General features: G+C 44.1%; 3 protein-coding genes, 1 long non-coding RNA gene, 2 other non-coding genes and 1 pseudogene across 11 annotated transcripts; 5 read left to right on the top strand and 2 right to left on the bottom strand.

Moving 5' to 3' along the window:
- Positions 1–23,877: 23,877 nt before the first annotated feature.
- On the bottom strand, positions 23,878–34,479 carry CREG1 (cellular repressor of E1A stimulated genes 1). Of its 2 annotated transcripts, XM_066622349.1 has the most exons (4): positions 34,096–34,478; positions 30,565–30,684; positions 28,205–28,392; positions 23,878–26,439 (listed from the first exon to the last, which is right to left on the bottom strand). In XM_066622349.1, coding segments are annotated over exons 1-4 (579 nt in total). In that variant the 5' UTR covers positions 34,366–34,478; the 3' UTR covers positions 23,878–26,438. The 2 variants fall into 2 exon arrangements, with proteins under 2 accessions (XP_066478446.1, XP_066478447.1); XM_066622350.1 differs by lacking the exon at positions 23,878–26,439 and having other exon boundaries at positions 28,204–28,392; positions 34,096–34,479.
- Positions 34,480–48,342: 13,863 nt separating this feature from the next.
- Positions 48,343–84,732, top strand: RCSD1 (RCSD domain containing 1). Of its 5 annotated transcripts, none has more exons than XM_066622597.1 (7): positions 48,343–48,624; positions 52,067–52,237; positions 71,728–71,832; positions 75,169–75,258; positions 79,461–79,532; positions 81,902–82,105; positions 83,736–84,732. In XM_066622597.1, the coding sequence occupies exons 3-7, from the start codon at positions 71,749–71,751 to the stop codon at positions 84,354–84,356; spliced, it is 1,071 nt and encodes a 356-aa protein (XP_066478694.1). In that variant the 5' UTR covers positions 48,343–48,624; positions 52,067–52,237; positions 71,728–71,748; the 3' UTR covers positions 84,357–84,732. The 5 variants fall into 5 exon arrangements, with proteins under 5 accessions (XP_066478694.1, XP_066478692.1, XP_066478693.1 ...); XM_066622594.1 differs by lacking the exons at positions 48,343–48,624; positions 52,067–52,237 and adding exons at positions 57,965–58,007; positions 59,012–59,073; XM_066622595.1 differs by lacking the exon at positions 52,067–52,237 and having other exon boundaries at positions 48,345–48,624.
- A 586-nt stretch (positions 84,733–85,318) lies between these two features.
- On the top strand, positions 85,319–93,501 carry LOC136646048 (thymosin beta-15A homolog). The gene has a single exon (XM_066622599.1). The coding sequence runs from the start codon at positions 85,402–85,404 to the stop codon at positions 85,531–85,533; it is 132 nt and encodes a 43-aa protein (XP_066478696.1). The 5' UTR covers positions 85,319–85,401; the 3' UTR covers positions 85,534–93,501.
- Positions 93,502–99,829: 6,328 nt separating this feature from the next.
- On the top strand, positions 99,830–114,495 carry LOC136645850 (uncharacterized). Its single transcript, XR_010794166.1, has 5 exons — positions 99,830–99,875; positions 100,224–100,651; positions 101,634–101,863; positions 111,176–111,339; positions 114,141–114,495. It is a non-coding gene; the product is annotated as an uncharacterized lncRNA (long non-coding RNA).
- Positions 99,859–99,930, top strand: TRNAP-CGG (transfer RNA proline (anticodon CGG)). Its single transcript has one exon. It is a non-coding gene; the product is annotated as a tRNA-Pro (tRNA).
- TRNAP-AGG (transfer RNA proline (anticodon AGG)) lies at positions 100,872–100,943 on the bottom strand. Its single transcript has one exon. It is a non-coding gene; the product is annotated as a tRNA-Pro (tRNA).
- LOC136646200 (5S ribosomal RNA) lies at positions 109,861–109,980 on the top strand (annotated as a pseudogene).
- Positions 114,496–119,396: the final 4,901 nt, after the last annotated feature.

Genomic DNA, 119,396 nt, shown 5'->3' with positions numbered 1-119,396 from the left:
TTTTTTTTTACATTCCAGTTTTGATGGGGGAAATGGATAGACGTGTCTTCCCCTTTTAATTTCAATCCAGTGGTTTCAAAACTCAGTGGGAAGCAGCTGATCTGGTAGGTGTCTAGTTAAAAATATTCACTCACTCCCTTTACATGAATATGTACATGTGTGCCCCCTATTTCACTAAGTAAAGGTGGTAAACTTTTCCTGGTATAAATTTTCAGCTCTTTCCCCAAAAAGAATGTGGCTGATCCTAGTTATAGAGCCTTTTAATCTTTAGACTAGTCTTCAAGTCCAGATACAATTCATTGTGTGAAGAGCACTTTTTCAGGTTTAAGTAAGTAGGTTCAGGACGGATACAATGCAGTCATTTCCTTACCCACTATCCCTCATTCAGATTCCAGTCCAGGATCAGCTGTACCAATTGTTGCTTCCCACCACATGTCTTTGGGTTTGTTCCCCCTGCCAGATCTTAGTATATCACCACTGCCGTGCTATTGTAGTTTTGTAAAAGTGTGATGAAGTAGAAGTAGCAGTGTACTTTGTGTGGCTCTTAACTGTGAAATACTGATGCATTACTGCACATGCTCTTAAACATGTGCACATTGGGGAAAACTAATTCATGTGCTGGGTTCCTGTATAGTGGCCAAAGGTAGAGCTCTGTGGTGTGGCAGGGAAGGACAAGGGAAACAAGGGGTGCAATCTAGACAAATTTATTATGGGGATAACTGCTAATAGGGAAAGGGCAATCAAAATAAAATGGCTCCTAAGTAAGTTTGTCCACTAATTCACAGCTATCAAAATAATACAATACAGGTCATCCCTTGTTAGCCACTGGGGTTCCGGAATGGATCCCCTAGTGCAGGGGTGCCCAAACCCCGGCCCTGGGGCCACTTGCAGCCCTTGAAGTCTCTCAATGCGGCCCTCAGGGAGCCCCCAGTCTCCAATGAGCTTCTGGCCCTCTGGAGATTTGTTGGAGCCCACACTGGCCCAACAGCGTGAGGGTGACTGTTTGACCTCTCACGTGAGCTGTGGGATGAGGGCTCCCTCCACTGCTTCTTGTTTCACGTCTGTGATGCAGTAGCGGCAGCAAAGGAAAGGTCAGCCTTGCTTTGTGCAAGGCCTTTTATAGGCCTTGAGCTATTGCAAGACCTTCATTCATTCATATAAGTCCATCTTTAATATTTTCATTTATGTAAACTTATGTAAATTTATTCCAATTTTATATGTAAATTATTTCCTTTTCCCCCCAGCCCCCGACACAGTGTCAGAGAGATGATGTGGCCCTCCTGCCAAAAACTTTGGACACCCCTGCCCTAGTGGATAAAAAAAATCCATGGATTAAAAAAGTGGAAAAATAGATTTAAAGACCCACTTCCAGGTTTCTTGCCCCTCCATTGCTCCTAATGGAATAAGGTCGTACCCCAATATCTGCAGGGGTTTAATTCTGGGACTCCCTGCTGATACCATAAAATGTGTTAAATAAAAGCAGTTTAAAAAAATTAAAAAGTGTGTCCCTTTACAATTGTGGTTTAAAAACAGCTTTTCTTAATATTGTAGAGAGGCAGGGCCCAATCCTATCCAACTTTCCAGCACCGGTGCAGCTGCAATGCAGCCCCTAGGTAAGGGAACAAATTTCCCATACCTTGAGGAGGCCTTTGTGACTGCCTCCCCATCAGAGGATGCAGCGTACACCCCACTGGCACAGTTGCACAGGCACTGGAAAATTGGATAGGATTGGGCCCGCAGTCAGTAATTAGAAAATGCAAAGGATCCCCTGCCTTTGCCTGGCTCAGCTGAAGAACGGAATGATCACTTGCGTGACTGTCTCTCTACAAAAGTAAGAAAAGCAGTTTTTTAAACTGTGATTTTAAAAGATGGATTTTCCCCCCTTCTCCAGGAATCAGCACGTGCCAAAAACTATGTTCGACACTGGCCACAATCCAACCTAAAGACATTTAAGCCCACTGAATTCAAAGGGCTTGGTATGCTGAATTCTGGGTTAAATAGTAGTCAAAGTCTTTCCCTTGAACTGTGCATCCCAAACAATTTTGAAAACAAAACAGGCAGAACATCCAGATCTTGCTTTAAAACCTGAAAAGAGAAGATCTGACAAGAAACAGGCCTGTACAACTTTTTCCCAACCCCAGCCATTGTATTGGTTTGTAGTTCAGCATTTATTCTATTTTTATTTTTACTGTGCATGCATTTACATTAATTAACATGTACAAATAAGGTTGTCACCTATTGTGGTAAGGAAAAAAAGCTGTCATTGCTAATTTGCATGGCAATTCATTTAAATATATGTACATTTTGAACTGTCCCTTACAAAACATTAGTGTTGGGCGGGCGGAGGGGGGAGAATAAGCCTGCAAGAACTGCAAGGGTAACATAAAAGTGTCCAGTCTGAGAGCTTCTGTGCAAAGGCGATATGCTGTTTTCTCTTCTCTGTAGGATGGCCAAATTCCAAACTGTACCTTGACTGCAACATTACACTGTTGCGGTGAAAGAACTGTGCCTGCTAGATGCTGCTTTCCTTGATGGAACAGAAGTTCTATCAGTTTTGGAAAATAGCCAGCTTCACACCCTGGAACAAATTTTGTATTAGCATACTGAAGGTTGTTATTTCTCCCAGAGCAAAGAAGGTGACGGAGAAGGCCGCTGCTAACATGCTGGTGTTAATTTGTGTGCCAGTTTAAAATTGGCCATTGGCCATTTAACAGCACCAAGGGTGAATTTAAACAAAGATACAAGGCAAAACAAGTTAGATCCAATTACCCAAACAGTAATTCTGTTCAGAGTACTTGATCAAAGTTCTCAAGACCCTGGAGACTGAGAATCATTTTAATTCTTAGAGCTAGGTAGATCACATAAAGTAGAGAGGTAACTTTGTTGTTCTTTTTTAAATAGTAGGGGGGGAGTGCAACAATGGGGTGGGGGGAACTTAAGCCTTTGGTCCTGCCATGGTTCTGATCCCAGATTCTTCACACCCTAGTGTTAGCTGCAGAACAGATTCAGACCTAAGCAAGCCAGGTGTCATTCCAATATTTATTAGGCAAGGGTTATACCACCGCCTTCTCTTCTCCCTCTCGGATTCGGCCATCAGGTTTGACTTTTAGCTATAGAATGCTTTGAGCCTAGTCTTAGAGGCAATTTTTCTTTGCTTTCCTTAGACTGAGTTCCCAGAGGACTTTTTGTGGGTTAGACTTCAGTCCAAGGTTTCCTGTAAAAAAGTCTCAGAGGTTGCTTGCAATCAAAGACGTTGCAGTCCCTTTTGCCTTCCGCTTCTGAGGCGACGCGAGCATTTTCCAACTATCAGAATTGATAGTTTCCCCTTTTCTTCTTTTCTCTTTCCTCTTTGGTTAAATAAAATTGACCTGCATTTTGTCTCTAGGCCTAGGCAGAGTAGGAGTGTTCATTTTGTTTAGTTCTCTGTACATGTCCCATTTTACATTTAAAAAGCTTCTTGTGAATTTCAGCGTTGTAGATAGGATAGCACATTAGGGAGTTGTGATCAAGACTGGAACCCTGACAAGGGCAATCCTAAAGCCCCCTTACCACTCCTGCACTGCAAGATCACATTGCTTTGCTACCCAAAAAACAAAATTCCAACTTCACATATAACTGTACACTGATAGAGTATCTAAGCTACAAACCAGGAAAGAGTTTTTGGGGTTGCAGTGGATAACTCAATGAGAATATCAACCCAACATGCTGCAGCTGTGAAAAAGGCAAATTCCATGCTGGGGTCATTAGGAAAATGGCATCTTGTGATGGTAGTGATGGCATCTTGCCTGGATGCCTTTAAGAGAGGATTGGACAAATTTCTGGAGGAAAAGTTCATTACTGGTTACAAGTCATAGTAGGTATGTGTAAGCTCTTGGTTTTAGAGGCAAGCTGCCTCCGATTGCCAGAAGCAGGGGAGGGTACCAGGATGCAGGTTGTGTCTGCCCTCTTGTGTGCTCCCTTGGGCATTTGGTGGGCCACTGTGAGATACAGGAAGCTGGACTAGATGGGCACTTGGCCTGATCCAGCGGGGCTCTTCTTAAGTTCTTATAAAAAGAAAGGGAATAAAATTGCTAATGTTATATTACCCCTATGTAAATCTATGCAGCAACTTCATTTGAAAAACTGTACAGTATACAGTTACGGCTGTCACACCTTACAAAGGAAATTGCAGAGCTGGGAAAGAAGGCAACCAAAATGATCAGAGGGCTGGAGCATCTTTCCAATAAGGAAAGTTTACATTTGGGATTTTTTTTTTAATCTTGGAAAGAAGGTGATTAAGAGGGAGACCTGATTGAGACCTACAGCCTTATGGGGAGAGTACACAACAAGATTTTTTCCCTTATTACACCACTAAAACCTGGGTTCATCCTGTCACCTGACACATTCTCTGACTTTCCACAAGATGCAGGGTGTATCCAGAAATGCATGATCCAGGCAAGTCTCATGGTACTTTGATCTGGGCAGATAACAAGTACCTTCAGGTCCTAAAGGTTTTACACTTTGGCCACACTTTGGCTTTAAAGAAACCCCCCTTCCACTCCAATTCTAGCTGACTAGACCAAGCCACATTTTTGCAGCTTCTTGACTTGAAGCAAACAAAGTCAGTGACAGAAAAGATCCCTCTGTGAAAATCAAGATGACCCTCCCTTATGGGCAGTGTAATCTGTTTATTGCCCTTAGGGTAATCAAGTGGCCATAAACCCATATAACCACCTGACACCCCTCAGGTCTTTCCAGCTCCAGTAACCAATTGCTCTTTAACCGTAGAGCTTCCAATCCTGGTAGCCAGGCCAAATTTGGGGAACCCTCCCCTGAGCCACGCTCCAGCCTGAGCCCCCTTGGGTTCGGCTTGAACCTTGGAGCAGGCTCCCAATACTGGGTCTCCAGGTTCCACCCCGTCAAACTGGATTGACTCCCACAACCAGCCCTCTGTGCTTCACCAGTCCCAATAATCCAGTCAGTTGTAATAGATAGGATTTATTGAAGATAAGTTCCAGCCAAACATTCTGGGGGTGCCACAAGCCTTCTTACTCATGGTGGAATCCCCTCTCCCAACCTGAGAAGTTCACAGCCGTATCCTGTTGTTAATCAAGTTGGTCTTGAAGCCCACTTGGTAGTTTGGTATGGTATCTGAGAGTCCTGTGAAGCGGCCTCCTCCACAGTTCTCTCAAACCTGGTATGCACTAAGTAGAAGTTGGTTACAGCTGAGGCGTTGTACTTGGGCCCAATGACACGGCTACAAGCAGAAAGCTTCCTTGTTCAGATGTTACCTGGTCATTGATATTCACTTTTCTGTCACATGCCTCCCTCCAAAGAGGGGGTTTGATGGTTATACACCTTCAACCACTCTCAGAACACAATACATTGACTTTTGAATGAGGGCACACTTTAAAAACAAACAAACTTGCACTCTATACAGCCTGTGAAATAAGTACATACAGAGGTAGAGTGTGTCTAGCAGCATTAGTGAGGATACAAATAATACATATCAAGCAAGCATAACCTGAAACAGAATACTCAAAATCACTCCATACAGTTAGGCAGTTGGCCTTCTTCACTTAATCACCAGTGACGCTCTGTGCCTCATGACTCCACAGACGGGAAAGCACATCTGCAAGCACGTTTTGTGCCCCCTTCAGGTAAGAAATATCAAACTGGTATTCCTGAAGGCTTAAAAGCCAGCGGATTATTCTCTGGTTGTACTTTGCCTTAGACAAGAATGCAGGAGGAGAATTATCTGTCTGAACTAGAAACTTAGCACCCAACAGATATGGGCGAAGTTTTGCAAGTCCCCAAACTAAGGCAAGGCATTCTAGTTCCGAGATTGCATAACGTTTCTCCCTATCCAGTTTACAACTTAAATATACCACAGGGTGCAATTCGCCATCCTCAGCTTGTTGTAATAATGCTACCCCCAACCCAGTAGCACTAGTATCACACTGGACAATAAATTGCTTAGAAAAATCTGGTGCACGTAGCACTGGGGCTTCAACTAAACTCCTCTTCAGTGCTTCTAAAGACCGCTGGCACTCTTCAGTCCACTTGACCTGTGAAGGAAGATGCTTACGACACAGATTAGTTAAAGGCACAGCAAGCATGGCACAGCGAGGTATTAACTTTCTATACCAATTTACCAAAACCAAAAAGCTTTGCACATCTTTCTTAGTAACAGGCATAGGCCAAGACAGGACACAGTCAACTTTGGCCTGCTGAGGCTAGATCAACCCACTCCCTATGGAATGTCGCAAATTCTCCACAGTCCCTTTTGCAAACTGGCACTTAGTTGGACGCAGAGTCAGGTCTGCCTCTTTCACGGTCTGGAGCACTGCTCTCAAGTGTCTCAGATGGTCTTCCCAAGTGTCAGAGTATATTGCCACATCATCCAGGTACGCACTGGCATAATCTGAGTGGGGCCTCAAGAGGTCATTCAGCAGGTTCTGGAAGGTCGCTGGGCCAGAGCTAAGGCCAAAGGGCATTTTCCGGAACTGGAACAGCCCCCAAGGGGTAACACAGTGAGGGGGGCACTCTCAGGCGCCACTTTAATCTGCCAATACCCATGCGCCAGATCCAATGAGGAAATCCACGTTTTTTTCACTACCTGTTGGACCACGGTGCCTCCGACGATGCCTCCACGATGCCTCCGATGCATCCTCGGCATCACCTGGCAGGACAAAGTTCCAAACAACACAGTCCTGGAACGTGCTGGAATCCCTAGCATGTATTCACTGCTGAAACAGAGACGCCTGTGTTGGCTTGGTCATGTTGTGAGAATGGATGATGGCCGGATCCCAAAGGATCTCCTCTATGGAGAACTCGTGCAAGGAAAGCGCCCTACAGGTAGACCACAGCTGCGATACAAGGACATCTGCAAGAGTGATCTGAAGGCCTTAGGGATGGACCTCAACAAGTGGGAAACCCTGGCCTCTGAGCGGCCCGCTTGGAGGCAGGCTGTGCAGCATGGCCTTTCCCAGTTTGAAGAGACACTTTGCCAACAGTCTGAGGCTAAGAGGCAAAGAAGGAAGGCCCATAGCCAGGGAGACAGACCAGGGACAGACTGCACTTGCTCCCGGTGTGGAAGGGATTGTCACTCCCGGATTGGCCTTTTCAGCCACACTAGACGCTGTGCCAGAACCACCTTTCAGAGTGCGATACCATAGTCTTTCGAGACTGAAGGTTGCCAATACATGGACCACGGTGTCCAGGTGAGCCAGGGGATAACGGTTCGGGATCGAAACTGCATTCAATTTCTGGAAATTGACACATGGTCTAAATTCGGCCTCTGTTTGGCCCTCCACCCTCTTTTTCTCAACCATAACAATAGGTGAGACCCAGTGGCTAGTAAATGGCTCAAAAATGCCCAACTGTAACATCTCTGCCACTCCCTTCTTTATAATTGGAGCCAAATGTCCCAAGGGTCTCGGTGTACAAGCCACGGGTTTGGCCCCCTCTTCCAATTTGATCTCATTCTGTATACAATCAGTTTCCCCAGGTAGATTAGTAAACATCTCCGCATAGTCCTCTAGAGTTTCCTTTAGCTCCACCTGCTGGGCATAAGTTAAACTCTCAGGTAGTGCAACATCCTGCACTATTTCAGTAGCTCCATGCACACCATCCAGCCAATCATCCCCAAGGGGATAGTAATCCTCGGTTCCTTGATTCACTTTTAGGGCCAACACTTGCGCCTCCTACCTACCCACCCACTAATCAGAACTCGGTTCCAGCCAAACATTCTAGGGTGGACGTGCCACAAGCCTTCTTACTCCCAACCTTAGAAGTTCACCACTGTACCCTTTTGTTAATCAAGTTGGCCTTGAAACCCTCTTGGTAGTTTAGTACGGTATCTGAGAGCCCTGTGAAGTGGCCTCCTCCACAGTTCTCTCAAACCTGGTATGCACTAAGTAGAAATTGGTTACAGCTGAGGCCTTGTACTTGGGCCCAATGACATGGCTACAAGCAGAAACCTTCCTTGTTCAGATGTTACCTGGTCATTGATATTCACTTTTCTGTCACACCCTCCCCCACTGCCCTTCATTCCCTTACCAACTTCAAGGCCAGAGCTGCATGCCAATGTAGGTGCTGGCCTCCTTAGTGATCAAGAAGTTTGTTGTAACATCCTGAGCAGGGTACTAAACAATGGAGGAACCCATCTTGAGCTGCAGATGAGCAATAAAGGGCCACCAGGCACAAAAGAAACACCTTCAAGTTTACTCAACAATCATCTCTATGCCTTCCTATGGGAATGATGGGTATAAAAAAGCTGGGTCACAGATCCCTCGTGTCCACTGTTGGCCTGCTTTTTGCCCCCTATCCTTATAAATGCTCAGCTGCCTGCTGGTGCTATGTCAAGCAACCCCACTCCATCCACTGCCCAAGAACTGCTGTACCAGCCAGCACCCATGACTGGTATCAGATTGCTTCCTTCCTTCCTGCCCACCCTTTCTTTCTTCTTTCCCCAAGCACTACCACAAGCCACAGCTCCAGCACCTGCTGGACTGACTTCCCTTTTGCAAGCCACTGCTCTGAGCATCTTCTCCAGCTTGGGAAAGCAATCATAGTTCCCTTTCATTGCATTGCTCCCTATAACCAGAATAAAAACATAAGAAGAGCCCCATTGGTTCAGGCCAGAGGCCCACCTAGTTCTGCTTTCTGCATCTCACAGTGGCTCAAAAGATGCCTCAGGGAGTTCTAATGTTCTTATGACCCTTCGAAATTCTGGCCAATTGTCCACAAACCAACCTCCACCTTTTGTGTACCATTTGCAGTTAAATTGACAACATGCTTAGTGCCTCTGTGGTGGATGCATGTCATATAGTCTATTTCTTATTATTTCATGAGGAGGCCTGAAGATCAGCCTGGAACTCCAATGAACAATTTCTCAATGTCATGCCATTGATTCCAAGATGTCAAAGATTCCAAGAACAGAGGGGAAACAGATTTCTTGTGCCCTCTCCCACAACCCCAAAGGTGCAGGGCATTGGTTAAGAGTAACCAAAAGGAAGCAGGAACTAGGAGTCCAAATTTGAGTGAAGTACTTTCAAGGCCTGCTGAGAGGCTCACCCAGTTAGAGGCTACAAAAAAAACACTAGTCGGTCATGGTCTTTCACTGGTGCTTATCCCTTTACCTTGCCTTGGTCCCCCTCCAGCTACTTTAAAAAAACAAACAGTTCTTGAGCCCCTATTCCCCTGGGAAACCCTCCTATTTCCTTCTGTCCTATTTCCCCCACCTCTGCATTCATCATCACCTTTTCCCTTCTAAGGACTTTCCTTTCCTACCTAGAAATCACTTATGCTTCAGGGGCAGTTGGGTGAGCGATTGCTGAATGCTTTGCATTTTGAAATTCCCCTTCCACTTTATTGTATGATTATCCCCACAGTAAAAGTTGTGGGAATAATTGTTGCACTTTTAGCATTTCCTCCGCCATTCCACTGAGTTGTGCAATTGGCTGCTGCACTTGATCCCTACACATGCATTAGATTTCTCCTCCGTGCACATGTTGTAAAAGCATTTGTCTGAAAAATGTATAACCCACCTTTCCCATACCAAAGCAAATGCCCAAGGCATCCAGTAAAAGCATGTCCAGTAACAATTCAATAAAACTGATTGGCAGGAGATTTAGGATAGAAAAAAGAAGCCATTTCTCTCCAAAGCACATGATTATTCTGTGGAATTCCTTGCCACTAGATATGGTGATGACCACTAGCTTGGATGGCTGCAAAGGCCTATTGGACAAATTCATGGAAGATGGGTTATCAGTGGCTACTAGACATGATATCTGTAGAGTGCTTCCCGGTTCTGCAGTAGTAGGACTCTGAATATCCACTGAACCAGTCCAATTATTGGTAAGATGTATGCCTTTCTCTCCTGCTTGTGTGCTTCCCAGAAGAAGCCTCTGTGGGAAACAGCTAGACTAGAGGTGCTTTTGGCCTGATCCAGTAACTTTCTTATGTTAACTTTCTTACTCATACTCCATTGCTATATAAAAATTTCTATTTCTTTTTAAAAATAGAAAAGCAGAACCCACCACCCGACATTCTGCCTTCCGCATAGTGTGTGGTTTGACTCTCAGATACGTTTGCTTCAGGCAGTGGTGAAAAGCTGAACCCAAAGAGCTGGTGATAGCAGAAAACACCAAATGAGAAGAATGTTTTAGCCTACTTATAGTTTAGTCAGACACTTGTTTAGTCAGAAGGAAGTCCAAATATAAGGAATCTAATGTATTCTGGTGCTCAAGTCTTGTGCTGGGAAGAATTCAGAAGATATGTATGGATCACAATAAGTGGAATTAGACACTTTTGCAAATATCTGTTTTCCCTTTTAGGGGAAGAGGACCACACTTGCAGCTTCCAACACAAACTCTTTTGGGCAATAAGTGTGCATCTCTCATCATCTTTGGTCTTACCCAGATTTGTTCTTTGGTCTTACCCAGATTTGGTCCCAGATTGGATGAGACCCCTGCATCCAATATCCCCTTACCTGTCACCAGATGCCAGCACATACAGCCAACTAGGACAACTGGAAAAGGCAGGATGAATTATTGTAAACTGATGAACCTCTTTCACTCTGCACTTTGAAAGAGGCATTTTACAAATCAATTCATAAAGAGTCTCACTTATTGTAACTGTTACATGCCTATATAACTCCATCAATGTACATGTCACTTTACTGAGTAACAAGGAAACAGACCTCTGCCCTAAGGAACTTACATTCTTAAGTTTTACACGGTTGCTACGTTGTACTGTACAACTTAGCACAAGAGGTCAGCATTCCTGTGCCTGTAAGAGCAGAGTAGGAGAGACTTTCCTTAGTGCAGCTTGTTCTGAAATTAGATACACTGTCAAATCAAAATGTGTTGAACATCCTGGTGCAACAGTGTTTGAAATAAGGTGCATCAACCATGTTTTATCAGGCTGGAAAAGTAACAATAACCTGAAAATAGAAGCATCCCTCAAAATAAAAGGCAGACCTGTCATAGTGCTGCAGTGTTGGAATAAGTTGCACCTACCAGATTTTCTCTTGCATGCTCTCATCAATGGTAGACAACTCTGTTTTACAATGGATCTAAACCAGCAGTCTCTAAAGCGAAGACTGCTGCATGCCAGTAAAGGTGTTCCAGACATGGACAGAGCTTATCATTCCACCCAGTGGCCTCTCTTCGGCCCCATAGATCACCCCCAACCTTTGTGCTAGCCAGCTGCTTCTGGGGTCTGTCGCCCCAGCAGGCTTTGCGCCCGGATTTCTGGGTATGCACAGCGGGCCAGTACAAAGGTCAGAAGCAATCTGTAGCACTGAAGAGGCCCTCAGGCATAACAATATGCTCTGATCACCTGGGAAAAGGATTGTAGTGGTTGCTAGATCTGGCCTGTGGGCCAGGATTTGGCACCTGCTGATCTAACCAAAGAAAATGATTTCATGCAGCTCAGAAATTGCATTTAGTCTGGCCTACAATGGTAGCTTAAATGCATCCAAAGGAATTAAGGTGCAACTGTTGTTGATAGCAACTATCTAAGACAGGTAATTTTCTACTAGAGTAGCTTCTACAAACAGCTGATACAGTTTCTCTGGATGTTCATCCATGAGAGTTCTTGGAAAGCATCTGCTGCAGTATTCCACACTGTTAGGGTAGAATTGATCCTGCCTTGAATTTGTCTCTTCCTTACAAAATATTTTTATGCATTCATTATAGCATTCATTTTTTCAACTGGAATAATACGGAACACGTTTGCTATCAAGGGATCATCCCTGGGGCTGCTGATAATTTGCAGCCTGGATAGGAGCAGGCCCTGAAGCCTTGGCCTGACTAAGCCAGCACAGCATCCTGGGAGCAAAGGATGATGAAATATCTGGTGATACATACCAGGTGACTGTTACCTGTGTGTGTGTGTGTGTGTGTGTGTGTGTGTGTGTGGCAGCACATGCAATGTCAGAGTGACTTAACAGTTTTTACTGCACTCTGATTGGCTGTCACTCGTATAAATTCCAGCAGGAGCAAGCTGGGTTGTGGGAGATGCAGAGTGGATTTTGTGCCGAAGGCTACGTCAGTGTGAACCGTGAATTGTGTACTGTTTGGACTGTTGCTGTTGTAAATATTGTAGATAGTAAAGAGGCGTTTGGTGGAGGACTTCTGCCTTGTGTCGTCTTTGTCGCCGGGAGTGTTTGTGCTCTAACCTTGAGAGATACGCAAGCCGAGGAACCAGACAGCAGCTAGCTGCGTGAACATCTCTCCAGCTCGCAACAGGTTATGGGCCCAGCAGCTATCTAACTGCCCATGCCTGCGTCTGCTGTGCTGAGCGCGTCTGTGAGCATCCCGGTGAGTCTGCAGAGCAAAGTTTATCTGCGGGCACCTGTGTACAGTCCTGAAAGATGGCTGCAGCGACAGCATATCCACTGACTAGGCTCAATGAGAGCAACTATATGGGCTGAGCTGTTAAGATGCAAATGTATCTGATTAAACAGTCACTGTGGCAGGTCGTACAAACTGCACAGCTGGATGAGAGCCCTGAAATGGACGTTGCTAATGAGCAAGCCTTATCCACTATTATCTTGGGCTTGGAAGACAGCCAATTAATCCATGTATGCGGCATAGAGTCAGCGCACAAGTGCTGGAATGCACTGCGCCAAGTTTACATTTCCGACTCTGCCGTATCGAAAATCAGCCTTACACGAAGGCTGTACCACAGAAGATTAGAACCTGGCACAACTGTTATCGAGCATCTCCATGCCATGCGGCAACTATTTACGGAGCTGGACAAGAGAGGAGTGTCGTTTCCGGAGCTGCACAAAGTTTTTGTCTTCTTATCTTCTTTGGATGAGTCCTACGACACACTTGTGACGACGCTGGAAGCTCTCCCGGAGAGCCAGCTAACCCTAGCTTATCTCACCGGCCGGCTGGTGGAGGAGGAGCAGAAACAGGCAGACAACCGACAAGAGCAAGGGCAGGCTGCCAAGGAATCCCGAGCGAGGGAGGCTCCAACAAACAAGGCAACTGTCCAAGGGAATGCTGATGTTCCCTCCTTGAAGGGTCAAGGTGCGGGGAAGAAGGATACGAGGTGTAGGAGGGGCTACAGGAGCTCCAACGTCTCAGTGGTCCAGGTGCTGGAGCAGAGCAGCGAGCACCAGTGGCTGGTCGACAGCAGGGCCAGCCAGCATGTCGCCCGAGACAAGGAACTGTTTACGTCCTTGAGGCCAGCTGTTCAAGCCACCGTGAATCTGGCAAATGGACTCAGCTCCCCGGTTGAGGGGGAGGGCACAGTTTCAGTGCCAGGGTTTGGTGAGTCCGTGTGTAATGTACTGTATGTCCCTCAACTGCAGCACAATTTGTTAAGTGTCGCTGCCTTGGACAGAGAAGGTTTCAGTGTACAATTTCAAAATGGGCAATGCAAGATCTTAAAGGGAAACAAGATCTATGCACGGGGCACAGAGATGGTCTCTATGTGTTAGAGGAAACTCCCTCTGTAAACGCCGCTGACTTATTTAGGAATGAGCCGATCCATGCCCGATGTAGCCATCTCTGGCACAGGAGGCTTGGTCATCCTTCCTATGCAGTCTTAGAGAAAACAGTGCAAAATGCCTGTGGCGTAAAATTAGACGAGTGCCCTAATTATCTTGAATGTCAGACCTGCAAGAGGGTGAAGTCAAAAGCGTGCCCTGTAAATCTAAAGAGTAATAGACGAACATCAAGGCCATTTGAACTAGTCTATGCTGACCTCATTGGCCCCTTCAAAGAATCAATCGGGGGTGCAAAATATGTTTTGGTTTTGATTGACCATTATAGCAGATTCAGTTTCTGTTATCTGCTGCAAGCAAAATCGCAAACCTGCCAGAAAATATGTGAGTGGGTGAAGTTTGTAGAGCGCAAGTACACGCAAAAGATTGGAGAACTACAAATGGACCGAGGGACGGAATTTACGTGCTCTGAATTGCAAAACTGGTTAAGAGCACAAGGCATACGCCAAAGGTTGATTGATAGGGGCGTGCCTGCCGAGAATGGAATGGTTGAGAAACGGAATGATTTATTGCAAACCAAAATGTGTGCGCTGTTAGCTGATTCAAACCTGGGAAGGAGGTATTGGGCGGAAGCAATGCTGACAGCTAATTACTTGTTAAATCGCCTATAGACGTCCGCAATAAATAAGACTCCGTATGAGGCATTGTACAATCGACCCCCATCCCTAAAGCATATGCATATATTTGGGGTGTCAGCCTCGGTCAATATACCACAAAAATTTAGGATTTACCACGAAAATTCCAGGATAAATAATTAAAACTGTCGTTTCTAGGCTATGAACCAGGAGCTAAAGCATACAGGTTCTGTGACAGGACTCATAAACTAACGTTCTCTCACTCTGCTATGTTTAATGAATCGGAAGGTTGGGACAGGCATGTAAGGGAGGAAAGCACTGTATTTTTGCCAAGTTCACCAGCTGACAATTTATCACAGCAGGCAGATAACCCCGGGCTGGACGGCCAAAGGGAGGAAAATGAAAAGTTAACCCCAGAACTGCCAAAATTGGAGCCTCGGGCTCAAGCAGAAATCCCAGAAGAAATTCCCAGGCGCTCGCAAAGGGTAAACAAGGGGATTCCTCCAGAAAGATACGGGTTTGATGGTAAAGCAGAATGTGTCACGGTCTGCAATGTAACTGTACCCAATTCCTATGAGGAAATGTTGGAATTGCCGCAAGAGGAAAAGGTGAAATGGCAAGAAGCCATGAGCAAAGAATATACAGCCCTTGAGGAAAGGGGAGTGTTCCACAAAACACAACTACCTAGTGATCAGCGAGTCATTGGTTCACGGTGGCTGTATAAGATAAAACCATCTCCAAGTGGAGACATCTACCGTGCCCGTTTGGTCGCACGGGGATTTACGCAGCGTTTCAACGCTGATTATGATGAGACGTATGATGAGACGTCTCTGCTGTTCACGATTGTGGAATCTTGTCTTCCATCACCGGAAAAGAGAACAGAGTCACAGTGCAATTCTATGACTGTCTACCCAGATGTAAGTCCCACTATGTTCAATGGGGCTTACTCTCAGGAAGTATGCATAGGATTGTAGTCTCAGTGTTCCATTTCTGTGAAAGAGGGAAAAGAAGTGTGCATAACCTAACTCAAAATGATTGTGCAAGTTTCACTGTACATGAAAAAGGAGTTGCCTTGGGTGTCAGGCTGCCAATCGCCCTGCCCACCTCCACCACTTCTCCTCCTATCACTCCTTGGATTTGAAAAGAATCTACCTCTCTCTTCTCCTCCACTGCTCCATTTCCCAATTCATTCTTAAATCCAAGGAGCAGGAGGAGAAGCAGTAGTGGCCAGTAGCCACCAGATAAAAGGGTAGCATTTGGCATGGTGTCTGAGGTGCAGAAGGGTCTTGGACCAATGCTGCACATTTACATGTCAAATATGTGTTCCTTTCATTATTTAAACGTATCAACGTCAAAATTTTTGTGTTCTATTATTTCACTCAATAAAAAGTTGCACATTCATAGAATGTTACGTCAATCAAAATAGGTACAGTGAACCTGTCCATGCTTGATATCAGCTACAAATTAAATATTATGTATGAATTAGGAGGGAAAAAATAGTTCCAAATAAGAAAGAAAGAGAATATGCAGGTGGTTCTGGTATTGCATCATATAAAAGAGAGACAGGGATCTGCTGCTGTAAATCAGGGTTGTCAAACTTGTTTCATATAGAGGGCTAGAGTATTCGTGGTGCCTGCTGAGTACTGGAAGAGACAGCATTAAGCAGAAAGACGCATTAAGCAGATGATGACCAGAAATACCATAGATACTCACCTATAAGTCGATACATTTCTGCCAATAAATCAAGTGTAGATCATCTCCTCACCTTATCTGTGGGTCACTCGGGGGTCAGGGCTGTTCAGGCAGCCAGGAGAAGTTCAGAGAGAAGTGTAAAAGGACATGGAGGAGAATACAGGGGCTGTTCCATTATGCAGAAGGGGAGAATGGCACACAGTACTGCATAAGCACCTTGTTAATCTATGCAAAAACAGAGGAGAGGCTCAGATTCTTCCCCCCCTTTCAATCAGGCTCCAGTCTCCATGTAATCAGCATGTAATCAGGCAATCAGGCTCCAGGCCAAGCTGCAGCCAAAGGTAACATTTTCACTCCTCCTGAGAAAAAAAGTAAGCAAGGTCTCAGTGCTTCCATTTAAAACAAGCATGCCTCATTGTCTTTGGCAGAATCACACCAGACCTTCTGCACCCTGCTTCCATTTTGCAAAAGTTTGGCAGAGGTCTGGTTTTTTAAACACCAGGAAGTAATCCTTATTTCCATCTAAAACAAAGTCCCAGGTTACAATTCAGTGCACCATTACTTTTTAGAATGGAAAGCAGTGGGATCTACATTTGAGTAAATCAGGTTGCAACTATGTACACCTTAAGCCTGCACACTCCCAGTTATATGTTGTATATTACATGTAGAGCCCCTGGCTTAACACACCAGGCACCTTAAGCCATTTCTGCCCAATACTGCAGATATGCAACAGGGACCAAATGTGTACACCTATGAGCTGGGCAAAAATGGGTTAAAGAAGGATTTGATTAATGGTTATACTGGTATGTGGCTTACAGTGCACTTACTGTGATCATGTTTACAAAAAGGTTGTGAAGACCAGAATTTAGAAAGTTAATGAATAAAAATGTAACTCATGATCTTTTACTATATTTTTGATAAATTAGAGACTGTACAGTTCTTAGGTAACAATTACTTGTAGTATAGTTTACAATAAATTATTTTCAGGATCTGGTCTCAGGTAAAATCAGACAAAATTATAGTCTGACACCCCCCCATCAGGAACCTAAGGGTCTCCATCAGAAACCTAAGGGATAGGCTACGGCAGAGACGGCACTGTGGTTCGAGGGCACACCTCCAGGGGTGCTGCCCCCCCTTTGCCCGCTGTCCCCCCAGAGGCATTCTGAGTGCTGGAGAGGCCACATGCAGCTTCCCCATCCTCGGGAGGCATTCAAATGCCTCCAGAGTGCCTTTAAACATCACTTCCGATTTTCAGTGGCATCCCCCCAGCTGTGCAGCCCAGGGGTACTTGTACCCAAGGACACCCCCCCCCCATGGAACACCACAGAGCTGAAGCATAAAGTGATAAGTAACTCTCCAAATAAGTGAGAAAAAAGGGGTAAAGCAGCAAGAGATTGCAAGTGAGCTAAAATTTGATCAGGGTGAGACTTGAATGGACACCAAGAGGAAGAATGGCAGATATGCTTTGAAAATAAATGAAACATGATTGCTTGCAGGGATACACACTACTTAACTCCACCTAATGCTCAAACCTGAACTTTGATAAATAAAGCAAATTTTATAAACATAAATCTCCACTGACTCCCCCCCCCCCCCGAAAGGATGCCCCAAATCCGGTAATGCTGTGCCCTTCAAACTTCTCACAACTCACAGAAGTGAGGCACAAATACATAACACTGGTGTCAGCAGTGGAACAGTATTTCCTTGGAGAAAGACTGTGAGCTGGTACATCTGAGGCAAACTAATTCAGCCCCAGAGACAGCCATTTAGCATTTAAATTCTTGCATTGTGTGCTTGTCTGGAGTAACAGCAACCACAGGGTTTGAAGTCTTAACAGGAAATAAAATGAAAACTAAAAACAAACCTACGTCAGAACCAAGCTGGGGTTATAAATAACTCCTGCATTGTTACCACAGACAGCTTATCCATAATCATCACTCACAAACTGCTACTAAAGGCAAAAGGCTTGTTCATGCACACAGCCTCTCCTGAGACCACTTAACACAAATAGGACTGGCAGGCAAAATGAATAACTTTGTCACCTGTTAGCAGGAGGAGGAGATGTGTAAAACTTGAGGGAATGTACTCTCAAAAGTCTCCTGCAGAGGCTGGCTCACCCTTAGTCAAAAATGATCATATTTTAGTCCCAGGGAGCGAAATCAAAGCTAATACTTAAAGCCGCTTTTAGAGATGCTCACACAAAGATAATGGATGCTAAATAGCAAGTTGTTCTCTATGGTGAACAAGTTAGTAACCCTCAGTGGGATATGCGGCTGATTTGTTGTGCAGAAAGAACAACCCCATCCATGGTGCGCAAACCAGCAATTTATTTTAACAGAATCATAGTCTTCAAATTGCTTTACCCTTCTAAAGTGTATGCCTCCTTCTTAGCGTGAAGTTTCACTCAGATATAATTGGGTTCCACTGTGCTAATCTCCTTGAAATGCAGCAATTGCAAGTAGATAGATATTAATTGCTGCATTCCAAGGGGATTATCTCTGCCCCAACGCTGCATAGTGACCAATCCCTGGGAAACAAAAAAGATGGTGGTAAACAGAGATCCACTGACTCTATATTTTACCACAACCATTTCTGGCAAAAACACACACACACACAAACCCTGGTTGTCCTTTTTTCTGTGAACAAACTGTCGTCATTTGACGCATCCTCACCCCTAATAGTTCAGCTTCTTGCATAGGCACAGACTATTTTGTGACAGAAACAACATGAGCAAGACATGCCTACACATCTAAAGTCTTGAAGGAAGAGCTTTGATTTGGTCTGCTATGCATTACATTGCTACACCAGTGATTTTCAGTTGATGGAAATACAGGTGGTACTTCGATTGTGAGAGAGAATGACACAGTATATACCTTATTTTGAAGAGTACATAACACTTACTGTTTCCAGGCCTTCATTTTGAAATTGTCTGTCAGGCTCCATTTTAAGAAGCAGTAGTTGGAACCGATTATACAGAGAGCTATTGAGAAAAAGCTCACAATGCAATTCACAGAGACAAAGATGTCATCTTCTTTGACACCGAGCAGAAGATGTCTACAAAGACAAGCAAAGTTCCAAGGACAACCTATTTTTTTTGTATCAGCAAATTCAGTGTTCATTAACAGATTATTTTTGTCAATGAAAATAAAATCCTACACATACCCAGTTCATAACTGCAAATATCTTTTCAGATATCTTTTCAGATCTTTAGATAGCCTCTAAGTCAGGGGTGTCAAACCCGTTTCATACCGAGGGTCAAATAGCATTCATGATGCCTGCTGAGGGCCAGAAGTGATGTCGTCAAGGCAGGAAGTGATGTCATTAAACTCATAACCAAAAATAAGCACTTTTTCTCACTTAGGGATTAATTGACTACAAATGACAGAAGAGAAAACACGCAAATCTATCATATTTCAAGATATGGGAGAGCCCAATTTTCATGGGGTCTGCCCTTTTAGCACACTTCAGCACTGCTCAGCAGCTGAGAGCCTGAGGTCTGAATAAAAAGCTTCCACAGGCTGCATCTGGCCCCCGGGCCTTATGTTTGACACCCCTGCTCTAAGTGATTTCAGCAGCCCCATTTCTGTCACCACGACATGAGGTTGTCAGCTCCCCATGAAACAGAACTGAAAACCACATTAAAGGAGTGGCTAAAGGAAGGGAGGCCTGAATTTGTCCTTTGTATTATGACACGGTCACTCAGGAGGAATAAGAGGGAAACAACTGATGGGGCAGAAAATGGGACATGTATAGAGAACTAAACAAAATGAACACTCCTGCTCTGCCTAGGCCTAGAGACAAAATGCAGGTCCATTTTATTTAACCAAAGAGGAAAGAGAAAAGAAGAATAAGGGAAAAAAGGTGGAAAATTCTGATAGTTGGAAAATGCTCGCGTCGCCTCAGAAGCGGAAGGCAAAAGGGACTGCAACGTCTTTGATTGCAAGCAACCTCTGAGACTTTTTTACAGGAAACCTTGGACTGAAGTCTAACCCGCAAAAAGTCCCCTGGGAACTCAGTCTAAGGAAAGCAAAGAAAAATTGCCTCCAAGACATTCTATAGCTCAAAGCATTCTATAGCTAAAAGTCAAACCTGATGGCTGAATCTGAGAGGGAGAAGAGAAGGTGGTGGTATAACCCTTGCCTAATAAATATTGGAACGACACCTGGCTTGCTTAGGTCTGAATCTGTGCTGCAGCTAACACTAGGTGGCACTTAAATGTACACACTCACACACACCCCCTTACAGACACGCAAAGAGTTCTTCAGGTGGAGGGCACTGCAAAGGTCAGGTGCACCAAACTAACTCTGAATTCAGCGCTCCCAGAACAGTAGATCAGCTCCATGTCTATGGTACTGTCCAAATAAGTTTCTTTAAAACCAAGTATCAATAATAGTTGGCATCTCTTTGGCTACGGTAATTTTTGTTCCCACTTCCAGTTTAGTGGCTCTGAGAGACACTCCTGCGAAAACTCCTGAGATCTAGGACCAAAGTATACTTTATTTTTCTGAACTGTGATTTGTAAATATGTACTTGTAGGAGATTCAGAAGTCTCCCAGGGCAGCAAACTTGCTAATTTCCAAGCATGAAATCCACAGAAAGTTACTAAAACCAGGAATATTCTTTTCCAGTAGCTAAAAATAAATTTTAATAATTTATAAGCATTTTGTACCCAGGTATTCATGGACCTGGAGACAGGGTTGAGCAGTGACGTGGCTAAGTTTGCAGACGACACCAAACTTTTCTGAGTGGCAAAGACCAGAAGTGATTGTGAGGAGCTCCAGAAGGATCTCTCCAGACTGGCAAAATGGGCAGCAAAATGGCAGATGTGCTTCAATGTAAGTAAGTGTAAAGTCATGCACATTGGGTCAAAAAATCAAACTTTACATATAGGCTGATGGGTTCTGAGCTGTCTTTGACAGATCAGGTGAGAGATCTTGGGGGGGGGGTGGACAGGTCAATGAAAGTGTTGACCCAATGTGCGGCGGCAGTGAAGAAGGCCAATTCTATGCTTGGGATCATTAGAAAAGGTATTGAGAACAAAACGGCTAATATTACAATGCCGTTGTACAAGTCGATGGTAAGGCCACACCAGGAGTATTGTGTCCAGTTCTGGTCGCCGCATCTCAAAAAAGACATAGTGGAAATGGAAAAGGTGCAAAAGAGAGCGACTAAGATGATTACTGGGGTGGGGCACCTTCCTTATGAGGAAAGGCTACAGCATTTGGGCCTCTTCAACCTAAAAAAGAGGCACCTGAGGGGGGACATGATTGAGACATACAAAATTATGCACGGGAAGGAAAGAGTCGATAGAGAGATGCTCTTTACACTCTCACATAACACCAGAACCAGGGGACATCCACTAAAATTGAGTGTTGGGAGAGTTAGAACAGACAAAAGAACATATTTCTTTACTCAGCGTGTGGTTGGTCTGTGGAACTCCTTGCCACAGGATGTGATGATGGTGTCTGGCCTGGACGCCTTTAAAACGGAATTGGACAAGTTTCTGGAGGAAAAATCAATGGTTACAAGCCATGATGTGTATGTGCAACCTCCTGATTTTAGAAATGGGATATGCCAGATGCAAGAGAGGGCACCAGGATGCAGGTCTCTTGTTATCTGGTGTGCTCCCTGGTGCATTTGGTGGGCTGCTGTGAGATACAGGAAGCTGGACTAGATGGGCCTATGCCCTGATCCAGTGGGGCTGTTCTTATGTTCAGATAGTACGAAGTATCTGAGACTGTCATCCTATGCAGAATTACTTGGAAGTAAGTCCCACTGCACTCCAAAAGACTGACTTATATGTATTAACAGGATTTCTCTGCCAGATTCCTTTTGTTATCCACTAAAGTTTAAGTTCATAAACTAAAATTTACTTTATGCAAATGTTAGGAAACTGCATTGATGAAACAAAATAAGTGTATGCTACCCTCCTGTGGTGAACTATGATAATGACAACTTCTCCTTCCACTTTTAAGTTGCATATTTACATGGCCACCCTGCCTTCATTTTCTTTTAATCTCCAAACAAAATACAAAACAGACAAGGGTGGAGTTTGTCTTGTTTAATGTTACTACAGAGGAGGCTTGTCAGTTGATTTCATAACTTAAGGTTGATCATTATACTAGCAGGAAACACCATCCAATGTTATATTGGTTAGCAGGAAGTGCTGTATTTTTGCTTCTAGCTGCAAAATAGGGGGGCTTCAAAATAAATGGAAAGGGAGTAATAAACCCTGCCTGCTTCTGCAGGGGTTGTTTTGAGCACCTATGACAGGGTCCTTGAACCAGTCCCATTACATTTTTCCATGGGGAGGGGGAAGCAAAACACTATATAACTTGAAACACTATTATAGTATGGGCAAGACCTGTTTCCTCCCAACAGCAGGTGATGTTCTCACCAGACCTGTTCCCTCCCACTGCAACTCAGACTCTGTGGAGAGACAGTTCTACACAGAAATCGTGCTTCCCCCAAAAGGTACCTGCAACATACATAGAGGTAAAGTCTATGTATTGCCACATGCATTGTGTTGGGAGATACTGCATTCAGGCTAGGAAATAGCAAAGGGAGGTCTCCAAAGGCTGCACTTACGGGGAGATGAGGCATTTGGACGCTACAGTTGCATGTGGCCTTTAAACAACTGTAAGGGAAATGTACTGGAGTGGAAGATAGGGTAATTAACTCACATATAGATGAGCTTACATATTCCAGTTTTTGTCTGGAATATGTATCTGCCTTATAGAACAAGAGCTCCCCCATAAGTATTTTCTGTAAGTTTAAGAGTCTTTCGGGCTCACTGACTGCCACCAGCTATTCTGTTTAATACAAATAGCATTCTTGCCTCCGTGTGTTAAATAGGGAAGCATAGGTCACACTGCTTAGGTGAAATCAGGCTTTCCTCAAGGGAAAACATGGATAGGAATGTGGTATATTATCTCAGAAGTTGGACTGTGTGCTACAGGACTTACTGCCAAGTAAGCATTTCCAGGACTTCAGCCTTAAAGCAATAGGCGAGGCAACAAGTACAAAAAGGTACAAAGCAAAAATTAATATTAGAAGCACATAATATGAATGCACGACTTCAAAACATGCACATCACCACTCTATACACATCACCAGGTTTTTTAAATATATATATTCGCAATATCTTCAGCCTCACAATAAAATAAGGAAGTTTTTTTAAAAAACTGTGAATAGCACCAGACATCTGGTTTAGCTACAAGTTTGAACTTCATAAGAACATTTTCAGTTTTGATACAGATAGAAATTCATGCTCTTCTGTCCTATATAACCTATATTGTAAGATATTAGGTCAACTTGTTTATAATATAGCTTGCTCCTATGCTTTCTAGCATGCTCCTATACTTTCTAGTGATATAACTATTGCATAAACATTTGCCACATACAAAGCAAAGTGAGTTTTGTGCAGGGAGCAGAGACCGTTTGTAAAGGTGACAAAATGATCTACGTATTTTCATCTAGGGGTAGAAGGTATCTGCAGATACTGCTTCCAAAATAAGCATGCTTATAACGAGGAATAATCTGCTTTGCCAATAACAACAACAACAACAACTCGATATTTATATACTGCCTTTCTGGTCATCAGATTACTCCTCTGACTTTATTCAAGGCAGTTTACATAGGTTTCTAAATCCCTCAAGGGGATTTTTACAATTCTATCTTTCAAGAACCAACAACATTTCAGAATGGATCTTCCTGGTTTGGTCTCACTTCTGGCCTCCAGTTCTCCCACGCAGTCTGACAAGCAGCTCCATCTCACATGGAGGGCAGCCAAGACGCTTCTTGCTCACACCAAGGGCAGGTGGAATCACTCAGCTGGGCTTGTCAGCTGCTTCAAGGTCTCGCCATTCTCAGCCGTTCAGGGAGCTGCCAGTGTCCTCGAACTGGCGACCTTCTGGTGTATCTTCAGGCTAATGGAGGCTCTACCCTCTAGACCAGACCTCCTGCCCCTCCTGCCTAATGAGATAGCAACACAGCTTTAAAAGCCACCAATAGTTCCTAGTTATCTTATTCATCAAGGCTTCATCCTTGTGAATGAAAAAGAACATAAAGACTTATAAAAAATTAAGTGACAAGACCTTGGCTGGATTCAATTTGCAATCATTTTTATTTCATGACAGTTCAGTCATCTCTGGCTGCAATCTTATGCACACTTACCTGTGAGTAACGCCCACATAACTGAATGGGGCTTCCTTCCAAGTAGACATGCATAGAATTGCAGTTTTAGTTTTCCCATCTAGTATTCACTATAATAGAGTTGATTAGCAATCACTTCTTGTACAATCACTATATGATCTGTTATGCATGCAAAACCATACTAGAGCTTCTCCCCCCAATAATAAGGGAAAGGCTTTCATAATAAAAACCAGAGTATTTATTAAGCATAATCAAATTTTTCAATTACGTATAAAATAGTTCAAGGGGATTCTTGTAACACTGGGCAGATTTGATGCAAATATGTGATTTTTCATCAAATTGTATTTCCACAGATTTGTAGTCAGTTTCAGAATTCATTTGCTTTGTTGTTCAATTTAAGTTTGTTGTTCATGTTCAGTTTAAGAGTTCATTTGCTCTGTTTCAGTTTTCTTCTTCTAGGCTCAGTGCAGTTATAACATTGGTGAACAGAAGCATGTTGTGGATACTCCATCCCCCCCACTCTTCAATTTACCTTAACCATAGTGTAGAATTAAATCTGCACCACCACAGTAAGTGCGAGCCATGTTATTCAAAGCACAGGGTTAGACAACTTTACTGCCTGGTTTCAAATGCTGGATCCGAGGTCAATCTTGGCTAGCATTAGTCAAAATCACAGTCGGCCAAGATTTTCAACCTGCTTCTTCATTTGCTATATTATACAACACCATTTTGGATTCCATCTTCAGAGCCTGTAGTAGACAGTGCAGAATTGAGCTGGTTGCTACTTAATCATGTAAAGACTACACCCAAAATAGAAATCACATTAGATAAATTCAAAATTCATTTTCAGTGTTTAAGACATGGGTGACAAAGGCACAGAGGTACACAGTTACACTGGTTGTTCTCATGACATACAGGGTTATAATAGTAAGGCCATGTTACAGCTATAGCAGCTGTTCTATGTGTTTAAAGATGTAACTGCATCAACTGGGAAGAAGAGGCTGGGACGGGGCCCATTTCTAACAGCAAAGGTAAAGTGTAGAATTTTCAGTTTGGTTCTCCTGAGACTTCTCTTCAGTCAAGTTCCAATATGAAGCAAGACCAGCTGGGCATAAAGCACTTCTGGAGAGGGGTGCTGCTGAGCTGTATACAGGAGGACAGTACATAGGCAAGGCATAGGCATAGGCAGCCCTGTTACCATTTTGTGGTGTAAAATGAGATCTCCCACTCTCTTTCTACATGACAGAGGGCCTGATCCTGAACAGTGCGCACCAGCTTACCGCCAGCATGCATTGTTGCAAATGTGCCTTAAGGCACGTTTGTGGACCCTTACCACAGGCCCATCATTGGAACTAGTCCAGTACAAGCCCACACGGGGCCACTTCTGGCACTGGGCCCGTGTTCCGCCACCCAGTGGTCGCCTGAACCACCACGTGGTGGAGAGGTGAGTGGGGGCAGTGGGAGACAGGGGAAGACATGGCGGGGGCAAGGGGAGGCATGGCAGGGAGGGAGGGGGGCAGGAGGGGACGGGACCAGTGGAGTTTAGCTCCACCGGATCCTGAGCCCTACATCGGGCCGTGTGCCCTGAGACTCTGATTCCGCACCAGCTTGAGAGCCACCGCAAAATCAAGTATCCCCATTGCAGGCCTACTTCCCTTACTTGGGGGAAGAGACAGCAGCGGCTGCCCAGGCTGTGTTGGATGCCGCTGCAGTCATTTTGGCGCTGTAACAGCCCCATGCTGTGGGCAGCTCAAGATTGGCTGCCCATCAGTTCCATGTTTAAACATACAGAACTGTCATAGCAGGTTTTGCCCTCAGTTTCTAAATACATATTGTCTAACTGGAGTTAGAATCTCCCTGTGCATACACATGAAGATTCTAGCTGGCACATCCCATAATGGACTCTCAGCATGGTCAGCCTTGACAGTGCAGATCATCCATTTGCACAGGTGAGTATGAACCGAACCCAGGTTTCCCTTGAGATCTGGCTAGTGCATGCCCAGAGAATCTTGCACACAGTAGGTTATGCATCTTGTGCTACTACACATGGGGAACATGTGAATCAAGATGATGATAAAAATACTTTTGAAAGTTTCAGGATGTTTTTTTGACACCAAAATTTAGATTTGCTGGTTCCTACTCATTCTTCTTTCTTCCCATTGCAATTTTCTTCTTCATTTTAAAGAGAGGTACTTCCAAATGTTGTCTGCTCTGCATAAGTTTGCTGCAAGAGTTAAAATACTTTGATTTTTAAGGTTGTAAAAGGAGAATCAATTATGCCCTATACAAAGATCTGCACACTCTAAATACTTTGTACATGGAATTAGGTTTCCTTGGCATGGATTCTTGATCTTAGAAGTTTGCCATTTTGTGCACAAAGTTCACCCAGCATAAGCAATCCATCAGAGGTTTTAAAAGGAATAGGCAGTTTTGGGACTCAGCAATAACATGTTTCCTGTTACAAAAGTGACCAGGAAATGGACAGATCTGAATTTCAACGAAAATCTTCTGTGCCTATAAAAAGAATAAATAAAGAAAAGTTAAAATAAGCATATAGACAGTCTAGTCTAAATAGTCCAATAAGTCTTTACCCACATGGAAGTAAACAGACTTTCTAAATAGCACTTAAAAACTTAGTACAAGCCAACCAAAATTTAGCATTTTTCATTCCTATCATTTTCACTGGTTGATAATTTGTTATGTTTTAACTCCAATTCAAATCAATGGAATTTAAAAACTTTGGGAGGCTAGTATCAATTTCTGATGATTCTTGTATGCTTTAACTAATTAGGTAGATATTTCATTGGAAAGATATATTCCACAATATGTGATCAATTATACCAAGCAAGAGGTCTTTCCTGTTCCCAGGTCTTAGAAGATTATCTGTTAATTATTGCATGTGTAGGAAAAATGATCAGTCTGTACATATCTTGATAGTTCCAACCTTTACAAGGGCAGATTCTTAAATGGTCATTCTTAATGGTCATTAACAATTTGGAATGACCAAATTGGAACAATATGGAACAATTTGGAACAAAATGGAATTCTTAATGGTCATTAACAATTCATTATTAGTTATGCTAGATGATTTATGCACTTGCAACAAATCCCAATAAGTGTAATAAAGCACATATGAGACAGGTGAACAGTTGCTTAATAATTTTTTTACTATGCTATTTCTAGGTTCTCCCTCTGATCTTCCATCATTTCAACTCTCTCCTTACAAAAGCTTCCAACTCAGCTCATGAGAGTTGTTCAAATATGCTAGTACATTTGTGTTGCTATTCCTTTCCAGTGCTCCTGGATGCTTTTTGAAATGGACTGGAATAGTATTTACTGAAATAAATGCCAGTGGGATCACTAGGGAGTACAGCCCGCACCGGGTGACATGCTAAAATCACGCTTTGTAGGAATAATACCATCATGTTATACGTCATTCAATGTGTAATTTACAGCAGAATGTAAATTAGTAAATACAGTAAATTAGTTTAGCAGAATGCAATGAAAAACTGGAGTGAAATATTGCCATTTATCAAAAATTATGGCCAAAAAACCAGAAAAAAAATGCAACTAAAAATACATTTCCTTAATTCAAAATGGACCAATGAGATCTATTGTTCGAAGAGCCAATTAAATTTTATTATGAAACAGCATGGAACCATAAATAAGGTGTTTAGTAAGATGATCCAGGTGACACCACTAGTGACCAAAATCGTGGTTTGTAGGAATAATACCATCATGTTATATATTCTTTGATGCATAGTTTACAGCAGAATGTAATGAAAGAAACTGCTTTGAAATATCTCTATAGTATCAAAAGGTATGGCCAAAAAACCAGCATGGGTGGGGTGATGGTACATCACCACACCCCACCACCTGGGTTTTTGCCCCGCCCACTGCATGGGAGAAGGTCTACCATTGGGGTGACGCACTGGCCTTCTGCACCAGGTGAAGCAAACCCTAGTGATGCCGCTGATAGATGCTATATTAATACAGACAGTATGGGGAGGTTGGAAAAGGGGTGGAAACTCTTTACAAGTATGGGGTAGAAACTCTACAAGTTTCCCAGTTAAGGGAGTTTTTACTAGAAACAATGGAAGCCGTTGTATTACAACAGTTTAATTCTCAAAATATCAGGTTAATACTTGCTTTAAAAGATTTCCAATGAGAATAATAGCTAGAGTATTCAACCCTGTTCTATGCAGAGAGTAGTAACAGAGCCTTGAAACAACAGTTAATATAATATCCCCAGACCCATGCAATCAAACTGTCTACTTACTAGGGAGTGGCATGAAAATAGTCCTCTGGTGTCACAGTTTTGATTCCACCGAAGTAGTCCAGGACCCAGACACTGGTGATGTTGAGTTTAGCAAAGTACCAGTTATGGTCTCGTGGCCATGAAGCCATTTCAGGATGTCTGCTGAATAGTGCTGTTTTGGCAAAGTCTGCTTCCGTGCCATTTGGAACCTAGCAAACAGATTTCAGAATGTGAAGCTTCACAGAGGGCAACTTAGTTCATCACAACATTCCACTTCTTCCTGCAAATCTGTTTTCATATGAATCAAAGAGACCACAACATACATCGGCTTAGATCTGAAGAGGGGTTTAGGCTCATGCAAAGGATTGTTTATCCCCCCCCCCCCAAACAAGTCCCTATACCATGTAGCAAACTGCTTTTAAGACTACCTTTCAGCAAAAAGTAGTCATACAGGGCACTGTCAAGTGGCAAAATCCTATATAGCACAAGAAAGGGGAGGTAAAGATAACCCAATTCGCCTCTAAGACAATTGAGCAACTTCAGCATGTGGCAATTCTGTCATCTACATCATTTTCTATGTAATCAACTGTATACTTGGATTAATTATGCAAGTACAAAATATCCTACATAATTAAGAACCAAGGAGTTGTGTCACCTAGCATGTTTATTATAACAAGCTTTCATGGGTCCAAACCCACTTTTGCCACAGGTCTACTAACTGGACAGACAAAAAAATTGTCAAAGGACACTTATGCTACAATCTTATACATATTTCCTGAGAGTAAATCCCACTAAATTCAATGAGACAGTCTACAATCCTATCCTCACTTTCCTGGGTGTAAGTCCCTTTGACTATTATGGGGCTTACTTCTGAGTAGATACGCATAGGATTGGGTACTTACTGTATTTCTGAGTAGACATGCATGGAATTGCACTGTTAGAGAACCAGAAATAATTATAGCAGTGTTTCTCAAACTGTGGGTCAGGACCCACTAGGTGGGTCGCAAGCCAATTTCAGGTGTGTCCCCGTTCATTTCAATATTTTATTTTTAATATATTAGACTTGATGTTACCATGGTATGTGACTGCATTTGGGGAAATGTTACATATCTGTACTTTTAACAGGCTACAATGTAGATGCTTTTAACAAAGATAGTAAATGGGACTTACACCTGGTAAGAGTGGTTAGGATTACAGCCTAGGATTGTTAAAAATTTATCTGCTTGGTGATGTCACTTCCAGTCATGACATCACTTCTGGTGGGTCCTAACAGATTCTTATTCTAAAAAGTGGGTCCCGGTGCTAAAAGTGTGAGAACCACTGAATTAGAGCATCAGAAGAGTGGTGGCACAATCCTATGTGTGTCTACTCAGTAGTAAGTCCCATTGCGTTCAAAAGGGCTTACACCCAGGAAAGTGTGGAGAGAATTGGAGCCTGAATTAGAGGAAGAAGGGTGGGATAACATATAGTAAAATATTCAGAGTAACTATAACTTCAAAAACAAATCAGTCACATTAACACTCAATGATGTAATCTCAAGCATGTTTAGTCAGAAGTCCCAGTGTGTTTAGGACTGCAATCTATACCAGTAGCCTCCAAACCACAGCCCACATTGGGCATCACAAGATTACAATCCGGGTGCAGTGGTGGCAGAGGCTTTTCATTCCGTGCTGCAGCCTCCCCTTTTCACTGCTGATCTTTGCAGAAACCTGTGCCAAGAAGCTGCTTCCACTGCCCATTGCCCCACCAGGCTATGCGCTCTGATTTCTGGATGGAAGCAGCTGCCTAGACCAAGTTTCTGACAAGATCAGCAGCAATAAGCACTGATGCAGCTGAAATGCAGCCCTGATGTAAAGGAACTAACATCTTGAGGAGACCTCTGTAACTGCCCCCCTTGCAGTATGCAGCGCATGCCCTGTTGGCTTGTCTGCATTGTTGCTCGAAAGTTGGATATGATTGGGCCCCAAGTCCCAGGTATGAAATAAAGGATGGGCTGCAGGGTTACACACTCTTTCCCTTGAATCAGTCATTCCAAATGCTGGCTTAGGAGAACCCCAGTGCTAAGGTTAGACAAATAATTCACACATGAGAGGAAAGAAGGGGGAAAGAATGAAGTGAATATGCAATGCAACCTATTCTACCCTCCTAAAGGTTAGAATCCCAATGCAATGAGTCATGCAAATACTGTAAAGTCTTCCCTTAACCATGGTTAGATTTATTTGGGAGTTTTCCCCTCTTAAATGTGTAACATTCAGAAAAATCTTAGGCTTGCATAGTGTATTTCAGAAGCCTACAATGCCACATATGACACTATAGTTCTAAGACTGCATTCTTGAACTGTATACAGTATTCTTGAGATAAGTACAAGTAGTACAGTTTACCTTCTCAACTATCCCTGAGAAGATCACATGGGCACAGAGAGGGCTCTGGGGATCATAACCTTTGTTCTTGCAGTAAGAAGTCTGTGCCAAGGATACTGTTAGGGAGGCATTTGCATTTACCTGAAATACAAGTGACAACATTTTAATTTTATTACAATGAAATGCATGTTCTAAAATACAATAATGTTAACATATTAAAAATGTGTCCAGACAGTTAGTGGTGCAATTATTTGATACAGTGAAACAATTGTGGATCTATGTATGGAAAAGTTTAGTTGTCTTTGCAAGTTTGTAATTAGATTGTTAAAGTCCTATTTGATGTATGTTGAATCCCCCCCCCCACACACACACTTACTTGCTGTAAGCCAATAGCTTTCTTTTAAGGTATGCAGAGAATAAGTATTTACATACATCTGGTGCTGGGTGTCTGTAAAGAAATTGCAACCCAGGACAGATGGCAAAAGACGTCAGATCTTCATTAGCATTATGACCTTTTCTTGGCTTGAACAATCATTCTCCCCATCCAACCAACTCAGATGCCCCCCCCCCATTCTAATTAAGTAACTGCACTCTCTTGGCATAGCAAGGTAGCACCCAGCGAGGGCCATCAACAAAGAATGGTCCTTTGAGCTCACCTCACAAAGTACACCATAGGGTTTTAAGGGGAAAGTCTCTAAAAACACAGGGCATTAGACCCTGGTGGTATTCTTTATCTTTGACAATTTCTTCACTCCTCCTGCCTTGTGGTATGTGTTGTGTCCAGTCCATTGCTGCTGTGTAAGGCCCTCTCCCCAACTTCAATCCCATAGTGCCAAACTAGCACCCAGGATTGGTAATCCCTACACCCCTTCCACCCTCTCTCTCCACCTCTTTCCCAGAGTGCAATTGAAGCTGCTGTGCCAGTGTGGGCATGTACAGCCCCAGACCCTGTGCCTGTTAAACCCATTGGTCCAGCAACAGAGCTATCTGTATGAGAATTCTCTTGGGAGGTGTGCTAACACCTCCTCCTGTACCTTAAAGGCCAACCTCACAGCAACAAACAAAATTGTAACAGTAGGGGCAATGAGCACATTGACAACAGATCTGGTCATTGCACTTTCAATTGTGGTGGGACCTGTAGGATAGGAGGGCAACAGGTACATCAGTGGCACTCTCGGACATCAATCGAGTCACAAACGTTCAGTGACCCCTTGAGCATCAAGAGTCAAATGTAAGTCAATACACAAGTCAAGTGTAAGAGGAGCACTGCATTTCATCTTGCAATATTAACACATGTTAATGAAACAAACTGGTTTGCTACTCAATTGGAGAAGTGGTTCTGTTACTGAAGTTCAAGAAACTGCTGAATCATGGTTACTTGGTGTGTTATCTGCAGGCAGATGGCTCCATGAGATGGTAGACCAGACTGCTGCTGCTCTATATTGCACAAGATAAGAAACCACTGCACTTTTGAGATATCCAATCCCCGTTCTGAAGGGGAGCAAGTTACTGTGCGAACATGCTCAAAATTATTAACAACTTGAAATGCACAGTCTGCTGCAATATTTTTTGATACCTACTGTAGAAGTCTGCTCTGAAATGTTAAGATTTGACATTCTAGTTCTGTAAATTACTGTGCTGAAAGAAAACATGCAACATTATTGCCTCTGAGGCATCCGATGATCATTTTGCTAGAAGTGGACAAGCAGGAATACATTCACTCAAGTTTCCTAAAGAGGTAGCAGGAACTCCCAGGACCCTAGTGTCCTTGAGCCCTTTCCTATCATAGGAACATACCCTTTCCTATCATGTGCAAAGAAGCCTACTAGGCAGAATTCTGCCTCTGTTCAAGAGAATGACAAGATGGTCATTAAGTTCTGCCTACAAGTCTGACTACTGTACATTTTATTAATTTGGGAGTTTGGTATTCCACCTCATTCTTTATCATTCAAGCATCTTAGACATAATCATAAAACAATCCAATAAAATTCAACAAGCTGTAAATAAAAAGTACACTGTCCGACAGCCACATTATTTCTTATTAAAGTATTATTTGTATCTTTTGTCCCAGTACAATCATTTCACGAATCACTCCCGAATTGGCCTTTTCAGCCACACTAGACACTGTTCCAGAACCACCATTCAGAGCGCGATACCATAGTCTTTCGAGACTGAAGGTTGCCAACTACCAGTACAATCATTTCACAAGAGAAATGGAACATAATGCAACCAAATCTAAACATGTGTTCTTCCCCTCCCCCCTTGAAATTAATAGGATCCGAATTGCTTAAGTTACTGGGGAGAAAAACCCAATAAGTACAATGGGATTCACTACTGAATAAGCATGCATAGGATTACATTGTAAAGCATGGACAGGACAGGCCTAGTCTGGTATCTGAAACCTGATTAGCAAGTGATAATGCTTAAAGGAGGAGGTTCCATATTTGGGTACTGACACAGAGAGAATCCTATATCTAATAATCACCTGTCTGAAAGTAGAACACCCAAAGAAGAGTCACTGATGAAGATCTCAACTGATGGGCCTGTTTATCAGAGGAAGAATGTTATCAAACCATTCACAAGTCTCTGTGTATGAAGATTAAATTATAAAATATTTCAAAGTACTCATAATAAAATTTAACTTACAGCAGCACATATACGTACATACTGCTTATTTCTCCATTAAGCAAGCTTTCAACAATTTGCAAATGTCACAGGCTTCTTAGTAACAAAGTATTATCCCAGGAGTTGCACTCACAGGGGAAAGGAGGACATTTAAGTTCTTTTCCAGGCTAAAAAAAAAAAAAAAGGACATGTCCTAGAAAAAGGGGATGTCTGGTCACCCTCTCCAGGAGTTCCGTGCATACCACCAGGAACCACCTCAAATACCACTGGCAATACTCGTACCACTGGCCTAGAGTCTCTTCCAGTGACTAACAAATAAAAATGCCAAGGATTCATCAGCAATGACTGGTGTTTGTTTAAATTGGTTGTGAAACTGAAGACAAATTTGCATTTGGTTCCTATGATTGCCCTAAAAGCAATTTGGCTGCATCATTCAAAGCACTCTTTCTCCAAGTGGCCACAAATAGATGCTCAAGTAAAAAATACATCTGATTTATAGCCCCGTCTATCTCAATCCCTCCCCTTTTTAGTAGGAAAAAAACCACTTATTTCCAGCCAAGGAGGCTTCACAAGCTGCTGCAAAGGTAACCCACACCAGGGACATGCGGTAGTTGGGCAGGTGAGGCAGAGCCTCCCCACTGGAGGCCTTCCAAAAATACCATGGCCATGTGAGACACCCAAGCACCCACAACCGATGTGCTCAGTGTTCCCTCCCTTCTTGCTCTGAGCATGGGTTGTGGGTGCTTGGGTGCCTCACGCGGAGGCAGTGCTTTTCGAAGGACTCCAGTGGGGAGGCTCTGCCTCACCTGCCTCCCCACCTACCACATGTGGGTTCTGGGTGCCTCACACAGTGGGGGCGCTGTCAAAGGACTCTGGGGGAGGCTCTGCCTCACCCGCCCCCACCCGCCTCACCTCCTTGCCCCTCACCTGCAGGTCACGGACTGAGACATCCAGGGCCGTGAGGTACATGTAAGGCACCCCGGAGCCTGTCGACCTCCTGGGGCCGTCGCTGACGGAGAAGACATTGGCGAAGGGCTGCCCCCGCATCGGCAGGTCTTGCGCGGAGAGCGTGGCCAGCGCCCCCCAGTCGCAGGAGTGCGCCACAAAGCGCGCGACCCGAGCCGCGTCCTCGTGCGGGGGGATGCCCAGCGCCCCCGCAGCCGCCCCCACCAACAACAACATCGCCAACGCGCGCATACCGCCCTCGCAGACACCTGCAGCCAGGTTGGTCTGCCGCAGAGCACGGGGGTGACCTAGCAGTTCCCGAGCTGGGCGTGGCCACGGAGAGCTTTAACCTATAGAAAGCATCCGTCTGCCCTCACTGCCCGCAGGCAGCAGACGGTGTGAAAAGGCTTCAGGGCGGGCGGGTGTGCACTGCTGAGCCAATAGCCGCACAGAACGCGTTCATCTCCGCCAATGAGAGAGCGCCGATGGAGGAAAAACTGCGGAATAGCTTCACACTGCGGGCGGGGTTTGTGCCCCTTTCTGCCAATGGCACCAGGCTTTTCCATCAACCAATGAGAACTGTCAGGAGGGAAAAGTAGTGTACTGGGCCTGTGAGGCTGGGTAACTGCTGCAGAGGTCATTTCAGGGTGACCAGATCCAAGGAGGACAGAGTGCCTCTGCCTTAACCATTGCCTAGAAGAGGGACTTTGGGCAGGTGCAGCTCAACATGGAAGGCCTTAAAAAGCTGCACCTGCCCAGATTCCCTCTTCTAGGCAATGGTTAAGGCAGAGGCACTCTGTCCCCCTTGGATCTGGTCACCCTAGTGCAGTGGTAAAAATCAAAACTTTAGACATAGGCGGATGGGTTCTGAGCTGTCTGTGTCAGATCAGGAGAGAGATCTTGGGGTGGTGGTGGACAGGTCGAGGAAAGTGTCAACCCAGTGTGTGGCGGCAGTGAAGAAGGCCAAATGCTTGGGGTCATTAGAAAAGGTATTGAGAACAAAACGGCTAATATTATAATGCCATTGTACAAAGCTATGGTAAGGCCACACCTGGAGTATTGTGTCCAGTTCTGGTCGCCGCATCTCAAAAAAGACATAGTGGAAATGGAAAAGGTGCAAAAAAGAACGACTAAGTTGATTACAGGGCTGGGGCACCTTCCTTATGAGGAAAGACTACGGTGTTTGGGCCTCTTCAACCTAGAAAATAGACGCCTGAGGGGGGACATGATTGAGAAATACAAAATTATGCAGGGGATGGACAGAGTGGATAGGGAGATGCTCTTTACACTCTCACATAACACCAGAACCAGGGGACATCCACTAAAATTGAGTGTTGGGTGGGTTAGGACAGACAAAAGAAAATATTTCTTTACTCAGCGTGTGGTCGGTCTGTGGAACTCCTTGCCGCAGGATGTGGTGCTGGCGTCTAGCCTAGACGCCTTTAAAAGGGGATTGGACAAGTTTCTAGAGGAAAAATCCATTACAGGTTACAAGCAATGATGTGTATGTGCAACCTCCTGATTTTAGAAATGGGCTATGTCAGATGCAAGGGAGGGCACCAGGATGCAGGTCTCTTGTTATCAGGTGTGCTCCCTGGAGCATTTGGTGGGGCCGCTGTGAGATACAGGAAGGTGGACTAGATGGGCCTATGGCCTGATCCAGTGGGGCTGTTCTTATGTTCTTATTGCAGCTGCACCCTTGCTGGAAAGTTGGATAGGATTGGGCCCTAAGACCCAATGCAGCCCTGAGGTAAGGGAACAAACATTCCCTTATCTTGAGGGGGCCTCTGTGACTCGCTCCCCACCACAGAATGCAGTGCATGCCCCATAGCTGCACCGGCATTGGAAAATTGGATAGGAGTGTGCCCTAAGTATGTTAAAAAATTACAGTAAGTTTAAAAATGTATTTAAAATGAACAACTCTCCCAAGCAGTTGCTGATCTTTTTTTAAAAAAAATTCCCCAAACATCCCAAAGGCTGCAATCCTTTCCACACTTACCCAGGAGTATGCCCCATTGACTATCATTGTTCAAAACATAAACATCCTGTTAAAAGTACAGATCTGTCACATTTCCCCAAATGCTGTCACATAACATGGTAGCATCAAGTGTAATATATTAAAAATAAAATGCACATTGAAATGAATGGGGACCTACCTGAAATTGGCTCACGATCTACCTAGTGTGTCCCGACCCACAGTTTGAGAAACACAGCCCTAGTCATTTGAAGTCCAAAATAAGTGAGATGGTTGAGTCTGAAATTTTGTACTGTAGATGTAGAATAAAGCTTTTTTGGTTTAAATGAGGTTGTGACAGCCCCCAGCAGCCCCAGGATATCCCAGGGTTAACTCCACACCAGCAGGGGTACTGGTGGGACATGGTCGGGGTTTGGGAGCAGAGTGGGGACCAAATAAGATCCTTACCAGTATCAGAGTGACATTGAACATAATTTCTTTCCAGTCTCTGGAGTTGTCTCTGGTCAACTAGTCCCTCCAAGATGCAAAATTTTTCCCACCTCTGCCTATAGGGCCCCCTCCAGTGTTTTGGCCAGCACCCTTGGCTGGGAGATGAACCACAGCCCTCACCCCAGCTTGGCATGAAGATGGTGTTTGATTCATTGTGTGCACCCTGGCTCAGCCAAGAATACATTGACAAACTCTCTACTTCATTCATTTTCAACCACTCTGCCATAGCATACTGGTGTACCACGGATGGTCTGCAGGTGTGCCGTGGGAATTTGAGGGAGATTATTTGTTAGTAGGGTCGCTGGGGGATGCAAGCCCCTGCTGTCAGTATGGTGTGCCTTGTCAATCGTCAAAAATCTGATGGTATGCCTTGACAATTTTAGTGCCTTATCAGTGTGCTGTGAGATGAAAAAGGTTGAAAATTGCTGTTCTACCAGCCTCACTTGTCACTCTTGTTTGGGGATTAAGATGGGGTGCAATTGCTGGTAGTCCCATGGGATTGATGCGAACCCTTGTTGGTCATCATCGTCCTCCTTCACCCAGTAACTTTTGCCTTCAATAAATTAATAAATTAATTAATTAATTAAAAATTAATTATTAATTAATTAATAATTAATTTATTATTAATTAATTAATATTTATATTATATATTTATTTAATATATTTAATTAATATTTAATTAATTTTTAATTAATTAAATATTATAAATATAAATAAATATTTAAATAAATATTTAAATAAATAAATATTATAAATATAAATAAATATTTAATTAATTATATTAATTAAATATTAATATTAATTAATATTTAATTAATATAATTAATTAATATTTAATTAATATAATTAATTAAAAGTTCACCCAGTAACTTTTGCCTTCAATAAATTAATAAATTAATAAATTAATAAATTATTAATTAATTAATAATTAATTTATTATTAATTAATTAATTAATTAATTAATTAATTAATTAATTAATTAATTAATTAATTAATAGGGTATATCTTAAGGGGGTGGGTTGTGCTAGGCAATGTACTTCATTGTCCACGAGACCTACATGTCAGGTCTCTCCAAAGGGTCCCCGTGGAGCTGTAGTTTGGATGCAAAGGTGGGAAGTGGTAGAGGGTGTTCTCTTGGATGCACCTTTAGGCTCTATTCCCTTGATGGGTCAGACACCAGTATCCTATCCACAGTGCTCTGGGGCTGCACCCACTGGGGTGCCTTAGGTATGAGGCCTGGGACCAGCCCCCCAAGCCTCACTACAGGGGGAAAGACTCATAGATTTAGGCCCATCTTGGGGTCCTGGACCTAGAATGAGAAGGGCTGAGAGAGAGGCTTGTTGGTGCCTGAATTGATAAAACAATTAAAATGCTTCAATTTATTAGTGTAATGCAGAGGTTTTCAAACTTTTCAGTCTATGGAGCCCTTCACAATCCTAAAAGGAGTCTTGGAGAGCCCCACCAGCACATGCATGGAGTCTCAGAGAACCCCAGAGCACTGGCACATGCATGGAGTGCTCCAGCACTGAGCCCATCTCTGAGTAGGAATACCAGTAAAGAGCCAGAAAAAGAGGAGAATGAGGAAGGAGAGTCGCAAACCGGGAAGGCAGGAGGGATGCATGAGCAAACCGGGAAGGAGAGCACTTACGGTGTGCTCGTGGAGCCCTTTCAGGGGGTCTCAGGGAGCCCCAGGGCTCCTAGGAGCACACATTGAGTAATGCTATTGTAATTAATTAACCTCCTTGACTGCCTCCACACTGCAGGATGCAGTGCACACCGCATTGGCACAGCTATGTCAGTGCTGGAAAGTTGGTTAGGATTGCGCCCTAAATGTTATTTTACTAGTTTGAAAATGTGCTGATAAAAGAACTATTTGAATTGCAAAACCTTTAGCATGTAGGATTCTGTCTCCAGACTGCACTTGCTCCCGTTGTGGAAGGGATTGTCACTCCCGAATTGGCCTTTTCAGCCACACTAGACGATGTTCCAAAACCACCTTTCAGAGCGCGATACCATAGTCTCTTGAGACTGAAGGTTGCCAACAACGAAGCTATATAGTAAGCCTACAATTTAGAATGGGTTCCTCCATCCCCATTCTGTTGAGTGAAAAATTCTGTATGAGTCAAAAGTTCAGCATGTGTGTTTTGGATCAATACAATTTAGTAATCCAATACAAAGTACAGTATTGCCTTTTTTGATTATCTCATTCAACAGTCACAAGAGGGTGCTGTTCACTCAGTTTCATTTCCAAGAATAGGTTCTGAAGGGCCACAAGAATAACTGGGTGGGTGAAAATGTCTTCTTGTAGCAATTTTCCAGTCTGAGTTATAGAAGAATACCTAGAATAGTGCTCAGTGGAGTTAAGGGGAAAAAAAGAATGTTGGTTTCACAGGTAGGTAATCAAGGTGCATGCATAATGTACAGGGTTGCAAAAGAGTCTGTCCCTCCTCTCCTTAAAACCTGATGAATATTTGTTTATAGGCAACACTCCTTAAGAGGTAAGAACAAAATGAAATTCTCCCAGATCCAATATTGGTAAATGCCCCAGTTTGCTGCTTTGAATGAGACAGGTGAGTAGTAATGGACAGAAGTCCCTGCATTTTTCCCATTCAGGAAGTGTAAGGCCTACACAGAATCTGAAGCAAGCATTCCTGTTTCAGAGCACATTTGACAGCAGTGAGGATTGAGGATCTCTGCAGTGCTGAAGTTTATTTTTCACCCGAATGCTCTGTCTGTACAGAATTATGATTTCTGTTAATTTATCAGCTTGATTGTTTAAAACAGGGGTGGGCAAACTTTCAACTTTAGGGATCCTGGACCTTTAATGATTGTATAGAAGATGGAATTTCAGCAGGTGCAGCTTCTCAACTGTGAAATGGCAAGCTGCACCTGCTGAAAATCTCTCTCCTACACAATTGTTAAAGGTTCAGGATCCCTAAAGTTGAAAGTTTGCCCACCCCTGGTTTAGAACATGCAATCTCTCTTTTTGAGAGAAGACAGTCTTATTTGCAGTGACTTGTTAATTAATTGACAGTCGCTGCATGAAAAACCCCCCCACATCTGGAATAGTTTGTTCAGATCTGAAATCGGTAATACTTTAGAAACTAGCATTAATTTTCCTACCATACACCATAGCAGTGATTTTCACACATTTAGCACATAGACCCACTTTTTGGAATTAGAATCTGTCAGGACCCACTGGAAGTGATGTCATGACCAGAAGAGACAGCATCAAACAGGAACATTTTTAACAACACTAGGCTGTAATCCTACCCACCCTTACCCAGGAGTAAGTCCCATTGACTGTCATTGTTAAAAGAATATACATCGTAGCTTGTTAAAAGTACAGGATTGTAACATTTCCCCAAATGCAGTCACATCCTATGGTAGCAGCAAGTTTAATAGATTAAAAATAAAATACTGAAATGAATGGGGACCCACCTGAAATTGGCTTGCGACCCACCTAGTGGGTCCCGACTCACAGTTTGAGAAACACTGCATCATAGTATATGACATAGTCAACCCACTGTAATTAGTCAACCCACTGCAACCCAATTAGTAATACTGGCATTAAGCCAATATTACTAATGGTATTACGTATAATATTTTTTAATATACAGAGTTGTTTACTGTACTTAGCTCATGGGCAGCCCAATCCTGAGCTGCCTGCTGCCCATAGGAGCAGTGGCACCAAAATGGCAACCACTGCATCCTACATGCTTTGGATAGCCGCCACTGGTACCTCAGGGGAAGGGGACATTTGCAATTCTCAGAGCCAGGTCAGCGCTGGCGCTGGTTCAGCAGTAGTTCACGCTAAGCCAGTGTTGGCCAGAAGCCCACCACACACTGCTCAGATCTCATCCCTTGCTTCAGGCAGCAGAGAGGTGAGTGGGGGAAGGGGGACGCATTCTGGGGTTGGGGGAGGGCAGGGGAAGGAGGAGCAGGGGTGGGGGGGAAGTTCCAAGCCCCACAATGGGGTTACTCAAGTCTGCGCTATTAGGCTGGTACAGAGTAGAGCAGCCCAGTGTTGGGCCAGGAGACCTGACAAGAGGCTCTGGATTCCACCCACCCCCGCACCACTCCCCCCCCCCGCCCTGCAATGCCTCAGTCTGACCCCACTCACCGCTAAATTTCCCAAAGCAAGAGACAAGCTCTGGGTGGTATGTGGCAGACCTCCAGCCAGTGCTGGCTCAGCACAAACTGAGCCGGCACCAGTGCTGAGCAGTTGTGGACATGCCTTAACACACAATTGCAACACTCAGTGCTGGAGGAGGGCTGGCGCTGGGCCATCTGGATCAGGCCCTTATTCCATCTCTAACATTGTAAGAGCAGTTAGGCTGAGCGATAGGAAGCCTCATGGCTGACTTATACCTGGATCTTCTGCATACAAGGCAAATGCACAGAGTACAAATATATTTAACTTAAATAAATAATATTAAATGCTACTATCTTCCCTTCCTCAATTGTTCCTTTTTTAACTAAATGGAGGCTTGATTTCACAAGGAAGGTGTTGCTTCAAGGCTACTGCACAAGACACTACAGTATTGCCTAACACAGTCCCTACATGCTCTTTTTGGATATTAAAAATTATTTTTGAATAAACATCCTATGAATGAAGCTAGCCCTGAATCCCCAAAACTACCTCACTTTGGACAAGGCCACCCTTGTTCAGAGAACCTCCTTCCCTCTGTCTGGAGTACAGTCCCTCTCTCTGAACAGCCTGTTTCCTTTGTGAGCTGAGCCAGTTCAACCCTGTATCCAGTCCAGATAAAGGTATTCCATCCTGGGCAGGGCCTGCCTTCTCTCAGGATAACATTGTTTTTGCTCTAGCCTTAATTCTGTATTACACAATTCAGTCTGAAGATTGCCACTGTATCTGTCAAACATCCACTGGGGCAAGTTATCTGACAATTTTCCCGTCTTTCTGCAAGGCATTGCAAGCCTGCCTTGCAGATAACACAACCTGTCCTGCTCCCGGTCTCAGTGCAACTAGCCTAGTCTGTCTGGAACAAGCTAGAGCCTTTTCAGATAGCAGTGTCTCATGAGCAGGGCCAGCTTCCTGTCTGGATAACGTTAATCAGCTCATGAATATGTGCCTTTCTCTGCTTATATGCTGTCTCTGATAAAGGTCTATCTGTGAGCTGGACCAGTGACAACCACTATGATCGAATCTTCTTTTTGCAGTGCTTGTTGGGTGAATCTGATCTCTAATATAGCAGTGTCAGAAAAAAAAATTCAAGAGTCCTGAAGTACTGTCTTTTCTCTTACAAGAACTCAAAAGTAAATGTGTTGGATATGAGGCATTTCCTGCTTTGTCACAATTAGATAGTTGCATACATAATAGAATGGACTAAAAGCTCTACAGGGTTTTTTTTCTTCAACAGGGTTGATTTAAAGCAGCATGCTCCTATTCCAGGGAGGGAAAATTCTAGGTAGGAACTAAATTGGGTAAAACTAGGTGTACAGTAAGTCTAAACATTTAATTTGCTCCACATATCGAGTTTCTATGCCAAATAACAAACCTTCAAAAACTGGACGATGTCTACGACGCTGGTGGTATGTTCTCTGTACTGCTATGTTGCTCAAATGTGCCTAAGTGCAGCTGCAGAATTGCATCCAGAACATCAATGGTACATACAGTTCCAGCTAATTTTGTTTCCTGCAGATAAGTCCTGAGAGAGAATCTTCAAATGAAGATTGAAGCTTGCCTCTCAGATTGACTGGTGACTGGGAAAGATATTTCAGGATGCATTTAGCCAAGCCTTTGCGTTGAGGGGGGAAAAAAAAAACAGGTTCCTGTATTAAAAGCTGCTCATTTTCATTTCCTGTCAGTGTTTGTCAGAGAAGGGTTAAAGACTGTGCAAAAACAGGATGTTGGCATGCAAGTTCGTTAAGCTGCAAAATGCAAATCCCTTGCATTCTGCCCTCTTTAGTCAGAAAGATTTAGGTGAGTGGTCAGATGCCATGCCAGCTTCTCTCTCCCTGCTCAACATCTATGTGGAAACTTGATCATAAGTACGGCTTCATAATCTTGCTGCTGGCAAGCGTTGCGCAAACTAGCAGCCAAATGAAACACGGATGCACCCACACTCAGAGCCTTTGTTAACACAGGGCAAATTCCAATGATAGTCTGATGCCCAAACAAATGTCCTTAGAAATAGACTCACGGTGCAAGCCTGTGCATGTCTACTCAGAAGTAAGTCCCCTTGAACCTAGTGGGGCTTATTCCCCTGTAAGTGTGCATAGGATTACAGCCTCAAAATTGCACTGGTACATTGTATAAAAGCATAATTTAATTATTTATTTTTATTTATTGGATTTGTGATTCTCCTTTCTTCTGTTTGCAAAGGGCACTCAAGGCAGCTAACAATCAACAGAAAACATAATGTAAAAATAATAAAATACGGATAAAAACATTAAAACAATATAAACAGACAGTATAAAATACAAAGCAGCCAGCAATAAAACATGGCAATAAAACAATTAAATAAATTCATAAAAGTAGCCATTATAGGGTCTCAAAGGCTTTCCTAAATAAAAATGTCTTCATGCCTTGCCAGAAAGTTAATAAAGAGGAAGCTGTCCTTAATTCAAAGGGAAGGGAATTTCATAACACAGGTGCCACCACTGAAAAGGCTCTGTTTCTGTTTCCTTGTAAAACAGAATCACCTTGTAAAGATAGTGGCAAGTACTGAGAACATCTCACTGTCCGTTTAAGGCATAGTTTGTGCTGCAATTTCTAGCTGGTGTTGATCAAAGTGCCAGTTCCCAGTTTAAGGTAACAGTTGCAGGCAGTACTAACCAGTCTCCCATCTTTGTGACCTTTATCTTGCCTCTTGAAGAGCTGCAAAAAACTGATTCTTCATTCGTTTTTCCACTATTTTCCATGTGCAAGACAAGTCATAATTTGATTTTAAGTGTGTTTTCAGGGCAGTCCAACTTCTGACAGCAGGGGGGCAGCACAACTCTGGCATGACCCCCCCAACTGTGTAGATGCAAAAGTGATTGGTGGTGACATCATGACATCACTGCCAATAACTTCTGGATTCTGAGCGCCAAAGTCACTTGGCAGGCTCAGTTGGAAGGAGGCGAAAGCGGCGATGGGTGCAACAGGGCTTTTTGTTCTCCCTGCCATGCTGTTCCAGCTTTTCCTTCTCCAAAAGAGCGATTAAGAAAAAGGATGAATATTTCAGTTCTTAACTAGGGTCTGAGCTTGCAGTACTTCATGATGACCGCATTTATATAGCATTTGTGAAATCTGTCTGAATGCTTCAGTTCCCTTCCCTGAGAGTTTGTACTTATTGCCAGAAAAGATTTCAGCCTGTCTGCAAAATGTCTATTCTCATCAGGTAGAAACTGAAAGGAAACCCATCAATATCTTTCATTTTCAGAGGATTTGGCACAGAATCAGTGATTCAACAGATTAAAGCTTGCCCCACTTGATTTTAGACTTTACAGAATCCTGAAATGGATAGCTGTGTGATCAGACCATAGGGGCTTATATCTCAGCACTGCATAGCTGAGCTAGTCATTGCTTCATTCCACAGATACTTTGCTTCACCTTCTTTTGTTGTGTGCTTCACACAACAGGGAGGAGAATGTTCCTGCTGAGGTCTAATGAAAGGACACTGCTAGAAAGAAATCATATCCTCTGCATCCACAGTTCTATATTCACCACTGCTGGTTGCCATACAATTTGCTTTCATTTGCCTAAAAAAAAGAAAATCACCTTGTTCCCCTGTATGGATCACAGTTTGTGATGGAATGAAGGCATACCATCTATGGGCCAGCACCTGGGAGCCAAACTTTACATGATACATAAGCCCTCTTCCTGGAGACTGGGGTGGGGAGAGGGGGAAATAGCCATACCCAAACTACTTGTCACATTCAGCAGTGTGAAACATTTTTTAACCATTTTGTCCCAGCCCACAGGTGTACACATTTGATCCCTGTTGTATACATGCAACGTCGTATAGTTTCAGTTCCAGGAACAGAAGAGGAGACAAGTGGTCTTTCAAATCAAATCACATAATGTTGGAGAGTTGACCAGGTAACAGAAACGCAGGATGACACAGCCGTGCCAATGATGTTCTGAGTCATATTTCCAGCCAGGTGGACAATATTGCTACATGTGTTCACACCTGAAACACTAGTGCTACAATTACAATAAAAGCATGTGACCCAAATGGCTGCAGACTTGCACATACCAAAGCAAACGGACAAACAGACACAACACTTTGGAAAATGGAAATGCAAGAGTTTGGGAGAAATATAATTTAGATTCTGTGGAATAAATGAGCGAACAAGTGGTGTCAATATCAGAAGGAAAGGCTAGTGTGGAAGGACTCTTAGGAGTCCTAAGCCAACTACACGATCAAATAGCTCCTTTTGGAGAAAACTCAAAGAAGCTATTATGTTAGAAAGAAAGTCATACTCCCCCCCCCCAAAGTTTATAATTAAAATGCATCAGGCCTTTTTTTCTTATTCTTGTCAATATGTATATATTTGTGGTGCAGTCCCCGAGTTTTGTCTCCTTTCTTGTAGAACCCTGCTGCCTGGAATCATCTTCTCATCTTCCATGCCAGTCAAAGTACAGTAGATTACTGGACCAGATGGCCCTGTGGTGTGACTCAATGCAAGGCAACTCCCCACAAAAGGCCTACATGGCTGCTTCACCTTGACAAATCCGTCTGTGCAATTGGGCACACAATTGCGTAGGGAAAGGTTAATCTGCACTGGGCAATGCAGCTATTTCTGTGATTGCAGCTATGGTTATTTTTCTGATAATTATGATCAAGGGAGTGGCTGATGGCTTCCTATGCATACGCCCTGGCATTGGCTAACCTGCTTCCGGCCCAATCCTATCCAACTCTCCAGCACCAGAGCAACCACAATGTAGACCCAAGGTAAGAGAACAAATGTTCCCATACCTTGAGGAGGCATCTGTGACTACCCACCAAAGGATGCAGTGTATGCCCCATTGGCACAGCTGCACTGACACTGGAAAATGGGATAGGATTGGGCCCTCATGCAGTTGTAAGTCTGAGCATATGGGAGGATTCTGATTGTGTGAACCAGCTCTTTGAGTACTGTATGAGGAGCTGTCCAGAGATAGATCCGGAAAGGGTTAGCTTTAATATAATCTTGTGAATTGATTGAAGGTATTTATATACTTTTTAGGCAAGCTTCACACAGCATTGACATTAAATGATTAGAACAGTAACCATCAATTAAAAAATCTATGCAATGAAAGCTGCCTTTTACTGAGTCATACCACAGGCTCTAGGAGTAGGAGATGCAAAGAGGCCTCAGAAGGCAAGGAACACTATGGGAGAAGGGTCAGATCAAGACGGGTGAGAGAGGGAGACACTGGTGAGGCACTAGGAGAGCCCTTTCAGCAGCACTGCCTGCTAAGGCATCATTTTGCAGAGCACCTCTCAGCTGTTGAGCTGTGAAATGGTTCCTCAGCAGAAGCAGCATTGCTGAAAGGGTGGCCCTCATGAAAATAGGGTTCTCTCATATCTTGAATATATGATCAAGATTTGCATATATTCTCTTCTGTCTTTTGCAGCTAATGGGCTCCTATGTGAGACTAAAAGTGCTTATTTCTGGCCATTATCTGCTTAATGATGTCACTTCCAGGTTAATAATGTCACTTCTCACCCTCAGTAGGAGCTACGAATGTTATTTGGTGAGTGTTATTTGGTGAATGTTAAACTCATTATGAAATGAGTTTGATGCTCTTGTGCAGGGATTCAACCAGGAATCTTTTCCCTATCTGGAGATAGGAATCCCAGGGATTCAATCTCTGACTTTCCCCATGTATATGCTTCTACTACTGAACCACATCTGTTCTCTAAAATAAATCTAGTAGAAAAAGTTAATGTTTTAGAAACCAGATATTTTCATTCTTCACTATTCTATCCTCTCTCCCCTCAGAGCAAGATGGTTTCTCAGAAACCCTGTGGCAATAGTCAGTGTGGAGACTATTGGGCCACCTAAACTGTAATAGCAAGAGCTAGATAGTGGGCTGCTCATGAAGAACATTTTCCAGACTCACAAAGAGAGTCTGGTCCAACAAGAAGCTGACGGAACATACCAAGATCCAGGTCTACAGAGCTTGTGTCCTGAGTACACTTCTGTACTGCAGCGAGTCATGGACTCTTCGCTCACAACAGGAGAGGAAACTGAACGCTTTCCACATGCGCTGCCTCCGGCGCATTCTCGGCATCACCTGGCAGGACAAAGTTCCAAACAACACAGTCCTGGAACGTGCTGGAATCCCTAGCATGTATGCACTGATGAAACAGAGACGCCTGCGTTGGCTCGGTCATGTCGTGAGAATGGATGATGGCCGGATCCCAAAGGATCTCCTCTATGGAGAACTCGTACAAGGAAAGTGCCCTACAGGTAGACCACAGCTGCGATACAAGGACATCTGCAAGAGGGATCTGAAGGTCTTAGGAGTGGACCTCAATAAGTGGGAAACCCTGGCCTCTGAGCGGCCCGCTTGGAGGCAGGCTGTGCAGCATGGCCTTTCCCAGTTTCAAGAGACACTTGGCCAACAGTCTGAGGCTAAGAGGCAAAGAAGGAAGGCCCATAGCCAGGGAGACAGACCAGGGACAGACTGCACTTGCTCCCGTTGTGGAAGGGATTGTCACTCCCGAATTGGCCTTTTCAGCCACACTAGACGATGTTCCAAAACCACCTTTCAGAGCGCGATACCATAGTCTCTCGAGACTGAAGGTTGCCAACATGAAGAATTTCTGCCTTCTCTCCTCCCTTTAGGGCAAATGTAAAAAAAAAGAAAAAAAACCTCCAAGACCAGCTTCAAAAAGCCAGTGGTTGTGAAAACTATTCAGAATTTACAGAGATGGGAAACACTCATGTCAAACATTTAAGCCCCTAAACAAAATTCTATCTTTGTCCCAGAGCATGTGGAACAAGAAGAAGAATATAAGGGGTGTGAGCAAATATGTCCAAACATAGCTCCAATGGCCTATCATTAGTGCAAACTTCCACGTGAGGCACCAGAAGAGTTTCAGGATTTCAGGATCTCAGCACTGCAAAGAAAAGTACATGTATAGGTTTGGGGCTTTTTAATGAAAAGATCTTTAAATAATTAGTTGATCTTTTATCTTGGAGCTAGAAGAGAACACATCACTTCCTTGGTGCATCATTTCCTTGGTGCAACTGAGAGCTTGAAATTGATGCACAAAGAACACTTGCCTGCTAACTTGCACTGGAGTCTATTCTGTGACCTTGTGACACTTGGCAGGAAGAGCTAGGGTGCAATATAATGATAGCAAATGCATTTTTACTCCAGTGTGACTAAGAATAGATACACATTTTCAAAATTATTGTGGAAAGAAATGTAACAAACAGAAATGATGGTATATTTTCTCTCTAACATTTGAGACCTCTTCCCCCCATCCGCCCGCCCCATGCCTGGAGCATTTGGAAAATGTGGGAGATACAGTACACAGGCTTCACATTAACTGCCTTGTTCGTCACTTTTCCATTTATGACTCTCCATTTAGGACTATGCTGTACCCAGCCTCATCTCTTCTTTTGCTAGTCCAGCTAGAAACAGAAAAGCAAAAACCTGTGGAAAAATAAAGAAGAACCTACCCAGGAAGTGGTAAGAAGAGGAAGAACACTGAAAAGCAAAGAGAAGGAAGGAAACACATGAGGTGTCCCCATGTTTAGGCATAGGAGGGTTTGCTGCCTTCTTTGTCTCTGCACTCTGGGAAAGACAGTATCTGTTTAGAGTCCTGTCTAAATTTAAACCCTGATTGCTTTGCTCCCCCCCTTCCTTCCCCCTCCTTCCTTGGTCTCTACTGCAGGCCACTTAGAACTCTGACAGTTTTAAAAAGCTGAGCTAGGGCTTGGATATTAAACACTTCCAAGCAGTGTGTGTTGTTTTTTTTCTGCCTGTTTCAGAAGCTTTGTAAAGTAAGTCAGACAGACAGAAGAAAACTAAAAAGAGGAAGGGGATGGGGGAGCAAATCTTTCCCAAGGACATCCCACACCTGCACAACAGAGAGGTAAAAAAAAAAATCCTTTTCTTTCTTGCTTCAGTCGTCTCTTATGTTGCTTTAAACTTTGACTCATGTAAATGTTGTTCCTGAAGTTGAGCAGCTCAAATAACTAGATGAACTGATTTCCTCATAAGTCAGTTGCTCTCTACAAACAAATAATGCGTGATAATTTTTGCATTGTGTTTTTGTTTTGTTTTGTTTTTGCTTTATGATGAAATGCCATTCTCTTGCTCTTTTGTTTGCAACATTTGGAAGCTCATACTAAGTTTGGCTAAAATAATCTCTGTGTGTCCAAAAGAGTGGAGAAGTCCATTCATTTTTTAACTTGTCATTGAGGAATTAAACCTTGCATTATCCACTTTCATTAACATTGCAACTAGTACCACTTTCTTTCAGAGAGAATTTAAAAATTAACATTTTAACTTTACAGTATGCGCACAAGCAAAGGCATAAGCTTCCTTCTGTGACTGAAAAGGTTCAAGCAGTTATATACATGTTGTTTAGTATTAATATAACTGACCGTTACTCAGACCTCAGTTACCCATCACTCATTCATGGGACTTGACGTTGGACTCCTTTTTTCTAGGAGGGTTTTTATGTCTTTTGTTGCTACAGAAATCCAACAAGTGAACCTTTTCCTGGCATGGAAATGCTGTGTGGTTTGAGCACTTCATCTCTTGGATTTCTGCCTGTCATATATGTTAAAGGCATAGGAGTCCTACCAGAAAAAATGTTGGCGTTAGTATTATTTATTATTTTTAAAACTTGACTTCACAACTCTTCACAAATCTTTAGCTGTCTTAGACATGATGCAACAAAATGTTAGTTTACTGCTATTATTTCAGGAGGATTTAAGTGAGCATAACTTTCCCTTCTTTAGAGATTTAGGGGCAAATCCTATCCAACTTTCTAGCACCGATGCAACCACAATGCAGCCCCAAGGTAAAGGAATAAATGTTCCCTTACCTTGAGGAGGCCTCAGTAACTGCACCCCCCCCCCCTCACTTCAGGATGCAGTATATGCCTCATTGGCCTAACTGCATCAGTGCTGGAAAGTTGGATAGGATTGGGCCCTGACATGTTTTGAACTGGGAAAAATAAATGTGAAAGTTGGTCAAATGGTGAGCAGGAAAATCAGTATGTAGAGACTCCAATGTATGAAAAGAGCCTTAGGGCTTAGATTGCTAGTAAATGAAAAAGGCTTGCCCAGGGCATCAACATTGTATGCATGCAATGAAAAAAAAAATCTTATATATGCAAGGTAAAAAGAACATATAGCACTTAGGGCCCAATCCTATTCAACTTTCCAGTGCTGATGCAGCCATGCCAACGGGATGCACCTTGCATCCTGTGGTGGTGGGGCAGCCACAGAGGCCTCCTCAAGGTAAGTGAAAGTTTGTTTCCTTACCTCGGGGCTGCACTGCAGCTGCAGCTGCGCTGGAAAGTTGGATAGGGTTGGGTCCTTAGTCTTCTTCATTCAGGTGGCAAATCCGCTTCACCATCCAACCATGATTTGAGATTTCCCTGTCTACTGTTAGCTTGGTAAGTCTAATAAAGATCACACAGCAGCTAACTCTCAGAGCAAGCTGTTTATTTGTTATGTTAAAAAAGCACATCAAGTTGTACATACTCTGCACTTTGTATCTTAGGACATCTTTTGCCCTGTTCCAGCTTGTCAAACCACAATAGTTTGTTCCTTAGACTAGTATTAGTTGCTGCTACGTCTGCAGGACTTTGGTTTGTGATGCAATTAATGGCGAAAAATTCCACCTCTGTGCATGCAGTATCTTATTATTTTTCACACTTTTGAAAATGATGCATTCTTTATAGGCTGCTACATCCCCCATTCCATATAACTTTGGCATGGCAAGGGAACACTCATCTAGCCAGATTTATTTATTTTACTGTCAGTAAGGCTGCTTCCACCTACTCTTCACCAGTTCAAGGAACCTTTGGTTACTTGGTTATTTTGTTCTTTAGTCATTGTTTAGTTTGTTTAGTTGGTTGTTTATTCTTTGGAATAAGTATGCCCTGTTCTGAGCTGGAGCATACAGATAACCAAATGATATTTAAGAAGGTGGAAAGGGATGAACTGTAACCTGGCTGTCTTCCTGTCCAACTAAGTACAGTGCTACTATCTGTGAGAAAGGACGAATGTTGCAGAAAGGTTCAATTTAGGTGGCATTTCTCTGACTGATCATGCAGAAATTTCTGACTAAGCCTCTGCATATGCTGTATGTAAAGGGAAAAAAACAGAAAGATACGGTGGGATGTTCCCAATCAAGCCAACTAAGGCAGGCTGCCAAACAAAACATGGTCACTCCCAAGAGAATCAAGACTAAGATTAACACATCAGGATGAACTATTGTTTGAGGAGGGAATAGTTGTAAATCAGATTGTTGTAGGATGGATGCCTCAGAATTTTATTGCACTTGTGCCTTTTTTTTACCCATCTCAAATTTCTGTCATTGTTTATCTTTCATTGTATAGAAACCTGCAGTGCCTCTCACCAAGTATTACTGTATTTTGTAAAGTTTCTTGTGAGGAACAAGCAAAACATTAGATTGTGTATGCTCAGAAATATTTAGTAAAACCCAATCCTCAAACTTTTGTAATTCAGAGGCCAGCAGAAAATCGGATCACAAGATATTAGTTCCTGTGTAGGAAATCACATGCAAAAATCAGCTAACAGCTTGTATCTGGAACAAACAGTGGGTCATATCTAGGCCATCAGAACACAACTACTGTTTCACAAGAGTCTTTTGCTATACTGTAGTAGTGTGTGTGGCCTCATTTGAGGGGAAACAAAGTATAGAGAACTGAAGGTAGGTTATCAATTAGTTTAGGGAACAAACCTTGCAGAACTTTATATAAGAAAATGCTACTTTGAACTGTTTTTATAGATAGTAGTTAGTTCCTCTTGGTAGTTAGTCTTAGTTACTCCCTTTGGTCACTTGGTTATTTTTTTCTTGATTATGCCCCTGTGAGTAATTACTTTCTTTTCTTCTTCCTTCCCAGATGTTTTCCTATAATCATATTGAGTATTCCTGGCACCATCGGCACTTTGTTGAGTTTCTCAGCTCTAGTGATATGTGACTCCTGTTTGAGTCACATATTATGTACTCTGTATTTGAAAATTCTGGCTTCCAGAGCTATGTGCCAGTGAAAAATCTCAATTTTATTTTAAAAAGAAATGTTAGCCCTAATGGTTACAGAGTTGAAATGTAACACACATAAAGGAACCCAGAGTTTCTGGAATTGCCTGATTAACAATAAGATAAGTTTCCTAAATTAAGGCTGCAATCCTATCCACACTTACCTGGGAGTAAGCCCCATTGACTATAATGGGACTTACTTCTGAGTAGACATGCATAAGATTGGGTTCTAAGCCATTTAAGAACTCGTTGTTGGGGTGAACATTTAGGAGCTTCTTTTCCATTCTTTCTAGGTTCTGTTCTTCAGTCTTACACCTAAATTTCCACATAAGGGACACTTTGATCTGCTGTACTCAAGTGGTGGTGTGGCCATCTGAAACACAGAAGTATCCATCAAACAGCAGACATAAGTTATCTATGACAAAACTGGTCAGAAGAGCTATTGACCTATACAACCTTGCCAGGTGCAATGATAAAAATAGTTTTGCTTTTCAGAGCCAGGCTCGATGAATAAGTGCAACAGGAAACAGACACGTTTGCTTCTTCCTATGTCACGCACTTTAAATCAGCTTTCATACAGCTCTCGTCTCTTTTGCAATTGGCATGCTTAGAGGCGGCTTGATGCTTCACAATTGTTAATGCTTCTCAAAACTTAAATCAGAAATAATGTATAGAGGAAGATGCCATTCTCTCCAGGGACTGAATTATAAAACCAAGATAGCTGATACTCCCATGATTTGCTGCTATGATTCATTTGAAAAAGGGAAAGAAAAGAATTCCCATGCTAGGTTGAAGCAATGGGCCATCCATCCCACTATCCTTCTGAACCATCTGTTAACTAACTACTGTAAATTAGTGAAAGCAACACATAGTGTTCAAAGCTCCTGTTTCACTGGTTTGTCTCCACTTAACTCCATGTCTAGCAATATCAGGAGGAACTCTTGGGCTTATACTTGTAAACATCCATGGTGATCATCCTTTTCCTGAGCAGACAAGACAGTCCAATGGCACATATGTCAATCACTTCTTCCCAGTTTATATTTCTTTGAACACTGAAATCACCTGTCATTTTATTGTCTTGTCTTAGGCTCAGACTGAATGTGCAATTACTGTATTCCATGGGAAAATGCATCTGTGAGCACATCCGTGAGTGCTCACCCATGCTAGATTTGCAGTCATGCGTTCACTCCAATCCAGAGTTCTATTTGTTGAAAAGCCCATCCTAGTCCCTCCTCTATGCTATCTGTCATCATACTTGGGCAGACTTCCTGCGCTGACTGGGCGAGCAGTCACAGAGAGCTCACCCACACATGCAGGAGTAAGCCCCTGGCCGTCCTTGGAAAGAATCTTGCCCAAACGAGGCATGTGGGAACAGTAATCCAAGCAGCTGCCTCACACCCCTTCATACTTTCAGAAATGCAGACAAAAATATTTAGACCAAAAGCAATGTTTTTAATGTAAAAATAATGTAAAAATAGATTGAATTGACTCCGCAAGGTGCTGGAGGGACATATTGATGTCAGCTTCCTCTTTCCTTCTCGCTCTCATTTGCTCCCTGCTGCTACACTCATTGGGTAGCCCATCAATTACACAACATTGGCTGAAATCCTATATGCACTTTCTTGAGAGTAAGCTTCACTGAACACAATGGGATTTAGGGCGCAATCCTAACTAGTAGTTTGGCCAGCCCAAGTCCCTTGGGTTGGCCTGGGAGGGTTGCAAATGTGCCATAAAGTAGTGGAGTAGCTAATGATTGTGTAGCCCGGTGCCAAGCTCAAAATGTTGCCCCAGAATTGATGTCACAACCAGAAGTAACGTCACGTCTGGGCTTTTTCAAAAGTGAAAAGGCATGTATCTGCTGTCTGGGGTCAAAGAAGATTTGTAGCCTCTCCCAGACAAAATCAAACTAATTAGGTAAATAAATAAAGTGTGCCCCTGATAGGTTTGAGACACTGTATTGGGGTGAAGAGGGACGGTTATTGTTCTCTTGCTAAATGTAAGAGGGGCACCTCCTGAACAACAGTCTCATAGGTTGATTTTGAGTTAAGAAAATCCACTTTTTGTTCTATAAGGCAATTGTGTTTTCATTTTCTGGTTAATTAGCCATAACTTTTGATAGAATACAGATATTCCAATAGGGTTTGTTTCATTGCATTCTATATTAAATTACATTATAACATGATGGTATTAATCATATATACCAAGATTTTCACAATTTTCGTCACTAGTGTCAAGCTCAGCTTGTTGCCCTCCTAAAGCTTGATGCCCAGTGCAACTGCTACCCCCTGCACCCCCTTGGCTATGCCACTGCCATAAAGCACGTTTGCGCCTCCTTGAGGGGAAGCTGGGCTGGTGCTCTGGGAAGCACCAGCCTACAGAGACTGACATAAGCCTCTGCGCTGACTTCCCCTCAGATGCTTGCATTGACCCCGCTGGACCGACGCAAGCGGAAAAGGTAGGTGGGGGGAGGCAGGGGAGAGGTGGGAAGGAGGAGGGAGGGAGGCGTTCCTGGGTGGGGGAGGGTGGGTGAAGGGCAGCCCTGGGGGCTGCCCCAAGGGAGAGGGAGGCGGGGCTGGGATCCAGCAGTTATGTCGAATCCCAAACCCCATTCCTGGGGAGAACCAAGTGGCTTCAAGCCGCTCCGCTCTCCTTTTGACTTGTGCCACCTCCAGAGGTGGTGCAAGTGCGAGGAGACCCATTGGGACCAGCAGCCCTTACCCAGGGGTAAGGAGAAAAGTTTCCCCTTGCCTCTGGCTAAGCCGCTTATGGCCACTATCTTGTGCTGGATATAGCGCAAGCCTCCTGGCTTGCCTGTTCCAGTGCAGGATAGGATTGCGCCCTAAGTACGCATACATAGGTCTGATTAGCTATAGCTGAGTGGGCAGAGAGAGGAGGTGACTGTAGCATTGTACCTTTCCCCCACTTCTCCTTCCAGTACAACTCCTAGCAAGAAGGAAGAGGATTTAAGCAGCTGGGAGGGACAAGCAAGTTGGAGATGACAATAGCGCCCTATGCATGCCAATTCAGAACTAAGACCCATTGTGTTTGCTCACTCTTGGCTGTCCTGATGGGAAGAGATAGGATTTTCCCCTCCTGCTCCTTACTCCCCCAGAGATTCCAACCAGATTAACAGAGCAAAAGATAAAGCAAAAGCTGGCCTGAGAAAACAAGGGAAGATGAGCTCTGGCAAAGAGGAGCTCCCCTCTGAGTCAGTCTACGGCACCACCTCACCTTCAGAAGTCATGGATATAGGACAACTACATGAATTTTCCAGCCATACATTCCAAGTCCACATGGAAGACTCCCAACTCATGTATTAAGAATTGGAAAAGATACTTGGCTTATTCTTTGGGGAAACACTCATGGATCACTGACGGATAAGGAAACCATGTGGGTCTTGCATCCAAACATCCAAGTGGTGCTACATCCATGGTAAATGCTGATTCTATCCTATTGTTTGGGTTATTGGGATTTTTAAAGATGCTTGTTCAAGGGATATGCTGGGATTAAGAGATTTCTGAAAAATCCAAGAATACTGTACCATATTTATTAGATCTCTTTTATCAACTAATGTACTGGATTAATCCTGTAATACTTGCTTGGAGAAACAGATGCTATGAAAGATTTGCAAGTTACTCCATAGCACAAGCCTCCAGCACAGGTCTTAGTGATTGTGGAAATTTCCCAAGATAGAACAACAGCAAGACAAGATGCGCAGCCTTATCTAAACATTATGGGTGTGGAACGGTACTACCTATTCTTTGGAGGAGTTGCTTATATAATCATAATTACTACATTCTTCCTCCATAGTAAATGTATAACCAAATATTTAGAAAGGTTTATAACCTGCCAGAAAGGTATCTGTGTTTGTTCACCACTTAGGTTCCATATTCAGAGGACAACCCATGTTAATGGCAACTGAGGTTAGTTGTCCAGGCTTGTGGTCAAAACTCTATTTTTGCAAATGGTGTCATTTCAGAGTTGTTAGAATTTCCAGGTAATTCCTACTCAATGACCGGACCCTCTGGAGAAGGTATTGCTGGAAATACAAGTCTTCTTTACCATGGGTGGGTGGGAGCAGTATGGCTACACCAGCAAGCCCCACCCTTGCTATCCACATGTGATACCCTGTCTCTCCCCATCAGCATTTGTATGAAGTGACAAATGGTCACAGAGAGGCATAGTGGAGCATCAGTAGAGGGGCAGGGCCTGCCAGTATGCTTGGCCTTCCCCTCCTCCTCATGCATACAGGAATACCTGTGAACAGGACTGTTGAGAGAAAGACAGAGAAAAGATAAGGCTGTCTGTTTCATACAGAAGTTTCCAAGCCAAATCTGCAGCCTGTGTGATCAAGAGCAGGCTTACTCTCAGGTAAGCCCTATTACAACCACTGAGAATTACAGGAAGATATGCAGACTGGAACATTTTGTTGTGGGACCCTCTTACTTTAGTATCAGCCAAGTTCTGTTTTCACTTGTAGCGTTAAATAGCCTCATGGGCTAGGGAAGAGCTGAAGAGAGTGGTAAGCCTGAGGCTCACTAAATTAGAACTTGAAATATGGTGAGATTGTTGGATACAAGCTGGTGCAGAAGAATGAAAGTAGTAGTTTCATAAACAAAAGCATACCCCTGTGAATCATTCAAATCTACAGCAGTATTTGGAGCCAGAAGAATCATATAATCAATTTTTCCCAGCACTGATGGGGCACACAACTTCACAGTTGGAGAACTATAGATCAGTGACAAAAGAAGCTGAGAGAGAGGCATTGAGGCTGATCTGTACGTTACAGGTGTCATACAAACCCAACAGGAAAAAGCCCATGGGATTATTCACACCCCTCTTGGCACAGCTATAATGTAGCCTCTGTCTTCATTTCTTAATTCCCCATCACATGTGGAGCATCTCCATGACACTATGTAGACCAGACTAGCCTTTGTCCATCTATTATGATGGCTGACAGATTTCCTAGTCCCTGGCAGCAATCCTGACAGTATTGAACTATTGAACTCAGTGCAACTTGCCATACTTCTGAGTGGATATGCATAGGATTGCCCTATAAAGCTGCACACAATGGGACTTATGGCCAGGTATGCCAGCAGAACGAGGGACCTTTGCCAGTGTCTCTGCAAAGGTCATCAGTGCAGCAGCCATAAAGCCACATACTGTCAGCAAAATGGCACAGACCAGTTGCTGGTGGGGTTCTGCCAGGGGAGTGGTAGGGATTGGGACAGGGTGGGACAGGGTCAGATGTGATAAAGCCAGCAGCCACCAGATCCCAAACTCCTGTTTCAGGCCAGTCATGCTTCCAGCAGGCTTCTCAGAGCTACACCAGGAAAAGAGCTGGTGCAGATCTGAGGAGTCCCATTGAGGACCATGCAGCAGACTACACTGAGGCAAGTCCTTCTCCTTTACACCCCACTCACCCGGCCTTTTCTCTAGACCTGTTCTCTTCAGAGATGCACTTTGGCCACCCTCTATCCTTTGTACCATTGCCCAGTAGGATTTGGCCATTAGTTCTGAGAAAACATGCATAAGCTTGTACTGTAAAAAAGAAAAGTTTAATATTCCAGGTTCATTAAATAAATGTACGATGCTTTTCAACTTGGACTTTGCATTTTTGAGAAACAAAAAGAAAAATCATTAAATTTTTTGGAATAGTGTAGTTGTGCTTCATCTAAGCTGGATTAGCCAAGTGTGAGATATTTGGCTCTTAACTTTTCTTTTATAAGGCACAATTGTGTTTTCTATATGCCGTGATAAGGGAGAGCATTATCGCTGTCTCAGGGAGTGGAGTGTAGAATGGGCCAGACAAGCTGAGGCCCAATGTTTACACCAGTTGTTGCCAGCTGTGAAGGGAAGGAAGCAATACTGTTTTTCTTGAGGTGTAGAAACTGAGACAGATCCAAGACTTAGATATTTCTAACTTTGTGTTTTTGCACATATCCCCTCAGGACTGTTACTTGCTGTTGTGTTCTTTTCAGGGAAAGGTTACCAATTCTCAGAACTAAAAATGGACACCCAGTATATCTGGTAAAAGGATCGAGGTAGTAGGTGATGGGAAAGACCCCTACCTGAGACTTTGAAGATCACCCATACGTTCTACTCCCTGAAATCATCAGAAGGGGCCATTGTGCATATGCCACCCCCAACAAAAATGAAGAGGTAGTGACGAGGAGCAGGGACTTCTCAGCCATGGCACTGCAGTTATGGAATTCTGTCCCTTCAATTGTTCCAGTGGGTGCTAAAAACATTTTATTTTAGTAAGAGTTTATGTAGTGATGGGTACTATTAGTGGGGATTTCTGTATTGTGTCAGTTTTTAATGCTTTATGTCTGCTTTTATTGCCACCTTTGGTTATTATTTGTTTGTTTGTTATTACCCTACAGTGGGTATCTACAATGGGTCTTAGGCCTGGGAAAAAGCTGTGACCTTGGATGGCTGCTCTGAGCAGACACTGCTGGGCTAGATGAAGCCATGCTTTCACTCAGTATAAGTCAGCATTATAATTCAAGAAGAAACAGTGTTTATGGACAAATACTGTCAGAGCAAATGTGCTAGTCAGTGTGTTGCAGCAAAGAAAAATTTAATGTGACAGGACATTAGTAGGCAGGCCTGTTTTATCAAATGTGCCTGTTTATAGACCCAGTCTGTAAAATAAGTGTTTTAAAACTTCATACACATATACTGAGACAGTAATAAAACAACTCACTACCACTGTTGACTCTGACACTAGCTTTTCCAACCTCTTGGCATAAGACTGCCAAGAACATTCAATGCTGCCATCATGTTCTCTACACTCATTCAAGTCTATAATATCAACGATATAAAAAGCCCACTTTGTCACTGGCAAGCTATTTATAGATGCTGATAAGTTTGGCTGTTTACCAACCGGAGACATTTTCAGTGAAAGCCAAAGATTTTGTTGTGGTGGAATTTCTGTCAGCTGCATTGAGCTCATGAGATAGCGTAGGGAATCCATGGAATAAACATATGGAGAAAATATTTCAGTGGGAAACAATTGAACAGCAAATCCTGTGTCTTTCAAATGCTACTAAGACAGTGGTTAATCAAATCATCCACTGGCTGACTCTCTTCAAAACATCCTACAGTCTTGTTCACCTGATGGTCATCATAGTGGGTAACCTAAACTACAGTGAAATTTTTTCTGTGAGATTTCTGAACAGTGCGTTTTCACCTCAGCATTTCCCTTATTCATTATCTCTTTTATCTCCCTCCAGGAATCATTTGTATAATACTTACCCAACCTGAGAATTGTGGCACTAGGCACAAGGGTCTACAGGTATTGACTTGGTATACTATGCATAGGTGTTGGCATAGATGCTGACTTGGTCATTATTTTTGGTTGCTCCCAACCCTTACTTCCCTTGAGTTTTCTGGCATACTTGGGGGAGGAGAGGGGCCTTTTCTCATTTGCAGTGGAGTAGGGAGATGATGGGCAGTCCACTCCTATCCTCCCTGGTGCCACCAGTTACAGTGGTGCCAAAATGGCAGCTGCTGTATCTAATGGGGCCAGGGAGGCTACCAGAGTTCTCCTCAGGGGAGGGAGACTTTTGTCTCTCTCTCTTGAGGAAAGCCCCAGGCCCAGCAATGGAGCAACTTGAGCCTCCACCAGCTATTTTGCTGGCGCAGACTTGAGAAGAACAGTATTGGGCTTTGCAGACCGAGGAGCATAGAATCTGGCAGAGAAGACAGGAAATGCAAGCTGTGTATGTGGTTAACAGACAAAGTACATGGTTTTTTTAAACATATTTAATGTAAAAATAATAATTCATTAAAACAAAAGATGGTTTTTATTTTACATTGTTTTGCCTTGCTGGCTTTTGCTCTCTTCCTCTTCTCCCTGACCTCTTATTCACAAGGCAGTTGATGGTTCTACTGGCTCTGTGAAGTGAGGAAGGGCTGTCCCAGTGAGCAGTAGCATTGTATTTTGAACTACAAAGATCAGCCTGAGTGCTGTTCCAGGGATGCTGGGAAAAGGTGTGTGTGTGTGTGTGTGTGTGTGTGTGTGTGTGTGTGTCTGTCTGTCTGTCTGTCTGTCTTGGGCTCCTGCAGGACAGTCTCCTTTCCTTAGACTTGCATCATCTCTCCATGGGGCTACCTTGACCATTTTGTTGGCTTTCAGAACAGGTGTATACATTTTTGGCATAATGCCAACATCCGCCCTCCTTTTACTACATCTGTTCTTCCTAAACAACTGGTAGCCTTCTATTTATTGCATTCCAATCATGAGAGTCATCCCAGTGAGTTTTGGTTATTCCTATCAAGTCAAATTTTGTCTGGGACATGGTGGCTCAGTGGGTTAAACTGCTGAGTCGACGAGCCTCTTGAGCACAAGGTTGGCAGTTCGAATCTGTGTGGTGGGGTGAGCTCCCATTGCTTGTCCCAGCTCCTGCCAACCTAGGAGTTCGAAAGTATATAAAAATGGGAGTAGATAAATAGGTACCACCTTGGTGGGAAGGTAACGGTGTTCCATGCACTTAGGCATCTAGTCATGCTGGCCACATGACCACGGAAACCTTCTACAGACAACGCTGGCTTCAGCTTAGAAATGGAGATGGCATTCTGTGCACTTAGGCATCTAGTCATGCTGGCCACACGACCATGGAAATTGTCTACGGACAACACTGGCTCTTCGGCTTAGAGATGAGCACAGCCCCTAGTTGGAAATGACTAGGCTTAACACCAGGGGGAACCTATCAAGTCAAATTTACCTTCTCTTGCTAGTAGTTCAAGCTCATCCTGGGTAGAAATTGGAGTTAAAAGGATGGGACCTAGAAGCAAACTGGAAGCCAGTGCAGGTCACAGAGCACAGGAACGTGTAATATGTTTGGACCAACAGGCACCAGAAAGTATCCTGGCTGCTGCATTCTGTATCAGTTGAAATTTCTGGACAATCTTCAAAGACAGCTCCAAGTAAATAAAAGGCTAGACATCAGTATTTCTTTATGTGTAGTTTTCCATTTAAAATGGCAGTTGCAGGACAACCATGGCTTGAGCACAGGAGGCTTGAGCCTTTTTCTCCGGTGTTTTTCTATCAGAAATACTATAAAGTGGCTATTTGCTGTTGAAGATGACACTGTAGCAAGTCTTCTGCACAGTAACAGGATACATAACATGTGCCATTTCAACAGTCAGTATGTGGCTCTAAGACTTGTCAGTTTTCAGAACTATTTACGCACTCATTGCTTAGGTTTGTGAGAGAAGGGTTTGCTTCCCGCACTCACGCTCCAGAGGAGAAAGACTCTGGAATTCTCCGTTGGGTGAGTGAGGAGGATTTCCTGCCTTCATTTGTTTCAGCCTTCATTCTTCCTTACTAAGTATTTGCATGGATATGTCTATACACAGACAGAGACCGAGAGAACAAGATACCCCCTGCCTCTCTGTGCTTTGGCAAGAGGTAGCTTTTCCTTGACCTCTGGCTCTAGGTCACTTTCTTCCCTCAAGATCATGTGAACTGAATGAGTGAGACAGTCCCTCCACCCCTGCCCAAGGCCGCCTGGAGAGCAGAGCGACTGTTCCTGCAAAACATACATAGAATGGGAAGCTTCCTGGTTCCCAGCAAGCAGTGGCAGGAGGTGTGTTCCTCTCCATATGGGAGAGATAAGCTGAAAACCCCTATGCATTCCTGCAGCAAAAGTCTGCCTTGGAGCTGTAAGGAAGTACCACTGGGACAACTTGGAGGAAAGGTCATGAGTAAATGACCTGCCCTCGTTGGGATCTCTGACAGTGTGCCTGTCAGCCTCCATAGCCACACAGCCATAGCAACATACTATGAACACAGCCACAGAACATACTACATATCCTGTTGTCTTCATTGCAAGTGTAGTCTTGTTCTTTCATTGCTGAGCACAATGCCCATTTAGCCCTACCTTCCTCCTCCTCTTCACATTTGTCCTATATGTGTTAAGGCTTCTCTGACATACCCACAATACAGCAGAGCCTTTACTGGTCTACTTTTTATTTTCTTACTAGATCCCCCAAGGTTTCCCAATATGTTGAAACTGACAAAGGAGTATTAATCTCTTCACAGTTTTTAGGTCATAAGGTCATTTTAGGTCATTTTTAGGTCATTTTTTCTTTGTGCAAAAGAATCCTGAGTTGCTCTCTTGCATTAGCTGAATCAGATCAAGGTCCACCTAGTCCAGCAGTTTGTTCCCCCCCCCCCCCCACAAATACCAGCAACCACCAGGTGCACAAATTGGCCAGTGAAAAAAATCAAAGTGCTCCACTGGTGAACAGCAGTCTACTGTACTTCCTGCTTACCCCATAATATAACATAAGATTTGTGAAATTCCTGGGGTAAGAATAATGTGTATAGATAGAAGTAGAGAAATATTTTGTTCCAGCAGAATACATAATTAGATGGGAATAAATGCAATTTTTAATCTTAAGAGTCCAGCTTGATCCTAACCATACTTATTAGGAAGTAAGGCTGCAGTCCTTGGTACACTTACCTGGAAGTAAGTCCCACTGAAGTCACTGAGAACTTGAAGTAGACATGCATAGGATTGCACTGTCTTACTGATTTCAGTGGACTTTAGTTCCAAGTTTGTTTAGGATTGCAGCCTTCATTTCAATTCAAATGTTGTGCATTAATGCTAACATTAGCATTAAAGGGATCTTCTCCTCTCAAACACTCAAGTTTTCATACGTGTAGAATGGAGTTAACCTTGTATGCTTCCCTCAGAGAGTTGCTAAAGCACAATATACTGAGCAATTTTCCCAGTAAAAAAGGATTTGTGATACCAACTTGGATTATTCATAGGATCTTTCCCAACTTCACTAATCCCCATAGACATTATTTAGAGAAAGGAGGCCACTTGCTCCTTGCATACCACAGAAAGGAGAACAGCATAACAATTTACTATAAATCCAGACTCAAAAAACTAAGCATCAGCCAAAAACTCCTACTGAGTAACTATGCATAACTAAACTATATAAGGCTCTTCCTGGCCTGGTCTGTTTCACCAGTTGAGCTCCGCATGCCGGGTTAGGGATTCTGTATGGTCTGCTGCAGGTTTCAAACAACTGAGTGTTTTAAGAGGCCTGAAGAAAATTACTCCTTCTAACCAAATACAGATTAGCCTTTACTCAAATGAGAACAGTTACTAACTGGAAGTGGGCAGATCTTTGGCCAAGTTCTATTTCTGAACTGAGGCTGTCACAGGAACTTTGACACAATGTAATGCTTATTCTACATGGCTTATGCAAAGAGGCCCCAGAGTCAAAGGCAGAAGGAATTCTGTGGGACGATTCTTCTAACTGGACATATTGCGGGTTATTCAAACTGCACAGGCCATTGCTTTCTGTAAGAAAAACTGGCCAATATTTTTAACGTCACCATTTCCTGCTGTTCACAGATGTTTCCTTTAACTCAGCTGGGAAAGGCAGAGCAAGTCAGTTCTAGATTGTGCTTCCACTGCAACCAGAGCAAATCATTCTTTCACAACTTCATGCCTTAACTGTAAGCACAAGCAGTTCCACTTCATTAATCTATCTGCATTTGAGCACTTGACTGTATTGGTTTCAATAATGTTAATATCATTCTTTTATGTGGTCCCTTGCCAAAGAGGCATTAAATCACATATCAGAACACAGGAAGCTGCTCTATCCTGAGTGAGGCCACTGATCCCTCAAGGTCAGCATTGCCCACAGTGACTGGCAACCAGTGGCATACCCAGGGGGGAAGAGGTGCAAATGCCTGGGAGCCAGGAATTTAGGTACTTGGGAGGTGGCACTGGAAACCGCTCCCCCAGTTTCTGGCGCAATCCAGAACTGCACCAACAGTGGCTGTGCTCTCAGTCACTCTAGAATGTTTCCTGATTGCATCTGAAGGCTGCCCTCCTCTCCTCCCCTTTAAAGAAAGAGGAGAGGAGAGTGGCCTTCAGAATGACCAGGGAGCCAGCCCAGCAAGAAGTGTCACATGTCTTCTCCTCCTGCAGAGCCTTTTGTGCCACTACTAACAGCATGGGCAGCTCCATCAGAGCTTTTTTGCACTGCAGGAAATGATGCCTGGGAGGGGAGCACGGCTTCCAGGAGGCTGGTGACACTCACCTCCTGGGTGCCTTCCAGAGGCGCGAAAAAGCTCCAATGCCTCTAGCAGCGGCATAGAAGGCTACATTGGAGCCTGGGCTGCTTCCTCCCTTCCCCCTTTATTCCAAAAGGGGGAGGAAGGAGGCAGCGGCGTGGAAGTAAATGCGGTGACAATAATGTCAGGGCAGATCAGGGCAGCGAATGGGGGAGTGGCCCCTGATGGGAAAACCACCAGGACTGCCACTGCTCCACTGCTGGCAGCTGCTCTCCACAGTTTCAGACATGTGTCTTTCCCAGCCCTACCTAGAAATGCCAGGATTTGAATCTGGGACCTCCTACTGGCAAAACAGGTGGTCTGCTACTCAGCTGTAGCTCAGGTCTATGCAGTGTTCTGGCCAAGAGATACAGCTGCAAGTCAGGAAGTTCCTGGCTTGATTCTTGCCTCCACCATGAGCCCCATGTGATCTTAGACAAGCCACCCAGCTTGCCTCATCTGCAGTATTGGGAAAATAAAGCCTTAACTACATGTTATGTTGACCATGTGAAGGTGCAGGTAACTGTGGTGTACCTTTATTGTGGTGTAGCTGCTACATAGGGGATTGAGGCTCAGTTTGGGGCCAGTACATGACAAGAGAAGGTGATTAATGCTGTACCTCCACATCATTTTCCTTCTAGAAATCACAGCCCCACAGTGTACGTTTAACTCTTGAAGTGCATGTGGCATGTTAAGGGTTACAGAGCAACTTCAGGGGCACAGTTTTCAGCAGGAAAAACAGCCTGGAGGTAAAGGGTTAAATATCAGACACCAACCAACAGGCCTGTGCAGCTGCTGCACAACAATAAGGTCTGAAAAACACTATCACTTTGTAAAAAAAAAAAAAAGTGCAGTTTGTATCTTAGACCAGGGCTGTCGAACTCGTTTCATACAAAGGGCCGAAGTTAGCATTTAGGGTGCCTGCTGAGGGCCGGAAGTGATGTAATTAAGCAGAGACATCATTAAGCAGCTGATGGCCACAAATCAGCACCTTACTCTCATATAGAAGTTCATTAACTGCAAATGACAGAAGAGAAAATACACAAATCTTGATCATATTTCAAGATATGGGAAAGCCCAATTTTCATGTGGGCCACTGTTTCAGTGGTAACACCTCAGCACTGCTCAGCAGCTGAGAGCCTGAGGGCCAGATAAAAAGCTTCTGGGGGGCCGCATCCGGCCGCCGGGCCTTATGTTTGACTCCCCTGCCTTAGACCCACTTACTTACCAGGGTTGTTATACACAAGTAAAACAATATGCATGAAGCATGCAGAACACCTGAGAGTGCTGTATTATAACTATGAATTATAACTATTATTGTTAGGAGCCCCATTATGAGGAAAGCCTGAAAACTTACATCCTACTAGCATTGTGTCAAGACTTCCTCCCCATTGTTGCCATATCAAAAGTTGCTTATTGCAATCAAACAGCTGGCTACTCATTGTGATGGTTGAGAGGAGGGGACCCTGCACCCAGCACCCTCCTTCCTCCCCTCCCCTCCCCTCGCCCTTTTTTCAAAATAAAGCAGCAGTAATCACCACCACCACCAAGGCTGAAACCAGATGGGTGGGGGTTGTCTTGGACAGCCTGCTCCTAGTTGCATGACAGAAGTTGTTGAGATTCTCAGGGGGTCCTCAAAAACAGATGCAGAAGTGTAGGGCTAGCAGTCATGGAGATGGGGAACTCACTGTTTAACAAGTCAACCAGGTCAGGTAGGCTAGAGATTAAAACAAGAGAGAGATTCATTAAAACAGGTCGCAGAAGAAAAGGTAGTCGTAAACAGGTAAGAGCAAAAAGATGTAGATAATGCAATGGCATAAGCACAGTTCTTACAATACAATTGGAAACAGGTAAAAAGCAAGCATAGAAAAGAAACAGAAAGCTAACACAATTTCCTAAGCTTAGGCCCTGATATTTCTTACTTTGGACTATGGGTCCTGTCGGCATGGCATCTTCCTCCTCCAAAAGGGTGACAATGCATGAGTCACTCAGTTAGAGTCAGGGTCAAGAGCCAAGAGAGGCATAGCTCTTTATTCAGTGGCATAGCCTTATGTGTCCTTTGTTGAACAATGGCACTCTTCCACCTCATTGGTCAAGTCATGGTCACCTGGTTGGGGGTGCCCAATCTGAAAGCATGCCAGCTGTGATAGGATGTGCGCACCAAACGGATGCCTTCTGGGGTCCTCACAACAAGACCATGTGCCGGTTTCTAATGGTGGCAATCCTAAAGTATTACTGGCCCATTTCAAGACAGAGAAGGGGGAAATCTGGGGATTTCATCACACTCATCTTTACAATTCTTAACTATAATGGATAGTTAGAGAATTCTGAAGTGGGAATTATTATGCTCCTGATGAATCAAGGCTTTTCCCAGAGGACTAAAAAATTTTATTTACCCATTAAAATTTTTTTAAAAATATCTACTTGCTACCTTTCCAAACTGGTTTACACTTTAAAAAAATCAAACATTAAAACTAGAAATCCACATTAAAAGTAGAAAGCAGCAGGGATGAGAACTCAAGTCAAGTGAGTTGCAAAAATGTGCATTTTTCACTGACTTGTGCAGACTCGAGACAAGCGTGTCAAAGACTCAGGCAAACACTCGAGTCTGGGGCTCCTAACTCAGGAGTTGCCCTGGGTTTGGGTGACTCGAGTTGCCCACAAATGGCTAGGCGTTGCGCCGCCTCCATCTCGCCCGAAAAGCTGCTTGTGTTGATCTGGAAGCTGGGCTTTGCGCACATGAGCAGCAGGACCAGCAGCAGGGTATGTTATGCTCAGAGATAGGTGCTGGGGAGGGTGGAGCAAAATGGTTAACTTTTTTTGTTTGGGCTTAAAACTTTAGAGTCTTGGATTGCAGAACTTGTAACAATTTTTGCAAAAGTATCCATTTTAGCTGACTAAATTTTCAAGGAGTGTTTTGCACTTGTAAGGAACAAGGGGGAGGGAGGTGCTTCTTCTTGTCACCCAGACCATCCATTGGATGATGTCTCCAGGAGAGGGAGGGGGAGAGGAGGAGCCATTTTTAGCCATAGGGTCAAGTGAGTTTTGCAAGCAGGAGGGGCTGGAGGAGATGGGGAGAAGCCGAAAGGAGGTAGTACGGTCAGCCTGCCTGCCCGCCCACTTCCAGACTGCCTGTGTGTGTGCCTCTGTCCTGAGTCCAGGTCAGTCTGTGTGCTGTAGGCTAGGCTGCAGTGAATGAATGAATGTCCACTACACTCACTAATCTCCTCTTCCACAGTCATCTGGGAGGAGGAGGAAGCCCCTGTCTTTGAACAGTGCGGTGAGACTCTTAGAGAGAGTTCTGAGTAGAGCTGCAGTGGGTGGGTCATAAGTTAGCCTTCCAGCTGCTGCAGGTGAGCAATGCATCCATCCCACCCATGGCCACTTTTGTCCCCTTGCTTGATCGCTTGCACTGCTCCTCATCCCCTCCTGCCTTGCTGAGCTGGGAAGCATCCTCCCTCCATTCCTCCTTGTAGGTCCACCCACGCCCATGATGTGAAGGGGGGTGGGTTTCCTCACAGCTTGGTGGGATTGTACAGAGGGAACCCATCAGCATGTTCTGCACTGCTGCCTTACAGATGAGATGGGTGGGGACAGCAGGGAAGTGTTTAAAGAGAACTCTGAAACACACACAGCCTGGCATAAACCCTGTTTTCTTCTGCAGAGCCGCAGCTGGCTTTTCAAAGGGAAAAGACTTGAGACTCGAATCTTTTTGAATCGTAAAACTGCTCTTGGCGACTTGGAAAGTCCACCCGTTAGCATTTGTTTTTGAGTCGTGAGGCAGAGACTCGTGACTCAAGTCACGACTACCATTTTAGAGCCTGTACTACTTACCATTTTGCACCATTCTAGCTATGCTACTGGCCAAGCCACACATCCCCACCACACAACTTCCAATGGGAGCAAAAGCTCCAAGGTCTCATTCAATGGGGAGGCCGGATAAAGGTAATCTGTGTGCAGCTAGCACTGCGGGGATCCAGATAATCATATCTACATAGGTGGAAAGCCAGAGAGCCAGACTTTAAGTGTGGATCTTAAGGCTCAGGTAGTCATACAGGCACAGGCAGGCCTGAGGATAACTTCCCTCTAAGGGCCCTAAGGGTCAAAACCAGCATCTTGAATTGGGCTTGGAAAATAAATTGGCAGCCAGAATAGTTAGTACAAGACATGCGTGATGTACTCAAAATACTTTTTCTTATATTTTTCGAAATCTACATCTTTTGAAAATGTTTGGGGTTCAAATCCTACCACTTGTCTGCTTGAAAACCTACTGTGTTGAGACCCATTCTAATGCTGGAGTTAAATGCATTTGATTTTTCATTGAGGTGTTATGAAGAACAACCTAGGAAGAGCAGAAAATCCAAAGCTTTTAAGTCATATGTGCTACTAAATGCAGGAACTCTATGTCAATTATAGTTTCTCCAAAGCAGGAGTCCCTGTTTTGGTGAAGTGATGGCAAAAATGGTTTATTGTAGTGCCTGTCCCCATCGCTCCAAGAGTAAGCTATATAGAAAGAGGTGGACCCACGGCAGGATGGAGCTAAGCTTAGAGGAGGTTCACAGTAGTTTTAGATTTTTGTAGCTAACATCTTCTTCAGTAAGAATAGAGGCTTCACTGCAGATGTCACACAAATAGATTTCACAATTTCCTCCTTGTGAAGGAACTTATTAGGTTGCCAAATGTCATGATGTGTAGAGTGGGGAGAATAAAGCTGAAGAAGGCCACAGAAAAAGACAGCTTTATCAGGAAAGGAAGTCAGTCTAGTTGAGACTGGAGTAATTTGTTTACTCAGTCTTTGGATGGTCTGTTTCTTCCTCAGAGGACTCAGCCTACTCCTGTGCTCCCAATCAGAATAGCTATTGTGGAATTTCCTTCTAGGGAAGTAATCTACAGACCAATGTGATCACACACCCACTTCCTTAGTGACCTCTGCTCTAAGCAGATACTTGCTTGGATAAAGAAGAGAGCTAACAATTCTGAATGTAGGCTTTGCCTGTCTCCTCTTAGTTCTTTCTATGAACTAAATATATCTCTTTTGGTTTTTTCCTCTCACTTTCTTTCCTTGTCTCTTCCTTCATTTGTTAGACACCAGTCTTCTATTAACAATTCAGTTCACATGTTTCTGCAGCCCTTGGAGAACAAGATCTTTAAAAGATACAGCAATGAAAGAAGCACTGGCAGGCACATTGCTGGGCAAGGAAAAATCAATAGCTTTTGTCCTAAATTCTTCAAATTAACTCCCTCTTAGTGGAGATAAAGAACACTCTTGCACTTCATAGGGACCTAACGTGCTTTGGTCCCTACTCTTTATGTGCAAAGAGAAGCTCTGTAGTTAGACTTTTCCATCTCCTCCCCTTATGCTGATCTATTGCAAAAGAGAAATGCAGAAGTAATATTGCAGTATGTTGTTGGTTTTTTTTAAGCCGTTTGGGAGCATCATCTGATCATCTTGAACAGCCAGTCATGCAGGTCACAATCCATACACTGCTTATGGACACACCTCTTTCTAAGACACAAGGAACTATTGTAGGGTACTATTGTATGCTGTGAGGGAAAAATAGATTCCCAAATCTTCTGTAGCACTAATGTGAAACTGGAGGGCTACTTGCAGGAAAAATTGGTGGGTGAGTAGTGATTATATAAACCTTCCCTATCCTGCAAATGCCCCCAGGCAATTTTTAATGTATTCATTGCAACCATTTTGAAAAGGTATACTGTACTGTACTCTCCCTTTCACAGACACTTGGGGTGGCTTCCAATAAATTACAACATGTAAACATTAAGAACAATAAAATAAAAACAACCCCCCCCCCCAAAAGAAAAGAAAAACAGAAAGCAAACCTAAAACAAGCGGGGGGAAAAGCAATTATGAAGACTTACAAAATCTTCTCAGAATAACCAGTCCTTCAGCTGATATTGAGAAGTATGTATTGAGGTTGCCAACGTACCTCCTAGGGGAGAGAGACTTCCATGCACCAGCACCAAAAAGAGCCTCTTGCAAGTTACTATTTGCTTTGCTTCTGAGGGTGGTGGAATCTGCAGGAGAGCCTCCAGAAATATTTTACAGGATGGGCAGATTCACATGGGTTTTTCAGTTCCCTTGGCCCTAAACCTATTTAAAGGTCATAACTTGAATTGCTCACAGATACAAATTAGCAATTGGCAAGGAGTTGGAGCAGCAGAGTCAAGGCATTGTTAAAGCCTTGTCCCCATCAAAAATCCTTGCAGAACTCAAACTCTTTTTCACCAGCCAGGTTCCCAAGCAGAAATGAGCCCTGCAGGGGAGAAATGGCCCGTGGGGGAAATGGCATTTGATTGGGAGAATCAACAGGCACAAAGAGAGTGGTGTGGTAATTTAAGGGTTAATCTCCTGTTCTGCAGGAGGTATAGGCAACCTGTGGAGGACAGAGTTTATTCATTACTAAAAGTCTATTCCTTCTAGAAGGCTGTGCTTGACTTGTGCTCTGCATCGTTCATGTAAGCTAGACCCAGGACACATAAAGGGGCAAAGCAACCTTCCCATATATGATCTCTTGCAAATATTCCCCATCCCAGCATTTCCATTATTATTTATTTGAATGCTTCTACCTCACATGTAAGTCACACAGGTGAACATGTATGAACTTGCCTTAAACTGAGTTGGACCATTGGGCTGTCTAGTTAAATACCACCTATCCTGACTGTTAGCAGTTCTCCAGGAACACAAGCAGAGGTCTTTTCAGAGGTCTATCACCTACTCCTCTAAACTGGAGGTGCCAGGGACTGAACCTGAAACCTTCTGCACACAAAGTATGCACTCCAGTGGTGAGTTATGCAAATAACATAAAAGCAAAAAAAAAACCCAAAACTATCCTGAAAACCCTTATAGCAAAAAATACCAAGTCAAACACAATTTCTAGCATTCTGCCAGCTAATAAGTCAGCCATAATTATGGGTGCAATTCTAAACAACTATCTAGCAGTGAGGTAAGGGCAATGCAACTCTAAGGTAAGGGAACAAACATTCCCTTACCTTGAGGAGGCCTTCATGACTGCCACTCAACAGCAGGTTGCAGCACATGCCCCATTGGTACAGCTATGTCAGTGCTGGAAAGTTAGACATAGGATTTGGGCCTAAGTCTAAAATCTTACTGAAGGATCCAATTCTTAGCCATCCACCCAAAAATGAGCAGTGAAGAATTACCTGCAGAGCTGAGATTGGGACTACCTAATCCCCTCAGGTTGGAGACAAGTTATGGCCACTTTGTACTGTAAGATTATGTCATATCAGCATAGTTACAGATAAGAAGTGTTACAGTTTTTTATACCTTAGTGGTTTCATGCCAATGAAGGGAGACACCTAAGCAAATCTTCATGATGTCTCAACACCACCATTATTTTCCTAAAATATTCACATCCAACTAATAATCTTAGGCTGTAATCCTATACATACATACCTGGGTATAAAGCCAGTGGAATGCAGTGGAACTTACTTTTGAGTAGATGTGAGTAGGACTGTGCTGTTAGAAACTGTCAAAGGGCTCAATTTAACTCCTTATGTCAGTACTTTCCAGCACTGACATAAGGGCAATGCAGCTCTGAGGTCAGGGAACAAACATTCCCTTACTTTGCGGAGGTCTCTGTGACACCCAACTGCAGGATGCAGCACATGCCCCATAAAGCTGGAAAGCACTGACATAAGGGGTTAGGATTGCACCCAAAACCAATCAAGCCTGTTTTTTAGGGGCTGTTGGTTCTTCAACAATATGTGACTGACAAACATCCAATTGTACACTTTCTGTGGCTTTATAATAAATGTTTTCACCATTGCAGCCTCATCTCTCCTATTTCTCATGCATCGACATTTTGTTTCTTTTTTTTCCTCCAGAACGAACCAAAAGAGACCAGTATGGTGGCAGAGAAATCAGCATCTCCATCTGTGGCACAACTAGCAGGAAAATTCCAAGATCAACCATCTCTTTCCGGAAAGGAGGTTAGAGATGCTGGGGTGACTTAGACACTGTAAATACACAGTAAATAAAGCACACACTAACATAAATGTAAATCAGGTTGAATTTGTGCACATCTATGCTTATTGATTTCTTGAAAGTATTTTTGTATTCCTGTTCTACTTTTGCTGTTGGATGAAACCAATTTATTCTATAATTTATTTATTATTCTACAATCTATATTTCTTTGTGTCAAATGCTGTTGACTCCAAAGAGCTTATATGAGATTAATGAAGTCTTCATTGTTATAGACAAAAGCACATGAGGGTGTAGGCTATGCCTTAACTAGACCTGTTGTGTTATTTTTTTAAGCCTTCCTGCACAATCAGATTTTTTTGCAATAACTGTGCATTTGTCATCATTTCTCTCTGATACTATGTCTATGGCTATGTAGGGGAGATGTGACCGTGTAACTGTTGAGGGCATCTATTGCCCTGTTTGACATGTTATTAGAAATGGATGACACAACTTCCACCTGTTGTGTTGGCATCATTTTGTGTGTGTTCTTTTGTTCTGCTTTGCTTCATATTTCAATATTTTAATTGTGCTATGTATCTGTTCATTTTCTCCTCCAATAGTCTACCCTACTGATGAATTGAAAAAGGAATATTTTTTAAATGTTTTAGAAGTGTTGAGAAGCAACGGAGCTTCCTCCCTGTCTCTTTCTTCCACATGCATGCACACACTCCCCCCCCCCCCACCATCTTGTGTATCTTTAACTTGGAAGCTGAGTGTTCCTTCTCTTTTGTGCTGAAGAGCTGCACATTCAACTTTTTTTTAAGGTTGCATATATGAACTACAAAAAATAGTGCGTGGCTTGGATATTGCACAGTTTTTACTGCACTGGGACTTGTGGGTATTTTGATCAAAAGTTAAAATGCGGCGAGGGCATCATGCTTTGTCTGAGAGAAGGAAGGCCCTCAGAGTGTTGGATTATTAGAAACTTCTACACTGGATTTCCTTAATATGTTTTGAATGTCTCTTGTTTCACAACAATGACACATGGAGGAGCTGATAAATCATATTAGAACTGTTCTCATTAGCTGCTCAGTGACATGTTGTTAACTTCATTTATCAGGTGAAATTAGTCACTCCCTAAGACAGGTATGGTAGGCATATTCTAAAATCCCTATTAAGACCAGGTTCAAAATAACAACTTGTCATGGTGGGCAAACAGAATTAGGGACAAGAGTACCTCTGAGTACATATTCAGCCCAAGAATTTGTTTTTCCCACCTGAACTAAGTTTACTGCTCTTTGACACAAAAAAATCTGTTCCTGCTTTCTCCTCCCACCCCTAAAATTCATTTTTTTAAAATTATTTAAAATTTATTTTTTAAAAAGCATTTTTCTTGTTGTTATTGTGAAGCAATTGGGAATCAGAAACCTTTGTAAACTGAATGAAAATCACCCAGAGATCTACCAGCAAATCCCCATCTACCTTTCCCCAGAAAGTTTGTGTTGCAATAATGCAGGAAGGACACTTTTACAATGATGTTACAAACACCTTTTAGGCCCTAGTTTCCCACACTGAAATATTAACACAATATAGTAAGTCCAAAACAGTCATTTTAAAATTGGATGTGTGTTTTGATCGATGTGACCCTTCTATTCAGTTTACAGATGCAGGAAATGCAAATACAGGTCATGCCTCATTATCCACTGATTTGACTCACCACTTGTACTGGGGTCAACTTTAAATGCCTTATAACAAGCTAAAAATCACCAAAATTCCATTTCCTACCTTTGTGTTTTTAAACTGCACCAGGTGCAAACTTCTTGGAGGTTAAAGTTCGGTTGCCCCTGAATGTATTGGAATAGATGCTATAACAGCTGAATGCAGTATAGTGCCTATACCAATAGAGGAGCAAGAAACCTGGAAGTTAGTCTTTAAAGCTATTTTTCCACTGATTTGGTATCCACTGATTTTTTTTTTTAATCCTCTGAGGATTCTGGAATGGAACCTCAGTGGATAATGAGGCACCGCCTGTACTTTTTTATAATCAATTGTGAAATTGCCCCTACAGTGTCTTGCCACGTATTGCCTTCTTGGTACTATAAACCAGCATAATAAGTCTTCTGAAACTTGTTATCATCACCTGTAGTAACATCACTGGCTACTAATACAGCTTTTCAGAGTAGTTTTGCAAGATCGGATTAAAAGGAAATACAGTGCAATATGCATTCATAATGGAAGGAAGTAGTTTTGCTGTGGGGTGTAGGATTATGGCTTCTCTCTCACACTTGGCCTTGAGACTCAAAAAAGGCAGGCAAGGGAGGAAAGTCATGTCAGTTGCCATCAGTGGTGTCATAGACACTATCCAGTACATGCATGGAAAGTGACTACATGAAAAATGACTGCATAGAAAGTGACTGGATGAACATCACAGGCACTATCCGGTACATGCCATGCAGTCATTTCCATTCAGTGTTTTATTTTACAATAAACATGCTGAGTGTGGAAAGAGTTGCTGGACCACTGCTCCATCAGCCACAATGGTTACCTGTCCACTTTTGGTCCCAATTCAAGGTGCTAGTTCTAACCTTCAAGGCCTCCATGACCAGCATCCAGGCTATCTGAAAGACCGCCTCCTTCCATACATTCCAGCCTGCCCTCTCTGGTCAGCTGAAGGGGCTTGTCTACAAGTGCCACGTTTGTCCCAAGTGGCAACTCGTGGGCACAACTGTCGTGGTGCCACAGATGTGGAATGCCCTCCTGGGGGAACTAAGAACTGCTCCCTCACTCATGGGTTTTCAGCAAAGGCTCAAAACATACCTGTTTCGTGTGGCAGTTGGCTGCTGAGCAGATATTTGCCCTCTTCACCTCTGTCATACTGTTGTGACTTGATGGCCTCCCTGGACTTATCTGCTCCCCACTGGCTCAATGAGTTTCTTTTTTCCTTAAACTTTGTTCTGTTTAGAGATTTATTTTTCACCATGTAATGTTAAAATTAATGTTCTGCTGCCTCGTTTCATGTTTTTACTTCTTATACTCTGTACTTGACTATAAAGCTTTGTAAGCTGCCTTGGGCATTTGCTTTGGCATGGGAAAGGCAGGGTATAAGTTTTTAAAATAAAATTGCATATTCCGAGTAACAGTTGTGAAAGAAAAGGCAGTAAAGTCAGTGCTATACTTTTTAACACAGTCAAGAAGAGTAGAAAGGGTGGGGGTTTCAGTAAAATAATTAGCTGAAATTTCCTAAGACACTGATTTCATAAGAACTCTCCATCCATCCATGTCTGCTGTTTAGTTTGCATTTTACTGTTTGAATTTCTTTCCTTCCTCTTCTGTCATTTGATTAGCTGTTTCTCTATTTTTAGATACCAATAAATAAACCAATTCGCAGAAAGCCGCCATGTTCCCTTCCTCTCCATTTACACAAGCCAGAGCTTGGCCAGAATGGTGAACTTGTAAGTATCAACATGCTGAGGACAAGGCTCCCTTTCCATAGGGATCATATGCTTTCTTCTTATAGAAGACATCAGTCACTCTGAAGACTATTGTGATGAGCTGATGGGCTCTCACTCCACTGTGTACATTTCTTCTGTTATGTCACTTTACAGCCCAATACTGTTCTTTACTGAAATGCACTAGATCAACTGTAGGAGTCTCAGCAATGATGTACAGGCACAGCAGGAGGCCTCTTTCTGGCCCTTCTAATTTCATCCACACTGGCTATTGGTATTGTTGAGCCAGTGCTGCCTCCAACGTTAGTGGGAGGAAGATGTTTGATGCATCTTCAAATGTTGTGGGAGGAAGATTAGATTCAAATTAGTGGGAGGAAGATGTTTGATGCATGTGGGAGGGCAGAAGAGCTGGTCTAGAGGGTAGAGCCTCCATTAGCCCAAAGATAACATCAGAAGGTCACCAGTTTGAGGACACTGGCAGCTCCCTGAATGGCTGAGAATGGCAAGACCTTGAAGCAGCTGACAAGCCCAGCTGAGTGATTCCACCTGCTCTTGGTGTGAGCAAGAAGCGTCTTGGCTGCCCTCCATGTGAGAGATGGAGCTGCTTGTCAGCCTGCGTGGGAGAACTGGAGGCCAGAAGTGAAACCAAACCAGGAAGATCAATCTGAAATGTTGTTGGTTCTTGAAAGATAGAACCTCTATATTTGTAAAAAATCCCCTTGAGGGATTTAGAAATGCCTGCCTACGTAAACCACCTTGAATAAAGTAAGAGTAATCCAATGACCAGAAAAGTGGTATATAAATACCTAGTTATTATTATTATTATTATTTATTTATCCTAGAGGTATCTTCCACAGGATCCAGAAGGAGATTGGAGTGGTACTTTGGTAACAGGCACATATCTCTCAAATGTCTTTCACAGCAGGGAAAGCCAGCAAAATCCCATGTGGTGTCCAATTGGAGATGGAGGTGGGTGGAGGAGGATGAACAAGCACAGCTAATGAAACAAGGCAGGGTAGCACTAAAAGAAAGTGGGGAGGGTGGGGGGGAAGGACATTCCTCACATGGAGGGGCATTGAAACATGGGTGAGAGCCATTCAGGGTGTTAGATAAAGGGTTAATCAATTTTCCCAACTGATAAATGGCAGGAAACTGGTCAATCCAGATGACTACATCATCTTAGCTCAAATGGAGTAGGAGCCCTTTCGGCAGCTCCTGGGTTTTCACAGAAGTAGCAGCCTGGCTTCCCAGCACTGGCTACACCTGCTCCACACTCCTCACCTCTCATGCTAGCTGCAAAGACGTCCTCCAGGAAAGGTGCTTGCCAGGTGCATTGGCAAAATGCATTGTCCAGGCCTCTTGAGATGCTGTAATATGAGTTATTTAGCCATTTAGCCATAAATGCCATCTGCAGTTGCCATCCTTTCTTCACTTGGGGTTTTGATTATTATTTTCTTTTTTCAAAAGCAGTATTTTACCATTAAGTAAAGATGGATCGGAAATAAGCAATAAGGCTTCCCATAGGAAAAGAACATGACATTAGAGCAAATAAGGGTCATATTAATTGTGATTCCATGGTCTCCTTTTTCACCCCTTAACCCTAAAAGTACTTGGGGCTGATCTGGATCAGTAATGTCTGCAGTGTAGAAGTTAAGGGGTCTTTTGCCTCCCTACTATTTTTTTACCTCAAGTCAGCCCAGAACTCTGGAAGGTGCATTTGCAGCAAACAACACCTTCAAGGGACCATAACTGCTTGAGAGGAGAGGCTCTGGGTGGGAAAACTGTGCGCAGTAAGAGTCAAATGCTCCCCACTTCCATGCTGCAGTCCCAGTCTAGACTGGTTGGCTGCTATTGTGAAGCAAAATAAAACCTGAAACTAGACAATGGTGAATTTGGCAACATGCCTTAGGCAGCAGATTGAGGAAGGGGGACCCATCTCTGTCTGCCTACTTCCCCTTCTGACCCTCCTTCTCTTTTTCCTCTCTGAATTGGAAGGGGGAACAGAGATGAAGAGGAAATATGGAGGGGAGAAGAGTGATGAGCTAGAACTTTGTAGAGTGAGAGGAGTAGAGACCAGCATGTCATCACGTAAGAGGGCAATATTTGGCATGCTGCTTCAGGCATCAAGAGGTTTTGGGGTGACCCTGTGTACAGCATATCTAAAAGTGAAGGAAATACTCTTTTAAAACAAACTAGCTTAAGCCATTTCTGCCCAAAGTTGCATATATGCAACAGGGATCAAATGTGTACACCTGTGGGCTGGGCAGAAATGGGTTAAGCCTTAAAAGTTCACACAAACATGTCAAAGATTTAATCTCTTCTGAACTAGCATGCTTCTGTCTCCATTTTATGTGAGGAGTATTTCAGTCATTAATCTTTCTTAAGTTTGCTATGTTTAAATCTTCAGTTAATGGATGAGGAATGTGTTCTCCAAAGAGGCCAGCTGTAGGTTCATGTTGCCCAAAGCTACAGAGTGAGTCAGTGATAGACCTATGAACAGATTCAGTGCTTTTGCTAAATATTGTATGCTCCCTAGCACAGAAATATTGGTTGGACAGAGATGTCTCCTAAAAGATGTCATATATAATAATATTCATATAAAGGGCTTTACCTAAGAGCTTCAAATACACTAGCTCAGTGGTTCCCAAACTTTTTAGCACCAGGATCCACTTTATAAAGTAACACTCTATCGGGACCCACCTAACTATACAAGACTAAAAAAATGGTTTCACTTTACCTGTTTTTATCCTTTCTACTATGGTGGGGGGCTGCCTTCTGGAGCATTGGATCAGGACCATTCTGGTGACCCCTTCACCTGGCCTTTGATAGGAGCTGAGACATGTTTGCCTATTCATAAATAAACACACATGTGAGGCTCAGTTTCAAGTACCATAGGGCTCAATACATTTTCCTTGTCAGCTATCAGCTTGTCAGTTTCAGTTTCACAACAACCAACAATCAGGTCATGACCTGATTCCCAACCCACAGTTTGGGAAACACTGCGATAGCTCACTGATCCTACAACACCCTTGTAAGGTTGGCTGTTACTTACCTGGGAGTAAGTCCTATTGTGCGGTATATGGTGAATCAATACTTCCTCAGTTTGCATCTTGTCTCTGCCACAAACTCAATAGGCTGCCTTGGACAAATCTCTCAACTTCAGCTACAATATTGGGATCAAAATACTTACCTGACAGCTGCTGTTTTCAAACTCTCAGGGAGTTTGAAACCCGCAGTAAGTCTTTGCGGGGCCGGGGGGGAGGGGGAAGGTAGCGACACAATCCCCAGGATCACATTGCTCAGGGGGCTGCAGGGACTGGGGTGCACCCTCCAGTCCCTGCAGCAGCTGTCCCTGGGTGCGGAAGCCGTGCGCGAGCGCCTGCAGAGCTCCCCAGGTCAGGGAAAGTGAGAGGGGAGAGATCGCGCTCTGCCTCTGCAAAACCGGAAGTGGAGTGCGATCTCTCCACTCTCCCTTTCCCTGACCTGGGGAGCCCTGCAGGCGCTTACACATGGCTCCCCGCACCCAGAGACAACTGCTGCAGGGACTGGAGGGTGCACCCCAGTCCCTGCAGCCCCATCAGAAGGGAAAGTGGGGCGATCGCACTCCGCTTCCAGTTTAGTGGAGTGGGTGCGATCGCTCCACTTTCACTTTCCCTGAGTGGGGAGCCCTGCTGAAGGTCGCGCAGGGCTCCGTGCACCCCCGGGAGGCTACAGGAGGCTTGGGCAAGTGTGCCCAAGCCCCTGCAGCTCCCCTGAGCAACGTGATCCTGGGGATTGCGCCGCTGCCTCCTGGCTGCCCCCGCCCCTTAAGGGGATAGAGACCAGGATCCTCGGGCTGGGGCGTCGTGATGCCCCAGTTTGAATACCACTGCCTTACAGAGTTGTTACAAGGACCAACCACTACACAACTCCATGCAACAATACTAGGCAGGCTTGAGAAAGAGTTAAATATACTCCACAGTTCATCATAGGACTGACGTTATTCTGCATTGTCCTTGTGTTCTTTAATCTTAGTTGCAAAGTCTGGGGAAAAGGTGGTGGTGGGTGAAACCTTGATCTTTTTTTCAAGATTCATATATAGAAGTTTAATGCCGGTTGTTGTTTTTTTTTTGGCTTCCTTAGATTTTCTCATCCTCAGACTCCCAGTTTTAATATACAGTCAATTGATTATTTGAGCTGTCTCTTTTCTTTTTTTCTCTTTATAGAAGCAATCTCCAAATGCTTCTCAACCTCCAAGGGTAAAGGTGAAAAGCTCGCCTCTGATTGAAAAACTGCAGGTAAGATCCAGTTGCCTTCTCCAGATCAGCTTTTCACTCTCACTATCCAATCCTATCATTGGATTTACGGCAATGGGACACTGCCCTGCTGTTGTAAATATTTTGGCTGCTGCTGATGCACGGAGCTTGCCACTGGTGGTAATTTTTGGGTCACTGCCACTTTGCGTTGTCAGTATCTGTAGCTGACTGTCACACCTGCTTGCTCCAATGCAGGTAAGCTGGTTCAGGGGAGACAGTTCTTGGGCAGAGAGGGGGAGTAGTGGGTCATGACCAGGTGCATGTCGGGGAGGGAGGGGTTTTATCTGGCAACGGTTGCACATGCCACATCTTATCCCCTCTTTTTAAAACCACCCCTTTTCTCTCCTTGGACATAGCTACCAAATTGGTTGGCATGTGTCCAAGGAAACCCAGAAGTGATCAGGCAGCCTACCAGGAGGTAAGTGAAAATATGTTTACTTACCTCCTGCAGGCTGTCCATTCCCCACCCCCCATCATTATATGCAGCATGGCTGTATATAACACAGTGGGGGGGGTATAGGACTGGGGCCTTAGGGAAGCATCGCTTTCTGTGGGAAGCACAATTAATCTGCATCCTGATTCATACATCAGTAATGAAGAACAATGAAAGCAAGCATTAAAATCAGTTAAAATACACCCTCACAAATGCGCAACAAAACAGCTGCTGCAGTGAATTCACAAATTTAGTTGATTCTTTGCGCATTTTCATAGAACACACATTTAAGATTGTTTCAAGCTGATGCAAACAAACAATTAAAGAGGTCAGCAGGTGGATCTCACAGGGGAGCAAGTTTTACCATCTGCAACTGACAAGAAGGCCCTCTTCTTTGTCTCTACTGCCTGTGTGTCACACAGCAGAGAACACTGAGCAGGGCCTCTTCCAAAACCCACAGTGCATAGGCAGACGTGTGGGAGGATGGTTCTTCAGATATCCAGGTCCCCAACCATTTAGATCTTTAAATATAAGAACCAGTGCCTCCAGCTGGACTTGGAAACAAATTGGGATCCAGTAAAGCTGTTAGAATACTGTTGCAAAATGACTAAGTAGATGCGCAAACCAGCTACTCTTTCTGCACAAATGGAAATTTCTAGACAATATTCAAATACAGCCCTACACAGAGCATGTTACCATAGTTTCCTCTGGATGTAACTGGAGCATATGCAACTGTGACAAAATAAGCTCCATAATTTATGTACTCAGTAATAACTACTAGGTGCTTCCTTTTCTGGTTAAAAGCTGGTTTATGCTAGCTAGTTAAGAGGTGAGAGTTTCTGCTCTAGCTCATGCTGCTGGCATGGTGACCTAAGTCTTAACATTCTTCAATGAAAGCATCCTAAGACCTCAGCAATATGAGCTTCATCATTTCACTGTTCTGTTCGTGTTGCTCTGGGCTTTCAATTGCACCTCAACAGCTGCATTATCTGGGAATTCAGACGTGTGACCAACATTACAACCAGACACTTTTCTCCTGGGGTTTTTTCCATGATCATTTTGAATGAAAGGGAGATAGGCTTCACAACACTGGAAGCTCTGTCTATTCTTCAGACAAGGATGGATGGAGAGATTTAAAATTAATATTGTTATGGCTTTGTTCACAACCTCTCCCGTGCCAAGCCACTGGAGATGTATTTTCTTGGCTGAGATGTTGGAAAATCCATAATGCATTAGCTGACACAAGAACTGTGTTTGGATCCTGCTCTTGGGGAAGGGCACCTATTCTGTCATGTCTTCTCTTCTCCAGCTTATTTGTTGGCAGTGTCACCAAGAGAAATATCAGTTGGTGAAACAAATGCCAGTCATCTGAAGAGTAAGCACTCCACCCTGTGGCTGTGTTAACCATAGAACAGGAAACTGCTTTATACCGAGTCAGGCCGTGGAGTTCAGTATTGAGAGGCACTGAGCATTGACTGGTAGCAGCTCTCCAAGTTTCAGTCAAGATTTTTTTTTTGTCCAGCCTGGAGATTGAACCTCGAACCTTCTGCACACAAAGCAGATGCTCATCCATTGTACTACTGCCACTCCAAATTATTTCCAAATGGTAGTCAATTATGGGAGCCTTATGAAGGGATCAATAAGATGTTAAAGGTGCATTTTGACTTGTTAAGGGCCAAAAGAGTCAGTGTGAAGAGGTTCCTGGGATGATTCCACTGTAGATTTTCTCAAAAATTTACTGAGTAACTTTTGGAAACCTCAGTGTTGATGCATTATTAAATAAATGTCAATCCAAAACAAACAAACAAAAAGCATTGGTAACAGCTGGGATGATAAATCAAAGCAAGATTTTAACTCTTGGGAAGGAAACTGAAAAATAATAACTGTTGGTTGGTTAATGTTTCTTTTTTCTGTGCAGGCCAATCTAGCATTTGCTCCAGCTTCCCTGCTGCCAGGAGCTTCTCCCAAAAGCCCTGGCCTCAAAGTAATGACTTCTCCATTTCACAGCCCGCCGTCCACTCCCATCAGCCCACAAGTTCAGTCTCACTCAAGCGAATCAGATGAGATACCAGTTAGCTTTGATGAACCACCAGAGGGCACTCACCTTCAGTTTTATAACAAGGTATGGTATTATGTATTAGGTTTCCCAGTGCAGAAGAAAATTTTTAGGAGAGAATATAATGAGATTTTAAAAAGTTCACCTGGAAAATGTGAAATAAAAATAAAGGTGCACAAAATTTAACAAAGAATATGAAAATCATAGAGAAGTAAAGCAACAAGCAATGCTATTACATTACAGGTGGGACCTCAGTGTCTGCAGGGGATCTGTTCTCAGATCCCTCTCTGATACAGAAAATAGCAGATAATCAAATCCATGATTTTCAGCCCTTCTCCCTCTAGAGGGGACTGGAGCGCTCCCTGCAGATCCCTCCTCCAGGGACTTCCTCAGGCTTCAGAATGCCTTATATGGTGAAAAACATCATTGCTAGTGTCCCTTAGGAAACTGGAAGCACCGTTGTTGTTTTTTGCCTTTCTGAAGTCAGCACGCTGCCTCTGTGGGCTTCAGAAAACTCTCTGGAGGGAACCAGAGTGTAGTTCAGGTTCCCTTTAGAGGCCTCAGGTGGAGCTGAGCCTGGCTCAATGCAGGTCCGGAGTATCTGTGTTGCGCTAGATCCGTAGATGAAAAATCTGCGGATAAACAGGTTCCACCTGTATATGCAACTTTCGATGTACCCAAATATGTTTAGAGACAAATTATGGTGAAAAGAACAAATGAGAGTGCATGAACTCTGGATGTATTAAAAAAGAGGGCTTTTAGGCCCAGGTCAGGGATTAAGGCCTGAACTACCCCACGCCCCACTCTCCCCCTGCCCCAAAACACCCGCTACCCAACTCAGGAACACCTTTCCACCACCACCCCCTGCCCCTTTGCCGCCCAGTGCAACACTTACCTGTCCCAGTGGCCGGGGTCAGGATACAGTGCCCACAGGATGGCACAGACCTTCCCACTGGCATTGCTTTACAGCACTTTTATGACACCCAGAGCCGGTGTTGCAGCTGCAGCACGGGTGCTGCCCGGCCATAGGATCAGGCTGTGAATCGCCTTGCTTTGTCTTTGCCATCAATCTGTGTTCACTGGCCTTTTCCTGATACTTCTGTTTGGATTCCTCAAGTCTCCTGGCATTTCTGGCAACTCTTTGTGACTTCACCTGCTCTCTCCTTTTTTCCTGCCTCCAAAATTGTCACTTCATAGTAATCTCAGCCTGGACTGTGAATTATAATTTTGTCTGCATATTTTTATGTTTGCTTTTTAGAACTTGATTCTAAAGGTGCAAACTACCAGGCATGAAATCTTTCTAAGATTACTAATATCTCAGGTTTCTGATAGCACCGGGAAATATAAGGGAAAGACAGAACTAAGGTGTAATTCAGAAAGCGAGACTGAGAAAAACTCTGGAGTCTGATGAATCTTGACCAGTCCATTTCTTGGGCATATAAAATAATGGTAAATGATAAATAAATGATTAATATTAAAAATATATTGTGGAAATTTCCACAGTAATTTCATATTTATTAACAATAAGAATGATCCTGAATTTTTTAGCCCAAATTCTTAGATGCATCTCCTTCATATCAGTACCATATACTTACCCATGTATCTAACATCCAGGGCATGAAAGTATCCCTGTTGGCACTACAGCATTGCACTGATCTAGTTTCTGGTTTTCAAGTATAACTTTATCAATCTTCAGGTGCGAACACGGGGATCAATTAAACGCAGGCCACCCTCCAGAAGATTTCGAAAGTCACAAACTGAATTTGGAGATGACCAAGAGTTAGGGGTGACAGTTTCACCACAGGAAAATGGTGCCAAGGAAGATGGGGAGGAGGATGGTGTATTTACAGACAAGGGTAAGACTGTGAAGTCACTCTCTCCACCTGTGGATGGAGTAGACCATCATGTGAAACAAAACCAGATAGCAGCTGATGAAAAAACACCATCCCTTCAAGGGTCCAGAGGGACAGAGACCACAGAGAGCAAAATTGGAACAGAAGAAGTGACATCATGCCAGGACAGCAAAGAAGAAAAGCCACAGCAGAAAAATTCAGAAGAAGAGCCATGTGAGAACATCAAGGAAAACAAAGCCAAGAGTCCAGATCACAGTGCCTCAGAGAATACAGAAGGACAGTCATCGAAGAGCACTTTGAGACACAAGAATGGTGCTGCTTCTGACCAAGAAAATAAAGATAAAGAAGAGAAAGAGGAAAGATCAGGAGAGAGTGAAGACACACAGCCAATATCAGATATACAAGATACTGGGACTCCACAGCCTGCTAGAGACACAGAAACTGCTGTGAGATCCAACGTGTGATCCCAGCATAAGAACTGGACATACTATAAATAGGAGAGATGCGAAAGGCAGGGTTGCAGTGCTTGCTTGTGAATGATCAAAAGCTCTTCTTAAATGAAAATCCCAAGGATGCAAGTGTTATATTTTCCCTTCAGCAGGTTTTAGGCTTTTACTGCAGCAAAATCTGGTCATCTCTGATGGAACATAGCCTGGTACAGACCATGAAAATACTAGGCTCTCAAGCTGGTTGACACACAAGGGATAGCAGAGAAAAATATTCCATGTTTATTTGCATAATGCCGGAGTTGCTGAGGCTTTTCATCATTTTTCAAATGGAAATAACTATCATGCATATTAGTTAACATTTCCCGATTAAAGTGGACATTTCCAAACCTTTTGTGGGCCTTCAGCTATAACTATGCTGCATGCATGTCAATTACATGGTCACCCACAGAACCACACAAAACAATCTATTCGCCTTTAGCTAGTGACTCAGGATAATTCGTATAAGTAGCAAAGGAGAATTTGCATTGCTAAAACAAGAGTCCTTTTTATCCTTTTGTTTGTTTGGGTTTTCTTGTAACACGGAGACAGGTCACTGTATTTTCACATGTGAAGTTAAATCATTTTTGCCATTCTTTTGCTATTTTTTGAATGTCTAATTTTTCTTCATATAGCATAGGAAACTGGAGAAGAACTATTTGTAACAGGAATGAGCCTTCTAACTGGTGCAGGCTTTACACTGACTTTTTAAAAACAAACTGGATTGGGGAAAGACACAATTTAAATTTCATGTGATCTTGCAGCAATCTGCCCTTCCATTCAGAAACCAATATCTCTAAGTTCCTGTATACACAATCAAATATATTACATAGTCATAAGAAATTGGTCCTAATGGTGTGTCAGTCCATAATAGTTAATGGGAAGTGATGTCTGACATGTCAGATGGTAGCAGGGGAAATAAAAATTATCATCCATAGTTTAGTGAGAAATGTGAGAGCGCGCTCCGCCAGCAAGCTGTCGAGTTGTGCAGTCCTCGTGGCGCAGGAGTATTCCTGCAGCCGAGATGTGTGACAAGCCGGATCTATCCGAAGTGGAGAAGTTCAATAAGAAGAAGCTGAAGACCAATACAGAAGAGAAGAACACGCTGCCCTCCAAGGAGACCGTCGAACAGGAGGAGTGCAGCAAGTCATCGTAGAGGTGTCCGCCTGTCTGGAACACCTGGCCTTTCTCGCCTTTATTTTTGAATTTAACTTTTTTACAATGTCTGTTGTGTAATGAGAGATGCTGCAGCTTCCCTGGGAGCCCCCCCTCAGGTGCTTGTGGTCCTTGTGGTCCAGTGCCCCTTGAGAACAGCCCCCTCCTTCGCTCAGCCCCCTCTGGTGTTGAGTGCTGCTGCCCAATATGGTGGTGGAGGCCAGGGGTCAAGCAAGCAAGGGCCCAGGTGGGGGCTCAGACGCACTGCTTTCCCTCCTTTCCCCTTGCACCAGATGAGGTCCTGCTGGTGCATTTGCTCCCTTAACTATTTCTGCAGCTGTCCTTAATTTTGACTTCCTGAGGCAGAACAGAGAAAAATCTGTCTAAATAAAGCTAGTGAGAAATGTGACTTAAAAAATATTTATGGCCCAATCTTAAGGGTGCACTATGCTAGCAGAACACATGTTCCTCTGACATAGTGTGCTTTCCAGCTATAGCAAATGCAACTTAGGCTGCAAACCTAACCACACTTTCCTGAGAGTAAGCCCCATTGAACAAAGTAGGACTTACTTCTGAATAGACCTGGTTAGGATTGCGCCCTCAGCCAGAGAGTGCAGCCTGTCCACCTCCAGGCATGGCAAATGGCTGGGTCTGTGCGGCTATGCACCACAAAGACCCACAGCCTCAAGTAAGGCCACTTATGTGATCAGAGGGAGGTGGTGGAGGGTGTAATGGAGCAGGAGTGGGATGAATGGGGTGCAGACAGGGAAGGGGATGAGAGCAGATCAGGCCCAGAAAGAGGGTGGATTCAATGACAGTGGCACCCTCTGAGTCTTGACCCCCTTCCTAGGCCTGATTCGCCTTCATGGGTCAACATGGACCTTTGCCAGCAATATTGCTGGCCCACGTCTGCGTTGACCCATTGCTCCCACAGGGGCTTACCCTAGGGCAAGGAAACAAATGTTCTCTTTCCCCAAGGAGGCCTACTGAGGCCAAAACCACCTGCAAGATTTGGTAGACACTGTCTTGGCGCCACTGCTTTGCTTTGCAGGGAGTTGCAGTGAATTGGCCTGGCCAACCTGCTACTGGCCATCTCCCCAGCACCACTACAACCATATAGTCCTTGTGATTTGTACATTTCTTAACTCCACACATTTCTGCTTGATTGATGGATGAAAACTTGTACCTCTTTATATAGGTACAATGGAAGGTGAAACAAGTGGGAGGCAACACTTGCCCTACTGTACTGAGATCCTGCAGTTCATGCTCCTGCATTGCAAACATTACAGGAAAAATGCAAGGCAAGAGTAGATCATAAGTTTAACAATAGGCCTCTGTGCAGATTTTGCTGGTCAAGTGTATACAGTATATGTATGTGTATCTATCCTGGAAAACACCCAATTTGTCTTTCAGACCGAGCCTCTGCTGGTGTTTTAGTGACTGCAGCAGGTATGTCATTGGTTGGTGCACTTAACGTTACCAGAGTCAATTCTCGCCATGTACAATTCAGACCTGCTCAATTGTTTTGCACTTCTAATAGTCAATTTTGAAGAAATACTTGATAGAATGAGTATTTGTCCATGATTGTGTTTATGTAGCCCTTGGAAATGAACAGTTTCCCCTATCTTGTAAAAAGTTAGTCTCCCTTTTCCCCGCCCCCAACCTTTATGATTGACTGATTGTCATGCGGCGGCTGTAGAATTGGCATTGTGCTGGCAGGACAAAGTTCCAAACACAGTCCTGGAACGTGCTGGAATCCCTAGCACGTATGCACTGCTGAAACAGAGACGCCTGCGTTGGCTCAGTCATGTCGTAAGAATGGATGATGGCCGGATCCCAAAGGATCTCCTCTATGGAGAACTCGTGCAAGGAAAGCGCCCTACAGGTAGACCTCAGCTGTGATACAAGGACATCTGCAAGAGGGATCTGAAGGCCTTAGGAGTGGACCTCAACAAGTGGGAAACCCTGGCCTCTGAGCGGACCGCTTGGAAGCAGACTGTGCAGCATGGCCTTTCCCAGTTTGAAGAGACACTTGGCCAACAGTCTGAGGCTAAGAGGCAAAGAAGGAAGGCCCATAGCCAGGGAGACAGACCAGGGACAGATTGCACTTGCTCCCAGTGTCGAAGGGATTGTCACTCCCGAATTGGCCTTTTCAACCACACTAGACGCTGTGCCAGAACCACCTTTCAGAGCGTGATACCAGTCTTTCGAGACTGAAGGTTGCCAACAAAAATGCTAGCACTATAGGGAGGTTGATGCCATTGTTCTGGGGGGGGGGGGAAGCCCTGTATTCAGCCTATATGTGGTAGTGGTTGATGTTATTAGCAATTGGATCCAAAGGGTTTATGCCTTTGTTTATGTTATTTTTGAAATAAGGAGGCTCAGTTTAGAACGAGGAGTTCTATGAAAGACTAGAACTATTCAATTGTAAAAATCCCTATGGGGGTTTAGAACAGCCTGCCTACATAAACTGCCTTGGATTAAAGTCTGAGGAGAAATCTGACGACCAAAGAAAGGTGGTATATAAATACCTGCATAAACAAACAAACAAACAAACAAAAACAAACAAACAAACTTAAAATTAGCAGTTCTGGATTAAGAAGCTGGCACAGAGCAAACTGAGCAACATTTCCTAATTGGCTAAGAAATAATTATACTGCTGGTGCAGTATAAATACTAAATACTTAAGTATTTAAGTTAAATACTTAAGTATTTAGTATTTAGCTAATACTAAGTATTAGTATTTAATACTAAATAGCAGAGGGGTACTCTATCAATTATTTCCAGATGGGTTTCTCCAGGCAGAAGCATTCTTACCAAAGGACTTGAATTCCTGGTCTTGCTTGGCTTTTTTGCATTATTCTTGTTATTGCTCTTGCAATAACTGCTAAGCCAGGTATGGAGTGATTTCCCCTTGAAATCCATGAGAATGTCTCCACTGTTACGGCTAAAGACCCATCATTCTTACAGTGCATTGTCTACAGGTCTTGGACAATGGCACATCCTATAGACTATTAGCCATGAAAATTACTATGAACTTTCTAAGGGTCCAATCCTATCCTTGGCTGGCCTGCTTGATGCAGTGCCACTGATGCAGCCTCTGCTGCATCCCATGGGCAGGCTGGAGAAAAGGGGGGGGAGATAAGTAAGGAAATATTCTACTTACCTCCTCTGCTGCTCCCTGGTCCAAAATGAACCTGCTCAGATCTACACTAGCTATTTTTTGGACATAAATCAGGCCAAAGGGAGCATGCCAGACCCAGATCAGGTCTCCGGATTTCACGGATGCCAATTCTGCTGAGATCTGCTACTGGCCTGATGCCTGCCCTGATCTGCCCTTGCTGCCATCTTACTTGTTCCGACAGCTGGTTTGCATGCCAGTGCTGCCAACACAAAGCTTGACAGGACTGTGCCATTGGCAGCAAGTCACAGAATGGAAGAGCTGCTGCAGCATCAGCCATCTGTAAGATTCACTAGTGGACCTTATAGTCCACTTGCATATCTTGCGGGTAGGTTTGGACGGTCTGTGGCCTTAAGCAAGCTGTCTCAGCTAAGATATGGAAACAATAATACTAATCTTATAGACTTGTCATATGGACAACATCAAGACAATGTGTGTGAAGTGCTCTGCATGTTCCAAAAGTGCTAGTCCAACTTTGAGTACTGTATTATTAATTTCCCATGTTTCCATGGGGAAACATGGCTTGGCTGTCTATGAACAGATGGTTTTTCTTTCCCACCAAAGGGCTCCCCCAGACAGAAACTTCATACATTGCCAGTATGAAATGTTTGCCCTAAACTGTGAAAACTAAACAGTTTGCAGTGTAACAAAAAAATGCAAATAATTCCAAGTTCCAAGTATCATCAGATCAAGATCATGCGAATTGCTTTGGTGATCAGAGGAAAGGTTCATTGAATCCGACACTGTTTCCAGTGGGAGTCAGCTAGATGCCCCACTAATTCCTCAAAGAAGGCAAGATGGAGATAATTTCTTGTTGACCAAAGCATGTGATAATTGAAGTTATCCTGCTTCTCAACACGAAGTTCCTTTTTCAGTTGTTAATGATAATATCCATTAATAGAACTGATATGAATCTGCTTGGTCTTTTTAAAAAATAACCTATACTAGTGACCATCACAATATTCTGTAGCAATTGTTTCCATATGTTCATTATGAGTTGGGTTAAAAAGTGGTTTATTTTGTTTGTTGGAGATTCAGTACTCCCCACTGATTTCACAATATAACCCAAACTTCTACAGAAAATACCTTTTTCTCCATTCTCTCCACACACTTTTTAATTAAATATGTAACCCATGTGGGTGATTCATAATTTGTTCACTGCTATTATAGCATATTATAATGGTAGATGGACCAACTGAACCGAAAATAAATTTTTCTTGCTATTACTCAAAATAGATGAACTGCTGACTATGCTCGTGGCAAAGTCAGAGACCTGATGCATACAGAGTTTTTGTAGCAACCATCTGTCTTAGAAAGACAGTGGATTTGTCAGGTTTCCCCTGGTGAAAGCAAGGACAATGTCCTCTTCCTGATTTACTGCAACAGCAGGGACAGCAAAATGGAGATTCAGATTTGCCCAGCATCTTTCTCCACTCTAATATACTGAATGTACATGGTCTCATATACTGAATCTAGAGGAAATACATCTCTTAAGACATTTGTGGATGGTTGGGCTGAAGAAGATTTGCCCACTTACTGCTTCATTAGGCTCCATTTGTGTAAATGCTCTTAGCCATCTCTCTCTCTCTCTCTCTCTCTCTCTCTCTCTCTCTCCCTGGATTAGCCCACAAGGCAGTGGGGGCTATGAGGTCATATGAACATAATGGTGACACCCAGCTAATCCCAACATACCCTTTCTTGTTTTGCCACTGCTGTCCCACTATTATTTTCTGGTTTCTCTGCTTATTTCACAAGTCACCTGGACAGAAAGATATTCTATTATCTGCTTCCTGTGGATGCTGTCAGTTTCAGTACAACTCTGCCCCCAAGATATGGACTTTAGGTGTATCCAACAGCACTGTTTCTGGGTTCCTTATTCACCAATATAGCTCAGTTCTAATCTTTGTTCCTTCTGATCTTTGTTTTAGAAGAAAAAAATGTGTATTTCATCTTCATATAGTCTGTACCTTAATAGATGCATTAGTCATAAATGTAAGAAGTATGGCTTGTGCCAGCATGCAGATTCATGAGAAAATCTGCACCTTTAGCATATAAAGCAACTGCTTTATATTGTTGACTATTGGTGGTTCTGGCCCAGAATTGTCTAGCTGGCAGCTACTCTCTGGGATGTCAGGGAGGGAAAGTGTCTTTTTTCAGTATTGCCACCTGACAGTCTCTCGGGTATTGAACTGGTGACCTTCTGCATGAAAAGTGTGTGCTTTATGCTAAGCCATGATCCCTCCCAAACACTGGAAGCCCCCCCCCTTCAATGCAGGCTCATGGATAGGAAAGGTACGGTGTCCTCTAGCTCAGAGTCCTGCAGGTCAGTCACTCATTCCCTGATGTCTCTACCACTTGGGGTCCACATTACAAGCATAAACTCCCTGTAAGGAAAAAAAGGCAGCAACCTTCTCTTCCTATGAAACATGCTGTGTTTTTAAATACAAGTGAGCATTTGGAATTTTTTTAATTATTCTGGATGCAATCTTATTCACACTTATCTGGGAGTAAGCTCCATTAACTACATGGGACTTACCTCTGAGTAGACATGCACAGGATTGGGTTAATCACTCTAGTAATAATACAGTAATATGGATTTACTGTCATGGACATATATCTCAGAAAAGAAGTGTGGATCTTTCTCAGTGTTTAAGATGTTATGCTGGCCGATTGACATTTGAAACAACCAGCGTAGAAGGATTGGGTATTAATATTTCAATGGTTTGAATGCTTTGGAAAACAGACAACATACTAGTCTGTCAAGGCAGGTCATAACCAGAGAAGTACTATGCTGCAGTTTTTCCACTCATTGTTCACTCACAGGATCCAGTCAGGAATGGCATCAGAGACTGGCAGGTTGGACATTTGCTAAAGGCCCTTGTCCATCAGGGAGCCCAGCTTCTGGACCCTCAGCACCAGTGTCAGGGCCCTCAGGAAGCCAGCAGGGGTGCTGTGGAGGGGCTAGTGGAGGGTTTGCCCCAGGGACCCCAGCAAACTGGCACCAGCACTGGATCCAGCTGTTCAATTATTGAATCTGAAAGTTTTAAAGGTTATAATATGTGACTATGTTTGCTTTGGTGCAAGTATGTAACCAACATTTATGAGTGCCCTACAGCTCCAGCCAACAATAATATATGTTACTGGAAGAATCCTGTGTTATAATTCTTTAGTGCAGTATCTTGGAAAACAGATTCAAGCACTTATTCAGTTACACTGGTTTTGCAGAAAAAACAACACTGCAAAGCACAAATGACAGTGAGCCAGAGACAGTGAGCATGACTAATTCCATGTGACCAGTGGAGCTTTTGCCTATTTTTTTTTCACAGCCCCTGCACCACATGGCAAGCCATCTTTAAAATTCAACAGCAGCAATAAAGCATCTAGGGAAGGGGATGCTGCTGTTCAAAGATAATGTGCTCAGAACAGAACATTTAATGCCATTCTGGTCCAGCATATACAATGCAAACCACAGACGTTCACCTTTTAGAAAGTCATGTAAAATCAACCTTAAAAGATCATGCGATGACAAATGTAAGTGATGACAGTTGAATTGCAAAAAGGACTACTTCCTCTCTGGAAAGCAGAAGTCTGGCATCTTCTCACAGGATATAATGAATAGGATCGTCTTATGGAAAAACTGTGGGAATGTATTTCACATTATGGCCAGAGATTGTTTCAGGAGTTGGCCAGGTCAGCTACTGGCCAAAGGCCCATACCCATTTGAGGACCCACCTGGCCTGGTCAATTCCTGAACCTTCAGTACTGGGTTCTCAACACACCTTCAGGGGACAGGTGGAACTACTGTATGGGCCCAGCATAGAGCTCTGTCCCAGGATCTGCAGCAATCTGAGATAAGCATTGGGGGTTGGACTAGATGACCTATTAGGCCCTTCCAACTCTATGATTCTATGACACTGAAGTAAAGTGTAATGCCATGGCATTTGACCATGCAGTTGATGCAGTAGTGACAGTGACTGGAAAGACAACATCACTGAACTTTCCTGGGAAGCTGTCTTCCCACTTGCAGCCAATAGCAGGAAGGAGGGAAGCAGTCCTCCAATTTCTAACAGAAGTGGTCAGAGGTTGGCAGGCCACCATTTGGGAAGCAGCATCTTCCATGTAGTCATACCCAGGGGTATTCATTTTATTTTGGGGGGGCACCTTCTCATTTTTCTGGCAGAATATGGCTAGAAGGTTTTTTAAGTCTGTCAAGGGATATCACAGATGAGGATATTTTGTTATAAGAGGTGTGATTTTTTTTGTTGATAACAAATTAAAAGCACCAATTTCTGCACTCCTCATTTTCATTATGGTTTCCCTGGGTTAAAAAAAAAAAAAGACCTCAAAACCCCTGGGAATTCTTAAAAAATAATAATAATATGGGTTAAATTGGGGGGATGCATGGATAATGACGGTGGCTGACACTATACTCATACCTATATCACCCATCTAGTATACATTTAAAGTGATTACAAAATATAATTTATAAAAATACACCCTTGGAATAAAAACACATTACACTGTTTTCTGCACTTTTCCTCCTGGGAAAAAAATGAAATCTGCAAAAAATAAAAATAAAATAAAATAAAAATGTTTAAGAACATCTCTATTATATGTAAAGTATCCCAGTATGTATCCCCTTTTTTCTTCAGATGAACTCTGTTTAAACATGTACATCTTGTTCACAGCCAAGATGTTTAGCTTATAATTTAAAAAAACTAAAACACACACACTAATGGATGAGGGGAGGAAACATGTGCCAGAAGCAAAAAATTTAAATGATTGCATTGGGTTGAATTAATTTTTGTTAGCTCTAATGAGCTTTCTTTGTTTAAAACAAATAAAAGAAGTAGAAAAAAATAAAGACATTTGATGGAGTCTAGCCTTTTGGAGAGACATGGAATTTTATGAGTTTCCTACATATATTGCAGTGAAGCTTTTTTCCAACATCAGGATTTCATTAGCAAAATGACACAAGCATTGTTGGCGATGAAGTATCCAGTGAGGTACAGCAGGGTGGGTAAGCAGCTGAATTAAGAGCTGAGTAAACAATGTTAGTCTTGTAAAATGAGGACAAAGATGGAATTTTATGGGTTTGAAAACAGGATGTCTGTCCAAACGCAGAAGCTTACAAAAATGTATTTCCCTGGGTTAGGATTCCACACTGTTGGTGTCACATTTAAAGGACTTTGAACCCATATGCTGTTCCTTATGTGGTGTTCTATGTCTGTATATCAGTAGTATGAGCCAGGGGCAAGTACCCCATGGAACCATAATATGGCTAAGGCTACAATCCTATGCACACTTTCCTGAGAATAGGGCCCACTGAACACAATGGGACTTACTTCTGAGTAGACCTGCATAGGATTGGGCTGTAAGCGCTTTTCTACAACCTTCCACATGACCATCTTCATCTTTAAATTGAATTCTGTGGCTTCCAAAGAGTACAGAAACCATTGTCTCAAGAAAATGCATATAGATGGAAGAGGGAAAGACTGCTTTGCTTCCACACATACAATCCACATGAATGTAACCACTTGGTGGGCAAAAAACTTCCTGCCATATGGACAGGTGCATTTTATCGCCTTCTTTACCTAAACAGAAATTCAGGGAAGTGAGAAAGTGATAAAATTCTCCTGTTTTGCAAGGTTCTACAAAGAGTTCATACCAGTGATCTATTGTGCCACATATATTTTTAACACATTTCTACTTGATTTGTAGTAAATCCACATCACTTGACAGGTTGATACATACGGGTAGGTTTGGAAAGTTTGGTTATCTGTATAAGCCAAGAAGGCAACAAATTTACCAAGTAGATATATTCACATGGTAGCTGTCAGGGACCCCCAACTCAAGCATGGCCCTGACTTACCTCAAGGGGGTGCTCCTGGAAGGGCAAGCCAGCTAGCTGGTCTGAAGGACAGCCACCAAGTCTCCATGTGGGAGGGCTGCCACCATCAAACATGCTCTGAGAGACCCCGACAGGAACAAAAGGGGGGCAACCCCAGGTGGGGAGAGCAGAGGAACTGGGGCAGGGGCTTGGATGCAGGCGCAAGAGATGCCAGGCAACCCCTCACCTGAGAGGTGAGCTAAGAGATAAGGAGAAGGAGAAATAAGAATACTGGTCATAGAGCTGAGTGTGGCCAGGGGAGTTCCCTTTAAGCCTCACCTGGAAGGAGGAGGTGGGGACAGGGAAGGCAGAGCTGGCCCTATAAAGAGGGAGAAGGCCAGTGATGAGCAGTCTGGCTGATTAGAGGCTGTGGTTCTCCCCACCCTAGACCAGAACTACAGCCATAAGAGGGAGGAGGACCAGGGTGACACAAACCCCCTCTTCCTGCTACTATCTGAGGCAGCCATTTTCAACCTTTTTCAGCTCATGGCACACTGACAAAGCACTAAAATTGTCAAGGCACACTACCAGTTTTTTACTTCGATTAAATCACTACATTACAATTAATTGTTAATATAATTAATACAATTATATTATTACATGACAAAGAAACTCAAAAGGATATGTGATTTTGAAAAGGATGAAAAATGTTATTAAAGTGTTATGCAAGAAAGTGCTGGCAAAGAGAGGTCAGACTGAGCACATAGGAGAGCTGTGGGGTGAGGGGCAATGAAGAGAACATAAGAACAGCCCCACTGGATCAGGCCATAGGCCCATCTAGTCCAGCTTCCTGTATCTCACAGCAGCCCACCAAATGCCCCAGGGAGCACACCAGATAACAAGAGACCTCATCCTGGTGCCCTCCCTTGCATCTGGCCTTCTGATATAGCCCATTTCTAAAATCAGGAGGTCGTACATGCACATCATGGCTTGTAACCCACAATGGATTTTTTCCTCCAGAAACGTGTCCAATCCCCTTTTAAAGGCATCCAGGCCAGATGCCATCACCACATCCTGTGGCAAGGAGTTCCACAGACCAACCACATGCTGAGGAAAGAAATATTTTCTTTTGTCTGTTCTCCCAACACTCAATTTTAGTGGATGTCCCCTGGTTCGGGTGTTATGTGAAAGTGTAAAGAGCATCTCTCTAGCCACTCTGTCCATCCCCTGCATAATTTTGTATGTCTCAATCATGCCACCCCTCAGGCGCCTCTTTTCTAGGCTGAAGAGGCCCAAACGCTGTAGCCTTTTCTCATAAGGAAGGTGCCCCAGCCCCGTAATCATCTTAGTCACTCTCTTTTGCACCTTTTCAATTTCCACTATGTTTTTTTTGAGATGCGGCGACCAGAACTGGACACAATACTCCAGGTGTGGCCTTATCATCGATTTGTACATCATTATAATATTAGCAGTTTTGTTCTCAATACCTTTTCTAATGATCCCAAGCATAGAATTGGCCTTCTTTAATGCCGCCGCACATTGAGTCAACACTTTCATCGACCTGTCCACCACCACCCCAAGTTCTCTCTCCTGATCTGTCACAGACAGCTCAGAACCCATCAGCCTATATGTAAAGTTTTGATTTTTTGCCCCAATGACTTTACACTTACTGACATTGAAGCGCATCTGCCATTTTGCTGCCCATTCTGCCAGTCTGGATAGATCCCTCTGGAGCTCCTCACAATCACTTCTGGTCTTCACCACTCTGAAGAGGCATGAGTGAAACAACTACAGGATTCAGCAGGAGTGGGGGGAAGAGAGAACTTGAAGCAAGTGATTCTGAAGGTGTGGAGGAGTGAAGGGAGGGATAGTAAGAGAGGTGTTGACTGCAATTATGAGATTTGGGGGGCAATGTTCCTGTGGGAGTGGGGTGGGGAGAAGTGCCAATTGCCTGCTCCTGTATTTAAGGAAAAAAAAATGTGACCAAAAGCCCAATCCTAGGCATGTCTACTCAGAAGTAAGCCCCATTATAGTCAATGGGGCTTACTCCCAGGTAAGTATGGAGCAGATTGGGGCCCAATGCCCTTCACCTAAAAGGCAATGCAGGGAGGGTCGCTTTGGGGAGTTGCAGGCAAACTGTGGCAAGGAAAAGGGTCTATCCAGGACGCTTTGAGCCAGCCAGTTCTTAGGCTTTGGGCCTCAGCAGACTCACTCCTTTCATACCTGCTTGCCTGCTCCTGACTCCCTCGTTCTCACGCACTCCACCCACCCGGACCTCCTCCAAGCTTCTCTGGTCGCCCAATCAGCACGCAGAGGAGGCAAGGGCGATCGGGTTGCAGCTTTGGTCTCGATCATGAGAAGGAGGTGCAAAGCAGCCGTGACCAGCCCCTTCTCTGGCTGGCTGTCTGCCTCTTTTCCTTCTGCTGTGCCTAAGGCTCAAAGCAGCCGCTTCCTCTGCGTGTGTGGCTGCTGCCTGTCTGCTCTGATCTTGTGGCACACTAGTGTGTTGAGGCACAGTGGTTGAAAAACACTGATCTGAGGCCTCACCCCAGGGATGCTCTGGGATCCACCCTGCTGAACTCAAGCACCCCCACAACAGCTAAATTATTTCTTGGTAAATGAGCCCTTATTTAATGTTTTGAGGATACTTAGCAATGCAATATACCCACCTTTTATTTAGTGTCATAGTGGTAGTTCATTGGGCTGTAAACTATCTCCACTCAATCACTTGTATTCCAGTGAATTCCTTGTATCTTGCAAAGGGCCAGTGGGACATTTGCCATTGCCACAGGTTTTGTTCTTCTCTAGCTTCCATTTCTTCAAGTACATGAATGAGTTCCACAGGCCCATATACCGGATACCAGCCCCACATGAAAAGGGAAATCGATTGCCAGTCTGAGCCATCTTGTTTCATTCTGGCTACATTTAATGAAATCTGTCTGGCATAATTAGAAAAGATTTGCATTTTCCCCATGTTTTCATTGAATGGCTGTGGGTAAAATGAAGGGTCTTCGTATTTGTATGAGTCACCTTTCCACTAGTATACACAAGAAGGTGGTAGAACCATCAAATCCAGTTACAAAAACATTCATATGGCAGTGGTTCCCAAACTTTTTCAACTGGTGGCTCCCTTGACCTACTAGGCCATTGGCTGCAGCTCCCCATTAGGGCTAAAATCCTATAGGGTTCTATAGGGTGGCAGATTTTTTGCAAGGATTCTGTTGCTCCCGATTAGTTTCCATTGCAACCCAGGAAGCCACAGCTCAGTGGCATACTCAGCAGGAGGCAAGTGGTGCAAATGCCCCTAGTGCTGCAGGAGCACAGCCACAGTCAGCATGGTTCCATGCTGCTCTCCTCTTTCTTTCAAGGGGAGGAGGGTGGTGTTCAGATCAGCGGGGAACCACACCAAGATTGGCTGAGCTCCTGCAGCCACTCTCAGCATGGTTCCTGGCCACATCTGAGGACCACTTCCCTCTCCTCCCCTTTAAAGAAAGGGGAAGAGGGTGGCCCTCAGACCAGCATGAAGTGGCGTATGCTTCCTCTGATTTCTAAGGTGGTGTATGCTGTTTCTGGCTCTAATGGAACCTTTCGTGCTGCTCCTAAGTGACACAAAAGGCTCCATTGGAGCTTTTTGATGCCTTTGGAAGCAGTGCCCAGGACAGAGGCAAGCGCCACTTCCAGGTGTTGGGTGGTGCATGCCTCTTGGGTGCCACTTCCAGTGGTGCCAAATTGTTCCATTGGAGCCTTTTGCGTCGCTTAGAAGTGGTGTGAAAGGCTCCATTGGAACCTGGGCTGCCTCCTTCCCCTTTTTTTCAAATGGAGAAGGCAGCTGTGCAAAAGTAATTGCAGTGATGATGATGTCACCACAATTACTACTGGGCCAGGGGCAGGAGGCGGCAAAGAAAGAGGTGGAGAAAAGCCCAGGACCGCCTCTGCCATGGTTCACAGTTTGGGAACCGCTGCCATATGGTGATTCAGTGCAGCCTGAAGATGAGTGGTTAAAGTTACTCTGTATTGTTGCTATGGTCAAGGTGGCCATTTTACAGGCCAACTGCTCCCAGTGCAGGCTGCCTCATTGGACAGTTTGTTATTTTTCCTGTCAGGAATCTTGTGCCTTCAAAAGCCGCATAACAGAGAAGAGCTGGTAGAGCAGTTTCCCCACAAGGAACTCTCCCTCCCCAAGACATTCCTCCTGTTGACCTCTGCCCTGTTACACAGTGGCTGAAGGCACAGATGACTGTTGGTGACCCTTGGTTGGCACCATCATCCGGGAACCTGCCCCCTTCGCTCACTTCTGCCAGGAGAGGCTGAACTGTGGCAATCTCCTTCCATGGCTGAGTGTGGGAAGAGGAAAAACAACAACAGACATCATAGGGCACCTGAAGGGATTGTGTGCAGGTGAAAGAAGGTTGTGCTGCTTTCCCAGCTACAGGGCCGGAAATACACGGACCTGCCTCTATCTGCGCTCAGTGTATAGTTACACTACATAGTATATTTTACTCTGGAGGGGGACGGGTTATAAGGAACAGGGAAATCCCCCCAGATACAGGGTGGTATCCTCCTTTCCCTGCATGGCTCAGAAAGTAGAAACAAACCTGTGCTGTGTGAGTGAGAGACATAATGTGGTTGTGTGTATGAGGGGGAGGGAGAGAGTGTGTGTATATGAGAGTGTGTGTGAGAGAGGGGGGAGGAGGGACAGTGTGTGTGTGTGTGAGTGAGAGGGGGGGGAAGGAGAGTGTGCCTGTGAGAGTGGGGAGGGAGAGAGTGTGTGAGGGAGAGTGTGTGTGAGAGAGGGGGGAAGGAGAGTGTGCGTATGAGAGTGTGAGAGTGGGGAGGGAGTGTGTATGAGAGTGTGTGTGTGAGGGAGGGAGAGTGTGTGAGAGGCGAAGAGGAGGGAGAGAGTGTGTCTGTGTGTGAGACAGAAAGGGAGAGGGGGAGAGTGTGTGAGAGAGGAGGGAGGGAGTGTGTGTGAGACAGAAAGGGGAGGGTGTGTGACGGGGAGAGAGAAAGGGGGAGGGAGGGTGTGTGTGTGTGTGTGTGAGACAGAAAGGGGAGAGTGTGTGACGGGGAGAGAGAAAGGGGGAGGGAGAGTGTGTGTGTGAGGGGAGAGAGAGACCTCTGTCAAGATGAGCTGACTGAAGAGAAAGGCGTTTCGTGCAGGCGCTGTAACTGCGGACGGAGCCATTCCTCCCAATGCCAGGGGTGGCTTGTGTGCGCGCGCGCAGCCATGCCAACGCTTGAGGAAAACGCTTGCGCAGCGTGAAAGGGGCGGGAAATAGGTGAAGGAGCCGGTTGAGGAGGAGCAAGTTGAGAGCGGCTCGTTGGTCTAGGGGTATGATTCTCGCTTCGGGTGCGAGAGGTCCCGGGTTCAAATCCCGGACGAGCCCGCGGGGGTGAGGTGCAACTCCTTCCAATTTTGGGCCCCCTCAACAATCCTATTAATTTTGCAGCCGCCTCATCAGACCCTTGCAAGGGCTGTGAAGGGAGGTCGCTGCCAGCCAGCCAGCGGGTGACTGACACAGCAGTGCTGTGCGTCTCCTCAGAAGCGAGACCCGCTGTGTGCACTGCGGCTCTCGCAGGAAGCGAAAGCAGGCTGCAGCCACAGGCTCATTTCGTGCGCCAGCGATGGAGGGCGGGCAAAGGACTGCTGATCATGGCTGTTCTCATGCGCTTCTTGCAGGTCTGAGAGGAGGAGGAGGAGGAGGAGGAGGAGAAGACGAAGCGCTTCCTCAGAGCGGCGAGGCCGGAGACACAGGAGCAGTCTGAGGAAAGGACGACTCCAACCGCCTCATTGCAGCCGTTAACGGTGTATACCGTTTCCTCAGGCTACACGCCTAGCCACGCTTTCCTGGGAGTAAGCCCTGCTGAACACAATGGGACTTTCTTCTGAGTAGACATGCATAGGATGGGGTTCCAAGGCTACACTCCTACCCACACTTTCCTGGGAGTAAGCCCCATTGACCATAATAGGACTTTCTTCTGAGTAGACATGCATAGGATGGGGCTCTCACCAGTTGGATTTCTTAGCTGGACTCTCCCTCCTCCCGTCTGCCATCATTATGGTTGTGTGAATTGATTCGTGTTGCTTCGTGTGCAGGAAGAAAACAGGTAGACAGGAAGAGGGGAAGGAGCTTTCTTTGTTTTTGTCTAAGCCTCTTAAAATGGTGCCAACGTGTGACAAAGCAAAAGTGTCGCAACACAGCATCATGGACGCGCACAGGCACATAACAAATGAACAATACGTCCTGCGACAACGATTATTAAAAGGTTTCCAAAAAAAATAACCATTGGAAAAAAACATTTTTTAATTGAGCCGTTTTACAAAATGGGGCTCGTCCGGGATTTGAACCCGGGACCTCTCGCACCCTAAGCGAGAATCATACCCCTAGACCAACGAGCCTCTTGAATGAAATGTCGTCTAATCTCTTGGAGAAACCTCATACTGGGCTTCTTACTGCTTTAAGACACAGGATGTGCTTCCTCTTAAAACAGCTGTTGCCTGTACTTTGGCCAGACGGTGACGTCATTCAATTGTTGTTATAACAAACAGCTATCCCCCGACTTTTGTTGGCGTGCGCGCACACACACAGCCATTCCCCCAAACCCCCCCCCTCCTTAATTTCGAAAACTCGAGAGCGAGTAATGATTTTTGGAATTTTCCATTTGTGCCTTTGCGCTCTTGAGTAAACTTCACGTTTGTGCATTTGTTTTCTGCTAATACAGCGATTTTCAACCTTTTTCATCTCATGGCACTGACAATGCACTGAAATTGTCAAGGTTCACCATCAGGTTTTTGACAACTGACAAGGCACACCATGCTGCCAGTGGGGGGCTCACAACCCCCTTTGGACTTACTAATAAATGACCTTCCCCAAAATTCCTGTGGCCCACCTGTGGACCACTCGTGGCACACTGTGGTTGAAAATGGCTGTGATTTGATTCACGCAGCATAATGATAAAACCCGATAAGAGTCAGGTATTAAGTTACTGTGAATGAATTTGTTATTGACAACTGATTTTGACAAGGTTCGACGCCCCAGTCCAAACTACTTAAATATAACAGATATTTCCTTCACATTTTTTTTTTCAGATCTCTGCCTCTCTCTACACAGAAAACCTCCCCACCTTGAATGATTAAAGGGACAACCACAGGTCCCTGGGGTGTGGTGTGGGAGCCAGTGTACCTACAAGATCTCTTGCCATATTATTAAGAAGAATGTTCATACGCTGCTTTTCAACATAAAAGTTCACCAACAGTGCCAGTCTCTGTGTGTCTACTCAGAAGTAAATGCCACTGAGTTCAATGGAACCTACTCCCAGGTAAGTGAGCATAGGATGGCAGCCAAAGCGGTTTACATAGCAAAATAAGGGGGGAGGGGTTTGCACTTTAACCCATTTCTGCGCAGACCACAGGTGTACACACTTGATCCTGTTACATTTATGCAACGTTGGGCAGAAATGTTAAAGAATATTTCTGTGCTCAGCAGGGATTTGACTTTGAAGCTTTAAGGAGGATCAACGCCTATTGCGGAATCTTTGCTATTCCCCACATGTGATGTGGCACCTAATGGTTATGGGAAAATGTATGCTGAATTTCTTTAGCTAGGGTATGTGAGAGAAATGCATTGGCTTTCACCTTATGTGTACGCAGGATGGTGCTATATTAAATCATGTAAAGGTGGAGAGCTTCATAGGATATTGACGGCAGGGGGTATTTTGTCCTGGGTCCAGAGGCGACAGCAGATTTTAGGTACCTGGAGCAAAGGTGCCACCCAAAACATTCAAACGTGCCACCCTGTTGTGGAAAAATATAATCCTTAAATAGCTTTTTTGAATTGTTTTTTTTTGGGGGGGGGGGTTTAATGGAAACCCAGAAGACAGGCGACCGTCTGCCTGAGAGAGGTTCTGTGTAAGTACTGGCTATGTTGACTGGGCGGTGAGTAAGGCAAGCAGACAAGGCAGCTAACCCACAAACTAAAGAGGCGACCCGACCACATGTAAGCTATCATTACGCATGCGCACGCTCAGCAGTTCCACCGAGGTTGCAGTTACATGTGCCCTGACTTGAGTCAAAGTCACTGAAATTGAGTTTACATCACAGTCAGCTTGCTTATAGGATCGAGTGAAAGTTCACCTGGCCATTGCTGCCTACGAGATTGCAGCGACCAGAGGAGCCTGAATCTCTAGAGTCGTTCAATCCCCTTTTGTCCAGCAGAGGGATATTTATTCCCTCTTTTCCGACAGTCCAAGGTTGGGGCGAATGACAATTTAGCCCTCCAGTTATAGACCTGCTTGAGACGCTAAAGGCGAGAAAGGGGGGGGGGAGCGCGGTTGACACGTAGATGACAAGACTGATGCTTATGTATAGCGATTCTGAAGAAAGTCGCACTTGAGGCTGCAATTCTATGCACACTTACATGGGAGTAAGCCTCATTGATTGTTATGGGACTTATTTCTGAGTTGACATACGTAGGATTGAGTTCTGAGGGTGCTGGGGCTTTGCTTTGGCCAAGGACTGAGGCGGCAATCCAATTCACACTTTCCTGGCAGTAAACCTCATTGACTAAATGGGGCTTACTTCTGTGTAGATATGCATAGGATTGGGTTGTGAGTCCATGGAGTCCCAAGAATCTCCACTTTCACAGTACTGTACTTCTTTAGATTAGAACAGGGACGGGCAAACTTTCAACTTTAGGGACCCTGGACCTTTAACAATTGTACAGAAGAGGGAATTTCAGCAGGTGCAGCTTGTTATCTCACAGGTGACAAGCTGCACCTGCTGAAATTCTCTCTCCTGCACAATTGTTAAAGGTCCAGAATCCCTAAAGTTGAAAGTTAACCAACTCCTGGATTAGATAAATAAAAATAGAAACAGGAAATGTCTTGTTTGTTATTTATCATTATTAACATATTCCATTTTTATGGATTTTAATTCCATCTTATTTTATAAATATGAATAACTTATTCAATTTTAAATATTTATTCAATTCATCTTTATAGGAATTTAATTTTTACTATACCTTGTGCTCTAATTAAAAAAAAAATGCAAGGGGTTTTTTGCGTAACCAGCAAAAGGCCAGGCAAGCAGTTGTGTTAGTTCCATCCTCGCGGACACTCCTTGAAATCCCCCCAAGAAGTGGCTTGAAGTGGGCGGGGACGTCACAATGAGACTGGCAAGTGGGCGGGGCCAGAAAGATGGCTGCGGGGATAACGGCAGCAGCAGCAGGTGGTGGTCTACGGAAGCGCGCCTCCTGCTCAGCCCGCGCCTCCGCCCTCCTGGTAGCGGTGGCTGCAGCTGCCTTTGGCCAATGTGAGTGCTCCTGCTGTGGGCCACCCATTCTGAAGCGTGCGTGTGAATACAAATGAGCGGGACAGGTTCCCGCCGTCACCTGGTTAAACCTTTCTCTAGCCCCGCCCCCTTACCTGGGAACCTGCCTGGTAGCCCCAGCCTGAGCCTGAGATCTTAAAAGGGGGGGGGGGGAGAGATTCTTTGGCTTGATAAGGCACACCAGACTGAGAGGTGGTCAGATGCTAAAAGGCTACAGGGTGTTGGAAGGTGACCAGTGTGGGTACTGTGGGGACTGATCGACCCCAGGGCAGTGCCTTTCTGTGGGATGTGCCTGCCTGGCTTGCCATCTTAAACAGATCTATTACCTCTGTTATATTCAGTGGTGCTACTTCTGAGAAAAAGTGCTGTGTGGACTGCAGAGTTCTTGGAACTGGTAGGTTTGGCTTCTGCTTTCTGTTTGCACCTGCAGTACTGAGCATGACATAGGGCACAATTGGCTGGTAGCCGTGAGTGCGCCATCTGAAGTGGGTAGTGCAAAGTTTATATTTTGATGCAGTGGTTTATATTTCCGTAACTGCAGGGCCAGCCCAAGACCTCTTAGTGCACTGAGGTTGTGTGCCAGATGTTGCCCTCTCCCTTGATATGATGCAGGAGGTTTTCCTCTTCTTCTGTAGAGTGGAAAAGGAAGTGTGGAACAGAAGGATGGTATCAGTGCTCTAGCCCACAACCCTCCTCTATACTCTGACACCATCCCCCTCTTTTCCAATCTAGGGAGGAGGGGCAGAGGCAAGTAGGCAAAAATGGGTATTCCATGCTAATCTGCTGCCTGAGGCAACTGCCTCAGCTGGCCTCATGGATGGGGCAGTCCTGTGTTATTGAGCCAAACTATTTGGTGCACTGAATCAAGAAACTGCAAATGTGGAACTGGATACCAGCTCCAGCTTGATACCTGATGTATCCCTTTTCTTTCCATATCCCTTCATTTGAAGAATTGAAAGCATTAGAGTCAAGCAGTTCAGAGGATTTTACCTCAGAACCTCAAGTATATATGTTGAGATCCACAGCTAGTGCTCTGTGAAGAAATGTCATGGATATTTGATTTTTCTCTGTAAACTGCTTTGTGAACTTTTAGTGAAAAGCGGTATATAAATACTGTTATTGTTATTGTTATTAATTAATAATAAGCATTTGTGGATGAAAATCCAAAGGAGTTTCTGTAATATGTAGATTGCATGGGGAAGGGCTGTAGCTGGTAGGGCAGTACTTTGATTGCAGAAGGTTTTAGGTTCAATCCCTAACATCTTCACATAGGGTTGGGAAAGACCCCTATCTCAAATCCTGGAGAGCTACTGCTGGTCAGTATAGCCAGTACTGAGCTAGAAGAGCAAATGTTACTTGGGTCCATATGTTTTTTACTTCTAGAATGAATTAGCATCCAGAGCTTAGAAGGTAAACTCATTGCATGTTTATAAAGTCCCAATATTTGGTGCACTGCACCAAAAATCCAGTACAAAAGTGGCATAAAATATCACTATGGAATTCTGCTTAGATTCTTTTGATCCCTTTTACAGGGCCCACTCATGAGGCTGACAGAGGCATTTGCCTTAGGCATCCAGTTGGTGAGGGCACCCATCTCCACTGCTTTCTCCTAAAAAGAGTCCTAAAAACTAGCAGATTTCATAGGTTTTTGTGGACTATAGTCCATTTAATCAGATGTATGAAGTGAAATCCCAGGGCCATTGCATACAGTTGTTCATGTTGTGTACTGCACAAGGTCACCACAGCTAAGGGGATGCCATTCACATTGGTGACCTTTTACGCTATAAAGGAATGATGGGTATTCTACCCAATGGTATGAGAGAAAAGGACTTTTTTTCCACCCGGATCGACTCTCCCAATTAAAAGAAGAGATGCTGGAGTGGTGGGTTCATTCGCCAAGCAGAAGAGGTGCTCCGACCTTGCCCTTCATGACCAAAATGGTATGGCTCAGCCATGTCCACCATCAACCAGCTGTACCACCTTGGTCAGCCTAAGCAGCCCCCTGCCCAAGCTCTACTCCATCAAGGAAGGAGCTCCCTTTTCTATGCACACAAATGCATTATGGGATGGCCTGTGAAATCTTCAGGAAAAGAGGGATATGTGTGTGTTACTGTCAGTATGCATAACATGGCTATAAAAGAAAAACATGAAAGCAGAGTGAATTGAAAGAAGGCTGATTGTAATAAGCTTAAATTACACAATCAGCCTTGTCTGTGCTGTTGTTTGAAACACAATGTGTGGTTAACGTGCACTAGGAAGTGTGATTCTTGATTTTTGTAAGTCAGTGTAAGTTGAGACATATGCTGGAAAATTACCCTGCAAACTGGAAAAGGGGGTTACGCTCTCAAGAGATGAAAGCTTCTGTCTATAGATCTCGTGTGGGGAAAGATCTTTTAAAAATTAATTTTATTTATATTTATTTGATTTGTATACTATCTTTCAATATAAATTTTCAAAGTATAGTATAGAAGCGTATCATGTGTTGGGAACCCTCAGTCTCAAAAAACTATGGTATCGCGCTCTGAATGGTGGTTCTGGAACAGCGTCTAGTGTGGCTGAAAAGGCCGATTCGGGAGTGACAATCCCTTCCACACTGGGAGCAAGTGCAGTCTGTCCCTGGTCTGTCTCCCTGGCTATGGGCCTTCCTTCTTTGCCTCTTAGCCTCAGTCTGTTGGCCAAGTGTCTCTTGAAACTGGGAAAGGCCATGCTGCACAGCCTGCCTCCAAGCGGGCCGCTCAGAGGCCAGGGTTTCCTACCTGTTGAGGTCCACTCCTAAGGCCTTCAGATCCCTCTTGCAGATGTCCTTGTATCGCAGCTGTGGTCTACCTGTAGGGCACTTTCCTTGCACGAGTTCTCCATAGAGGAGATCCTTTGGGATGCGCCTGTCATCCATTCTCACGACATGACCGAGCCAACGCAGGCGTCTCTGTTTCAGCAATGCATACATGCTAGGGATTCCAGCATGTTCCAGGACAGTGTTGTTTGGAACTGTGTTGTTTGTCCTGCCAGGTGATGCCGAGAATGCGTCGGAGGCAGCGCATGTGGAAAGTGTTCAGTTTCCTCTCCTGTTGTGAGCGAAGAGTCCATGACTCGCTGCAGTGCAGAAGTGTACTCAGGACACAAGCTCTGAAGACCTGGATCTTGGTATGTTCCATCAGCTTCTTGTTGAACCAGACTCTCTTTGTGAGTCTGGAAAACGTGGTAGCTGCTTTACCGATGTGTCTGTTTAGCTCAGTATCGAGAGAAAGAGTGTCGGAGATCGTTGAGCCAAGGTACACAAAGTCATGGACAACCTCCAGCTCATGTGCAGAGATTGTAATGCAGGGAGGTGAGTCCACATCCTGAACCATGACCTGTGTTTTCTTAAGGCTGATTGTCAGTCCAAAATCTTGGAAGGCCTTGCTAAAATGAATCATGAGCTGCTGGAGATCTTTGGCAGAGTGGGTAGTGACAGCTTCATCATCGGCAAAGAGGAAGTCACACAGAAATTTCAGCTGGACTTTGCTCTCAGTCTGGAGAGGTTGAAGAGCTTTCCGTCTGATCTGCTCCGGAGATAGATGACTTCTGTTGCAGTTCCAAAGGCATGCTTCAGCAGGACAGTGAAGAAAATCCCAAACAAGGGTGGCGCAAGGACACAGCCCTGCTTCACTCTGCTTTGGATGTCAGAGGAGTCTGATGTGGAGCCATCGAAGACAACAGTGCCCTTCATGTCCTTGTGGAAAGATCTGATGATGCTGAAGAGCCTGGGTGGATATCTGATCTTGGGGAGAATATTGAAGAGGCCGTCTCTGCTGACCAGGTTGAAAGCCTTCGTGAGATCTATGAAGGCTATAAAGAGTGGCTGTCATTGTTCCCTGCATTTCTCCTGCAGTTGTCTCAGGGCGAATACCATACCTGTTGGCTCAGAATCCACACTGCAATTCTGGATAAATGCTCTCTGCAAGTACCTGGAGCCTCTTTAGTGCAACTCGGGCAAACAGCTTTCCTACAACGCTAAGGAGAGAGATGCCGTGGTAGTTGTTGCAGTCACCCCTGTCACCTTTGTTCTTGTACAGCGTGATGATGTTTGCATCCTTCATGTCTTGAGGTACTCCACCTTCTCTCCAGCAGAGACAGAGGATTTCATGCAGCTCAGTGACGATAATCTCTTTGCAGCACTTTAGGACTTCAGCAGGGATGCTGTCTTTTCCAGGTGCCTTGCCAAAGGCAAAGGAGTTCAGGGCCATGTGAAGTTCTTCTAGGGTTGGTTCACTGTCAAGCTCCTCCAGCACAGGCAGGCACTCAATGTTGTTCAGCACTTCTTCGGTGACTACATTTTCTCTGGAATATAGCTCAGAGTAGTGCTGCACCCAGCGTTCCATCTGCTGCGCCCGATCCTGGATGACCTCGCCTGTGGCAGACTTCAGAGGGGCAATTTTCCTCTGTGTTGGACCTAGGGCCTGCTTGATACCATCATACATCCCCTTGATGTTGCCCGTGTCAGCTGCTATCTGTATCTCGGAACAGAGCTGGAGCCAGTAGTCGTTAGCACATCTCCTGGCAGTCTGCTGGACTTTGCTTCGAGCAGCTTGGAGGACCTGCAGGTTGCGCTCACTGGGACAGGCCTTGTATGCTGCTTGAGCTCTCCTCTTTTCCTCAATGACTGGTGTCAACTCCTCAGAGTGGGCTTCAAACCAGTCTGCCGCTTTGTTGGTCTTCTTGCCAAATATCGACAAGGCATTGTTGTAAACGACATTCTTGAAATGTTCCCATCTATTGGATGTTTGCGTCGGCCGGGCCTGGAAGAGATTCCTCAAGCGCTCGTGCAAATTCCTCCACTTTTCTCTGATCCTGGGTCTTGCTGGTATCAATGCCAGGTCTTCCTTCCTTTTTCGTGTGGTACAGTCACTTTGTTTGCAGTTTCACTCTGCTGCACACTAGGGAGTGGTCAGTGTCGCAGGCAGCACCCTGATAGCTGCATGTGATCTTGGTGCTGGGAAGGCTGGAGCGTCTGGTGAGAATAAGGTCGGGCTGGTGCCAGTGCTTTGATCTTGGGTGTCTCCAAGAGACTCTGTGTTGGGGCTTCGTGTTGAAGAACGTGTTGCTGACACAGAGACCGTGATGACAGCAAAACTCTAGCAGGCATTGGCCATTTTCATTCATCTTCCCAGTGCCGAACTGACCTAAGCAAGTGGGCCACGAACTGTGATCAGCACCAACTCTAGCATTGAAATCGCTGAGGATGAACTATGGCTCTTTTACGGGGATCTTCTTGATAGTGGTGGCCAGGTCATCATAGAATTTGTCTTTGGCTTCTGCTGGAGATGACAGAGTCGGTGCATAAGCACTGATGAGAGTGACAGGTCCTGCTGATGACTGGAGCTGCAGGGACAAAATTCTTTCACTTACCAAAGTAGGTGGGATGATGGATTCTAGCAGGGTATTTCCGACTGCAAAGCCAACAATGTTCCCTGGTTTCGTTTGGTGGTTTTCCCTGCCAGAAAAATGAGAAATTTCTCTCCTTGACAGATCTGGAATCTGGCAGCCTAGTCTCTTGAAGGGCGACAATGTCCATCTGCAGTCTGCTCAGCTCCATGTCGATGACAGTTGTTTTGCTTGCGTCGTCTATTTCTTGCAGGTCATCAGAGAAGCCAGGTGTCATTGTCCTAACGTTCCAGGTGCCCAGCTTGGCACCTGACGACAAGTGTGTGACGCCAGGGGCTGCTTCCGATGGTGGGAGAGATCATTGCATCTCGTTGGGCAGCTACTGCCCACCTTAAGCTGGGCAGTCCCCAGCCAGTAAGGTGTTGCCTCGCCACAGTCCGTTAACCTCACAGGGTGCGTGGGGTTTAGGGTGAAAACCAACAAGCGGATCAACAACTCTGCACCATGCAACAGAAAACAGAAAAAAGCGTATCAGTCACATTTTAAATATAATAAAAAACCAAATGCATATTAAAAACAAAATGAATAATCCTGTGCTCTGCAATTTGTTTATCTTGACTAGAAATCTTACAGCAATTGTTACCCTGCACATGCCAGATCTCATCTGATCTCGGAAGCTAAGAAGGGTCTGGCCTGGTTAGTACTTGGATGGGAGACTGCTTGGGAATACCGGGTGCTGTAGGCTTGTACCATAGTCTTTTGAGACTGAAGGTTGCCAACCATTCTGGACTTGAACATGTTCAGATGGAACACTCTTGGTCAACTGCACTTCATTTGGCTGTGGCTGCTGATTGAACAGCAGATGCCATTCATATTGGTCTTGCTGCCTTTTAAGGTGGAAGTTGGCAAAGATAAAAATATTTGGTTTTTGTTGGGGAGGAGATAAAAGAATTGGGTTTTTTCATTTTTTATTGAAGAAGAGACACAAAGGGAAATTGATTTGGGGAAGAGAATGGTGGAATGCTGGTGTTTTAGGGTAAATTAACAATAGAAATTCATGGAGGGAGAGGGTTGGTGCTTCAAGGCTTGGATGATACTTCTGTTTTGTACTGAGTTGGGGTCTTGACCAAGACATTTGTTTCCATCCAACCCAATATTGAGTTAGAAGTGAGAATGAGAGCAACAGCATTCCCCTGCTGTTTGCTCTAGCATCTGGTATTCAGAAGTACAGTATACTGCAACTGGAATATACATGGATGTTTCATTTGTCTGTGATGGTTAACAGAGGATTCCATGGGGAAAACTGAAATGGAGCTGTTAGGAGGAATTTTGAGTAGGTAGACCCAAGGGAAGGCGAGATAAGAGTAGCTTAACTTAGTGTGCTGGGTGGGGAGGGGGAGTTGTAACACCTTCACTTCTTGATGGCACCAGCCATTACTAGGTCTACTAGGTGTTAACACAACAAAAAAACTTAAAATGATTTGAAGTGAAGATGCTTCTTTATGCATACATTAGGGTGTATGCATACATTAGGACTTTGAATTTTAATATTTGGTGAGTAAATACACTAGACAGATAAACCTGCAACAAGGTACAGGTAACCATAACATAGCAGGGAAGGAAAACAATCAGTGGGTCTTAGGTTATGACTTAATATTTGGTGGTAAAGATTCAATATTCACACTATCCATCACCATGCTGTTGTGCTTTTCCCATTTGCTAATTTCTTGGAGCTAGGTGCTCAAGAGCATGGATGTTGAGTGATGATGCCCAACTCTACACTAAATGGGACCTTGTAGACCTAGCCAAAAAAATATTGAGTTCCCCAAAACAGGTGACTTTATGCTCACTTTTGCTTAGTTCCCTTATTTTTAAAACTTTGTAATATTATTTGCAAAAGGGCTTGAGTGGCATCTTCTGATTCATTTGTTCTTTAACAGTTCAGGTTTCAGCTGTGGAAATTAACGTGGTAAAAGAATACCTTGTCGAGAATGGAACAGATCTATTGCTTTCTTGCACATTTATATCAACAGAACAGATCACTGCGGCAGCATCTGTTACTTGGTCCTTTAAACAACTTGGATCAACTATTCATCCTGTAACTGTAAGAATTTTTGAGACCATTCTCGGTTTCATTTCAAAATTTGTGGCAAAAGTGGATTATGCATTTTGGCACTAGTCCTTATAGTTCCTGTGCTGTTTCATAATTTGTAACAACTTTTTAATAGAATTACTGTCTTTCTTAGAGCGACAGCACTCGTTACTAGTCATATTCTGCATGTTCTCAAGGGTAGTCAAAAAACCAAGTTTAAATGAGTAATAATTCCAATTAGCCATTCTACATTCTGAGTATTTATGTTTTTTACATCAGAGTGGAAGACACCAATACAAGGACTGTGACAGGTAAATCTTGTAATTAGAGACTTGCCATCTCTGATACCTTTGTCTGCATTTACAGGCCTTCTGCCTAACATATACAACAACATATACACAGTTGTATACACATATACAACTGTGGTCAAAGCACAACAAAGAGGCTCTTAATGCAAAGAAGAGGCAATTAGTCTCCAGTAGCCTGCACAGCCAGCAAGTGTCTAGAAGGTAGTGTCTGTTTAAACAAAGCCACTAGATTGGGCTGAATGTTTGATTAATGACCTAATCGCATAATGGAGATAAGAGAACACATATCCCCTGTTGCTAAGTGACTCACAGCTGTAGTTATGCAGTTATATTAATCATAGTAGCTTTTTGAAACAAACCGCATTTTGTTCACTTGTTCATCATGGCAACAATAAGTAAGTTGTGTGTCGATAGAGAATGCACATCAAGCACACAGCCTCCTGCTCCACCTCTGTGATGCAGGACAATCAGAAGTGGAACATTTTGGGGGAATTTGGCAACAATTAACATTTTTCAGAAGCCTCTGAGGTTTTGTGTTCATGTCTTTCTTGATCTTTCTCTTTGGTTTTTCAGCATTCCTTCTTCTTGTCCCTTTTCATTGCCTCTTCTTCATGCCCTCTCACTGATTAAAAGTCAGCTCAGGGTGTATATCTGAACCAATTTTCCAGCACTGACGTGGCCGCAATGCAGCCCCAAGGTAAGGTAACAAACATACCTTTACCTTGAGGAGGCCCCCTTGACTGCCTCCCCACTGCAGGGTGGTGTGCACACCCCACTGGCACAGCTATATCAGTGCTGGAAAGTTGATTAGGATTGTGCCCTCAGTCCTATGTGCATTGACTTGGAAGTAAGTTCCTGGCTTTCTTTCGTGTAAATATGCATAGGATTGCAGCTGAAATACCAAATGTTTCTTCACCTAACTCTACTTCCCAACCCTGTTTTATTTTGCTTCCTTTTTTTAACAATTGTATTCAACCTATATCTCCTGGCAAAACTGTAACTTGGGATGATCGCTGACTCTTTCATTTTCATGTTATATGACCTCTTCAGTGGCAGAGGCATGTTGAACCTCAAGGATTTTTCAGGTTTGAACATAACTCTAGAACAGTGGTTCCCAAAGTCCTACTCAGATGTTAGGACCACTCAAAGTAGTTGTGGAGGGGGTGAGGTGGGACAGGAGCAGGGAGGGTTGCCCTGACAGCGCCTCAGCTATTGCAGTGCTTCAGGGATCCAGGGACATTCCCACATACCTGGGGGGTGTCCTGCAGCTGCTATCAGAGCTGTGGGGATGCCCTTGGGTTGCTGTCAGGGACCCATTCCTGGGTTTCCCCTTAAAGGGGAATGGCCCAGGTTTGGTTCCTAATAGTGGGTTGCAACCCGTGCCTTTGGGAGCCACTGCTCTAGAACAGTGGCATAGCTAATGATCGTGTAGCCCAGTGCCAAGCTCAAAATGTTGCCCCAGAAGTGATGTCACAACTGGAAGTGACATCACACCTGGGCTTTTTAAAAAGTGAAAATTGGGAGGAACCTGCCTCCCCCCCCAGCAGCTTGCCACCCACTTGCTCTGCTGCCACCTGCAGTCAGTGGCATAGCTAAGGCATCTATCTGCTACCTGGGGTCAAAGAAGATTTGTAGCTCCCCCCCCCCCAGACAAAATCAAATTTAATTAAGTAAATAAATAAAAAGTGTGCCCCTGACTGGTTTGAGAAACTGTGCTGGGGTGAAGAGTGCCTTTTACCCAGTTAGCAGGGGTAAATGTATTATGATACATGGAAATGTGAGCTGACTCATATTAACAGTTTGTTGGTTTCATGCTGTATGTTGATAACATGACATTGCAACATGTCAATAACATAATAACATGTCATTGACTCTCAGAACAATCAGTCTCATGGGTCAGTTTTGCGTTAAGAAAAATCCACTTTTTATTCCATAAGCAGTTGTATTTTCATTTTCTGGTTAATTGGCCATAACTTTTGACAGAAAGCAGATATTCCAGTGTGGTTTGTTTCATTGCATTCCACATTAAATTACCTTTCCAATGATATATAATATGATATTATTCATACATACCAAGATTTTCACAATTTTGGTCACTAGTGTCGAGCTCAGCTTGTTGCCCCCTAATGCTTGATACCTGGTGCAACCACTACTCCTGCACCCCTTTAGCTACACCACTGCTCTAGAATGTTCTGACAGTAGCCTAAGACACAAGCTTAAGTATGCTTCCTTGAGAGTAAGCTTCATAGAATTTGGATGGACTTGCCTTAGATGAAACAGAGAGAGGATTCCATGGTAAGTCAGACCCTACCTAAATGTAACATAAAGAGTGTTGGTTTAGCTGCTTCCATATTGTCTTTCTGAATTGATTGAACAGCATGTATAAAATGCAAGTTCTTTGTAATAAGTTTATGTCCTGCTGAAAATGTCCAGCCATTGTTATAAAGCCATGAAAATAGATTGAATGTTTGTGCAAAGTTAGTGTTTTTGTCTTTATGATTACAGTTGTTCTATTATTCTGATGGGAAGGCATATCCTGGGAAGGAACCACAATTTAAGGGCCGAGTCACCTGGGCTGGAGATGTTAGTAAGAAGGATGCATCCATCAAGATAGCAAGCATGACTGCTGTAGACAATGGCACTTATTTTTGTGATGTTAAGAACCCTCCAGACATAGTTGTTCAGCCAGGGCAAATTGAGGTCAGAGTTTTGGAAAGAGAAACTACAACAGTATCAACAACCAACTACACCAGTATCAACAACCAACTAACAACAGCAACCTCTGCAAGCACCATGGCTGCTGAAAACATGGCACGTAGTAAAGCTGTTTCCTTTTCATTTTTGCCATTCCTGTTTAAATTCTGCTGCATTGTAGTCTTTTTTTTTCTTTTCTGAAAAAAATTTATTCTGAAAATAAAAGTTACAGTGCACTCTGTCTTATTTATTTGAATTTCTAGCCAGACTCACTGCTAAGACTTGAGATGAGTAGCAATTTGTAAGACTTATACAATGCCCTATTTAAATATTGTTAAACCAGATGCTGCCCAAACCCTGCACCAAATTCTGCTGCCCCCAACAGTATTCACCAGCACATGCACACCAGTGCATAGTCATGTCACCTTCTTTGCCAGACTTTTCATCCTCCTGCAGAGACGGCATTTCTACTTCTCATAAGGTGATAGGCAGAGAGAATGCTGCAAGTTGTACTCACAGAGGTAAGCCCTCTTGACCCCATCATCATGTGTTCAGAGAGTGTGTCAAGGATGGAGCTGCCAGTTAAAGCCACCAAGATGGGGAGATGGCAGGCAGCAATGGGGTGCCTTTCCCCAACACCTAAACCAGGTGATAGTTTCAACCAGCCTCATGGCTGGGCAGGCACCTAGTTAAAACCAGTTCATTCTCAGTGGAAATCTTAAGCCTGGCCAGTGGCAGCTAGTGAGGTTTGATGAGCCAATTTGCTCATGCATAGTACGCATAATTACAACAGCTGTAGTAGTTCATTTGTACAAAACACTTATACAGTTTTCTTATGTGTATACACTTTTGAATAACCACTGTTTTTCAGACAAAAGCCGTTCACTGACACTTCCTCCTGTAATGTATTTTTCAAAAGTATAAATCACTCTAGTAGAAGCGTGCATGACCTCTGGGAAACCCAGTGCCTCTGGGAACTAAGTGCCAGGTAAGGCACCATGAGTTTAGCATCTGGGCGAGTTCAGCAGCAGGGCGAGGAGGCCAGGGACCCAGGCACTACCCTTCTCTTCCCTTGAGAAGAGGGCTGCTAACCAGTGTAGGGTTTTTTAAGTAGCTCTAAATAAAAGCAAACAAAAAAAAGCTAGACAGCCAGCAGCAGGGTGGGGGCTCTCTAGTGTTCTGCATCCAGTGCCACATGTATGACTGTTTGCCTCTGGGGCATGTCATGGATGTGTCCTCGGTGCAAGGAGCTCCAGGGTCTCAGGGAACGCGTCCGCTCCCTTGAAGCCTTGGTGGCCGACCTGGAGAAGCAGAGGCAGGCAGAGAAGGACCAAGGGGAGACTTCTGGGGGTGATCAGGCTTTGTCCCAACCTCAGGTGTGCAGCTCCTCAGCTGCCCAGGTGGGAAGTCATCCTGGAGAGGAGAGAAACAATCTCCTAGTGAAAACCCCTTCTCCAGGGGATGGGCCCATATCTGAATGCACTCGGGATACTCCTTTGCAGGAGGGGGGTCGGGGGCTTCTTGTAGTGGGGGATTTGATTATCAGAAACATAGAGAGGGGGTTGCGATGGATGTGAGGACCGCATGGCGACTTGCCTGCCTGGTGCAAAGGTTGCGGACATCACTTCTCATCTAGACAGGCTGGTAGACAGTGCTGGGGAGGAGGTAGCGGTTGTGGTGCATATTGGCACCAACGATGTGGGCAAGTGTAGCTAGGAGGTCCTGGAGGCCAAATTTAGGCTTTTAGGTAGGAAGCTGAAAGCCAGAACCTCAAAGGTAGCATTCTCTGAAGTGCTACCTGTTCCACGCACAGGGCCAGCTAGGCAGGCGGAGATCAGGTGTCTCAATGCGTGGATGAGATAGTGGTGTAGGGAGGAGGGGTTTAGATTCGTTAGGCACTGGGGAACATTTTGGGACAAGAGGGACGGACTTCACTTGAACCAGAATGGAACCAGACTGCTGGCGCATAATATTAAAAAGGTGGCAGAGCAGCTTTTAAACTGATCCCTGGGGGAAGGCCAACAGGAGCCAAGGGGCATCCGGTTCGGGACTCTTCATCCCTATGGGACGAGGATGGGGAGGTTAGAGAACAACAAGACAAAGGCAGAATAGGAGAAGAAATTGGGAAAGATAGCGTGATGGGATGTGATAGACCGTTTGGCACAGTGAGAGGATGCAGGGACAAAGGAGTGAATAAGCAGCCCATCCTGGGGCATTCCATGTACAAATGCTTTTATGCGAATGCCCGAAGTCTCCAAGCAAAGATGGGAGAACTAGAATGTCTGGTGACAAGGGAAAACATTGACATAGTGGGCATAACGGAAACCTGGTGGAATGCGGAGAATCAGTGGGATACCGCAATCCCGGGCTATAAACTCTACAGGAGGGACAGGCAGGGGCGTCTTGGAGGTGGGGTGGCCGTTTATGTTAAGGAAGGGATAGAATCCAGCAAAGTAGAGATTGAAGGTGGGTCCGACTCCACCGTAGAATCTCTGTGGGTTAAATTAGCAGGCCTGTGGAGCAATGTAATACTGGGGGCGTACTATCGTCCTCCAGACCAGAAATCAGAAGGGGACTTTTCTGTAAATTGAAGTCTTGCCCTAATGAGGAGAATAAAAAGGAACATAAACTGTGGCAAAAGAAATGTAAGAAGGTGATAAGGGAGGCCAAGCGAGACTATGAGGAACGCATGGCCAGCAACATTAAGGGGAATAATAAAAGCTTCTTCAAATGTGTTAGAAGCAGGAAACTGCCAAAGAAGCGGTTGGCCCTCTGGATGGTGAGGGAGGGAAAGGGGAGATAAAAGGAGACTTAGAGATGGGATGGCAGAAAAATTAAATGAGTTCTTTGCATCTGTCTTCACGGCAGAAGACCTCGGGCAGATACCGCTGCCTGAATGGCCCCTCCTGACCAAGGAATTAAGTCAGATAGTGGTTAAAAGAGAAGATATTTCAGACCTAATTGATAAATTAAAGATCAATAAGTCACCGGGCCCTGATGGCATCCACCCAAGACTTAAGGAATTGAAGAATGAAGTTGCAGATCTCTTGACTGAAATATGCAACTTGTCCCTCAAAACGGCCATGGTGCCAGAAGATTGGAGGATAGCAAATGTCACGCCTGTCTTTAAAAAGGGAAAGGGGGGACCCAGGAAACTATAGGCCACTCAGCCTAACATCTATACCGGGTAAGATGGTGGAATGCCTCATCAAAGATAGAATCTCAAAACACATAGATGAACAGGCCTTGCTGAGGGAAAATCAGCATGGCTTCTGTAAGGGTAAGTCTTGCCTCATGAACCTTATAGAATTCTTTGAAAAGGTCAACAGGCATGTGGATGCAGGAGAACCCATGGACATTATATATCTGGACTTTCAGAAGGCGTTCGACACAGTCCCTCACCAAAGGCTATTAAAAAAACTCCACAGTCAGGGAATTAGTCCTCTCCTGGATTGAGAACTGGTTGAAGGCCAGGAAACAGAGTGGGTGTCAATGGGCAATTTTCACAATGGAGAGAAGTGAAAAGTGGTGTGCCCCAAGGATCTGTCCTAGGACCGGTGCTTTTCAACATCTTCATAAATGACCTGGAGACAGGGTTGAGCAGTGAGGTGGCAAAGTTTGCAGACAACACCAAACTTTTCAGAGGTGAAGACCAGAAGTGATTGTGAGGAGCTCCAGAAGGATCTCTCCAGACTGGCAGAATGGGCAGCAAAATGGCAGATGTGCTTCAATGTCAGTAAGTGTAAAGACATTGGGGCAAAAAATCAGAACTTTACTTATAGGCTGATGGGTTCTGAGCTGTCTGTGACAGATCAGGAGAGAGATCTTGGGGTGGTGGTGGACAGGTCGATGAAAGTGTAGATCCAATATGCGGCGGCAGTGAAGAAGGCTAATTCTATGCTTGAGTTCATTAGAAAAGGTATTGAGAACAAAACGGCTAATATTATAATGCCTTTGTACAAATCGATGGTAAGGCCACACCTGGAGTATTGCTTCTAGTTCTGGTCGCATCTCAAAAAAGACATAGTGGAAATGGAAAAGGTGCAAAAAAGAGCGACTAAGATGATTACTGGGCTGGGGCACCTTCCTTATGAGAAAAGGCTACAGCGTTTGGGCCTCTTCAGCCTAGAAAAGAGGCTCCTGAAGGCGGACATGATTGAAACATACAAAATTATGCAGGGGATGGACAGAGTGGATAGAGAGATGCTCTTTACACTCTCACATAACACCAGAACCAGGGGACATCCACTAAAATTGAGTGTTGGGAGAGAACAGACAAAATAAAATACTTCTTGACTCAGCGTGTGGTTGGTCTGTGGAACTCCTTGCCACAGGATGTGGTGATGGCGTCTGGCCTGGACGCCTTTAAAAGGGGATTGGATAAGTTTCTGGAGGAAAAATCCATTACGGGGTACAAGCCATGATGTGTATGTGCAACCTCCTGATTTTAGAAATGGGTTATGTCAGAATGCCAGATGCAAGGGAGGACACCAGGTTGAGGTCTCTTGTTATCTGGTGTGCTCCCTGGGCATTTGGTGGGCCGCTGTGAGATACAGGAAGCTGGACTAGATGGGCCTATGGCCTGATCCAGTGGGGCTGTTCTTATGTTCTAGCAAATGACAACTAACAGTCACTAAATTTTTGTAAATTACGGGCTCAATTATATCCAACTTTCCAGTTGATGCAGCCATGCCAATGAGGTGTGCACTGCATCCTGAAGTGGGCAGGTAGTCATTGGGAAGCCTCATGTTTTGTTGATATCTGGGCTGATTTGTGGAGTCTTTTGGGAAGTATTGTAATAGAGAAATAAGAATTATATGATGGACATATAATGGACAATTATACAATTATATGATGGACAGTTTGACAGACACGGAGAAATGCTGGGCTTGTACAGTATGAGTTCTAGTTTGTATTTATTACGTTAAATTGATCAGCAGTGTCACTATGACTTTACCTAGCGTATTGTTTAATGCCAGTCAGGAGCTTGATAAAAGAACTTAATGGATTTCATTTAATAAATGCTTCTCAAAAACCACTTAGGATTTTATTGACGGAAGAACTTAT

Source organism: Tiliqua scincoides, chromosome 3 (genome assembly GCF_035046505.1).
Source record: "Tiliqua scincoides isolate rTilSci1 chromosome 3, rTilSci1.hap2, whole genome shotgun sequence".
NCBI lineage: Eukaryota > Metazoa > Chordata > Lepidosauria > Squamata > Scincidae > Tiliqua > Tiliqua scincoides.
This window is presented reverse-complemented; position numbering and strand designations above follow the sequence as displayed.

Bases quoted from the DNA above. Each gene is read 5' to 3' on its own strand.
- CREG1 (XM_066622350.1), bottom strand. From the start codon at position 34,365: ATGCGCGCGTTGGCGATGTTGTTGTTGGTGGGGGCGGCTGCGGGGGCG. The intron at 30,685-34,095 runs GTGAGGGGCAAG...CTTGTATTTCAG, and splicing joins TCTCAGTCCGTGACCTGCAG to GTAAATGCAAATGCCTCCCT. The intron at 28,393-30,564 runs GTAAACTGTACT...TCTGTTTGCTAG, and splicing joins TCTCAGGGATAGTTGAGAAG to GTTCCAAATGGCACGGAAGC.
- RCSD1 (XM_066622594.1), top strand. From the start codon at position 57,980: ATGGAATTCTGTCCCTTCAATTGTTCCA. The intron at 71,833-75,168 runs GTTAGAGATGCT...CTCTATTTTTAG, and splicing joins CATCTCTTTCCGGAAAGGAG to ATACCAATAAATAAACCAAT. The intron at 75,259-79,460 runs GTAAGTATCAAC...TTCTCTTTATAG, and splicing joins TTGGCCAGAATGGTGAACTT to AAGCAATCTCCAAATGCTTC.
- LOC136646048 (XM_066622599.1), top strand. From the start codon at position 85,402: ATGTGTGACAAGCCGGATCTATCCGAAGTGGAGAAGTTCAATAAGAAG.